This window comes from Leuresthes tenuis, unplaced genomic scaffold (genome assembly GCF_036924035.1).
Source record: "Leuresthes tenuis unplaced genomic scaffold, fLeuTen1.0.hap1 SCAF_3, whole genome shotgun sequence".
Taxonomy (NCBI): Eukaryota; Metazoa; Chordata; class Actinopteri; order Atheriniformes; family Atherinopsidae; genus Leuresthes; species Leuresthes tenuis.
Genome location: NW_027325357.1, coordinates 11,437,156 through 11,581,334, shown reverse-complemented (window position 1 = coordinate 11,581,334; position 144,179 = coordinate 11,437,156). Strand labels below are relative to the sequence as shown.

The 144,179-nt window shown below is 37.9% G+C and overlaps 2 protein-coding genes across 2 annotated transcripts; both read right to left on the bottom strand.

Moving 5' to 3' along the window:
• Positions 1-29,571: 29,571 nt before the first annotated feature.
• inka2 (inka box actin regulator 2) lies at positions 29,572-44,234 on the bottom strand. The gene is made up of 2 exons (XM_072381789.1): positions 43,809-44,234; positions 29,572-32,940 (listed from the first exon to the last, which is right to left on the bottom strand). The coding sequence occupies exons 1-2, from the start codon at positions 43,881-43,883 to the stop codon at positions 31,654-31,656; spliced, it is 1,362 nt and encodes a 453-aa protein (XP_072237890.1). The 5' UTR covers positions 43,884-44,234; the 3' UTR covers positions 29,572-31,653.
• A 5,182-nt stretch (positions 44,235-49,416) lies between these two features.
• Positions 49,417-139,537, bottom strand: LOC140303152 (A-type voltage-gated potassium channel KCND3-like). Its single transcript, XM_072381788.1, has 7 exons — positions 139,104-139,537; positions 137,158-138,329; positions 73,138-73,300; positions 62,371-62,472; positions 56,508-56,600; positions 54,932-55,191; positions 49,417-53,428 (listed from the first exon to the last, which is right to left on the bottom strand). The coding sequence occupies exons 2-7, from the start codon at positions 138,258-138,260 to the stop codon at positions 53,191-53,193; spliced, it is 1,959 nt and encodes a 652-aa protein (XP_072237889.1). The 5' UTR covers positions 138,261-138,329; positions 139,104-139,537; the 3' UTR covers positions 49,417-53,190.
• Positions 139,538-144,179: the final 4,642 nt, after the last annotated feature.

Genomic DNA, 144,179 nt, shown 5'->3' with positions numbered 1-144,179 from the left:
AACTGAGTCTGTACATTACTAAGCAACTTTAAAAACATCATTATACCATATCTGTCTTTGACGTCTGCGAAATCAGCAACGCTACATTAATCTCAGGTAGACAACATTAGTCACAAGAATCTTCTTGCCACTCACACTTTGAGAAATGAATTCTGATCCATATGACCAGGCAGGACTTCTCTGAGCTGAACAGAAAAACAAATGTCCCGCTGCACTCACAGCAGTCAAAACCTGGCTTTGCAAAGGCTGCTCAAAACATCAGCTTGTAAATGATCTATGAAGCGTTCATAAATGATTTATTAGCTTTTAATATACTTGTCACAAATAGTGTGTTTTAAGTGTTCTCTGGTCTTTTCATTATGTACATAATGTAAAAAAAAGAAAGTACACCCCTATTTCACGCTAAGGTCCTTACCAGGCCGTAAAATTAGGTAAATAAAACCTAATCTTAAAACCTAAGATGAACAACAGCACATGAGTTATTAAACATGTTCATTATTCATTTGACTGAAAACTCAGCCAATATGCAGAAGCAGTGTGTAAAAACTAAATACACCTTTACTGCTTCTATAGGAAATAAGAATGTAAATTCATAAGTTTATCATCATCATCATCAACATCCAGGTGTTTGTTAACACAGTGCCAAGGAGGAAATGATCTGGGAAGGGTTTTAAGGTAATTTATAAACAATTTACAGTGATAAAGATTATTCACAAGTCACCAATTGTCAGACCATAAAACACTAAGAGAATCTGTAAAAAACCCAAGAGCTACATCTCAGACTCTACAGGCCTCAGTTAGCATGTTAGCAGTTACCATAAAGTTCATGATAGTACAATTAGAGAAAGACTGAACAAGTGTTGCTTGTTTGGAAGTGTTGACTGAGTTATTGTTGGATAATGACAATGTGCAATATGTAATCTATTGATGTTCATCTGAATTTCCTAATTCTAACACTTGATAAAGACAAGATGATTTTTTTCATCATGTCCTGATAAATAAAACATGTGGGTTAACTTTCTTTTTCTCAATACAGAACAACATTTAACATTTATTCTGCTAAAGTAGCCTTCATTCAGTACGGCTCCCTGATTCATGGTCTGTTCAGTCTGTGATGACACAAGCACACTGAAAAAAATCAATGGTAATGTGTTTTGAGAACCAGAGTGGCAGCTGATCTTCAGGGACCCTTCCTGTGTCTGTTGGCTCAAGTTCCAGTCAATTACTCTTTGGTATCAGCAACGTTGTGTGTCTGACCAGAAAGCGAGCTGATGGATCACTTCCTCGGACTGACAGTGACTGAAAAATTACTCACATTCGTGAGGTTGTGTCATCACTTGCATGAGACATATGCAGATGCATTCAAGGCAAAGATGTCTATTTGATTACCACAACCTATTACATATTAATCTGTAAAGCAGCATCTGCTATCAAGGGTCTCAATAAGAAGTTCATTATATAAACCTCTACCCCCTCTAACAACACTATGACATACCTGCTATATTTCAAAGGTGGCTTTTGACATTTTTACGGTTGTTGCTTTTTTCCTTCTACATGAACTTCGTAATCTTTAATTTAAGTTTATGTGTGTTTTTTGTTACAGAATATTTGAGCTTACTTGTAAAAACAGTCATTTAAAAGCACTACATCTAACGTTCCCCCATAAATGTGGCAAATGTGGCTCTTTGAGTCATGATACCTTTGGAATCTTGACCTCTGCTGTGGAGATTTGGGGAATCAAGGTGATGCACAAAACAGCGCACCGTCATGCAAGAAAGAACACGTTGGCTGTTTAATTCAGCTGAAAATTGCTCTCTAAGGAGAACCCCCACACATTTAACAAGATGGCCATTCCAGATGTCTATTTGCTCTATTTGACTAAAATAATTCATGTACGTTGATCTATTTAGTTTCTATTTAGGTTTTATTTTTCTACAAGGAACTCAAGTTTTTCAACACAGAGAACATATTCTCATTCACATATTAATGCACCTCGTACCTCTGACGGGCCATTTTCCAACTACTTCTACAACTCACCAGGAGAGGCATTTTAACAACAGAATCTGCATTTAAGTAAAACACACAATTACAACCAAGAAACATAAATCAAAGCCATGTGACTGAAATTCAGAATGCACATATTGTTACTTTATTTAGACATTTTTCCTTTTCAGTTGCTGTTTGGTTGTCTGTATGCAACAAAATTACTCAGTTAAGCATAAGAAAACATGGCTTGGGCTGATTTATACTCATATACTAAAACCTCTTGTTTGTTCTTCTGCAACAAGCATGCTCTGGGTTACCATGGTGATGCGTCCCCTTATGTCACTTTCAGGCATAATTTGGAAACAGAACAGTATCATGGCTTCTTTTTCAGGTGTTTAAAGGACCTTTTCTAGGTATGTGAGTATGTGTGTGTCTTAAAAATGTGTCCTTTTTTGACAAGATGGAGATTGCCATTTTGTACAGTTCCTTGTTTTCCTAAAAGTCTATAATATAGAAACTGAGTATGCAAAGTTTGCTTGACCTATAGAGACCCATTAGCCATAGTGATGGAAGTATGCTAGGTTGAAACAAGACAAATTATGCAAGAACGCAATAACGCAAAAGCCCGTTAGATTAATCTGTTTGTTCCAAATTTCACAGCAATGACTTCGGTAGTTGTTGAGATTGTTTAAGTCTGGAGAAAAGTGATGGAACTAAAGAACATACAGCCCCACTGCTAACCTGACCAACGGCAACAAACATGTAAAACATGTGATACAGATAGACCTCTACCTTTGCCAACAACTTTGTAATTTGGTAATTCATCAGTCTTATAAAAATATCTATAAAAATATTCAGTGAAAACTCAGAAATTGTCACAGAACAAACTTTAAAGAGTTTATTTATTCCAAATGGAAAATTATTAATTTACCACAGTTAAATCTCTCTTTTATTTTTCCTTATGCTGTTTTGAATGAGATTTTCAATATGATCTTATTAAATTTTATGTCTTCTAAAATGCGTGATTTAGCTGTTGATTTCTTCATAATTGAATTTTTGCAACCTGATTATTAAACTTGTGCTGTGAGCCTAGACACTTTCTTCCTCCTTTAATTACTTGATAACGTTTAGAGCAGTGTAATATTTTGGAGGCAATTTACTGCTAATGTTTTTCAGTACAGCATCCAAGCTTTTCTCCCCTTGCTCATCATCTAAGAATGTCAATAGCTCATTAGACAAAGCTCTCCTCTCCCCTGTTTTTTCATCATTACCTCATTCTCCCTGCTGGTCATCATTCCCACATGTCTGCAGCACAATGTGTGCGTGTGTGTAAGCGCTGCTCTACATTCATGTCTCTCTGAGCCTGTCCATTAGAAAGAAGGTGGTGGCTGCAGAGGTGTTAGTGATGTTTCAGTATCAATTTGCACTGTGGAGGAACTCTCTGATGCCCTGCCCCCCCCCCCCCCCCCCCCCCCCCCCCCTGTGCTAATCTAATTCTGTTCTTACTTGCTGTGATGGAGTGGTGGGACATTGGCTTGCATAGTTTTTAAAAGAGGTGGAGGAGTTGGTGGTGAATAGATTTAATGTACTCCATCAATCACTACATAAATTCAGGGAAACATTTCCTTCTGTTTTTGTAATCCTCTGGATATTCATTCAATCTTTTTGTGGCTTTTTGTGCATGATCTAAGCCAAATCCAAGGGGTGTGCAATGCAGGGCTCGACAATCTTGGCCAAGGAAAACTTCAATCCAGCAATATTCTGAACTACAGCTGCTTTAACCAACGCTAATATGCTCTTATGGTCCACATTTCTTCTCTTTTTCTGTGTTCACACAAACAAAGAAATAAAACCCATTTAGAGTTGATTTTTTACATATAACATTTTATGAATATTATGTGTACTGCTAAGAAGTAAAACAGCAATCCAAGTTGTCAGATAAGCAAAACTAATAAAATCAGAAAAGACATTTACATGTATTGCGCTACGTGAACCTTACACACACTTATCATTTATATTTAAAAAAGATAGATACACATTTATCTTTGAGATGGAAAAAGTATTAAAGTAAGATATCAGTGAATTGTATCTAACTAGACTGTTATTTTTATAGAGAATAAACATTAAGTTTAGGTAATATTAAATGGCATTTAACTGTATACTGCAAATAATACCTGTAGTTCTGTCATTAAATCGTATTTGGGGTTTTAGTATTGATTCTATGTTTTTGTGCGTTTTGTTGTGAAGGAACCAGGCAAATGATCAACCAAAGATCAACCAAGTGTGATCTTTGATTGTGATTCTGAAAGACAGAAACACATTCGCTTTCAATCTTCCCAGCAAAGAAACCGAACACATCTTAAATAAGAACACAGTTGAAAAATTGAAGTGACACACAGGATAATGGTAAAAAAGCACAGCACACTGCAGGTCTGCAGCGCTGCATGTTCATTGACTCGGTGCTATTATCCACCTTGAGCTGGAGTCTGGGCTGCAGAACACTCTGCCACTGATTTAAAACCCTCAGGAGCGTGGGGGAGCTCATATCATCACGTGGGTCATGTATTTTACAGACAAAGAGGACATTTTCCTTGTGGATGAAAGCACATTAAGGACATGCACAGTGTGGAATGGAGAGATCTCATCTGGTGATGAAACCCTACATTCCCCTCTTTGCATCTTATATAGAAGAGGTTCATCTGTCTGAGTATCATGGCCTCGTTCTGCCTGCAGTCACATTTAGGGCTGATATCGAGGGGAAAAACGGTGGGACAATAGAAAAACAAAGGTGGGGGTTGGGTTGAATGGGTTTCTGCATCCAGGGAAATGCAACTTGGAGCATGAAATCAGAGCCACTGGAGATGGCTGCTCTCTTATTGTATCCTGTTTTGCTGACTTGGAGGTTTGTGGCTGTAATGAATACCTTGCTTGTGACTGTGTGGGCTTCTCCAGGCTGCTCGGAATTCAGCTTCAGCTCAACATAAGGTAGACTTTTTCACTCTATAAATGGATGATTGGATTTTTTTCTGTTCTCCTGGTCTACTGGTAGATGAAATTCATTGCTGGAATGAGACAGGTTTTATTGTGTGCGGGCTGGGTTTCAACGTCTGCTCTCAGTGCTCAGCGCAGATAAACGGGCCCCGAGAAAATCATGTTAAGGCATAACTGCTCACACATCCAGGCACGCGGTTTGACATGAGGTACAGTGTGCCTTTGGAGAAATGAAAAGAAAAACCACCATCAAATGTGTAATGCAATGAAAAATATCTATTTACATTCAAGGTGTTATTGAGTCAACAGTGTTTGCCCTTCAAGGTGTAAAGATTGCTCACAAACCTCACCATTACTGAGAAACTCTTTTGTACACAGTGACTCTTTCATTTCAATCACTCTTTAACTCATTATTCAGATTCCATGTGCTGATAAACCTAATTTGAAGGATGATCTTTCCTAATGTCAACATCATAAGAGCACGTCATAGCAGAGCCAAGAGCATAACATGAGCTGTAACTGTCAGCGTGTTCAGATAACTAACTGTACTAATGATTGCCATGGAGCATTTCCTATCTATGTTCTCACAGATGCATTTCCAGGATGTGGCATGTACCCATTGTGTTCTCAATAAACAGTTTTAATGGCAGCCTTTCTGGGTGACATTAACACTTCATCACAGCCAAAGTAGTCAGCTGATGATGCCAACCTTTTTTGCTTTTTAGCATCTTTAGCTGGGATATCTGTGTTTCCATATAACTTTTGAAGTGAGGTAAAAAATATAAATAAAGGGATTCATATAAAACATTTTCTGGTTTTGAGCAAATAAACTAAGCTGTTTGATACCCAAGATGTCAGTATGGAGAATGTGAAGGTACATCATGCTGGGTTGTATGTTGAGTAGAAGCAGCATTGTGTTCCCTGCACCTGCCACTGTTTTTGCCTGGATATTTTTTGTTTAGTTTGGCAAAAAAAAAAAAAAAAATGGTTACATCTGGTGGAGAAGAGAGGAGTGAGATCTAACTGTACAGAGATAAATTAAATTGAGATACCAAGGAACAATATAAGCAACATGGATCCAAATATTGGACTGGATTACTGACCCGTTGATCAGATTCGTGCACATTACAAACTGCATTTTTGGACTGAGTAGATACACTTCTAATGAAAAAAGTTACAAATCCAATGAATCCAATGAATCTCAGTTTTACAGTGATTATGCATAAGACCTGCTCATTAACAAGCCAGTGTTATGCCAAAGTCTGATTCCCTGCAGTGTCAGACTCTCCTTTGGCCCATTTCATGAAGTAATCCTAATATAGCATTTTGAGATACATTCTACGGAATTATCAATTTATGGAGTCATTTTAAGAGCTAATTTCTTTCATAAGATATTAAATGGCTCTATTTGACATGTTTGACATGTTTTGACATGTTTTCTTTGTTTTATTTTGAATACAATTTTGGTTTATGAGATCTGAAAACCATTGCATTCTGCTTTTATTAACATGTTCAGCATCCCATCTTTTTTGGAATTGGGGTTATATTTTACTTGCTTTGTTACTCTTGTGCTTGAAAAGTGTTGTTTGGATAAAGTTAAGACAGTATGACCATGTAAGGTCAACAGATATTTATTTTTTTAAAGAATATCCACATATACAATTTCATTACAAATATACAGATAACAGAACTATGAAAAAAATCAGTTCAATTCTATCTGTGTGCCATGTCAGACGGTGGGAGAAAGATGAAGTTTAGGCCAAATGTCCTTTCATCACAGAGCTACCTTTTCAGCACTTCCACACACTCACAGTAACTACTGTGTGTGTGTGTGTGTTTTTACTTGTCACCTGAGACTACTCCACTGTATACTGAGCAGCTTATTGGAGCATGATTACACTCCAAAAGACCTGCAGCTAAATATCACCCAGATGAACAGCCATTTTCTCTTTACAATAGCTAATTGAATACAGTACCCTGCTTTTCAAAGGCAGCATTGAAGCCTATTGAAATGGTGCAGGTTGAATTTTCTTTCAAAGAGGACTCTCAAGAACTGAGTATTCACAGCTGCTGTCTGTGTTAAGTGGCTGGAGAGGCACACATATCCTTTAGGCTGAATGTGATGCTTGACCCTTCAGAATTGCATCACAGTGATATAATATGTTGCACAAAGAACACATCGTGATCAACATGACCAGCTTCATGAAAGTGTAGGATTATTACCACAGCTTCTATAAAAAGCACCAGCGTTCAGACAGGCTAGAATAAACAAATACTGTGAATGTGCTTCTAAAACGTAAACTCTTAATCATATATTCAAAGAGTGTTAGTCAGCTAGTGCAGTTTGGTTAATGTTCTTTAACAGACAGAAATATAGATTTATGTTTTACTGTAAAAGGTAAGGTGTCACATAAACCTTACACTCAGAAGAAATGACAAACTAAGACACAAATTAGGTTTATTTCATGTGTAAATTTAGTAAAATAATATTTCAATGATATATGTGTATGACCCAGCAAACTGGATTTGGCATTGCCACATATAGGTTTACAGCCTCAGCTCCACACACTTAAATTTACACACAGAAATAAATGTGAATATAAGAATGTATAAATCACAAAATTATAAGATATGAGACTTTTCCCCCTAGCTCAGACACAGGAAAATGAGTAAAGTGATAATATTTTTGTATTTTGTGAATAAGTAAAACAAATGTGATTTATATTTAGTTATGTTTATATTTAGGCTTAATATCTTACTTTTGTGATGTCCTCTATGCACGAGTCTTAGGGTCAGATTAAGGACATCAGTGAGATTCCTCTCACCCAGTCTGAAATAGTGCTTCCTGTTGGTTTGTTAGGCTTTAAGATTGTTTGCTTGCATTTTCTGTTATAAGATTGAAGACATATTCTCACACTTAGCTACCACAAATGACAGTAGGTTTAACATTTTTGCACTTTAACAAAATTAGTAAGATAGTAATTGGTGAATTTCACCTTTATAAACCAGAACTGGACAGATATAAGAATACTGAACATCTCAACACAAAGAAAAACTAACTCTCATCTAAGTCTCTTAACGCCATTACCTACATCTCAAACCCCTGCAAAGATGTTTCTTCAGGTCTGTCATCTCAATAGACAACAATAAATGTCACTTTTGGGAGCAGAACCCATAAAATAATGGAATGAATAACAGTAACACAATCCATCCATCCATCTTCTATACCCACTTAATCCAATTCAGGGTCACAAGGGGGCTGGATCCTGCCCCAGCTGCCATTGGGTGAGAGGCGGGGTATGGGCCAGTCCATCAAAGGGCCACACAGAGATAAAAGAGACAAACAACTATGCAAGCTCACACATTCAGTTTACACCAATCAACCTAATGAGCATGTTTTTAAACTCTGAGGTAGCCGGAGTACCCGGAGAGAACCCACGCATACATGGGGAGAACATGCAAACGCCACACAGAAAGGTTCCTGGCAGGATTCAAACCAGGAACCCTCTTGCTGTGAGGCAACAGTGCGAACCACCACACCATCATGCAGCCCTGACAGTAACACCAGTGCAATGAAACAATTCTTAACTGAAAAATCTGACAAATCTCTTAGAGATCATCACAGAGTAAACTCCCATCCTCTTCACCGTGATAAACCTCATCTTTAAAGTACTTGTTGCAGTGCTGTTGCACAAGATTGCATAACACCGATTATGCTGTTAAAGTACCCTGCTGTCCTTCTGTAGTCCTCAATTACTTATAGCCCTTCCAGATTTGATATGAGAGCCCAGCATGTAGTCTGAATGTTTGGCCACACTGCACTAAAGCGCAGCAAATCTGCTTCCATTGAGCCGACCTGCAACATCAGTCCCCCTCTTTGAGCTTGTAACAACTCTGGGGATCCATGCAGTGTGTCTGTGTGAGTTTGCAAATGTATGTGTCTGAGGGCCTGTGTTTGGGAGGGAAGGGCAGACAGAAGGCAGCGAGGAGCAAAGCGCTGCAGCTTTGAAAGTGTGTCCTTTGTACAAAACCATTAATGGCTGCAGTGTGCACGCATGCATATCAATGAATCTATCGTGTGTGTGTTAGATTTAACACAGCTACATTTCTACACCAACTATTACAGATAGATAGCTAGCTAGCTAGATTTTATATTGAGGTACAGCCACTTGCATAATCTTAGAACTGGAAAATAACATTTAAATGTGCCAAACCAAAACACTGCAGTTCAACTAAGCCAAAAATCATGAATATGCTGAAGCCACTTTCTATGATAACTCATCAGTCAGCCTGGTAGCGACACCAAGTCAGTATCAGCAACATTATTATTTAGAAAAAAGTGTCCGCTTCAGACAGACTGTGACAATGGCACCGCTAGACCACAAAAATGTGGTTTGTCAATGCATTGAGCAAACTGTGAGTTTCTGTCCTGGCAACAGCTTGGTAATGTGTGCTGTGACAACCACCCACATAAACGCCAGGTTTGAAAGGCCTAACTAACGAAAAGCTGATATTGGTCTATGTCTGGATTTAAATTCATGTCTGGACTGTAAGAGGAAAGCTGTATCTTGTTATGAGATTTCCATCCAAGCTGGGATGTCAAACCTGTTGGAAAAGTAAGATAGTTTGTTGTAGACAAATAATTTGTAGTAAAATCTCTAATTCAATGATGGAGAAATTATTTGGAGAAGAAAACATCTTTTATTGCAAAATGCAGATATGTATGATAAAGAAATCAGAAGGTGAGCAGCAGCATATTATGAGCATGGAATCCTGGGTAAAGATAGATAAAGGTAAAGAAAGGAACAGGATCCAGATTCTAGAAACTGGTGGTGGTGGAGTTAGGAGACGGATGAGATGTTTGAGATTCCCTGGAAAACCTAGATCAGGAGGACATAGAACAGGGAGGCTGCGGCAAAAAGAAGATACACTTTTGGGTCGAGTGAGAAACCTGAGTTGGCTTAAGCTTTGTGTCTTGAGGGATTCTAATGCAATTAAGACTTTGGACTCATGCCCACATCATATCTCCCTATAACTGCATAGGGAGATGTAATGTGGGCATAGTCATTACTCAGATAGTCCTGTAACATGTAATGGAATAAAAGTATGAATGGAATATCCCCTCAGACACTACTATAAACACCACAATCAGAATATTATCTTATTTAGATTGAGATCAACTTTCCAAACCTAGCGGTGAGTGCAGAACAAGCAACCCCCTGCCTGTCAGGCCCATAATGGTTATACATATCTTAGAGACTTCTGATGACATGTAAGTGGACAGTGAGTCTGACAAAAAAAGTTTTATAACAGAGCATGTAAGAGAACATTTTTGTGAAATTTTGTTGACAATGTGAACATGCTGAGAGCTGTTGTAAGAAGATATGAACTTTAGCCTTGCTGAAGGAAATCGCTAATTAGAGCCTGTGTGCTTTTCACGCTTATAAAGGCAAACGATGGCTGTGAAAGAAGACTTAAGTGCTGTGCTTGGATGGATTTTTGTTTTGACTTTAGACAAGCCAATAGCATCTGCACATGTGTCTGCAAAAGATGCACTGATGTTTAAAACTGTGTCATCTGGTAAGATCATCAGAGTACAGTGAAACGCTGCTGGGACCATCACTACCACTATCAGAGTTTAAACTCAGTGCTTGAAAGAGAGCAAGGCACCATCCACATCCTCTAAAAAAAAAAAAAAAGAACAGAAAGAGTCTTTGCCAGAATGGCGACCTTTTAGTATTTACCTCATTAAGGACTAATTTGAGTGAACTTGAAAGGGGTTTAGATGAAAAACATAGACGTACACAGAGCTGTCATAATTTTCACTGAGCCTCTGGGCTTTAAGTTTATGGCCTGGGTTCCTGCTTTGTAAATAAACACTAAACAGCCGCTGCTCTGTTTTTACTTCACCGGGGGGGTGTTCAGTGTGTTTAATGAATGTGGATCTTGTATGCATGTGACTGAGGTTGGGATGTTTTTGTGTGTCTAATTAAACTTTTAGTTGACTTATGTGTCTATTAGTGTGTTTCAGTGCATGTAAGAATGTAGGGTTTGATGTGTGTTTGTGTGGTTTTCTGGCAGCATAATGGGAGTAATTTATCAGCAATGCATCACAGTCACTTTTAAAAGGACGTCATATTTAGCATACTGTGTCACCTTTATCCAAAAAACTGCTTAATTCATCATTTAATCTGTCAGAGTATTTTTATTATCAGTATGATTTTGCCAGGACTTTGTTGGTGCTGCCATAATTATGAACATGACACAAAATATATGTATGAGTGTGTGCACAACAAGCAGCACTCTGGTTGAGGAACAATGTGCGTGCCTGTTTTATTTTACAGCGTTACGGCTCAGCTACAGCTGCAAGGCAGAGGATAGGCCCCATTTAATTCAGACAGCCAGGCTGGAGTAGCTTGGAGGGGGGGGGATGGGATCAGCAACAGCATTTTTTTTATCACACTGTCACAGGTCCTGTCTGCACCTTGAGCTGCCATTGCTTCACTCCCCTCCTCTGGTGTTGGTGGACACCTGACGATCACTGTGAGCGCTCCATCTGCCACTACATCCAAATCTGATACACAAATGAGATCAGAGTTATATTACTGATGAAACGGGTATTTAGAGAAACAGAGAGAGGCATGAGGAATGATAACAAACAAAGGTCTGATTGATCATAAGCCATTTTCACTCATTAATACCAGAAGACATGATGCAAAAGGTACACAGTGGAAACTGCAGTATTTTTTTGAAGGGATATGAAAATTGGTGGAGGAGGTTCCCCTCCTGTGATGACTGCTTTTGTGTGGATATCAATACCACATGCATTTGGACATATCAGTCAGATAAAGATGAAGCAGGAGCTCTTATCAGTGTGCGTTCTGTGTTTTGATTTGCTGCTGTATTCACACATGGCTGATTTTGCGGATGTCCTCCTAATTAGATGGTTAGGTAATCTCTGGACTTCTGGAGTGCATCTGTGGAAACAGCTTGAGGAGGGTGATGTTTTTATCTCTTAGGTGCAGTATTTCGTAAATGTTAGCTAACATCAGGATGACATTTGACAGAGGTGCGTGTTCACATCCCAGTAAAAGCAAAGGTCCATCAAGGTAAAATTCACTGCAGCACAAGTTACAGTCCTACATTTAGATTTTCCTGTGAAAACAAGCAAATATACTTTGAGGGTCCTTCCCCAGGAAATACTGTTTATTGACTATATATCAGTTAATTGTTAATGTTCTTTCTCTTGAACAACTTATGGTTGAAAGACTTTAATATCATTGAAAACACAAAATTCAAGTACCCAATGAAAAATGTAAGTATACATTTAAACTATGTGGTTATTTAAACTTTTTATACTATCCATGCATCCATCCTTTTTATAAACGTTTAATCCAACTCAGGGTTGTGTGGGGACCAGAGCCTATCTCAGCTGTCACTGTGCGCTAGTCCATTATAGGGCCACATAGAGACAAACGAGACAAACAACCATCCATGCTCACACTCCCTCCCAGGGTGACTCCTCAATGACAACCTGACATGTATGTTGTTGGGTGGTGGGAGGATGCCAGAGTAACCGGAGAGAACCACTTTTTAAACTAATGTTAATGAATAAATCTTTTACTTTTAAAGTACCCTCTAACTAAAGTACAAATAAATATTCAAAGTACAAAGTACAAGATCTTTAAAGTACAAATATTGTACTTGTATGTAGCCTGCTAAATAGACTTTTCCATTAAAGAAACTAACTCTTGTTGACTCTGAGATAGACAAGAGGATGATTTTAACCTGTGAAAGCTCGACTTTAGGGGCACTGTGTCGCTGTGTCTATTGAAAACAAGATGAACTGTGTTTTCATGTGGCCCTGAACAGCAATGAGTTAATAAAACCAGTAGGACAGTCTGTTACACTGTGAGCCCCCTGGGGACAGGCTGGCTCCACAGACACACATACTGACATGAGCATGCAGTGAACATACACACAAACAGTCTTGTGCATGTACATTCACGAGGACATACAGCCACAGGCGTGAGAGCAAGCGAGACTCTTCTTTCACTCTTTCAAACACAGCAGCTGGGTACATCTCAGGGCAGCTGAGGCTTAAATCTTCCTATTTTAGCTCACCTCCTTGAAACACTGTACGGAGAAAAGGAGGGACCCAGCAGAAAGATTTTGATAAGAAAATATTCAACGTTTTACCCTCTATGACTTCTTTGGGCAAGTGTGAAATAAAAAATTTGTCTGATACATTGTTATCCGGTAATACTTGTACTTTATAGAAGGCTCAGGCTGCTATTCCTAACTCCCTGAAGATGTTAGTGCTGCACATTTGCCCTCAAATTATGAAAATTAACCAACATTTGCAGTCGAAAATGTTAGTGCAGATAAAGAGTTATGAGATCAATAAAAAAATCTAAATTACTTTAGCTATATTTTCACTGTATATACATTCACTTGTATATACTTGCTATTATGTGAAGCTAGTGGCAACTACACCAGTATGGAGTAGTATGCAGTATGTAAATTTTTATTTCGTCCATATGGAATAAATCCATGATCCACAATGATTTCCTTACTGATTGTCTTCCTCAAAAAGGGCATTGAAAGCCTACAGCTTTGAAAAAAAGTGCTCTTGCCACAGAGATGTGTATACTAACTGGCAGAAATGGGGGGGGGGGTTAATGAGTAATATTCTCCAGTATAGAAAATAACTGGTGCCTTTGAGCAAGTCACACAACAGTAGAGCACTGTGATGTTGCTGGGCAGCTCCTTTTGTTCAGTGTTTGTAACTGCCCTTAATTTTTCTTTTACGATGTATGATTTTTCTGTCATAGCTGTTTATCACAATATGTGGCACAATGAAGCTTTTTAGACCGTGCTAATATACAGGGCTGAGAGTAATGTTTGTAAAACACGATCTGTTGAAATTTATATCATGAGACTGCTTCGTGCTGTAAACAAATTCAATACAGAGTTTCCACTGTGGTCAAGAACTATAAACCACTGAATTCTAGTTTAAGGAACATACACTGATCAGCCACAACATTAAAACCACTGACAGGTTAACAAAAAATACTGATCATGTAATCATGTTGTGGTGCAGTGGAAACCTTACATACTGGCATTCATGTAGATTTGAATCTACCAGCTGAATCTGAAGGATGTAATATTTGACTGTGCACAGCAGGAAGTCAGAGGAGAGAACCTGTAACATAAGATTAACTTTTCTTTGGGCCTTGGTGCAGACAGCTGTGAGTTAACAGACTCTATCCTCACTTGTATCATGCACCGCCACTAAGTTCGATTTTATCTGCTGTCGTACTCCCAAGCCAGCTTTTGTCACACAGCTTCTGGTCTGTTTTTATTCGTTTCTTGTAGACGTATGACATTTTGCTGTTGCAAGTTAAATTTTTTCCATCACTGTTTAAGTTATCTTGGCCTATGTGAATGTGATATTAATTGCGTGACTGAAGCGTTTGACGCCTCCCTCTGCTTGCCTATTTGTTTTGAAGGGTGTGCAAAAGTTTGAGTTCCAGATAGCTGGACAAGATAGGATACATTATGATGGGCCTATGGTTTCAAAAAGTTTTTATCTTAACTGATGTTTGATAAACTCTTTTGAGCTCCTCTGTTTATGATCAGTCAGAGTCATTAATATTTAATTTAATGCGGCAGAAGCCAATTTTCTATGACAAGAACTATATTATGAGTATGACTTCTGAGGGTAAAGTTGTATTTAAATCCCCCAAAATGACTGTTCGGGCTCAAATGATGCATGCTAAGATGCGTATGCATCTGCTGAGATGGCGGCATGGTGCTGCCCATGTTTTAGTGCACCATAGCACAATGTTTTATGTAAGTAGGATAATTAAGAGGAACTCCATAAAAAGTTTGAACTGTGTGAACTGAACTTTTAACTAATTCTTGCGAAGTGTGAATTTTCACAATACTGCTGACACCATATATGGTGATCTGTATGCACTGGAACCTCTATAGTTAACTTTTTGAAGCTGTAACCTGTGTCCTGTCATAACAAATCACAGTCTTTAACACAGTCTTTGCATAAAAATATCAATGCAAGTTCAATATGCTATTGATAACTCTCGCACCAAGTTGAACTCAAAAGAGGACAGCCCTCTTAATGGGTTGATGATATGGAAGCAATATTTAACAAACATCATAATAAATATTACCATTAACTTTAAGTATTTAATGCCATGCCTTTCCACATGCTAACTAGCAGATTTTAGTATGCTGACCTGTCAAGCTAAGGGGTGACCATAGCATCACTTGATGTGCTGATGTTAGCTTGCGGCTTGGTCCCTCTGTGCCAAAGAACAACCTCACAGAGCCATTAGCCTGCATGTACATGGCTGTTCCGACACGGTCACTGCATTCCCTTCACAGCGATATGGATTAACTATTCAAACAGTTCAAAATGGTTTTATATCCCCATAGTTTAAAATGGTATCTATTTTGGGCTCATGAATTAAAAATGCATCCATGTCTTGGTTTTGTAGCATTGTAGTTTCCAAAAATATTGACAAGAGTAAGGAAAAAACCTCCTGGTCAGTGGGTCACTCTTACTTCACCCACATAGAGGAGTTTTTTTTGTTCTGTCACTGACGCATAGCGTTTGACAGCGTCACGCAGCTACTGCAGTGTCAGATAGAGTAACATCTCTGGGAGACTCACCCATCTTGGGACCACCACATGCATTCCAGCTGCAGTGACACAGAAAAGAAAGCCAGCAGAGATTGTAGCCTAATGGGTTAGTGTGTCTTTCTGAACCAAGAGATGATGTGATATAAGGCTACACAACAGTGACTTTCAGCCGGCAGTGTAATTGTGCCCTGGTCTGCATTCATATTGCTCATGCAATGACTGAGTCTTTTTACATATTCATGTGCAGAGAGAAAAGGATTTTGTTGCACTGAGAAAATAAAAAAGTAAGATGCTGAATGTTTTATGGCTACTGCTGTGCTGTATATTCAAAATTAAGGTGGTGTACAACCCTAGATTTTGATAAACCGTAGTGTATCACGTTAGCTATCTGAGTGTGATGGACTGGTGGCTGGTACAGGGTGTACCCACTTCTTGTCTAGTGTCAGCTGGATTCAGCTCCAACCTCTTTGCGACCTTAAACAGGATAAAGCGTGTATAGAGAATGGATACTCTTCATTCAGTTCTTGTGAAATGACAAACTTGCCCAGCTGAAATATGAAGTTGATGTTTAATGTGACAACTTGAAGTCATCCATATTATGGCTATGATCTACATATTCTAGTTTTAACTGCTCTTTGGAGGATTGTGCTTGTAACTCATGTCATGTTAGATGATTTCTGGGTAAAGAAGTACATCAAACATTTAAAATCAAGAGCACAGCTCTATAACTTGTGATGAAAGTTCTGTAATAGTGTATGTCGACTTAAATCGCAATCTTCTTCTGAATATAGCTAGGTAGTTTTATTGCCAAAACTTAACCAAACACTGACAGAAGATTAAAACAATTTGAATAACAGAAATGTAAAAATGAATACAAAACTAAGTTGAAAAATGATATTTTATTTTATATAATAGCAGACACAACAGCTCAAAAGGAAACTTCAGATCTCTTCGAGAAACTGTCCAAGATCTTTGCCTTTTAGTTTCACCTGTCAAAAACACAAAGAGGCCATCCCATGAAGTTATATATCTGTTTCACTAAAATCACTAAAATCTTGCTTGGTACTTTACCAAATATCAGTTAATCTTAATCTTGGATTTTGAACTACAGTTTGAACTGAAATACACAAAGGCATCACTATTGTGCAGTCTTCTGCAAACATAATTCCAAACTTCTGGTGTGTTTTTTTTTTCATTATTATACATTTAATTGTGACATAATAAAATACTTTACCGTAAGGACATGAAGCAGTAATGATCGCTCTCAGGTAAGAAATCTAAACCAAAATTCAAAGTATACCAAATCTTGGCTGAAGTAAATAATTATTTATTTAAGATGTTGTGTTTCCTGGATTTGCAAGTTACTGTTTGAGTTTACTAAACCCACTGCAGTTTGCTCTACAGTGTGCATTACAGAGAAAGTACTCAATTCCACAAAACATTTTTGGCTGCACAGCTGTATTTTAAACAGCATTTTTGACCACATGACTCGGTACAACAGCTCTGCTCAAACCACAGCCTTGGCTGATGATGCCGCTCCACTCAGCAGGGAGGGTCCCCATGACACCACTGTGATATTTTGAGGGTCCTTTCCAGCTGCATCTTTCTCCGACTTCAGTCCCAGCTTCACCACACTGGGTGCCCTCTAATTGCCAGACCACAACAGCTGCACAGACTCTGGGCAGGGCTCATCCATGCCGAGCTGCTTCACAGGGGTTAAAGTTGAAACTCACATCTTTAATTTGGGATACATGAGGTGGATCTAATCACAGAGTTGGAAATCCGTCAACTGAGGGCCATTCACTTGCCCACTCTGTGCACACATGTGGGTGCACATGCATGAATATACTATCCACAGGGTTGGCTGTAGCTCAGTGGTTGTCCATTAATTGGAAGGTTGGTGGTTCAATTCCCACTCTCAATCTCAAAAGGATTGGTGAAACTGACAGCTGGAGGACTGTCAGTCCACCTCTTTGTCACAGCCATACCCCCATGCACTGTGAATGGCTCCCCAGTGTATGGCATCTGTCTCTATGAGTGTGTGACCCCATGTATGTATGGGTCAACAGGTGCCAACCTGGATGGGTTAAACATGGAGGACAAATTTCATGTGTACGCATGACAATAAAATCTTATCTTAATCTAATAATACTTTTAATACTTTTCAGACACATAAATTCTAATGCATGTGGAAAATCACAAGTGGAGAGCCATTTTTTTTATTTAGACTCAGAATCATGAGTGCATTTTTTAAAAAAGGGTAAGGTTACCCACTGCGACACACAAACATATGATCTCATACCTCACTTCTCATCAGGCTTCCCTGTATACAGCAGTTCTTCCTCAGGGGCAGTGGTGAATGTCTCATCTTATCTCATCACCCCCTCCTCATCATCATCTCCCTCTTCATATTCAGACTAAAATAAAAAGCAGATATGCCTCCATTTTTTCCCCTCCAGTCCTCTTTCACCTTTTCTTCTACTCTCACCTCTCATTGAAATAAGAAGAAGGCAGGCTGGAAGAGATGGTTAAAAACAAAATAGGCCACAGTGTGTCAAAAAACTCCAGTGTATGATTTTTAAGAAATATCTGAAGTTCAAGATATTGTATTGCAGATTATTTCTCGCCTACTTAACTGATGCAACATGGTGTTTGTTTCAGCAATATCTTTGTTCTTATCTGATTATCTGCACGAATTACTGTCTATTTCTTCTGTGTGAAATAAGAACTTTAACTCCTCCACTGAGAACAGAACACTCAAATTCACATACACATTAATTGAAATTGGTTACTGCTTTTTTCACAGTGTTTGCTGCTATTAATCTATCCCAGCTCGTACATGAACACAAGAGGATAATATTTAAGATAATTTTATACGCTCTTCATTATTCTCGTATTCATTTAAGTAAAAAACTAAAATTCAACCCTACCCTAGTCACATACATGCACAAAATTTCTTTCACAATTTGCCTTCTTGAATCAGATATCTCTTTAATATAGTGTTCAGCTCAGGCCACATTATCACTTTGCTGTAGATGTTGCTTAGACCTGCAGGCTACCAGCTTTTACTATATGTAATGGCATTTCAAATGTCCCTTTTCACTCCTCCTGATTAACTATTTAATGTTTTAATTTGATCACACATGGAAGCCTATAGGGGATCATGTTACTATGATGATATTAGGTTGAAAATTAAAATACAATTCTACAGTATATAGCATAATAATAAGCCGTGTGTGTGTGTGTGTGTAATTTCATCAGAATGGAGCAGTCCAATTTTATTTTCATATTCTCAGATAGGACTAAAATAAAGATAAAAGCTCTTTGACTCTTACATTTTAAAGATGTATCTGAAAGTATATCGCACTGTTTTTAAACTAATCGTAAATTCTTAAAAAAAGGTAATGCTCTGGGTATCTTTGTCTAGTTAGCAGCAATGTATCTCATATTACAGGTTGAATGATTTGATTTTACCATCTGTTGACAATTTATGAAATGTAAGGTCTTTAAGTGCAGTGAGGTTACGTTAGAGTAGAGTGTGAACTTCTTATTAATCCAGCCTTACGGGGACATTAGACTTCATAAAGTTGTGGTGGGAAGTGTGAGAGAGTAACTTTGCCAGCACTTAGCTGCAGTTATGAAAGTGCATGCCAACAGAAATTACTTTTAACCAAAAAGTGTTTAGTTGGGCCCAGTTTCCATGGTAGCTGCTCTGAATATTGCACCCTACTGCCTCAAAAGTGGAAGTAAACATTCCAGTGATGCAAATTTATTACAGTTTTTTTTTTCTGTCCTTTCTTGCCACTTCAGATTTTGTACAGATAGAAAAGAAAGTAAGCAGTTACAAGTAAAGACACACAACCAGAAATCTAACTACTATTGTTTGGAACTTTTTATTTAGTGTAGAGCCGTGAGATTTTGACCCTGCATTAACATCCAATCTACACTAATAAGTAATGATTGTATGAAACCAAACATCTCACAACCAGAGTAACACACCTAGGAAAAGTGTTAGGGCATGAATCACTCCTGCGTGTATAAGCTCAACTGGGCTCAGACTTGGACCTATTAAAGTGTATATTGATACAACTGAATTCCCAATAAAGCTGCTATTGTTTGCACATTTTTCTGCTTCTTTTCTCAGAAATATGTCAGAAATTGTGATTGAAAATGACTACATTGACACTATGCGTTATCTAATGTGTTAACGGTTGCTTAAAGAATTTCCAGGCTGTCGCTCTGCTCTAATAAAATCCTGACTATGTAACAGCCACATCTGACAAAATCTGACAAAATCCCCATTCAAGTAACTTAAAGATGTGCTTAAATATTGAATTCAATGTCTGCACAGTGAATTTGACTGGACTTTCATGTAGGATGTAAAAAATGGAAGCAGAGTAATGTCTTGATTTTGTCTGCAGCTTTGTGGCATTGGACATACTTCAGTCAATAATTTGATTTTGCTTTTGTGCAGATCTACTGGGACCAAGATGGTGGCCCAGTTAAATGGCCCAGTCAAGCTGTAACCATAGCTCAATTCAGCTGAGTGTTTTCTTTTGTGATGAATTAATCATTGCAATTCTTTTTTTTTTTCATAGCAAAGTTCAATGAAACCACCGTCATTGTTTTCTTATTTTCTGTTATGTCAAGGGCAAGATACACAGTGACATAAAAACTTAGACATTGGTAACTGCACCGCACAAAGCTCCTGGATCTTCTCTCAAACACATTTCTGTCCATCTACCAAGTGAAAAAGCTAACTTTTAATAGCTAAAACAAGAAAATAAAAAATTCAGTTGCATTTCTACTACCAGCATATTTATAGGCTTATTGATTATTTATAGCCACCCCTTGAAAGACACTGGAGACTTCAGTATGACTAGTCATCATCATTTGCTTCCAATTCAGCACTGAGCCAAAATTTATGTGTAGATAAAACAAATTTATTCAACCTTTGCTTTTTTGTCTAAGCTGTTCTAATTTGGTGCATCATTTACATAAAAATCCTCTTATGTAACAGAGCCAGATTTGAAAGAGCAGCACTCACACTTTACCGTGTGGCAGAACTCATACTGCATAAGTCTGCTTTTATTTCCTATTCAGAATTAGTGCCAGGCTACCCATGACATTTCAACTGTGACTGCGTTCATCAAACTGCCAATGAGACATTTTGTGTGTTTTGTTTTGACTTGGAGCAACTGTAGTAGCAGCACAATGGCCTGTGTCAGAGAAGATTGAGAAAGAAAGATAGTGAGAAAAGCACAAAAGAAGACAAAGGTGTGTGAGAAACAGAAGGGAAAAGATAAGGAAAAGAAGGAAGATGAGTAAGAAAAAGCAGGAGAAAGTGAAAGAACGGTGGTAAAGATAACATGGTAAGACGTGCGTTAGCTGCAGGGCCAAAGAGTAGCAAAGACTAGTATAGAGTGGGAAAATCTGTCTCACGTTGCAGGGAAAATCAGGCCACCCATTGCTTATTTATCCAGGTAGGAGCTGAAACTTTAAAACTTCCATTCTATTTTCCACTCTCATCAAAAATTAAACGGACATCACCAACAGAGGCAACAGAAAATGAAATAACCCTGTGCAAAAGGTTTTGGATGTGGGCCACTTGAAATCAAAGTGCTGAGTCACATCAGTGGTAATGAACACACTTTCAGGAAACTAAACATTCAGGAAACATTGGCAATACAAACTTGGTGGAAGGATGACCTATCCAAATATCTTTGGATTGACTAGTTGGATACAGTTCACAAAGTTTATTGATTTTAATTTTAAATGACATTCAGAAAACACAAGCACAGCTGAGCATCTTCTTCAAAGGCACACTTTTATTTCAAAGCTGAGGATCAGGATCGACTTTATCCAGAACATCTCCTCTTTCACCTCTGTCTCCTCTCCTCTGCATTCTTCATCACTCTCTTTGTGGAGAGTCGCTGATGCAGAATTTTCCAGCATGCATGATGATGATGATGAGGAGAACACAAGATTTTATTGGAAACACATCCTGATTGTGATACCAGACAGAATCAGGGTAATGTTCAGTGATTTCTTTCAATGAAGCCACATGCTGGGTGAAGTAGGGAGGAAACAGCTAAGAAGTGAGACCAATGAGTTTTTTTCCCTTTCAGTTATGTTGGATACACATAACTGAAAGGGGTAAACAATGCTTGCTTTACATTCACTGGAAACTGTAGGAATATGGTAGTGGTAATAAATAGATAAAGACGGTATCATGTTCATTGTAAGCTAACAAGTTAAGTATTATGTCTAAAATGTGTTATAATCAACTTATTAATGTTGTGCTACACTCTATCTATTATGTGTTAATAAAGTATATAACCGGACATTGACTACTTTTGTAGCAGAATTTATTTTTACTCACAGGCTCAGTGCTCCAGGTTTGATTTATCTGGAGTAATGCATGCTGTCTAATAATACATGCCAGTAGAGAAGGCTAATTATCATTGCATACTATATACTATATGGTATTTTGACTTGTATTCGTCACACGCTGAGGCTGGACAAATGGTACTAATAATCAATGACTGTATTATATTAAAAATATGGATGTAGCCACCATTACATCACTCAATGTCCTTTTTAAACCTTGAGTTTTATGATTTTGTTCTTTTAAACCAGAAGCTAAGAGTAAGTGCTGGACCTGACTTTGAACTGCAGAAACTATTCACTCCCAGGGTATCAGCTTGTTACTCACAACACAAGCTCACTGTAATGCAAACCCCTCTTGATCATCTGCTCTACTCAAAATGTGACCATGATCAACAAAATGGACTTCATTTTGCTTTAGATAAGATGCAACAGTAGTGACTGATACCATAAACTCAAGTTAGCGTTCTCTCACCCTCCAGTCAGTTGCATGTTTGCTTTCAAAGTCTCCCCCACTACCGGAAACAACTACATCTTCCCTGAACAAAAAAGGTGCTGAAAAGCACGATCATTTAACAGTTCCTCCATCTTTATTGTGACACTACAACATTTTGGTCATGTGGACAAATGTACAGACAATAGTGTTGTGGCGGGACGTGGCAGGATTGAGAACCTCCGATAAAAATTGTTTTATTAAATCTTCATAAGCTTGTGTGTTTTCCAATGTTTTTTTCATTGCTGATTGGATTTACTGAAAACACTGTAGATGACATTCCTCTGTACTCCTTTGTATGAATACAATTGTATTCCGTCTTGACCTTGGAGCTACAATTTGCCTCCTGTCAGACCGTCTGTATGTCAGGTATTGCTGGATCTTGGTTATTCAGCCTCAGTGCAAAGATTGTCTATATTTTACAATGAAAATGCATTGCAATATAATTGTTTGGCATTTAAAATATTTTCAAATTAACCTGTTTTTTTTTTGTTCTTTCTTTTAGTGAAAATTTAGCTCCAACCCTACAACTTGATAAAGAATCCATAAAGCAGATTGGTGTCATTGATATAGCAAAGGAGACAGCGCTTCCTCTTCCTCTTGCAGCATGCATCTTCGGCCGTGAAATGCATTAACTCCAGAAGCAGTGCCCGACCACCAACATCTCTACGCTGCTTTCTAGAAAAATCGCTTCTGGCAAAGAGACAGATGTGGAGGAAAATGTGGAGAGACAGCAACGGCAGTCTGGCTGGTTGGGTTCGGAGGGACTGATTCAAATGAATGATAGTGGAGAAATTCTTAAGAGAAAATTCAGAAAAAAATAAACTTGGAAACACTAATGTCTGAAAACATAGACAAAATAGCAGCTGCTGATGACTTGCATTGAGTAATAGGTTGCAACACTAAAAAACTGTCTGTTAGTGTGACTCAAAACTGGAGACTTGGGTTTAATCGGGATTAATGATGACGAAGAGCCCACATTGACTTGATGAAAGCAGAGCCCCCTGGGGTTCTGTCTGTGTGAGTGCAGGAATTTCAGAAATGTAGGGAGAAATTAATAGAGCGAATAGAGGAGGAGGGAGTAGAGGGTACATGTGTGTGTGAGAGTGCTTCATCTTCATTGGTCTTTCAACGAATGTGAGTGCAAACAGCCACTTCAAGAGAGCAGCACCCTGCAGAGATAAGACTGTCTAAGTACAAGGCTCAATTATTCACTGTTCGAGGGATTTAAGAGAATTGGAGGGCCTTCATCAAAATGAATGCTTTTGTTTTTGAGGGGGTGGTGAAGTTTAAATGGTTGCTGCTGAGCCATCAGCAGGGGTCACTTCCAGTCTGACTGTTGGTGTGTGTCAGTCATATGGGTGATGGAGGAGTCTTTCCCTCTGACCGTAGGCGGTTGCTGGGACTGGCAGGTGAAAACCAGCTCCTGTTTAATTACGATGAACAATATGACGCCATTGAGAAAAGAAAGCTCCATGCTGCAGCTCTGCAGGCGCTCCAATTGGAAGCTTCTGTGGTGGGATGATCTAAATCATCGCTGGGAAGCAGCAACTGGAAACAGTACTTAATGAAATGTTGTGATGCTGTCAGTGTGGGAGGCAGGAGCCCCCATGCCTCTCGCGTTGACAGAAATAGAACCAACAAATACATTACATTACATACCCTTCATTGTCACTGTGGATAATGTGATGCTGGAGAATTTCTATTAGAATGGGAGATAAATGTATTTGCTGATGATGTCTGATCTATGAAATCCAATTTTTCAGTTTATTATCTCAGAAGATGCATCGTCCCCTTTGGCTGCAGGAATACGCTCCAGCCCCAGAACAGGATAAAGCTGGCAAAAAATGGATAGATTACAGTGGATGTGAAACTTTGAAAAAGTGTCGTCATTGCTGATTTTTTTCTACTGTTAACTAATTAATCTATTCTTCTACAGTTTCCTCTGCACTTCATCACTGAAGAGACAGCTTTTATTGTCGGTTCATTAACTTACTAATGGACAAAAGCAATCAATCATTTGCCATGAATGTTGAATGTTTGCTGTGATGAATGCCGTGATGATGTCATAACCTGCATTCATTGGGTAACTCACCCAATTGGCCCACCGACAGCAATGCAGAATTGCACCTTCCTTTTGCCAATGCTCAATGAGATGATAAACATATTTTAATGCATGCATAACTACATGATGTAATGTGGATAATTTGCCAGTTAATTACAGTTTTTACAGAATAATACATTTAGGCTCAAAGATGTGATTTATCAAAACAGCTTAATGTTTAATCAGTTGGCACAGTTATGGGGAAATGCTCCCCCCATGATTTAGTGTATATAAGCTGAAATTAGATGTCATACTTGTATTAGTATAGCATATTAATGGTGTTATTTTGGTTTCAAATTAAAGATATATCTATTCATTCATTCAAGATGTCAAAAAATACCCCATGGTCTGACTAATACATTTGTTAATGTCTGCTTTTAAAAAAGGTCACAAAAACAGTAACTGTCACTTTCTAAAGAAATGTTCTTAAATTTTTATTTCTTAATTGATTTTTGTTTGTTTTACTTGTACTTTAAACTCCATGTCTGAAACACTTTAATCCTAGCTGTACATTCAGCAGGATGATCACACTGTCAGTGTCTCTTATTTAACCTCCCATGCAGATAACATGTGCAGGACACAGCAGGAGTCAGAGTTCTAAGCGCCCTGAAACAACAGCCTGATGACACTTCTGCCCGTCTGTGGCAGAGCTGGAGCAGGATCAGGCTACATTTGCAAAAGTGCACTTGAATTCCTCACTTTTAGAAAAGACTGGCTGCAGAGAGGAGATCAGAGCATGAAAGAGATTCCTCTCTGCTGGGTTCACCTGTCAGAGCATGTAAAGGCATCAATCATGGCTTCAGAGGAGGGTGGTCTGCAGGGAGTTTCCTGTTGCAGCCCCCCCCCCACCCCAAAAAAAAAAAAATTAATTCATTGCTCTGTCAAGTTAAAATATTTAGCACTGCTGGGATCAGTTGTTCAAGTTCAGAAGCTTTTTCCACTCATGGAGATCATTAGACAACAGTGTATGTGCAGTATATAATATATGAAGGTGCATTTTTACACACAAGCTACAGCCCAACCTCCCAGACTGTAAATTTTAACCCGAAGATACTTAGTTTACTTCATGTATGACAAAGACAAGCATCAAACAAATCAGCAAATGTTCAACATTTTCGGTTGAGAGTTTACTTAATAAATCAAATGTCAAAAGAGTGAGTATTGCTGATTGATCATTGATAACAATGATTTCAGTTGGATTTTGCTGTCCTATTGTTATATTGCTAATACACTGCAATGAAATGGACTTCCAGATTTGTCTGCATTAAGGGAAAAAACTGTTAACACTAGTTTCCTGGTTTCGCTACTCCTGTTTTGCTACATTTACATGTTTATATTCTAGAATTCGTCACTTAGAAACTTAGAAACAATAAGGACACACATCTTTTTCACAACTTATTATCAAAGTTACATCTCTTGTCCTGCTTTCCTATAAATAACAGATGCCTACAACAACCCTTTTTAACTGTGTATGTGCAGAAAAGAAATGTATGCATACTGTATGCTAATAAGCACATGAAATTGAAGAGGACTGGACTCTCTGCCTGTAATGCGACTCCCTTTTCACCATTTTACAAGCCCGGTTCTGTCATGTTTAATGCAACATCATTTTGTGTTTGTGAAGCTCCACTTTTCATGCATTGACAAAATAAGTGTGATACTTATGTTGAACGTTAAGCGTTGTACTGCAAAGCAGCCAGATGTTAAATCCCAAATAATTTGCCCTGGATTTAACTCTTGCACTTATCTATCTGACAAATCTGGCTCCGCTTTGTGGCTTAAAGATGTAGTCTTTAATTTCCAAACGTGGGGGTGTTTATATGCTACTGGGAATGACCCAACGTTTTGCTAGCTTTTGCATGTGTGAGTGTGTGTATGAAGTGGTCTCATGTTTCTTGTGGGAACCTGCAGAAAGCTGCACTGAGTGACGATTCTGGACTTTTAGTTGCTGACGATTATAAAAAGTGAAACGTGAGCGCATTCCTGAGGGCCAAGGTAGAGCTGTGTGGCTGCACAGCTGAGGGCTTATTGAAAGACGAGTGCTGAGCAAGAAATTAGCCTACAGTAGGAGCCAGAGGGGTCACAGAAACATACAAACGCACATAAAAGTGCACGCTCATACTCTGTATTTGCTAATCATCTCCCCTTACTTTGTTCATTCAGTCTTTAAGTTACAGTTGACTGCTGAGTTGTATCATGACTGTTTTTATGTTCCACCTTATGTGTCTTTAAAGCTTTGCAGACTCTCTGACTTGTAAAGTTCTGCAGCTCTGCTGGGTTCAGGCATTGCGTGCCCCAGATTTGTGCTGGGAGTAGTCTTGTGAGGCTGTGAGAGCGTGACAGCTGACTATCTGGGACCACAGAGAGGAGGAGGGGGAGGTGGGGGTGGCAGCAGGGAAATGTGGTCAGACAGTCAGCGTCCACTGTTGGGATCCCTGGGGAAACTGAGCCACAAGAGAAGGAGTAAATTTGCAGCTGTTGTTGTATGCACACTCACATACACACGTGCACAGATTATTCTTATCCTATTTCACATGAACTTTTTTTTTTTTTTTTTAAATCAAACGTTCTCACTGACCCGGTTGTACAGTAACATGAAGTTATTGAATATTCCTGGAAATAGTTTGAACATACATTTGGCAGCAGATGAGCTGTAATTCATTGAGGGGATGGGAAAATGTTAGATTTTGAGATTTGACATTCCAAAATCTATTTATTCTTCTATTGCTGAATCTTTATTTACAATCTTAAATGTCGTTTCAATTTTCATGTGGGCTGCATAGAACATCTTTGCGTCTTCATATACATACACCCACAATCCATTATCCAATCAGAGGACTAGATTCTTTTTATACTCATTAACATAGGTAGGAGAACATGTAATGCAACAGGGGTCAGCAAATATAAAAACATAAAAAGCCATCAAATTCAAGAGATAACTTATATGATAACTTATTGTTTTTTGTCTTCAAAATGTACAAATTTGTTAAGGTAACAAAAAGCACTTTAGAGTTTGGCCCTCTTGAGTTTAAAGTTATTATATTTCTGTATTTCTTAAATGGAATCTGTCTCAAATTATTTTGCACAGGGAGCAATTACATAAAAAACTGTATGTAGATTGTAAAATATATTAAAACATATGCACAAAAACTGATAATGTAAGACAATCAATGTTATTACTGAATAATCTGCACATTTTTTTCTATTAATCTTTGGTTAAAAGAAAAAGAAATGTTTATTTACTAAAATCTTTTTTGCAAGAAATTCAATCAAACAATGACGCAATTCTTAAATATAGATGATGAACTTTCTGTTGAGGAACTTAAATTAACATAAAAATGGTTCAGCCACAGAATATCATGTCAGAGTTATCTGAACCCTGTAAACTGCAGATGTTTTATAAAAAGCCCGGGACCTTTACAGCAGTTATAACTTGCCTTGGACAAACTGCTCAGGAAAGGAAAGATGAACTGAATGATGTGGTTTGATGTGTATCTCATAAAAAACGTTTTCAGGATTAAATGTCACGAAGTGCCTGTGATGAACTGCAGTGCGGCAGAGTTCATGCTGTTTTTTTAAATTAATTTATTTATTTAAGACACTGATGGAGTTGAAGCACAGATTTAGATTCTGTTTAGTGTACAGTCGATGCTTAGGCTGTGAGTGACATACTGACTTTTACCCTCAATGAACCCGTTAGTCACGCAGAAGCGTTTTACTGCAGTGGAGATGCAGAGCAGAGCACAAACAAATCAGGCTAAGAGCTGCAGATGAAAGCGAAAGCTTGATGTTAGTGCTCTACTTTGTTACTTAAAATGCTAAATCAACATTTCTTTAAAAAAGAATGGACTGAATGAACCGAAAACACTTCCTATAACTGAAGAAAATGTATATGAAGAATCTTGACCAGGTAGATGAAAGTTTCCATCAAAAATACGATGTTTCAGTTCTTTCTCTCCATTCTCTTGTGTGTTTGTTTCATTTACGGATACAGCCAGCAGCCAAGTAGCTTTACATTAACAATACAGTCAAAGTACAAAACCCCAGCACTTTATTTCATTGCTAGTACCATCTCTAATTTACTAATCTATTCTACCTTTCTAAATCTGAACAAAAACCAAGTGTAAAAACTACATGCAACCATTTAAACTGAAACGTATCACAATCATATTGTATTAAATTTTGCCTCCCATATTAAAAACTATTTACATCAAGCTAATGGTAATGCTGGTATATTGTTATTATATGTGATAAGCTTTTTAATTGTTGTTGTTAGTTACTTTAAACATGATCATTTTGCCTATCATGTACAGATTATGTTAGGTGGACAACTGAAGAGTGCATCTTTTACTAAGGTCAGTGCCTTATTTCTCAGTTTTGACAAAAAGCATTAGAATCCACACCAGTTGGGTTATAGATTCTTCTCCTCTTCTCTACTCAGCCCATTTCATTTGCACTCCCGGCTAGTCATGCTAAGTCACGATCCCACGCTGTTTTTTCTTAATACTCGGTGAAAAATGATAGAATATTTTGACATTCAGGGTATTTTCCAGCTGACCTAACGATTGTAGTACACATCCAAACGATAACCTTAAAAGTTAAAGAACGCTTTCTTCAATAAAATGTTACATTTAACACCTTACCATTATTTTTCCCAATCCTATCCCAGCACTTGTGTTGCCTAAATGATAACTAGTATTTGTAGTGGTAAAACTAATGAGAAAATCAGTGAAGAGAATGAACACCTCCAGTATTTACGGCTCCCATAAATCTTCAATGCACAGGAGTTGTCTCTATGGTACTTGAGTGAATGAAGGAATTAATTATTTGGTTGTATTGATATACACTTTTCTTTTAATACTTTTACAAAAAAATGCAAACAGATGGAACTTTGAAGCATGTGTAGGGCTCCTAGGCCCATTTCAGTCTAGATGAGTTTCAATTTCGTATAGACTTTTTTCAGAGTAACAGGGTTAAGTCCTATTAACACAACAAATAAACATGTAAACAGTAGACAGGCTTACTGTATGCACACAAACAGCAAGACTCAAAATTATATTTCTTTCTGCAAACAGATTTAATTTACAAAGAGTCAGTGAAAGTTTTACAGTGCACATGACACATAATCACTACTGAAGGCTTGCAGAACCCTGACGAAAATGATCAACAACAGTGCAGAAAATTACACTTAAGACAGCTTTAATAGGAAGAAATAAATGTTACATTTATAAACATATACTATTACATGTCAGACTGCGCCTTATGGCACAATTGTGTCAGAAGAATCTGTGTGTGGGTGTTGGACCCTCTTAATGTGCAGAATATATTGACCTGATTACTGAGACAACACCATATGGATCCTCTGGCCAAGAAACTCAGAAGACCTCTGAGGCCTAATCCCTGCTGGGTGCGTTGGTTGGTCTGGAACCATGCTTAAAACATAGATAGATTATTTTCACAACAGGTTAAGAGTGTCAGATTGTCCTTGCATAACGGTGGTCCTCCATTAAGGGTTTCAAATGTTTTTGAGTGAGACCGGGCAGTGTGATCCATAATCCTGAGGGAGTGTGTGAAAGAGGCTATGGTTTGATATAACTGTTACTGAGCTGCTTGTAATGAAAAACACTGAAACGCCTCAATATGATACAAGAAAAAAAGCAACCATAAGTATAAGTGTTGTGGCATTGTTTACATGTAATATTGAGAAGCACAATTTTGATATATTTATCTGCAGAGTAATGAAAATCATGCAGTGTGATATTACAACAAATGCTTCTTATTGCTGTTGTTTGCCTGATGACAAATATGTACAAAGCTCTGTACATTTAGAGAATTAAGTTAGTCTTGTCTGACAGACTGTTGGTCCCCCACTCTCGTTTATTACAACTCTGTTACATCCCTGTAATGTATTCATCTAAGTATACATAGTATGTAATATCATCATCCAGTTAATTTACAAAGTTTTGAATTAAATAAGCTCCTCCTGCATCTTTTTCAAGGACCAAGAATGTTTTACATGACTACTGGGTACCAGATGGCTGCCAGCTAGTCAGGATGCATGTTTGGCCGTGCCAAGTTTACCCCCTCCTGTCTCTGTGCAACAACTCTAGAGGACTATCAGTTGACTCAACATTTGCCATGTCCAACTGACATAAAAACATAAAAGAAAAGTGTTTTCTACAATAGCCACAAGACCACTCCTATTGAGGGAGACATCTGAAAGTTTATTGTGCAATCTTTGAACTAGTCATGCACTATATTGCTGTCGACGTCTTTCTGAGCAAGATAAGTTCAAGCAAGACTTCACTAAACTATATTTGGAATTCATTTAAATGTGGCAGTGTCTAATTTGTTTTCTCTGGTGTGCATTTCCTGAGCAAGGTGAAAGAGTTGAGTCCAGTTAAACCTGATTTTCCAAGCCTTTCGGAAACAAAAGGGAGCATAGGACTGTTTGGTGGCAGTGCATTCAGTAACAGCTGTTTGTAGATGCAATTATAAAAACTGTAACCATGTCATTTAACACTTGGTGTTGCTATTCATAGATGCAAAGAAGTGAGATTTGTGAGAGTTATGACCTATAGTGAAGCGGTGAAAAAGTCTGTAGATGGTTTTGTAAAAATCTGCATCGATGATGACATTCTGAGAAAGATGTACCGTCTTTAAATCAACCATAAAATCCAGTCATTCATGAACACGTGTTATTTAATTTGAATAATAAAAAACTTGCAGCATAAATTCAGAAAAAAACTCATTCTCAGACAAGTTGCAGTGCATACTCACACGCCCATAGCAAAATGAGGTCTAGGTTTTCAGATTGTCAGACAAAATTTTGCCCTGATAATCTCTCAGTTGCAGGAGGAACATGTGGTGGATGTAAAGTTTATAAGTTCATTTTTGGAAAATAACTGTACCCAAAACTCTCATTAATTCATCCATTCACTCCCTTCCATCACAGCCAAAACCCCCCCAGCACCTGTCGCACACTCAATCTGGCATCATTGGCAGTCTTTTGGCTTGAGAATCACTATTAGACCCACACAGCTGTGTTGTAGTCAAACAGAGGCTGCATTTTCTGCAGGCCAGTCTCTGGCTGCCTCCTGTCTAAATAAATCCCAGTGAATGGTTGCTGGTGGAACTGGGGGAAGGGTTGATGGTGGTGGATCCTGTCTACTTCAGCTAGATGCAGACATGGCCTGCCTTTTCCCTGCTGTCCATTCGCCCAGAAGGGCAGGTAAAAGCTGCCTTTTGAACTTTTAGGAGCCACTTTCTTTGGCCTTTTAAAGAGCTCACTCTCTGGCAACTCAGGACCCATCCAGCCAGGCCTCTCCTTGAGCAGCTTGTCTCTGTCTGGCCGAACGCTGCGAAGGAACTTCTTGAAGATGTTAGTGGTGAGCGAGAACTTCCTGCAGATCTCCTGTGAGCGGCTAAGGCGGAGAGGATGCGCTGGTGTGTCAGGTCTGTCCGCTCCACCTTCTGCTGCCCTCTCCTCTCGTCTCCTCCTCTCCTCTTCTTCTCCTTCCTCCCGCTCCACCTCAGGCAGGTCCAGCCAGTTGCCCACAAGGTCTGCGAATACATTGTCGCCCAGAACTAAAGGCTGGCGGTTGCGGCTGCGGCTCATGAGTGAAGATGTCCAGTCGGTGGCATCATCTGTGCTGTCCTGAGAGTAGTCACTATCCAAGGAAGGACCCTCTTTGGAGAGACTGTATAGGATCCCAGGCAGGTCAACTGCCTGTGCACGATGAGGAGCTTGCGACTTCGGGTAAGGTTCTGGTGGAGGGTTTCCCACCATTGGTCCATAGAAGTCTACCTGAGGCGCAGTGTATCCTGACCACCTTCTGGGTATCGACTCCAGGTCATTTTCACTTCTTGCACCCCTTCTACTTCTTCCACTCCTTCCACTTCTACTTGTTTCACTCTCACTCTCAGTCTCAGTCTCAGTCTCTATACTTGATGCTGAGGATGATGAGGTTCCCATGCTGCTTCTGTTTTGAGATGAAGTATGGCCATCTCTACTGAAGGAGTTTCTGCTGCCCATGGATGGCCTTTGACTTGGCATTGGACTTGGACTGGACTCGTCTGGCATAGTTTGTCTTAAGCAGGATCCATGATCCTCTCTTGAAACTGAAGTTTCTGGGGCTGCTGGGTGAAAGGGAGCTGTTGCAGCAGAATGTGGAATTCCTCTGTTAATGGGTCTCCCTGAAATATCAAGGCTTTCTAGTGCTGTCTGGACCTGAAGGAGCTTCAATTCCTGAAGGGCTCCCATCATTGAATTCATCTGAGCGTGGAGGCCATCTCCAGCTTCTTTCATAGACAACTGCAAAGAGACAGAAAGCAATAAGGTGATAAAGATTAGACACAAAAACTGCAAACGTCCAGTTAAGTGAAGCTTTACACAAGGTAGTTCAATCACTTAACCCGACTGTCCTGTGTGGGATACATCTCATCCAGTAAAGATTGATTTTCAGACTGACCCCTCTTACATTCATCATTAATAAGCAACAAAAATCTAACTGAACATCATTAAAATACATAATCAGAGGGATGAGATACATTAAGGGCCATTAATATTATCATTGTAAGCATGGTAATATACCTCTGTCTCTCGCTGCTGGTTAAACACATTCACACTATGCACATCGTTTAATTGTTTGGTCATGTGACCTAGTTTTGGATGACAGGCCAGTGTCCCATATGGCCAGCGTGTGAGGGGATCCAACCAGTGACAGCTGTAAAACAGACAAGCTTTTTTTTTTGCTCACTCTTCCACTGTTTCTAACACCATTTTTTTCTTTTTGTCCCCTTCTCTTTTGTTTTCTCATATTTTCTTTCTCCATTGAGCTCTTATGCAGCAGTAATACTGCACTCTGCTTTCATCCTCTTCTTTCCTTCTGTTCCCATCTCTTTAAGAGCCCTTGTCATGTGACTTGGACCAACCGTCTTCTCCAGATGGAGAGCCCAAAGGCAGCATACTGACCTGTGTCTTAACATGCAGGCCTGAGTCATTGAGTCAGTGTGCTGAGTTGCACATTTTTCCCCTACTTTGAAACACTCTTTAACTGTGGTTACAACAGGTTTATCTGCTATTTAAGGATATGCACACATTAGCAAAGGTAGCAAGTCATTGATGAGTTACCCTGGAAACCCTCCCCCTTTTTTGAAATAACAAAATATCTGTGGGAACACAGAAGAAAGTATGCAAGTAATTGTGAATAAGTGCCAAAGTCTGTGGAAAAATCGGTGAGAAACTTGTAGAGCACAACAAAAATTTTCTCCCCAATAAACCAAATTGTTGGTCAGGAACAATGAGTTTAACTAAAGAAAATAACTAATAACTTTCAACTGCATATAGTAGGGTATTTTTACTGAAATAAAAGAGGTTGCTTGTTGATATCTATTCTTTAAGTTTAAATAACAAAAGCCCATGCCTTACCCCACAAAGCAGCAGGTATAGATATCCCTGTCTGTGCCTCTGTTGTTGTTAGTCTACACCTCTACCAGCCTGTCACTGCCTCTCGCCTTTCAAATGTATCAGTCTGACTGCCCCTATATTAACCCCTCTCCTATGGAGGGTAACTGCAGGGCGTCACAACCAATCAGCACTGCCCATCTAGACTGTAATCCCCAGTCAGAGGGGAGGGGATGGTGGGGATGAGGGTATGGTCACTCAGGCAGAAATGGACTGACTGAGAAGGGGGTAAGAGAGACAGCGAGTGAGAGGGGTGGTGAGAGTCAGCCGGATGAGCAGGAATGGATACCTCGCCATATGTTTGGATGTCGAAGAGAAAACTGTTGATGGATTCAATTATGGATGACACCATAAGAGCAGACAAGGGGGGTGTGGGTGCAACAACACCAGGTTGTGATACATAATCTTGGGGGAGCAGTGATTGTGTTTCCCACCCGAGGGTGGGAAAAGTTGCTGCGCCGGACAACTGACAGTGTAATTACAAACAAAGACATGTAGAAACACACTGAGAGAAGGGATTATTGTTACACAGTGTAGATTTACTGGGAAAACTGACAAATGTAAAATGATAATCAACCTTCTTGGCCCACATCAAATTAAAGACATAAACAATGGTCATGAGTGAATGTTAAAATATCTAAAATAGGTAATTTATCTTAATTTATCTTTGACTTTTAATGACATGTTAAGCAAGATATTGACTTTTTATTGAGGACAGCATCATTTCAGTTGGTTCATCACATTTGTCATACTGAAATATCTCAACAACAGATGTTGTAAAAAGTTGTGCAAATATCCAGCTCGCTCCTCGACTCAGTTTGTTTCATACCTGAGAGTCAGGACAAGGGTTTTGCTACACTGCGAATCAAAACTTAAGCTCTATTTGTGTAAGAAAAAGAGTAAGTGTTGAGTCTTTGTTGTAGCTATTTTACATTATGTCATGAGATGTGGTTGGATATCTGCATCCTTTGCTATAATCTATGAGGACAATGTCTTATTTGGTCAACACTGCTGGTTCATAGGATTTTCCAAAAATTAATTGATCACTTTTTATTTTACAAATTGTTCTTTTACAACAAGGATAATTTTCTAAATTATTAGCCACAAGTGATGTTTCAGGTTTTGTTTTGCTGATTATTTTTCTCACGACATCACTAAACCTTGAATCCAAGGAAATTGTTATAAAAAGCAACACTAAGAAAATAAAGCAAAAAATGAATAAAAAATTATAAACAAGCATTACCCTGAAAATTTTTAATTGTTGATTAATTTCTATATAAAACCTTTTTCATGTAAAGCACACTCAAAGGCCCTTCCACTTCAACCTTATCATCACATGTACACAGTGTAAAGTGTAAGCACTTTCTCCTTTCTCTGACATATGGCTGAGTGGGTGCTTGAACAATCTCTAAGATCCCATGATAAGCATATCAGTGTACATGCTTGGAACAAAAGCCACAGAGCTTCCTGCTGGCTCCCTAAATTAGGCAGTGAAGGTACGTATAATTAGCACAATCAGGTTGTCTCTTGTCTCTCTGCCTTCCACATATGGCTGACTTCATTAGCTGCAACTGTCTGTGTCCTGGGAGAGGCTGTGAAACAGCATATAATCATGGTTTACTTTCATCCACATCAAAGGTCAAAAAGACAAACAATGAGACACAAAGAGTTCTATATTGCTGGATCCTCGGAGGCAAATATGAGGTTTTGGTAAACTTTATGTAGGGATGAGCTGAGGGATTACTGCATTGAGCTGCTGGTGAAATCTGGACCACTTAAATGTATTAAATTTGTTTTGGAAATATCATCTCCCGAGCAGACTTTTCTCATACAATCCGCACCTGTTTGCACACGCAAACCAAAACTGCTGTTCTTTAGATCTCACATGCAACTTTAGCATCACACAGGAAACACAGGCACTCCCCACAGTTATTATGAAACACATTATTGTTTCCCGACATTTCTATTCTCAGGCAATATAAAAAATGAATTTTGCACTCTGGGGAATGAAAAGAGTAATAGTAAACTCTATTATTCCACAGTTACCTAAGCCAACTATCTCCAGGCTCTCCTCCGCTGCTATTTCAAGGGTGAACTTTGAATCCCAAATACGTTAGGCTTTTCAACCTTCTGCTATTTACTTAGTAGGCTAAAATGTTCTACAGCAGTTTCTACTTTATACACATATGTTGCAGAAATCCTACAAAGCCTCATGTTTACAATGTGTGAATCAGCCAAGGGCCTCATTAAGACAAAGACACAAAGGACGAAAAGCTGACAGGACCTCCACAAACACCTCAAGGTCCTTAAGTAGAAAAAATAGACATGAGGAATAATGACTGTCTAATGTAATTAAATAAAAGAACTGGGATGAAATTGAGCCTGCAGGGAATTGCCATCCTGCTCAGCATCATTAAGATAATCTTGTGGAGTTTAGTCAAATATTCTTTTTTAACTTAAGCCTCCAAGTATTTCTGCCATTTAATCCATCAAGGGTGTATTTCTATGAAAAAGATCATTTTAAAAAAGCCAGCCTAGTAAGAATTCACTGTGTGCATGAATTACAAACCGGGACTGTCCGAGTCTCCACCCCTTCCTTCGTCCCAAGCTTTTCTTCTGGCTGCAGTGAAGCCAGCCAACCAAACATAATTGCCAATCAAGTGCTGAATGCTTCAGAGTCCAAGAACAAAGGATGGCAAATTCAAATTAATGCCGAATGGCTTATTAAAGCTTATTAAAAAACTTTTGGACATTTTCATTTAAGAAAAATGTGACTGGTGGTTCTGTTTTTTTTAATGTGTCATGTCAAGTAGCATCTACTGTGCAGATGCATCAAGAAACCATTTGTTATGAATGAAAGTGAATTAGAAACCACAAAATATAAATAAATCAACGTTCATCCTCTGCAGTCTGTTAAGATAGACTTCTTAGCCTCCATCCTGGCCTTGATGTTACCCCTGTCAGTGATAGAGGGAAAACTAATTCACTGTGCCAAATCACTGAGCTCACACACACACATGTCCAGACTTGCCTTGCTTGAATGAAGCCAGTGCTTTTTTTAAATTTTGTGTTTGTATGTTGCATTTACTGATGTACATTAAGTGGATTATTAAGTGAAAAAGTAGATACACAAACAAGAAATCAAAATAGCTCCTTTTCTTTTACTTTAAAATACAGGCTATTCACTGTTGCTGTTTATTTGTTGTTGGCTGGAGGGGAGGAAGCAGTGAGGCCAAGGTTATCAGACCCAAAAGGTCTTCCTGTTTGGAAGGAGCTGACCAGCAGCAGCAGATATAGTGGGCGTTCCACCCTCCCTCCACCTCCATCCCTAATTAAAAATGAATGGGGGGGCTGTGTGGGTCAAGGACAGGAATGGAGTCTCTGTCCAGGGGACACAGAGATGGTCTCTGTGGCTGAACGGCTGTGGACGGCCCTGAGGTCGCGATCAAGAGAGCAGTTTGAGCTGAGCAACATTCACCAAGGGAAATTAATTACTGTGCGAATGCAATGAATGCCTCTTTGGTGAGGAAAGGTTATATGGTAACTCTGTCTGGTCCTGATGTCCTGGGGGTCTTGCTCAGGAGAGGAAAAAGCGTGAGTCATGCTAACTAAATGAATATGGGACACGAATGCTTCTTGTATGATATCATGGCAAATTAGTTCAGGAGAATATATATTGCTTTTTATGTATTTATTTATTTTTAATCAACATTAATATTATTCAGAGATGCCAATCGTATTCAGTGATTTTTCTTTTATATATCCAGTGTCAACACTTTTAACATGTTCTTTACATGGTTTGGTGACACATTTGTGTTGTTAAAACTTCCTTTAGGGCATGATTAAGGTCCTTACAGGAGCCCTCCTCTAGTCACCTTTGCATTCTAATTAAACCTTGTTGTAATGAATTGTTAGTCATTGGTGGAGGAGAAACTAGGATGGCAGCTAAAAATGCAAAAGACCCCGTCTGGAGCAATAGTTTGTTTTCTCAGTTTAAAGATAGTGTCAGAAAAATGATAAAAAGCTCATTCTAATATAACAAAAACACATTGATTCTTATTTTGACACGATTCAGCACTAATGAAAACACTGCTATAGATTAGCATTAATTTTATGCCAATAGATCATCATGAATGTTGTGGACTGTTCCTTTCAGTGTAACTAACAGTGTAACTCTGGGTGATGAATTTTGTTTCTAATGAAGACAAACATCTGTCCTGTGACCTGACAGGACTAAGTGGGACACTGAAAAGAAATAATCCTGATGCATCTTAAGACATATAGCTATTTATTCAGTTCATGTCCATCATACTTTGGTGGAAGCAGAAATATTTCAAAGGATGGACAAGCAACTAAAACTATCTCCAAGACCAAAGGGTAAATTAGAAAAAGGGTGAACTACCACTTTAAAATGAATCAATTTAGTCCAGATCTATCACTGCATCTAGGTCCTGCAGTCCGGTAAAGAGTCCCTGACGGCCTTTTCAGAGACAGGGAGGTGGTTTAATGACTTGTTTCCTGCTTGAGCTCATTTATGCCATCGCAAACGATGCTGCTGTTGTAGGAGGCAAAGGATGATTAGGATCCATATCATCCTCTTTGGCAGATGATATGTGACAGCCTGGGACTTGATTTGTTGTCTTCCTGGCATCAAATCTTCACTGAAAGAAACAGTATTTACATAGATGGTGCAGCAGATGACGTCAGTGCCTTGTGTGTGGGCTGTGAAAGTACGCGTCCAACTCTCCAGCCACCTCTCACATCAAAATGATGGTAAGATCACACAAACAGTTCTTGAAGAAAATTAACATTACTGTGTAACAGTAACAAACAGCTTGATTGTGCAGCTTTATAAGCCATTTTAAAGTCATTTTCGTGTTTTACTGGAAGTGAATGGGGCAGTACTTACTATTGAATATAAGGCAATTTTAAATTTCCACGTTATAAACTACATAAACTCAATATTTTTATGTTGTATAATTGTATCATAAAGTGGATGAAATCACTATCAGTAATGAAAACTGTAACATGAAAGGAAATGATGAGAAAAATTAAAAATAAAAATCTGGTGTTTCCTTCCTTTATGTTGCATTTCAGCATTACTTTGGCCAGCTACTCAATTTTACTGTTTTAGTTCATTCTTCCTATTTTCATTGATTTTTTTTTTCTTTTTTCAGTACTTTCTAGCAACTGTTTCCAAGCCTTTCAAAGCTTGGATAAACCTAAAGTATCAAACAGCAGACAGAGCTATTGACTGCAGACGGAGAAGCAGCGGCTATGTTCTTTCAGGAGATAACAGAGAGCAAAACAGAGCTAAACAGGGAGTCAATATTAGACATAAGGGACATTCTTATGTAGATGTAAGACATACAACTCAATTAAGTTCCAATGTCAATCTATGTCTGACGTTTATGTTTATGGCTTGCTCAGTTGCACTAGAAAAAAAGAAAATCAATTATCAACAAAGAAAGTTGATTGTTCACACCCCTTAATACCGGTCACAATGGAGTCCTATAAAGTACCGCCTCTAAAAGCCGACAGAGGGGACATACTGTTGGCATTTTCAAATCAGAGCAGACGCCATTTTCAAGCCTTTCACTGAAAAAACAACAGAGTCCTCATAAGGTGGATGGAGCATCTAAGCATTACGCTTTCAACCATAGGCTTTTGTCTGTTGTCAGATGGGGACCAACATACATTCCTTCAATAATAAAAACACATTTTACTAAAACACTTTTCTCACTCCATAGTTAGGTGTACGTCATGATATTAGTTGGTTAAGGATAGAAAAAGAACAGTTATGTCTAAAATACATTCTTTTTACAATGTGACCGTCACCCTCATGGATGCCATTTTACTGGTTGCATAGTTACATGTAAGCATAACAACATTATGATGAATTGTTGTCACTTTCTGGCTGGCTTATAAAGAATAACATAAATTAGGTAGGGTTTGCCCCGCCTTTCGCCCAATGACTGCTGGGATAGGCTCCAGCCCACCCGCTACCCGACCGACGGATTGACGGTATAGAAAATAGATGGATAGGTAGGGTTTGATAACAATAATGGCTGGGGCTAAAAATGAAAATATGTAATTTCTCTCACGGCACAAGAGACTGCACATTCTTTGAATGGAATTTTTGGCCATATCTGCCTGCACGTACAAATGTTGCATCTGCACGTTATGCAGGGAAGGACGGTTTCTCAATTATAATTGCTATACACATCATGACACCTCTTCTATTTCAGTCACAGAACATAAGCTATTTCTTCTGACCATAGACAAGGAAATGATGTAAGTAAAAATGCAATGCACAAAGGATAGGGACTTACACCTCAGATCCCACAAGAAACAACCAACATACTTCTTTTAGAGTGATACCAGACAGAGGATATGAGGGATGGGTCTTGATCTGACAACATGTGTGGTCACAGTATTAGCATAATCAACCTGTCATCTGTCTCAAGAAGCAGAATTTCTAAATAGATGTAACATCTTGGACATAGCGATTCCATTCTGTGAACCATGAAAAAGCAGGTTATGTGCGCTTGCCCATTATGACAAACAGGCTTTGTTACAGGTTTGTGGCTCCATCTCAAACACAATGATCACCCACGCAAACCCCACAGCTGCCACTAAGAGTTGGGCCAATTTTAGCTATGGGAAGGAAGGGACGTTTGGAGAACAGAAGCCACGAGGGAGGAACAAAACAAACTAAACCTAAACCACTGCCCTGCTTTGTGTACTGTTTTCTGATTCAGTGCCTGCAAGGTAACAAAGAAAGTGGACCTTTTCAGAAGGCTCCACAGGTTTGAGACTTGTGTGTATTTCTCTCAGATTTCATGACTTCATAGCTTGTTGGCTTTGGCACTGAATTCCAAAATGACAGTCGCGATTGAAATTCCCCTCAGGTGAAAAGAGAATAAAGGGGCACTATGAATGTGAAGTCAGCCTCAGCTGTGCTGTTATGAAAAGCTCTGATGTGTGTTTTAGTGTTTGAAATGACTAAAACAGGTGGGAACCTCACACTTAGACAACATGAGTCAAAGGCATGTCGGTGTTTGTATTTTCAAATCTAAGTAGGCAGGAACTGCTAATGCTTTCTTTTTCATGACTCTTTGTCTGTCTGCTGCACGAATCGTGAGTCATGTATGAGTTAAAAATATTTCAATGCCATCACATCCTCAAGATTTCTATGGAGTCTCGTTCATAAAACAAATTGATGTTGACAGATTGTTTTTCAGTAAATGACAGTAGAGTGATGAAAAATGATGACACATTCCTGTCTAGTCAACCATTCTGTAAGTTGTAAGTTTTTGGTGTGTTGGACAAGATCAGCAGGAGAGACAGTCTCAGAACGTGTCAGGTCAAAGGTCAAACGTTAGAGCTGATTGTGACCTTACTCTGCTCTGACGGCTTCAACCTCTGACAGTGTTAACATCTTTGTACAACACTCATCTTCTTTTAACGCTGAAATGATTTCAGGTCGTGAGTTTCAGTGCCTGAAGAGTTCACAGCGGTGATTTATGTGACTTTAACGCAGACTTTGAATGCCACACTCACATTTTTACACCACTACAGACACTGCAAACTGAACTATGTAAGCTGTCTGGTTTAGCAGTGAGTTATAGTGAGTACTATCAGTTTATGCAGAGAATTATGGCAGCCTTCTGTACAGATTAAGCATAGTTTACAACTTTGCCAAATTTATTCTTGACTGTATGTGGTAGTAATTTGCTTTTTTTTTACACCTACTTTAGACTAATTACAATAACCTTCATACAGAATGACAGCAGACATTTAATGTTTAATCTGGCTTTGGTCCTCACGGACAGCCCTTTTAGCAGTTGTATTTAATAATGAAGACGTCATCTTTTTCTGTAAAGATGGAAAGTAGAGGAATGAAAAATCATTTCGGCCAAAAGGCTAACACAGTTGTGTAGATTGAAAAATTGACTCTGCCTTGAGATTATTACAGCAGCTTCTGTGTGGAATGGACATGATGTTGATGGTGTGGATACAGTACACCACTCACTGCTAATTACTTTTAACAACATAAAACCCCCTCTCAGCATTAAGCAGAGAGTCAGTGCTATTTAGTCTGGTTAACATACTGTTTGCAGACATTGTGCAATCACCCCACTGTGTCAAGTCTGCATTTATTTCTGTCAAAGTCACAGTTTAGGGTGCTGTAATGCAGTGCAGTCAAATGAAGCTGCAATACGACACTGTTACTTTGACAGAAGTTTATCAATATTTGATCCTCTGTGAGATGGATCACACGGCTCAAACATTTCTAAGTGAATTTCATTTTTCAATGAAGAAAACATCAGAAAGCATGTTTTTGAAATAGTTTGCTGTGGTTTCAGATTTCATAGGATCCTTTGAAACAGCATCACAGTGACTCTGAAGAGATACTTAACTCAGTGTGGCAGCTGTAAGTGGGATGTTAGAAGTTTTGTGATCTCAGTGTTGATGAGTTTAGTCCTATGCTGTGAGCACTGGATGGAAGTCAGACACAGTCGAGAGAAAACTGACAACCTTGGCAGAGGCACCTCTTATTTTCTGAACAGATTGGATCCCACATGGCTCCATACAGGGGGGAGACTGCCTCAGCTTTTTAACTGACATCTGCTGTCTGTTCTTCTGATTGATCCTCGACATGGCTTGACACTTTATCTATAATGTTACCAAACTGAGATGTGGTAGCTATAACACAACGTGTCTTTTTGGCATCAGTGTCTACTCCCCTGAAATTTCAAGTGCCACTTCACGGACATGTTGCTAATTTGGAGCAGCCAATCACAAAGTCACCGAGCAGATTATGCTGGAAAACAAGCAGTCATGCAAGGCCTTTCTGTGGGCCAGTGGCTGGACAGAGAGGGGGAAAAAAAAACTATATGCTTTGAAGATGATTCCAAATGAATCCTGTGCCAGTTAAGGCTCCAGCGGATCTGGCTCTACAGCGTGCCACTGCCAGATGATTTTGCACAGCAGGGTCCAGTTTACAGATTTCCTTTTTATATTTCAAAGAAAATAAAAGAGATGGCACTGAATTAGTGAACATCAAACCTATTTGATCACTTGAGGACTGATGTTAACATATTAAGTATGAAGTCTAACAAATTTATTTAGGTGACTGTCAATTTCACTCACTCCCCTGTGCAGACCGAGAGCCCACAGCAGTCTGGCCAACTGCATGTAAGACCAGATCACATTTATGTTCAGCACGTGAGAATACTGTGAAGCTTACAACAAATTCTTGAACAAACTTACAAATCTGTGCAGGGAGAAAGGACTATTGCTGACAGGAGAGGGGAAATAAAAGCTATCTCGAGCCCATTAAGCTTAAAACATCTGTCCCAGATGCGTGGACCGAGATAAGAGATGTGTATGTATGCATCCGATGTGCTCATGGCTTTAAACCCACACACACTAATGCGATTTAAAAAGATACACTTGCACCCCCAGCTGAAAACAAAAAGCAGTAATATGGGAGTTTGAAATGTAGAAGTGAGTGAATACACAAGCAGTCTCCATTTAAGCCACATATTTTAAACAGTATTGTTATGACAATGAATTTAAGCTGTTTTTTTTTCTCTGTCGCGGTAAAAACTGAAAAAAACCTGTAAATTATTGATTTGTGCATTAATAAAGTAAAGCAACATCCTTTCATGCTTGCCTGCGATAAGAAAATTATAAATCCCGGAACCTACCAGTTCTTGTTTCAGCCGTCTCAGACACGCGTCCATGTTTCTGGATTCAGGCTTGGGGAGCTGCTGATCCATCATAAAAAAAAATTCTCTAATAGAAGAATATCAGATAAAATGCTTCGCAGCTTGCCGCTCGAGCATGACTGTTAACGCTTTCTCCTGGGCTGGAGAATAGAAAACACCAAAAGCACAAAACAATTTACAATTAAAGATGCGCAAATCCTGCTGAGGAATGCACGCGCTGCTCTTATGACGCGAACCCTCCTGATGACGAAAATGTGTTTACTCCAAAAAATGATAATGAGGTCCTTTTTGTGGCTGCATTTGTCCGTGCCTCCTTCTCAGTGGCCGCTGCTTGGCTGCTGTTAGATTGAATGTGCATGTGTGTGCTACTCCTGTTCCTTTTCCTCCTCCTCCTCTGCTATTTTACCATTCAGGACAAGCGCTTACGTTTCCCCATTCAATTTCCTCCAATGAGTGAGCCTCTCAGGGCAGACCGAATCTCATTCAAACCAGAATAAATCCATCATTTATCACGGGCAGATTTGTCCATAGCGGCTTATAATGATTTCCGTGGGCTATAGAGACGAAGGCTAAAACATCTGGAAATTTAAATGAGACTGGGCCATTAAAATAAGATTCAATATTTCTATCTTATAACACATGCAAACTGATTTTGCTGCAACTATTGCAGGAGGAAGTTAAAGAAGGATGTCTCCAGAAGAAGTGTATGTGTTATGAAAGGAGCTATAGGGACGGTTTCCTGGCTAACTTGTCTGCAGGCTGAGAGGAAACACCTGAGCCAGGAGCTTTTCGGAAGTGACTCTTATGTGACATTCTATGAAGGAAGCATTGTATATACAAAACTGCCAATCTGGAAGTTCTTTACCCTCCCTCCCATATAGCAGGTTGCACAACCAGCATGTACATTTTTTTCTACATCTCAAAGAATGGAAACTGTACACATCAGCTCTACCATGAAATTTTTGTACTGCAGAATTGGAAACAAAGGAACATATTTAGATAATTAAAGCAGCCACGGTGTTTAGACTCAAATATCATATTCTGATTTCTGTGGGCCCTTGGCATTACATGAATGCGCAGACAGGGCCAACTTGGTGCAGGCTGGTGCAAAGTCTTGAACAACAGTTCAAATTACTTGTTTTGGTTAATCATATAATTAAACCGTTCCTTACTGGATTCTTTATGTTTACAGTTTCATTCAAAGTTCTGTTGCTCTTTTTAGTAAAGTGTTATTAAAAACAATATAATTGAAAACTTGATAATGTAGGCAGAAGTGAAAGTAGTACCTTTGGCTGGCAGTCAGGAAACTTTGAGCCCTCTGAACTGCTTTTTGTCATCTGGAAGTGTTCAAATCTGACCTGATGGTGGTGATGTGTCCCAGATGGACGGTCGGATGTAAGGACCTAGAATCATGCAACACAACACAGAAAATGAATAAATCATCTGCATGCAACTCAGCTTTTGAAGGAGAAAAAGACATTTAACTGACTTTTTACTTTCATACAGTTCATAAATAATTAATGTGTGGAAATGGGAATATTCTTCATCTGTGTATTTTTTGTTTCTGCAATTTTGACGACAACTTACAAACTTTAGTTACTGCTATGGTTGTTTCAGTTTATATGAATTGAGTCAGAACAGTTTGCATTTGTGACTCTGCTCGAGTGACGCTGTGGGACAAGTTTAGCATGCATGTCACAGATCTTAAATCTCCTAAATTTGAAAAACGCAAACTTAATTTCATACATTGTGATTGAATAACATAGAGGAAAATCCTCTTATATAAGAAAAAAAACCTAAAGGTTGTTATTACTTTTTTGGCTATGGGCTGCTATACATGTGCAATCTTTTTGACAGGCGCATGCTTGTTGCCTCTTTATGAATCAAAATCTTGTCAAATCACTCTTTCAGTTTTTTAATTGCTTCTGTCTGAGTAAAACGACTCATTAACATCAGAAATTCAGTCTGCTACAAGTGCTTGAAGGCCCCAAAGCTCCACAAATGAATGAAGCGTTGAACCAGTCCGTTTGTGGGTGAGTGTGCTATTCTTTATATCTCTATAAGTCAAGTGTAAGATGAAGACATGCGGGTCTATTTAACTTTAAACCAGCTGCTTTAAGATTCACATGATAGTTTCGTCCTAAATGTGACCCCGACCTGCAGCTGCTTCTTGTCCGAGAACCCACTTCCTCCCAGCTGTCAGCATGAGCACAACACTGGATAAGGAAGCGTCTCCTCACATCATTCAGCACTGAAGCAAAGGCGGCACGAGAAGCAGCAGCAGTGACTGTTAAATTGCATTTTATAATCCTTAATGTAACTCAGAGTTCTGACTTGTTAGATTTTGTGTTTGGAAAAAAATGATTCAAGATAAGACAAACCATGATAATCTCTGCTGTGAACCCACACTGCATGGTGTTTTTTTTCAGCATAGTTACCCTCCCACACTCATACATTGTCTGTGTTTTGGTTGTAAATAGAAACTGTGACAGATCCCTGCTGCTTAGAAACTCAATAGAGGAGATTAAAAGCTAAAACCAAGAAACTGAAATGTGTCACAGGTCAGATTTCTGTTTGGGTTGCTGTGAACTGACTTACCTTGGAAGTAAAGAAAGAAACAAACAACCTGTATCATACTCCAATTTGTTGCTGATACATTTGAGTACCACCTACTCGTAGTTGTGATTTTGGTTCATGTTTCAGCAAATGTGGAAAATGGACAACTTTTACCACTAACTATCATGCTTATGTCCCAAACAGAGTGACGAACAAATTGATCATATTTATCATTTGCAGGAAGTGCTTGGACATTGCTTTTGTAAAACAGGATTTGAGGATTGATGTTCAAAGCCCAGAATTACCACAGATGTGATGTACTATGTGACTTAAAGTCAATCCACATGAAATAGGGCAAAACTGCAACTTCAGTGCAAGCCAAACAGATTGAGAGTTCATTCAATTTATGCCTTTTCATCAATAGCAAGTTCATCAATAGCCTTACGGCGCATGTTCGAATACCTTCTTGTGTCACGTCACGGCTCTTTGTTGGAGCAACAAGAATAATCAAATAAGATATCATACGTTCACGCTTTACATTCAGTAAAAGTGGGAGCAGAGATTGATGGTGCAATGCCATGCAGTTAGTGTACGTACTAATACAAATTGAATAATTGTTATATTACTTAAAAAAAACACTTTGGTGCTCTGAACTGACAGATTTCTTATTACTACACTGTTGCATAATCTGTCACTGGTATTTAAAAAAAAAAAGGGACTATCAAAAGATGTGATGATGTGAACAATAAGTTGTATAAAGTAACTTGATCAGATATAATCTTATTGCTCAGTACCTGTTGAACATAAGAAATGTCTGAAGTGACAACTGTTTTTTACGGTTATGAGTGGGGAGCCAGGTTGTATTAAAATTTCAGTTGATCAGCAGAAATGCTCTACCTAAAACAACATTTTAAGCAAAGTCCGTCAATTCAAATGTGACTGTTTTCTGTTTTTACATCATCTTAAATGCTTTCAGCTTTGTAAAATAAATCTATAATGTATGTCAAATGTATGTGCATTTTATCGACCAATCAATCTAATATATCATTGTTCCGAGTTAGTTGATAAAGAAATATAATTAGTAGATTAATTTGAAAGTAAAGTTTAGCTTTTTCAACAATGATTAAAATAGAAAATTATCTACATTTTTCAAAAAAAAAATTCTAATTATAGAAGAACAAAGAATCCTTTATGTTACAGCATTCTCTTCTTAATTGCCAGTGATCTTATTATCATTTTTATTATTATTATTGGCACAGTTAATCATCCAGCTGTTAAAAAAATTAATTTGATTGCATAATATAAGAATATCATAATAGACACAGTACACATGAAATTCATTTTCTACTTCTTATTACAATAATTCCACTTTATTTGATGTAAAAAGAAAACATACACATGCCCAATGCAGTGGCCAGTACACTGTATATTCCTCATTAACCTTTGCCACCTGCAGTATAAATCAGCTTTAGTGTGCTGCCATCTAAAGGTTTGGATGGAAATAAATATTCTGAGCCTGAACTGTAACTTAAATGTTTTAAATCTGTCCATTGAGAATAGAGGAACATACATTCATTTTGAGTTTTTAACTTAAAAGCCAGATGTCGCTCCTTGAGTTAAACATCAGCAAAACACTATTATAGGATAATAAATAATCACTGTGTTTACTGCCCCCTTACTCAGAAACACAAAGAAAATATTGTACACACAAAACATCTCGTATATTTTTAAGTTAACTCACTGTATGTGAATGTATCCCTAATTTCTCCAAAAACTTTATCTCTTCTTGTTTGCGATATTTGAGCCGTTTCAAGATTTATTTGAAGCAGTTGGATAAGTGGGTGTTTTTCTCCAAGCAGACTTAGTCAATGTGTTTGACTCATGCTGTCTTTCTGTGTGATGATGTCAGCCAAACAACCACTAATTATGGGTTTTAAGCTACAAAAGACTGTCAGAATCACACATGGCTGTGAGTGAGCTGACAGCAAAACACCTGGTTCAGCAGATGAAAGAGGTGTCTCAGGACGCAGCGACTTTGTGCATCATGTTACAGCATTTAGGTTTTTTCTCTCATTTTCATGTTCTCCATCTTTTCCTCTTTAAGATGCTTAGTGCACACAAGAGGATGAGTTTAATCCTATATGTAACGGCTGTGGTTTGGATCTTATTTGACATTAAACGCAGTATTAGATCCCAAAATGTTATTTGGCAAAAACTGGTCTTTATACAGTTTCATAACAAATGTGTCAACACAGAGAAAAATATGAAATAAAAATATTGGCTTGTGATGAAATGTATTATCTTCTGTTAGGAGCATAAAACTATGTCTCCTAAACATTGACAAAAAAATGTGCATGAAGTTAATAATTCAAATGCGGTTAATTCTTCGTGTGGAAAAGAGAAACAAAATATGGGTTTGTTTATGAAGAACTATAGCTTAAATATTATTTCTTTGGTCTGTAACTCTTTGTCCTTTAGTTTAGTTTATTTGTTTGTTGCCGTCTCTGTAATTTATCCATACAATTCAACATCCTGTATGTGTACTGTTTTATCTATACTTCTATACAATTGTGTAATAAGTGCTAATTAAGCTGCCGCTTGACACTCTAGAAAGGAAATTTAAAATCACAAGAGATCTGTTTTCTTGGTTAATTATAGGTTAAATTAAATGTTTTTTTTTCTTTTATTCAAACTTTATTGATATTTTGATAAAGGTATACTGAAAATATGTTTGACAGAGACATGCACACAACAAATGCTTAACTAATGGAAAGACAAGCACAAATTTGTTTTTTAATGGAAAAAGAAGTCTTAACTTTAGGCTATCTTATGTAGCGTGACAAGTACCTATACATTCATTAAAAGATTTATAAGTACAGGTTTATAACTACCGCCTATAATGCAGCTATGAGCAAGTGTCGTGTTTAGTAAGTGTTCATCTAATGAATTAATGTTTTTCAGGAGAAAGAAGAAAGGTAAGACACGAACGCTGTGGCAGATTTTAATTTCTATCTGACACTTCATAGTTGTTATAACAAACGAACTGACAGAAACTTGTATACACAGCAAACAGACAGAAAAGCTCAGTTCAAAAGGATGAAAATATAAGAAACAACACAAACAGCAATGCCAAGACTTTTCAGAAGTGACCCAATTCACTCTAGTGTGAAAGGTGTTGAAAGTGGTGTATTTTACTGCAAAAAGCCCTAATGTGTAGATACTGTTTCAGCGGTGACCGAGACTCAAGTTTGAACACCACGACTGAACCGATGCTTGATATTTTAAAACAATAACATGAAGAGGAAAAGATATCTAAAGAGTTTATCATGTTCTGTAAAGCAGCATGTATCTTTGTTGTTCTTACAGAGGATGGAAAAATGATCATTTTGGCAGAATACTTTCTTCTTGGTTAAAAAACATGACAAATGCAACTCAAATTTTACCAATACAGCAAGAACACGCTTCATGATTGAAAAAACGCAGAGTTAAATCATCAGGTTCCACTTCAGCAAAAGAAAGAAACCAAGACAAGTAAACACAATGCTCGTTTGATACAAATAACTTTATCACACTCGGCAAACAGTCACAAACTAGTCGAAACAACAGCTCAAATGAGTAACAACGTGCAGCAGGTACGTACATAAATCAGAACTGAGGCCAAAAACTGGGGTTCATCTTTGCTGCCACCTTGTGAGCATCCTTGAGACTCTTCATGATTGTTTTTTATGTAAATAATCTAAATCTAAAGCGTTGGTTTTCTTTGGAGCCTTTTAAGTACTGATTCAATTAATCATTCCTATCTCAAGAGTCAGGACACTCAGGTGCTGCTATCATTAAATTTAATCAGCAGTTAAAGAGCATCTTGTTCGAGTTGGCAAACAATTTGCAAACATTTAAAGAAAAAAAAATGTCTCTGGTTCAAAACCTTTAAAAAGGCAGTAAGTGGATTTGACTTGAACTTGTCAGGTCACAGTGGCATATTCTTTTGTAAACTTTTCATTTTTTTATTGAACGTTTTAACTGTTTGGTTGTTTAAAAAAAAGCTGATAATTTCTTCAGCTGTGACAGAAGCTTGGGCTCCTACATAAATGTCAGTAAAATAGTTTCATAACTAAATAATTCCATGATAAAGGAATGATAATACAGAGAACTACAGACAGACGGCACAGTTTCATCCCTAATATTATTCTCTTTTTTTCCTCACAAGATTCCTGGATGGATGCTCCAAGTGAAATTTCATTCTAAAAAAAAAATAAAAACATGTTTTCCCTTTATTTACAAACTCTTTTAATCAGATTTTCAAGTATCTTTTAAGTTTGACTTGTAGTTTAAAGGCCCAACTTCAGTCTACAGACTGCAGCCAGCTGAAGTACTAACTGCTCTTTCTGCAGATGTTGGAGACACTACGGTGACTGTGAAGAAACGCTCCACAGACAGTTTTGGTTTGTCTGCTCTGGGCTTTTGTAGAAATATGGCAGTAAAATATGTCAGACCATAAGGAGGACGACCTACGCTTTCTGTATTTTCAGATGGCTCATTTCTTAGATGGCTAATGTTTTATTTTTACAAAATGGCAGCATAGTTTGGAATATCATATTGCATTTCCGCATATGGATCATCCAAAAAGTTACATACAGGAATTTTAAAAGACAAATTTGCTCCATTCCTGAATTAGTCCATACGGCCCATTGATATCACAGCAGTGCTCAACCGTCCTGGCACAAGATGTTCATAATGACAACAAACATGATTATTATTATCTTTTTCTTTTCTTCTCTTCTGAGCTTTTAATATAAGTGAAAAGTAGTAAAAAAAAAAAGCAATGTAGACATTAAAAAAAAGGGACAGAGCACCCATCCAATAATTCAAATGTATCTGTCGTTTAATGTTTTTGGCCCAAGAAAAAGACATAACTAACCTAATAACTCACTGATCTAACCTCTAAATATTTCAAGTGTAATTGGAGCTACTGATGTCAGCATTGACATCCACTGGTAATGGGTGTGGCGCTACACCTGTTGTTGAAACCACTGAAACCAAACTTTGAGATGTTATATCATGCTCAAAATTGTCACAGGTTCTTCCAAAATTATTATTAGAACCTGCTATTTGTAATAAATATAGGCATTTATAAGCCCATTTCTTTTCATTTGGACACAATTTTCTTATTGCCATTTAACTTGGGCACTTATTTATTTCTTAACGGGCAAGGAAATTACATTACCATGAAATTGCATTACCATGCAAATCTTAGAGATTAGCATAGGTTTACCAGGGTCGCAATGCATGATGGTCTTTTTAGATTGAGGTAGAGTGCATTTTTTGTACTCTACTTTTGGTGCTACGTGATTAGTTTGTAGTGCACTATTGTAGTGAATGATTGGAATATTTGAACAAAGCCCTGGTCTCTGGTCCTCAGGATCACTCGATGCACATGGTCAGGTAACGGAGAAAAATGATGAAGTGTGGAGGTGGCTGTAGAGCAGAAAAAGCTGCTGAGGTTGAAAACAAACCAATGCTAGCCAGCTCGCCCCCTTGAAACCCCAATTGTACTCTCCTGTGGTCACATGATGAGGCCTCTACCATCACTGCGTTTATGGTTTCATTCACTGGCAACCTGCCCTGTGAGCTAAAACATGTTATTATGCGAGGGTACAGGCAAGAGCAAGATGGTTTGCAGGGCAACATCAGAAATATCTGCAATGCCAAACATAGTCATTAACTTAACATTATAGCTGGTATTGATTCACATTCTGTTGATAATTATAAAGGTTATAAGCATCTTTTAACTTTTTGTAGTTTTACATGTCATACTTATATATTCCAAATAATATTATATTATCTTCATTTGCAGAAAACTATTCAACCAAATAATAAAACAAATCCTTTTCTTGAATTTGAGTAATGTTTGCTAAAATCAGCTACAAATAAACAAATAGGTGTGTGTCTAAGTAGCACAGGGAGGAAGAGGGAAAGCAAGGCTGTGATTGGTCTTTTTATCTGCTGTGCATGATGCACAATAAGATGCATACAAAGAAACCCAAGCCTCATGCTTTTATCAAAATATCCATAATTCACTTTAAAGTTTAGTTGTTTGTTTAGTTTTGTGGTGAGCTCGGGTCCCTTTTTTTTTATTTTCACCATGAGATCGAGAACCACTGTGAAGTAACTAAAACCCCCTTTTGAGCCTTTGACTTGGCAGGAGCACTCTTTTCAGTCTCTGACACATAAAACACACAATTCAATGATGACATTAGCAGCTTTGGATACCGTCACTTCTCAAATGATGCTGTAAAGAAATCTTTTTTTTTTCAATTCTATACTTAACACATAACACAAACAAGACTAAACAAATTCCAGTAAACACAAGCAACATCTTTATCTTTCATCAGTATTTAGGGTCAACAAATAATCATTTTCACTGAATTCACTATAAATTTACTGTCAATTTGTGGTTGTCATCAGCCTGTGGTAAAGTTTATGCTAATTGCACAATGTCTTTCATTCTTTTTCCACAGTATGAGCTGTAAAACATCTGCACTGCTGTTAGAAACTATTAGAAACGCAGCAAATCTCTCCTTATCTACAGTACATACACAACATGACATGAGTGTGATTCTCAGTTCCATATATCTAAAGTCCACTAGTGAAGTCTCCATAATTCTGGAGTACACCTCTGTTGCTGCTGACCCAAGGGGCGACAGTGTGTCCATTAATGTTGTTTTACCTGCTCCCTCCTCCTCTTCCTTATCCTCTTCTTTCCGTTTCCTTCTGCCTAGCTGAGTTACATCCACCAGCCTGAGTGTCACAGAGCTGAGACTTTGACTATGTTGGAGCCAGCAGAGCTTGTTGTGGTCTGGATGCTCGGGGCTGCTGGGTGACCTGGAGGTGGGGGCGGCCTCCGCTGTGGCGGCCCATGGAGACCATCGCCATCGGGGGTTAAAGCAGGAGGTGTCGGGAGGCTGATGATAGCTGTGGTGATGCGGCCGCTTTTGCTGTTGATCCTGCTGCCGTCATCGGTTTTAAGGTTGAGGTTTGAACGGCTGTTCAAGAAGAGACAAACACACCAAGTATGACTGTAAAGCATCTCTAACTGACAGATTAAAGCTGCAGCAAGTAGTTTATACATGAATTAGCTGATCAACAGAAAATTGTTTATCAAAGAGAATGCATCAGCCAGTGACATCGAGTAATTTAGTGAAATCTAGCCTATTTACTCCAATTACGCTAGTGACAGTGTCACAGATGTCAGGATTACTCAATTGTAAACTTAGGTAATAGAGGTGAATCCTGTTAATGGCCTGTGGGGAAAAATGTATTAATATGAGAGAAGTTAATGCTTAAATTTCTTTAAATTTCTTTCATTTTCTTTATGGGAGATAGTGATTGTCAGTGGTACTGCATTTTAAGGTAGTCCATCACAAGGCCACACAGAGACAAACTGGACCATGTACACTCTCTCCTACAAATTTAGAATCACCAATACATCCGGCCATTTTTTCAACATGGAGGGATTTTATGTTGCAGTGGTCCAACAGCGCCCTCTAGTGCTTTTCTGAGTATTAAGGATTTTGCCAACCTTTAATTTAGACCCGTCTTCTTTGTATAGATTACATTAATGTAGATCTCCAAGTCTTCCAATCTAAACATATATCACATTTATTGAGCCTATATAGACACTATTAGCTGTATAAAGCTAAAGTGTTTGTGTGTGACGGCCCCAGGCCTGGGTTCTGTGTGCAGTGCACTGTTGGTGTGTTCATGTTTGTAATTAAGTTCGGTATTTCGCCTGTTTTTGTTGCGGCCTACGAACCGGTTGTAACAAATTGGGGACTCGTCCGTCTCGAAGGTCGGGTTATTGTTTTTCTTTTGGTGTACTTTAGTACTTGGTTTATGCCGAGTGAGTTTTGGTTGGAGTGCGCTTTGTTTGGGCGAGAGCACACGTGACACCGGGTAAGTGGCTGTGTGAGGTTTTGTTGTCGGTGGCTGTCTCAGATTGTGAAAATGTACGGAGGCAAGAGAAGGTAAGTGTCGGTCCACTTGCGTGTGTATTACCTGAAGGAGTGATTCCTGTTGTAGGTTTTAGCAGCGTCTCCTCTTTGGGTTTGGTCGTGGGGGGCTTGTAGTGTAAGTAAGTAAGTTCGGTATCTCGCCTGTTTTTGTTGCAGCCTACGGGCCGGTCGTAACAATGTGCTACATTTGTTTATAGTTATAACCTCTTCAATGAATAAATATTTTACTTTACAGTTATGTTTTACATTTTTGTTAATTCATTTTCAGTCTATATAAAACACCTTCACTTATAGAGGCCCAAAGCTGGAGTGGTAATATGGTTTAGAACCATTCATGCACAGCTTAGAAATTTCAAGTGTTACTAAAATAAGAATCTTAAAGATGCTGCACAGATGCTGCTCAGAGTTTGTCCTCATGGCCAGGCGGCACTAGTGAAAAAAAAAAAACTTTCACATTTGGCACATTTCAGTTAATGGCCTGATACCCAGACCCTGCTGATGCTCTCATGTTGGTGTGTTTCTGCTGAGTTTCACCTGGTGGTGTGTGGCAGTGGGTCACCACACTGTATGTGGATGGCACTGAGCTCCTGCAGCGGGCCCTGGTGTGTGGGGACAGGAGGGGGTGAGGGTAGGCTGGCGTTGGGCAGAGGAGTGTTCCTCTTTCCCCTCCGGCCACAGCAGGCTACTTCAAGACTGTCATGGCTGGATATAGAGGGGCTGCGTGATGGATAGGTCTGCAATGCTGTTTCTAAACAATTCTGTTCGTACAGCTGCTCGTCCACAAACTCATGAGCCTGAAGAAAATACAAGAAGAGAGCAGAAACAGCAAATAAATGTATCATCATAGTCAGGGGACTTGAGTGATAAATCATTTCTAAATAAAATCTAACTCAAAGTAACCTCTACATTAGGGCTGTCATTGTATGAATTAAAGTAACCTGACAACTTGAACCCTCGTTGCACAGTACTTCTGATTTAGTATAAACAAGGTTGCTGTGCATTGTAGAAATCACTAATATTCATGTAGAAGTCACTGAAACTTAAATTTAACATGAAGAATGTTGTGACTTTCACTCACAGTGACTGCACAGGCAACAATATGGGGATATGCACACCGGTGGATAAACTGAAAATCACAATAGCAAAACAGCACAGCAACAAAGGTATAATTGTTAATACAGGGAGAAATTCCTCTGGCCCAGTACATGCTGGGAAGTTGTTAGACACCTTCTCTTTGTGACTCAGCTCAGACTCAAATTGGCAAAGCATAAAGGTGTAGTTTAGGTTGCTGCTGTGTTTAAAGTTCCTACTTTGCTGGATCAGATGCACACTGGAGCCAAGTTGGACAGATACTGAGACAAAGAACCACAACCACACAGCACATTTGTAAGAACTCTAAATTTAAACTTTGGCCTTTCACACTTCTTTTTTTTTTAAATCATTATTTCTTGATTCCCCTTTTATTCTGTTCAGGACAGTGAAGGGACTGAAGCCTACCAGGTTACCAGTCCATCACAAGGCTTAAACCGACTAAAACTGAAAACTTTAACAATGTACGCTCGATCACTGCCACTATTTTTGACAAGCACCTGATTTTAAATTTTAGTGTTTAAAACAAAAATTCTTGAAACAGAGCGTCACTTTCCTTCCTTGCTTCTCAAACAGCCCCACAATGTCGCATGAAAACTGCCAGACTGACATGCAAATATTTTGAGGTATTGTTTACAAAGAACTTTTGTCTTGCCTCTGACAGCTTTGGGCTCAGTGACAGATTCAGTGAGAGAGAGGGAGAGATGCTGTCACAGTGACAGACATATCTAACAGCGGTATAATTCCCTCAATTCTCTTTTTAGATCTGCACTTAAAGCGTTAGTCTGTGCCAAGTTCAAGCTCTCAACACGGTAACATTAGAAGAACAAAAAAATGTTTATCCCTTGTCACTGAGGAGAGTTATAAAATCTTACTGTGATATGTATATTGGATTTTTACACTATGGCATACTTCCATCTTAATTAGTGCTGATTTACTGTATAAATAAAAAACAATGAGTGTAAAAACAGAGATAGTGGCACTGGGCATTTAAAGTTAATCGAGGGAAACGATCACTCACAGTGGTTTTCTCCAGACAGTGCAGTAGATGGTGGTGTTGGCTCTCTAACAGAGAGGTGGACTTTGTCAGCTTCTGCTCGTCCTCTTCTGTACCCTGAGTAACAACACACACAAAAGCCCACAAATGCATGCACACACAAATAGCTGGTAGTTGTTGCCAGATTATTCCAGCCATTGCTGGTACAGCACTGGACATGGATCACTCTGCACAGGGAGCCTGAAATGGCAGTTTGAAATTCACTGAAGACTCTGAAAATGAACTTTGTCATCAGTAATGAAAAAAATGATGTGCTGCTTTCATTCTGCTTCATGTCCTCCATTTACAGTACAATTATCTTCCTTTTTGCTTGTTGATTTCACTCATGTCTGCAATAAACAGGTAGCCAACTACTTCTGCTGTTTGCTTCCAGCTCCTTATTATCCAAATACTTAGTTATGAAATGGACCACATTTCCGCTTGGTCTGAATACATGTTGGTTTATAATTTATCTGGGTGTAAGCAGCAGCAAAATATAGTTTACTGAACAAATAACAAATTCCAAAGCTGTGTTACTGTCAGCTCTCAATTATCTAAGAAGGTATCACTGAGCGTCATTTGATGTTTCAGGCAGCTGAATAGTTACTGATGTCTAAAAGAGAAAAAAACAGCAGTGTGAGAAAAACTTATGAAACCTTTTGTTGGGATACCTCCAAACGGAACTTGTTTTCAAAGCTAAGCCTCAAATAAAGCTTAGTCTCAAAGTAATCAGAATTGCCAAATAACATGAAAAGTGAAAATAAATTAATTCTCTCCCCTAGCGTGCATTTTCACTCTGAGGATTTGGATGGGAGGCGGTCCAGCCCAAGTACTCTCATTCAGATTCCAGGAGCATGAACAATACATTTATGTGGGCTGGAGAGCAGACTGCTTTCTAATCTGGTCTTGATGTGTGGATCTGCCGTGTAGCAGAAGAATTTATTGAACACTTTGTACCTACAGACTGACACCTAAAGGTTAAAGGTTTCAGAATCCTTCATGCCGAGAAAGAAGCCAATTTTCAGGACTTCATCTATGATATGACCTTAATCGTATTAACCTTTCTGTGAAGTGGAGAATATATAACTGTTTAATTTGTCCTGGGTTTTCTGTTCAGGGGCAATATAGATAGAAAATAACACAATTAAAATAAACTACATTATAATAGTTGATAAGAAATTCTGAAATTATCCTGATGAGAAAGCATGTTTTTGGCTGAGTAAATTATAGATGTGAAAATTCAAAGTACATCCTCAGAGCAGGATTAGATTAATCACAGAATCTTTGATTTTACATGATAACTCATGTTTTAACAATATTTAAACAACATGTACAAATCTATGTTAAGATCTCTAACCTTATGCTTTGTTCACATTTAAAACTTCAGCTTCAGAACAAGTTTTATCAGTGGATCTGTGACAAATGTCAAGTTCTGGAGAAGTCATGCAGGACTGTCATTTGTAGGATTTAGTTATATTTTTATCGAACTGATGAGCCTCACATATTCTAAAAGACTCCCTTGTTAATGAGTTTTTTGATCAGTTACTCATTTGAAGTGAGTAATGCGATAGATTTCACTTTGAAACCAAATTAAAGTTACAAATCCAACGTTCTGTTGCTTTAACATCTGATTTTTTTCAGTCTTGTTTGGAGATGGATGGTTAAAATCAGCTCTGACAGACTGGTCTGGGATGAGGTTCAGTATCTTTGGATTTGATGGACGTTACTGTAAAGACTTCTGGAGAGCTGTGTGTAGTCACATGGCAAAGCTTAAATTGCAACATGCTAGTCAGTAAATCCCTCCAAATGTGGGTCTTCCTGTTGCCATGTGTTCTATTTCTACACATGCTGAATACAAAAACATATGTTGTGTGAAAGCTTTTGTGCTACGCTCAAAAGTTGCATCTAGATCAACTCATATTTTTTCAATATGAATCTGAAGTCTTCGGCAATCAAAATGCCCCCTAAACAATGCTGGTTTCTAAAAGCTTGTGACAGTATGTAACACTGAAATAAAAACAAAGGGATTTACAAGTCAGTTAAATGTAGTGATTAATCAAAAATAAAATAAATTTAGTAAATTTTCAAAATAATTTAAACATGCTCATTTTGACTTTAGTGCAACTTACATTTTTCAAAAGACAGCATCCCTGTTATTTGGAAGGATAGATTAGATGGGCTCAGAACTCTGTGACTGACTATCTTGGAAAATAGTTTAGCAACTCAAGAATAATATTTGTCAGTGTAAACAAAAAAAACCCCAAAAAACTTAGTTATCTACTGTGTCTTATATCATTATAAATTTACAGAAGGTGAAATGTCTATGGAAGGGACAAGGTCAAACTCAATCCAGTGGCACTGGATTAAAACCAGACACAATTCTGTGGTGGACATGAAAAGAGTATAAATATGTAAAAGGTCCAGAAATACAAACAGCCTCTCTGCACCCATACAAAGTGGATAACTACTTTTTTCTGATTGTCAAAATTTGAAATATTTTTTTTTCAATGACAGAGAGAGACCTTCTGGCTTGTTGTAAGCACATCTCTCAAAAACCAGCATCATTGAAGGTACAATTGTATTGGCGCACATAGCACGGATAACTTGCATATCTGTGAAGACAACAGTAATACTGACTGATGTGTGCAACTTTTGGAGAAATATGTGACAACGTAAAGATGAGGTCTTGTTCTTAGATCTAATTTATTTCAGCAAAAAAAAAAAAACACAACAAAAAAACACAAACCCCACTCTGCATATTCAACAGGTCTATGTAGTTATTGAGACTTGATGCCAAAGTATCCAGACCTGTGGACACCGTATGCACCAAGGAAATACAGAAAAGGACGGACAATATTGTTTTGCTTCTGAATTTCCATGTTAAGTAAGAATGTGGAAACATTTTACTGTCAAAACTGGTTGCAGCACACGTTCAGTCAAATAAAATCAGTTAATAAAAACCATCAAATTTCTCACTTTCACTGTGTTCACTGCAGCCTCTTTGCTGTCCACTAGCCTATATGTGTGTGTGTAGGTGTTATTTGTTTGGTGCTGTGTCCAACAATACAAAAGAAAACTATGAAGTAGAAAAGTTTGAGTAGTAATGTTATTTTGTCAGAAAACATAGTAAATCTGTAACTCTTCACCAGTGACACGCTGGAAAATCTTAAAGACGAATGACTGTCCCTGATGTTTTCAAACCGTCCAGGATAAGGGGAGACTTTACTTCTCTTAACTTTAATTCAAATGTGAAAGTATACAGATGTGGAAGCTTCATTAGCCTCTTTCACACATGCCTTCCAAACTCAAACTGATGCACTTTCATTTAAGTAGAGAGGTAGAACAAGCAGCCAGAGTTGATCTGCCACTGATACACCTCTGAGCCGGCAAAGGAGGAAGCAACAGAGGCGAAACAGGTCCGTGTCAAGCCTCATCATGGAACCCATCTTCAACCAGCAACGCTTTTCTTACTCCGCTAATATGTGTGTAAGGACACAGTGATCTCGAGCTGAGCTTCTTCTGTTTGGCATGTGTGAATTGCAAGGAGGAACAGCAATGGGTTAAGAAGAACATTTTTTTTTAATGGCTTAGATTTTGACGCAACCAAAATGTGAACTAGGCTACTGTGTTATAGCTGACTAGTTAACTGGATTTGATTAAACAAAGTAGGAACAAAGAGAACAGTTAATGGCTCCGTTGATCAAGTAGCTTACTCTAAAGGTTAGATATCTGAAGGTTATGGCAGTTGACCACCTTAGACAGCAGCTCTGCCACTACTGTGAGCGATTTGGAAACAGGTTGTAAAGCACTTGGTAAAACCTGGCTAAGGATAAAAGGCACTGTTCAAATGCAGACCATTCACCAGTTAATTGTGGGCGAGTGAAACAACTCTGCATTAACTGGTGGCAGATTTATGATATCTGCTTCAGTTATTAACTGAGCTGACTGGGCAGACTGAAGTCTTGGACAACTGGACGAAAAGGGATTTATGACCAAGGCAGACTACTTGCAATCCTGAACCAACACAGAGCTTGATTTAGTCGATTACTGATACAATATGTCAGACTCCTTCGAAAAGCAGATCTTTTACCAAACTAACCAACCTCCGTTGTGCATGCCTATCCGTTAATGTGACTGCATCAGTTCAGACACGAACATGACGAGTACATGTCATTGAGCCTGACCTAGAAGAACTGCTGCCCCCTCCTTTTTACATAAAAAGACCATGTTCCTTGTTGGAACATGACGCAGACACGGTCCATTGTCATCACATTAATGGAAATAAGGGCTTATGCAAGTCCTTGATGAACAACAGACCCGTTTGAATTAAAAAACAAATAAATCATGGGTAGCACTTCATCTGTCTGCAAATAGGCAATGAAAACATGCAGGCAGAGGGACAGTCCTGGGACTCACATGATAAAATTAACAATTACATTATCAGCATTCAAGGGGATAAAGCTGTAATGGCCTCTTATGTAGGGTTATCAAACTTGACAGCATAATCAATAAATTGCTGTCAAAGAATAAAAATGCCCAGAAGGAAACAGATCCGCAGTGAACTTCTAATCTAGCTATAAGCTGTGAGAGAACCAGTCATTTAGTCATATATGCCCACTCACTTTCAACCAAGACCCATGTAGTCCCACTGACTGACTGTCAGCAGTGACATTACTGTAATTTGATGCACCAGGACTGTGGCAGCCTCATCACAGACACAGAGGGATGGGGCTCGCTCAGCACTCACAGATGGCATTTATATGATAATTCTAACCACTTCCAGATACCCATGAGCTTTCACACTGGACTCGATTAGATCCAAATGGATTTTGGTAGCCAAGGAGCAGAGTATGTCACTGAAAGCAAGAGTGATGGTTTTGATGGGAAGGATATGGCCAATTTGCTCATGCATTACCAAACATGTTTCTATGGTGTTTACATACATTTTTTTTTTTTTTTTTTCAAGAGAAGCATAAAAGTAGAGGGGGACGGTGCTAGATGCTTCAAATAAATGAATTAAAAAAAGTTGTTTTCAGGCGGACACAGATGAACTTTGAGGAGTATGTAATTATAATAAATAGCTTGGCATTTTGAAAACTATGAACTTTCATAGTCTTGGGGAGAGCCACATGTGAAGACTTACACTGTTCCATCTGTGAGTGAAGAATGGATTCAGAGCCAGAAGATAACAAACTTAACCTAACAAAAAAGCTATGACAAAACAGCCTTGCTATGTCTGAAGTTTAAAAACAAGCCTTCTGTTACTCTGTGCCATCTCCACTGTCGTATTGTTCGGTAGTAGTGTTGTTTTAAAGTTCACTCCAGCCTCCTTTAATGCACTTACCATTTAATTATCACCAAGAGCTACTAAATAAGCAATAAAGAACAACCTCTGCTGTTTTAGCTTGCCAGTTTCACACACGTGGATTAAACCTCAGACAGAAATACAACTAGGAAAAGCACTTTGTGTGATTACACTGATAACACCAGCACTGAAGATTATATTCATAACTCCTCTGCTATCAGCGCTGCCCTGTGTAACTACAGGAGTGTAATGACTTCAACTTCTGCTGCTCTTTTAAAGCTTCTAAATTACTTTTAAATTATCCTTTCGTTAACTGTGGCAGTAATTGTTGGAATTTTGCTCATCTGTGTGTTTGTGCTTCAGATATGAAGTTGTTGCAGTGGACTGAAATAATTAGACGAAGAGCATTACATTAATGTCTGAAATGTAAATATAATCTGCTGGTTTTGTCGTTTTTAATGAACACATCTGACACAACCTCCCAGTAATCATCGCGCCCACTTTGCAGTTAGAGTGACTTAGAGGGTCAGAGGACTTTCTCACCGTCAGCTCCAGCAGTTCATTGAGTAGTCCATTCCGTTTGCTCAGGAGGAAGGCGTTGGCACTGCCGGACTTGGCTATTCTTATCCTCGACAGCCTGGCTTTCTGGGAGTGGGAAGAAGAAGAGGTCACAGCATCAAACAAGGCAGACAGAGGATGACTAATGCCTTTTTTACAGTTAAAGTCTGCCAAGTCATCGCATAAACTCTTGTAATTTTCACAGAAACTCCCAAATTATGATTATGTGTGATAACAGCTGTAGCACAGCTTATTCTGCCAGAATTGTAGCCCTCACAAACAAGCACTACTGCACTGTACTTTGCCAAAAGTATGTGGGAGCCCACACAATACACCCATATGGCATTGTTGAACATTTGATTTGGAGTCTATGGGCATATTTACATTGCTGTAACAGCATCGATGCTTTTAACTTTTCACAGACATCAGAGCTTCACTCACATTAAACTATGATACCCGCAGTGTTGATAAGGGCTGAGGGCTGGCTTCTCCAAAGGGGCTGAATGTCAGATGAAGCAAAATGACTAAAGATATCGCCTTAGAATTAAGAAACCTATGATGAACATTTTTTTGGGGTATTGCTGGTGATTTCTCATATTAACCCAATTTTTATCCTCAAAATAATTTTTTGGGTGCTCAAGTTTCTTTCCAAAGCATGTAAGTTATCGAAACTGGTAATTCTAAACCAGCTATGGGAATGAGTGTGCATAGCTGGTTAGTTACTGGTGACCTGTCCTGGGTGTACCACCTTTTTTTCTTATCATTAGTTATATTGTTCATAATAATTAAACGAGCTAATAATGCACTACGAGTACTTTGTTTAACGTTTTATATCTTAAAAAGGAAATCTGACTAATCTAATAGGTGTTCTTACTCTTTTTTTGAACAGTCAGGAGCACAGCACAGGTAACAGCCGTTTATACAAGCAAAAAGAAATCTGTAAAAATACTGTCCACATTTTGACAAAACAGAGGAAAGGAGCAACAATGAAGTCTCGACTTTATTAAGGCCATAAGTGATGGCAGAATTACGACATCTGTGGTATGTTTTAACAACTTGGGCCAGTTCAACACGACTCGCAATCAGACTGTGCCTAAAAGAAGGAGCCTGCAGCTGTCCGTGGTCAAGATGCAGACAAGGGCATTGTAAGTATTTGATAATAATACTGAATTTTTCATTCAGTTTGGTTTGTGGTCTGAGCTTTACGGCTATTTATTCAGTGCTCTCTCATGCTATAAAAACATGCATCAGGGGTTATTAAGTTTTAAAAATTTCAAATGAGGCTGACCCTGTGAAGGAGAGGGGCAGAGTGGAGTCAAGTGGATTACTCTACGCCCCTGAAATGTTCCACTTGAATAGAAGAGTAAATTAATAAAAGAAAAGGGAGTTGCTGTTGTGTCTCTCATTGTTATTTTGACCTAAGTACAGCACAGACATTTCATTAAGACCTCAGGAAATTGTGTCAGCTTGTTAAAAAGGACACAACATATCTCCTTTAAAAAAGAAAACATTTATAGATTAGGAGGAGGATTCCCAAAGATGACTGAATTCTAATCCTAACAAAAGTGATATCATCGCCCAAATTCAACTAGGAAATGTGTAAGTCTCATCATAATGTGTTATGTTGAAGTCTCACCAGGGAAACCAGCATGAAGGTGACAGTGTCATTTAAAATAAAAAAAACTCTAACCAAGTTATGCTATTGAATAAACCAAACCAGGAAAAACTTGAATAAGGGCAACTGGACTTCTTTTTGAATCTTAAAGACGTTTCTTCTCTCATCCGAAAGACTTCTTCAGTTCTGAGCTAGATGGTGGGGAGTATCAGCTTATAAGCAGCGAGAGTAGTTACAGTCACATTTGTCACTGTTTTAGTGAAGTGTTGTTGTGTTACTGATAAAACCTAACTCGGAAGTGAAAAAAAAAGGTGTCTATCTAGGCACTGAACATAAGTCCCATGATTGAAAGCGCTGCACGTAATCGCACTATCCGCCCCTCCTCCTTCTTCTGTAATAGGATTATTTGGCTTGTTCAAGGAAACATTTAAAAAAGATGTTTGCTTTGATGTGGAAACTCATGAATTACATTTCCCTCCTGCCATCTGTAGGGAAGGTAATATAAAGGAGGCATCCCTAGGTTGTATTTAAGGGTATGAACACATCACCTATTAGGTTGTTTTGATGGGGTAATTGTTTTGGCCATAAATGTGTTTTTGGACACTTGAACAGCACTTAAAATGTATTTTCTGATGCTTATGTTTGGCCTAGTCCAAACTTGCATTTGGAGGCTCAATCAAAAAACCCCACTGACTAAACTGATGTCACATGTGTAAAGTGAGTTTTCACTCTCATGACAGAAATCATCACCAGAAAAGAATGCATTGCTTAAAAAAAAAACAGAAAAGAGCCACAATGGCAGTGTGTAAAGTATTTGACAGTCACTGTAGTTTTTTTGTTTTATGCCAATTACTCACTCCCTTCATATGAACCACTTTATAAACAACTAAAAACATTTAGTAATCCAGGACAGACACTTATGATTCTTATACACCACGCTGACATCAAGAAGCAGAGGCGATAAAAGGGCACCCTGCTGTGTCTCCTGGCATCGCCAGCATCTGGGCATACATATGGCACTCAGTCTAAAGACGTTCCCTCTACACCTATGCAAGAGGACATAAGTTTCTAGCAACCATCTCAAGAAGTTTAACATAATCTGTGTCAACAGCTGCAGATGAATTATATTTATAATATCAATAATCTACCTGTCCAGGGTGTACCCCGCCTCTCACCCGATGAGGGATAGACTCCAGCCCCCCCCCCCCCCCCCCGCAACCCGACCAACGGATTAAGCGGGTATAGAAAATGGATGGATGGATGGATATCAATAATCTCACTCAAGACTAGGAGGGTTTTGAAGGATATGCTTCCTAGTGCATAGTTTAACTATAGCATATTCATGGTTTATGTAGACTATAATTAGTAGGAGGTGGTACAATCAGATTTAGACACCACACAATTTTGCAATGAACAATAGGTAAATCCTGAAGGAAAGTCATGTAATCTGCAGAATGCTTTTAAAAAGTCTATCATAATATCCTATATACTTAAAGGTTTGACAGGAAGACACCCGAGTACACCTGTACTGAGCCCGTGAGTCTCTGAGTGTCAAGAGTGGCCTTCCTCTCTGCCATCTCCATTCAGTCCACATAGAATTTTACATTTTAATTTGTTTTTTTATTTGAGTTTTATGTTGAACAGAAGACCAGGGATAAGACAAGCAAGCTCAAATGAATGAGGATCAAAATAAAGAAGGAAGAACATCAGTTACAGGATTTCTCCTTTTAAACTAGCTAGATTTGACATTAACGCACTAGAAAAAAAATGCTATGAAAGAACTAGACCTATGCTGAAACTAGGGAAAATGTGAATGCAAAATAAAGTCAAGTACAGCTGCAAATATGAATTTGACTGAGATGCATCACCAATTGCTGGTTTACTCCTATAGCTCTATTTTAGCCTGAGAAAAACTCTGGAATTTATGACAATGCGCTTGACTGCTGAATTTAAAATGAGCTCGATTTCAGAGCCAGCTTGCCAACATTCACATTTTATTCTTGACAGGATGTGAGAAAAATCTGACTTGTGTTTAAATTTTCACACATACAATTTCAATCTGTGAGGCCAAAAGATAAAACTCCTTCAAACTATAGATGCGATGACAGTACAAAGCAAAGAGGACAGACAGGAAATGAAAGAGAAATTGCACTGGGTATTTCCTAAAGTGAGGAGGATATTAGGATGCCTGTAAACCACTGGTCCAGCTGCTTGTGGACCCAAGGTGAGTGATTTCTTTAACCTTGTCCTGTCGTTCTCTCCTTCCCCGATAAATGCATTTCAAGAAACAGGAGCTACACGGAGCAATATCAGCTTCCCAGACATGAATAAAAAGCAATGGAATTAGTTTGGATGTTTCAAAATTGTCAGTCAGACTCCAGATACCCCTGAAGGTGTGAAGAATGCTAAATTCTGAGATGTAATAATCATGGCAATGTGTTGTGTTTGTGAAACTGAAGTGAGGACCATTGGCCGCTTCTTTCTTTCTTTAATTAGTGGAAAAGTGAAATTTGCAAGTGTAGAAATTTGCAAGTGTAGTCACTGCTTGTGCTGCCTGGTCTTCTTACTGATCAAAAGCTCAGTAGTTTGTTGCACTGACATTCTGCTGAGCATCCAGCCTTTCCTGAAGGTCTGCTGAGCCCAAACAGCCACCAATTTATTCTGAACATCTGAAGAAAGTTCAGTTATTCCGAATAAAAAAAATAAAAAATAAAAATAAAAAATCAAGTCCCCAAATAGTTGATGGGGGTGTCACAGAAGGATCAATATAGTTATCCCAGCAGTAAATATGATTTATTGCTTAACAGAGAACCAAAATGTATGCCTCTAACTGAATTGCAGACCTTACCCCTCACAAGTCAGGCTGCTTTTGAGGAGCTTAAAATAATGATTGAAGTTATGATAACTTGTGTCCATTCTGTCTCCAGCTGAAGAGGTAATCATTATGGATTATGGTCACTGAAAAAAAGAGATCTGATATGATATGCGTTTACACGTCCCAAAGAATAGTGAAAAGTGGGCTTGTTCAGTAATGTGCAGAAAATAGAACAAAAGAAGGAAACGTTTAGTTTTCTCCACTATATTTTGAGACATCATAACCTGCAAAATATTTTTCAAGCTTTCTGTCTCTCCTAATGAAGCCACATTCTCAACGGCAGGTACAATGGGCCTTTGTATCTCAAAGTCTATAAAAGGTTGAAGCTTGAAAGTGGATCTTCATAGCTTAGTTCACTCTATATCTGAAAAACAGTTTTTATCTTTCAGTGATAAGACTAATAAATTAGAAGATGCACACTTGTACAAAGCTACTTTTTGCTAACCATTTAAACTTTTAGAAGTTTTTAATTCTGCAGTTACTAATTTATGTTATACTTTCACATGGACTAGAAGGCTTATTTTACCAGATGTTTTCTTTTTCTTTGGTAATGTAAAATGCTATTTTGCTTTATGTCCCTACAAAAAAAGTGATGGAAAAAAGGCACCTTGTCTAATCTGATAATTAGATTTTCAAAAGGTTTGTTAAATTTTCTGGGAATTTTCTGGGAACCCGAAAACTAAACTTTGAAAAAACAAAGACCGAGACAACCCGGAATGGCTCCAACAAAGACCTGACAGAGACTGAGGAAAAACTAATGAGACAATTGAAAGCAGCTGAGACTGATAAACTATAGACAGGTGTGTATGGAAGAGTTGAGGAAACCAAAAAGGGGGGACTGAGGACAACTGTATGGGAAACACAGAATAAATAAGAAACCCAACCAACATCAGGACTAAAAGATAAACACAAGAACAGAACTGAGGCATGACAAAACTAAGATTTCAGATAAATATAGAACAAAAGCAAGAACAGCAACAAAACCAAAGCAAAGCAAAGGTTACAGAGTACAATACGAAAACGTCAAGAAACTAAACAGAGTAAAGAATAAACAAGAATATGAAGACCAATAACTCCAAACATTAGGGACAAAAAGTAAAAAATCTAAATCAAATCAAAACTCTGGAAAATTCAAAACAAAAATCACAAACTCAAACAGAAAATCCACAAACCCTAACAAGGTTAACATCACCCCTCTCAGTAGCTATGTTTACATGGCGAAATATATCTTGAGTGAGGCAGAAAACATTAACAGGGAAACAAAATAAAGAGATCAGATAAGTTTATTTTGCAAAAATTTAACAAAAGAAGAAGGAAAACTGTTCCAAATGTAATTCAAAATTCAGCAGCACATAGTTCTACTTCCCTATAAGTAGATGTAGAGTGTAAGTGGACCTGTACAACTCCTTTATGCCTCTCTGTGTTTATTTCTTCTAAGGTTTTCAACCAAAAAAAGTACCTGTCCAAGACCAATTCTATTTCTACCCTTCTACTTATCATGTCACTACATCCCCATGTGGTTTGAGAATGCGATGAAAGATTATTGTTGATCAGATTATCAAGGTTTATGCCATCCCTCTCAATCTAATTAGAATTACATCTGATAGAGCCATATTAGATCAGTCTGAAGTGATTGAGATGTTTATGTGATACATTCTTTATCTGATTGGACTATTCATCTGATTAAAAGTGTCCATGGAAATACAGCTACTGACCGTGAGGAACAAAAACTAAAAATCCAAGGAACATTCTTACTCTAGAACATAATTCAGTCACAAAATTATAATCAAAAAGTAATTTCCCTAAAAGGCTGGGAACTTCCACTTTCAAGTAAATGTTTTAGGAGCAAATACTGAGTTGGTTTGAACAGGTTTCAGCAAAAGAATAGCACAACTCAAAATAAACTACAGTGGACTACAGTGACTATAATGAAGCAATGTGTCATCCAGGTCAGTGTGCACACCAATGTTTTCTGGTGACAGTGGAGGTGTATCCCACCTATGGTCTATTAGATGTCACGCTTTGCTTACATATGGTGTACTTTTTAGTAGCATAGATCTTTTAAAAGTTTGCATTTGATTATATGACAATAAGGAAACTTAATTTTCTAATGATCATCCGTTGGATCACCAGTAGTGGTTGCTACTAACCGAACGTTGCTGCAGTTGTGTAGTAGCTGCTGTTAAACGGACACAGTCTCGTCCACAACATTGTCAGATCTTTGCTTAGGCAAAGTTGGTGGAAAGCTTTTATCTTCAAACCAGACAATCATATCGAAGTACTATCTCTAGATACATTTAACATCTGTTACAGCTTCCTGAGCTGACCGTGATATTCTTCATACAATGTGTTTGCTAATGAATAAAACAAGAAAAGTTGTATTGCTCATCCAAATATGTTGAAAAAGTAAAAAAAATTCACTGGGATACTGATGTTCTGGTTCTTATTCTCCTTTCTCGTCTTCTCCCTCTTTTTATTATCATTGTTATTACGATAAAAAATGTTGGTGTAAGATTTTTCAGAATGAGCCCAGTTCTACATGAAGAATGATCTTATCTACCTTTATTCTTTCAGTTTTGCATTAATTTGTGATTCATTATTAGTAGATTTAGAATACACTGAGTGTTTTATGGTCTAAAAAGTTGATTCTAACTTTAAAAAGTATTGTTTGTAGTTTTTTCCCCAACTAATGATTTAGAAAAGAGCAGAGTTCTTTCAAAAGTTCACCCATTTCCTCTTAGAGCCTCTAAAAGGTGATGAGGGCGTATTTCATTTTCATTGCTGGAGAACATTTTTTTTCACTTTCAGTTTGTTCAGTGTAAGCCTTTTAAGCACTCTGTGGTGATTTTACTTCATCTGTGGTCTTGGCTGACTGCACAAATCAAGCCTATTTTGTAAGCTCTCACAACAGCAGGACAGAAAAGAAAAAGGACTCGAGATGTCAACCTCTGACAAGACCTGAAACAAAATTTTTTTTTTCCTTTTCTACTTTTTTCTCTTCTTTTCCATCTCTTACTCCAATCCAACCTGTCCTCATCAGACTTTCTTTTTGCTTTCTCCATATTCTTTTTTAAAAAAGTTTTTTTGGACGTAATTCTGTTTTTCTTTTCTTGCCCTTATTTTCTTGTTTTGCCCTCTTGTCTCGGGTCTTTTTGTCATTATTTTTTTTCCTGATTAACAACCTGCCATGTCACTGTGTGGCTCCACTTGACTTTGCTGTCCCATTACCGGTGTGACCTCAATCCATTTAATGCTTCGACATCCACCGGTAGTGCGCGATTAAAAAAGGAACTTCGTTTTCTGCAAGTTTGAATTTCAGCTTACTGGTTGATAAGGAACATAAGTATTGGGGTTTGTGTCTGTGGCTTCTTACGTGGGTTAATGAACCTGAAGAATAGACAATACACTCAGACCCATACTACAGTAGTTAGTAGACAATAACTATCATTAAACTCAATTTGGATACTCTACTTTCTATTTTCTGACTGAGAAGTATTGATGGGCACATGAAAAGACCTTTTTGTAAAGTACAACCCCCATATGACTACATAATTGTAATGGCAGCCTGGAGCAGTGTGTTGTTAAAGAAGAATGAAGACAAATGAGAACTAGATAGGACAGGGAGGCCAGGAGAGATGCTGTAATAGAGGGTGGTAGAACAGACGAATAGGGTTAATATAAAGCTGATTTACTTCACCCTCTTCTTGTTTAATTTTTTAACTCTTACCAGAGGGAAATACACAAGACAGTGATTGATCAGCCGTAACATTAGAACCAGTCACCTAATATATGGAGTAGTTTCTAATCAAGCCACCAAACAGCTCTGATCAGTAGACAAAAGACTTCTGAGGGTGTCCTCTAGTGTCCTCTGCTACCGGGACGGTTTTCCAGCAGAGCATTGCTTTGCAACAAAATGAGTAGAGTTACTCACTTTGCCTGGCTTTAACCTTGTAAGACCTGGAGTGACACATGAGTCATGAGCCTGGAGAGACACACGTTGATCTTGTTCGGACAGATTAACATCCCCAGTTGAAAATGCTCAATTGAAAAATGTAGCCAGATTATTGCAGCTTCATGTTATCTTTCACCATATTTTTGTCAAAATCTACTTTACATTCAAGAAAGTTTGTCATCATTGGGGGTTTACACAGCAGGCTCACTCTCTGTGTTGGTCAAAAGTATGTAAGAATATCAAAATTGTACATATTACAGCATTTTCTTCAACTGCACCAACTCTCTTATTATACAACTGTTTAAGAAAACTGTAAAAAATGTAAACATACAAATATACACTATCTGTACTTCATTCAGCTCTGCTGTTTTATAAGTACCAATTAAAATAATGTCCGTTCCAGTGAGTAGCTGTTGCTAGGCAACAGGTCATTTATGCCCTGATAAACATATCAATATCAAATCACTGTTTTATCACTGAACAGGCCACTGTATATATCTTATGAAATAATAAATGGAACAGTTTCAAAGGAAGACTTATTATATTGATAATAACACCAATCAGAACAGTAACTGTTGTAAGGTCAATCAATGGGAAACATAACTGGAGAAGCATTATCTGTCCGTTTCCTTTGACAGCATTCAGCTTAGTTGGCTTTCATGTGTAAAAAAAAAAGAAGAGAATAAATTAAGGGTTTTCCTTCATGGGATTTTAAAAAAAAGTATTTTTCTATCTTTTCCCAATAAAATAGTATGTAAAGATTTTCCTTCTGTTCTTCGAAGTGGGGTTGTGTCCGCAGATGTTTCCTCTCAGTTTGCTGGGAGGAATCCTGACAAGGAGAGCTAAGCTAACAGCTACTCAAAACTATTAACACTATTTTCTCACGCGAAGCACATCTGTGTTGCACATCATTTAATTCACACTAGATGTGCAATGTATCCTGCTGCTAACAAACTGTGACTGGTCTAATCTCAAAATATCAAGGACAATACAGTAAGAATAAGTGAAAAGCCTGAAACACACAAACACACTGTGTTTTGAATCCTGGCAAAAGTAATACTTAGCTGTAAACTGTTCAACAAGTCTGAATTAGCTGATCAGTGAAAGGAAACAATGAGCAGCTACTGTGAATGCATTGACCTTGACGAACATTGATGTTCTTCAGTTGGGAAAACAGTAAAAATTAAATAAATGTTTGATGCAAAAGTGACGTGGTGTAAAAATCTATAGTGTAAAAATATAGTGTTTGCTCCGACTGCAGTAAAAACATTAGTTTCAGAAGGAGTAACTTCACTCTTTTGGCCCTGCTCAGAGGAGCTGCTAGCTTGACTCCGCTCTCAAAATGAACCCAAAGTGAGGGTGTAGTCAGACTGCTCATAAGTAAAAACGACGTTTGAAAAAAAAAAAAAAAAGGAAAACTAAAAAGTAGCCCATTTATTGATAATTTCTCAGTTGACAAAATCAGTGCTTTCATGTATCTTTTCCTTACTGCTTCTCTGCTCTGTGGTCACATATATTTCACTCTTAACTGAACCTCTTAGGAGCCACACTGGATCGCATGAAGCTGTAAGCGAGCTCACTCCATTATGTTTCAAAGGTTTCAGATCACTGTATTCATTAGAAAACCACCCACCTCTGTGGATTCAAATCAGACTTCTCCCTCCTCAATTAGCTATCAGCCGCTGCTCTCTAACTTAATAGCACTCTTATCTAGCCCAGCAGAAAGGTCAAGCCTACAGGGGAACTGCAGTGAGTGGCTGGCTAACATTCGGTGCTTGGAACTGAAGTGTATGTCTGTGACTGAGAGAGAGAAAGAAAGGAATTGTATGTACAAAAGCACGTTCAAATAATGTCTAGCCAAAGGGCAGCACATTTCCTCTCTTTGTGAAGGACAAACAGCACAATTCTTAATTGGGGTCAATCCCTTTTACTATCACCTTTTATTAAAGCTTGTATTATGCCTTTTTTGTACTATTCATGAAAAAAATCCCACTGTTGTTTGTCAGTGTTTGTCACTATTGTTTAACCCATGGTTATTATTTCAATAATTTGGGTATATTCAGAGGATTTTCAAGGCGTAACCATTTGTATTCACCCACCCAGCATTTGCAAGCAAATTTAATCCTCCCATTCATTCTCAACAACATGTCTTAATTTTTTACCACTTTGACCTTTTGCAAATCAAAAGTACAATCTCCTATTAGTGAGGTAGCATCTAGATTCACACACACCCCAACACACACACTTATGTAACTCACAAATAACCCTTGACTCCCTGTTAAAAGAGGTGGGGTAGATACAGACTTGTACCTTTTGAGCACGACGTTTGTCTGCCCTCTGGTTCTGGTGGTAAATGCGGCTGAAGTTGGAGACGATGACGGGGACGGGCAAAGCGATCACCAGCACACCGCTCAGGGAGCAGATGGAGCCGAAGATCTTTCCAGCAATTGTCTTTGGTACCATGTCTCCATACCTAGAGATGAGACCGATAGAAGACTTTAATTGTTGACAAAGAGACATAAAGCTTCAGATACATCAGGTACAACAGTTTGAGGCACATTGTACTGGGCATTGATGACTTTCGATCAACTAGTTTTTGATTCTAATGCTTTTCAGTGTGTGCAAGGAGGAAATGCCAGAAAACGCTGCACCTCAGCTGTATTAGAAATGTCTGTATTTAAAAAGACAGACTAAAGGCTCTGCATTTGGTAATATAGATAATTGGATATTAAGCTGCTCCCCCTGATCATTAAAGTAAAAATCAATTTAAGTAACAGTGGTAATAACAATCCCCACCTTAATCAGCACCACTCCAGACACAGTAATGTTCCGTATGATATGCATAATAGCAGATAAAACTACCAAACCACCCCAGTGGTCCAGATGGACCAAGAAACACAAACGAATCACCAACAAGATCAAAGCATCAAAGCTAAGCTAAGTAATCTTGTTTAATCCTTTTATATAAAAGAACTTGATGACCACCGAAATTTTCTTTTTTGGAATGATTAAAGATAAATATACTGACTTTATTGGGGCAAAATTTCTAAAATTTGCATAAAACATAGGAATCTTAATAGCAACATAATTATGTGCCCTGCATTGCAAATCCAAACCACTGAGACTTATCCCAGCAGGTCTTCGGAGAACTTCCCCCATCCTGATATAGCTTTCTCTGAAAGCAAGAATACTATTAAAATCCATTTCAATTAACTTTTCACTATATAGCTAAAACTGTAATTACTTTGTACTTTTTGCCAGTTTGGTGCATCAAAACAAACTATGAACCCACTGCTGACCTCACCATTAGCAGTGAGGTGATTATGTTACCACAAGATGCTTATTGCCAGTAAATAGATAACATCTTAGCTAATTTGAACCTGTATTTTGTTATGTATTTAGTAAATGTAATAAAGGAAAAAAGTGAAATACCACGTTAACATAAGTATCAGAGCTCATCAATTGATATTTGGTTAAGGTCTTTTTGGAAGGACCTAACAAGCTTGGCACATCTTTCCACTGTCTTGAAGGTATATGGATCATTTTCGTGAACTAGCCTGAATCACTTGACTCACTGAAAAGCAGTGAGTCAAGACGGTAGATACAGTGTGCCAATATTTAGGACCAACAAGCATAGTAATTCTTTTCTTATAGCTGTTTGTTGTTTTCGTTGTTTTCCCTAATATTACCCTGTAAGTAGGGCTGAGTCATAAATCCATTTTATCTACTGATTCAAATTTGTGGTTTAGGAAGATTGGTTTAATTAACAATTGATTTCATTTTTAACTTTCACTTTCTGCAACTTCCCCAGTAGTTCAGGCTTCTTCAAAGGAGAGTGTTTCTACAAAAACTCAAGGCAGAGGTTTTGGAACCCTGTGCTGAAGCCCTGGGGAAGATGACTGGGTCTGGTGGGTCATCAGGATTTAGATAATTTGACCACTGATATCTATGCGGCTTAGACGAGGCACAAAAAGTCTTGTCAATGCAGTCTAGGTCCAGGAGTTGGCAAAGGCTGATTTACAGACAGAAGCTGTGGGTCATGCTACTGTGTAGTTGAACAAATTGATTCAAAAACAGACTTCTTGGATGAGCCAGTAAGCTGGTGAGAAAAGACACTGAAATTGTCCCTGGGAGAAACTACTGACATTAAGCTTAAGCAGCTTGACATGAAGTGATGTGAAACTATGTTTGCTGAAGCACAAGAGGAACCATTTAGAAAGATAGAAACAGTGTAATTTGCCCTACAAGTAAGACACAAGCGGGGAGCAAATTCTCCATGGGTAACCCAGGTGCTTGAGTATCCTATTCCCCCGAGAACATCTTTACAGAAACTGATCATGGATGAAGAGCTGATTTTAATCCACCAGGTTTTAGTTAAACACCTGAACTTGTCATACAACTTCTATTGCTCTATCTATCTGCCTCTTTGGCCTTTTTGGTTTCTCTCACTTTCCTCTTCACTGCTTTCTAGACACAATGAGACTCTTGACAGGTAAAACCAATGCACCGTTGAGCACTGTGCCTCTTGAGAGCCACTTTGCCCAGACATGGGTGCAGTCGGACATTCTATTTATCTGAATTTTATTTTATTTTTTTCTTAGCAAAAGCTCTATAAGTACTATAAACACTACCGTCATAGACTGGAGTGAAGAAGGATTTCAACAAGCCTTGCCTTCTGTCTCTGCCTAAGTAAATACATATTAAATGTTGTTCAAAGGAGTTGATCACATTTAGTTTTTCACAGAGGAATTATTTTCTTTTTATCAATAGGCAAAAGATTAATTGATCAGAATGGAATAATATGGTCAATTCAAGTTATTGATGTGAATTTCCCATTTCCTCCTGGTAAATAATAGTTGAAGATAAATATGGTCATCATTATGGAGTTCTTATTTGACAACACCTGGAGCACAGTCATTAAGCTGACTATGTTAAAGTAAAATTTTAACAACAAATTTAAATTATGACCTACCATTTTTAAAATTATACCGCTATGAAAATTAGACAAGCATGACATAAAAGTAATGGACCTGTGACAACTTGGCTGGAAACAAATACACTGGAACCTGTGGGTGGCATCAATTAGCTTGTAGTAATTACAAGGTTCCAACACTATTGACTTAAAATGAATAACATTTCATTACTCCAAAGATAAAAAAAATTATATTGCAGCATAAAGAATCCAAACAGTTCTTAGTTATTTGTCATTGTAAAAAAGTCCATATTGAGTTATTGATGATGGTGGGGATGATGACCTGTAATGTTCTCTGTCGCAGCACAGCCAGTGAAGCCTCTGCTTGAACACACATTGTTGTTTGATCACTCTGTAATGTAGAGGGTGTTAAGCATCGTCTATTACATTGAACAGCTTTTACGTTACAAACCATAAATAATACATTTTAGGTATGTCCCAGTGGCCAGCAAATAAAATCCTTTAATTCACATTACATTACATTCTGGTCACGTGCAAGTGATCATTTAATTTCACCTTGAGGGACAGATGTCCTATTAATGGCCTGGATCTATTACCCCAATTCCAAAATAGGTGGACTGTGTAAAATGTACATAAAAAACAGAGCATCAAGTTGGCATGTCTCATAAACCAATCATCTATTCACAAAAGAACATACACAACTTGTTAAATGTTGAAAATGAGACATTTTATTATTTTATGGAAAAATTCTGGATTTGACGATAACAGTGTGAAGAGGGTGAGAACAAAATGCTCATCCCTGAGGATGAACGAGCTCCACACTCACTGCTCAGCTCCTTCAGTGATAGGCTCCTTCACTCTAAGTGTGTGAAGGAAAGGTTTCGCAAGTCCTTTGTTCCAGCCGCAGTCAGACTATACAATCAGTTCTGCTCTCAGTAGCCCCTCCTACTAAACTCAAACTCATTCAGCGACAGCACTTACATATTGCTTATATATATGTTGTATATACTGTTTATCTAAAATCATACGGTTGTCGCTCATGCTGTTCATGTACATACCATACACTGTGCTATAGATTGCTGTCCATATGTATGGCTTATAATCTTGTATATACTCCTTGTATATACTGTAGTGGCCTTATGGCTTTATATATTGTTTCCCATTTGCCTATTCCCTGCTATGATGTATCTGATGCTGCAACAAAGTGAATTTCCCCACTGTGGGACTAAAAAAAGGTTTATATGGCCTGAACACATCTGAAAAATGTAGGTTCAGGGCCATGTTTACCACTGTATGGCATTTATCTCTTCTTTTAAGCGAACTTTGGTCAGGGGAGGGCCATGTTCACATATGACTGTTCCTTTGCAACTGGTGTAGATTATTGTGCAACCAACCAATGTCATTTCTGTTTTGGATTTAGATGTAGTAGATACGCAGTAATAAATACTTGTTTCTGCCTCATTGTTGTGTCAGTGTTGACGCTGCACAGAAACCCACAAGGATTGTTGAGCTGCAGATTTCATCCCATGAACCTCATAACCATTACTGTTGTTGGTGTTGCTTGTTTTTCTGTAAGCTTAGCAACCAAAATCAGATTGAATGTCCCCATCAAGTTCAACTTAATGCAACACTATTACACATATACAGGGACAAATTTAGCTAACATCAGTTATGATAGATTTCAGACTAATTATTCATGTTTAAAGAAAAATAATAATTTATTCTTGTTACAGTTCCTACACCAAGCTGAACTCTAGACACCTCTTTTTTCTGTCAAACTCTGACATGATAGGAAACTGGTATGAACTGCAAGCAGACGTGAGTCAGAAAAAATGAGAGATTGTTACAAAGAAATGCAAAACTGACCACAGGGCTTGTTGTTATTGTTGATGAACCTTTCTCCTTGCTGCCAGACAATCAGACAAATGATTTCATGCTTTGCTGTGCTAGCTGTCTTTCAGCTGATAAGAGGTGACATTCGCCTGGCTGTCGCCCTGACTTCTTTGATTTAATATTATTTGACGCCTCAATCACACAGTGACGTGTCAAACATCATTATAACAGTGATATCAGGAATATTGAAAACTTTGCTCCTTGCTGTGTGTTACTTCTCAACATGTATTTCAAGGAGAGATGGGCCGCAAACATCTGCATGATCAACACACGGTAATGATGACTTCTGTGCATAGACAAAATAGCTTTGACCTCTCCTTCGTTCTGGAACCATCCCCTCATTAACAGTACCGGTCACCTGCTGTGTAAAACACAAAAGTACTTTGTTAATCAATGGTCTTTTTTTTTTTTACAGCTCTGTTTATCGCGTTTCTTTATAATTGGAAATGATTTCTGATTGGAAAAGTCTAATGTAGAATGATTTGGTACTGTCTGAGGCTCTACAGAGTGAAACCCAACCTGAAAAGTACTCCTACTGGGCAAAATTTACTCAGCCCTCTCATTACTCTGACTGTAGCCTCACTCCTGATGTAGGGGAGGCGGTGCCCTTACAGATTAGATGTTACATTCCAGACAAGGGCATGGACAATGTTATAAAGGTGAAGTAAATAAAGTTTTCCTTTCATTCTAACAGTCTGAGATGAAATATAAAACAACTGCAACCAATGATAAAATCCTGTATCACGCTACAGGATTACAAAACCATTTTGTGGTCTAATGAGCTTTTTTTGTTACTCATACTGGACTGGCTCCCAGTTCTTTGCAAATTTGGGTCTGTTATTGCGCACTTATTCCTACAGCTGCTGTTACAATGATTAGCTTATGGTTTTACAGAGCCTGATACAGAGTGACAGCATCTCACAAAATCATCAAACCTAAAGCCAAATAACAACCATTTTCACACCTAACTAGTGGAGAGGTTCAGGAGAATGTGCAGGCGCATTGGTCCTGCAGGTGGGTTGCTCCAGTGGAGAGACAGCACTCCAGACACCCAAGACCTGATGCAGAAATTACACTGTGGAAATCGCTGTTTTCTTTGTAAAATCTTGAGAAAAGCAGATGAGGCTCCTCAGTCAGTGGGTTTACATGATGAGATTAACCCGATTATAGCTATAGTTGGGTTATGCTCCTTATCTGAGCAAGGGTAACTATCCTTTGTTACATGGCGGTGAATGAATCGAATCACTGGCACAAAGCATGCAATACCGCAGTAGATAAGTGGCGCTGTACCCATTTCAACGATCACTAATAGAGCCACGCCGGTTGGCGTCTTCACCACCAACAACAGCAAAACTAAGGCATTCGAGAAAGATGGCGAACGAAGAGCAAGATGAAGCTACGTCCCTCTATATTTGAGATGAACATGGTTATGGCACAAACGCGATGCACAACGGCGCATTCTCCATCGCTTTGTTTCTTTCTGACGGCGGCGATAACAACTGTAATATCGTCTCCTTCGACTTTCGGGTGATGATCACGGGAAAAAATCTCGAGCATGCACAGAACGCTCGATCCTATCCACTGTCGTCTCCAGGCACGTTAAGTGGGCAATCGGATCGAGTTATCTCGGGGTCTTAATTCAATTGCAAGTAACCCGATCCGATTCGATTTCTTGTCGGATTAAGCTTGTTACATGAGCTGAATAACTCTTGAATAAGTCTTATTGTAATTTAGCCATTAATCCGATCCGATTGCCCACATGTAACCGTACTGACTGTGTTGATAGGAGCACTGTGTCTATCTGTATGTATCAACTATAGCAGGAAGCAAGCAGAAAGCAGCATACAGGTCAGCAGGGAGGACAATTACCAGCACACAAAAATGCTCTGGAATATTTGCTGACACGTTTATACAATGTCCCACCTGCTGAGCTGCTACTGGAGATGAAGATGTAAAATCCCTGCAAGAAGTTCGGAGTGAATATGGCAAACAATTGTGTTTTTACATGCCATCACTCCAGAAAAACGTGTGTGTAAAAAAAAAACAATGATACATGTGCGGCTGCATAGAATAAATGATTAAGAACAGCTTGTTGAATATACGTGTATATATATATATATATATATATATATATATATATATATATATATATATATATATATATATATACACTTTAAGTTTTTTTTCTTTCAAAAATCAGAGTAAATGTGTTTACAAGTACCACAGAATTACAATCCACATCTGACTGCACGTGGTAAATAACCAAGCTTGGCTTCTAATAACACCAATATGACTTTAAATTATTCATAATATTCAATGGCATTTTTTGGAGGCTTTCAACTAAGCCCAGGCTGAATTTTGCATGAGAAAATGTCTAAATTTACATCAGATGCAGACAGCTGAAGAGATTTAGACTTGGACTTGGTGGATAAATGACAGCACCATGTGAAATGTCACGAGTCGAAGCCCCTCTCACTCAAAAGAACACAATTCATATTGGAATCAATCTGACAATCAGAAATATAAATATTTCATATAACAGATCTGTCTTGATGCCTTCTGTTAACCTCTTCAAATCAATGCACTGACGCACTGTGTTAAACAGGTTGAGAGATTGGTAAAATTATGCAGTGAAGGAGAAAACCCTTCAACAGGGTTGTAGCACATAAGACAAAGTAATGAATACCTGTACATGTCAATTAACCAGACACCCAACAGAGTGGCACAGAAAACATTTATTCCGTCATGAAATTTTTCCTTTAGCTTTTCATTAAAGTGAGTTGTGCTGCTGCCTCCTCAACAGGAGGAAAGAACAACATGCTCCTGATAGATCTGAGATGGGCAGCAAATAAAACAGAATTAGATTGAACATGCAGCATCAGAGAGGCACTACAGAACAAAAGAAGTCAATCTGGCTGAATGATTTCTGTGTATTGGAGGCAGAATTGAAAGCAGCAGAGTTAGGCCAAGTCGAACTTTGCTACAGCTGTAACGAGGAACATCTAAAATTGTTATCACAAGAGTAACCACAGGATACAACAACTTTTTCAGCATGCAGGACCTGTGCTGCTCTCAGCTTGACATCTTTTTGTGAGCTTAGACAGTACTTTGTTATTTTCATTTATAGCATGAAGATTGATCACCAAGATGAGAGTACCTGAACAAAAATCCATAAAATGACCATTGTTACTGTGTAAACCATCAGTCAGCACACATACATACTCAAGTGCACACACACGATTGTACCTTTTGTGAGGACCCTTATGCTGAAATGTTACAACCAAATGTCTAACCCTTACCCTGAGCAAAATGTAATTTTAGTCTTAACCCACAGTTTTTTGAGGATGAGTCAGAAAGTGAGGACCAGCCAAAATGTCCCCACTTCCCACAAACCGAAAGGCCAAAGAATCAGAGAGAAAGCTTATTTCTTGTGTGGCATAGCAAACACTTTAGAACTGTTAAACTTTAGATAAAACATACACATCTGTAAAAATAGAAAAAAAAAACTTCTCATACTGATTTTCACACTTTGTATAGATTAATATAATTGATTATTTACTGTATATTTGATATTTATACCAACCCAGTCTGTTGAGAATTCACAAGCTATTTCACATTTCTATGAAACATTCCACATGTTACTGTATGTACATTCTTCAGCTGAAGGAGCCTCACGTCTCCTGAAAATGGAATGATTTGCATGGACACGTGTTACACAATGCATGCTTTAAACAAGTTAAGGGACTTTGAGCTGTTATGGAGTTGAGCGGTTTTTTGTCAATTTTCTGTTCAGGATTTTTACGCCAGGTGTAAAATCACAATTACACGACACCTGGGTTTTGGATTTATACGACAAGCAGAAACAACACTGAAATTATTATTGAAACTGAATTAATTATTTTAAGAATGAAGCTGAAATGCGGCACCACTGCCGATCTAACACAACACTTGCTGGGAAATCAGCTTCAGCATCATCCAGCTCAGACAATCAGATTTGTGCTCGGCGGACTGAAGGGTGTTAACCATCTTGTAATGCACTTATTATGTATCATTTGTGCATGTAACTGAGCTACAGAGGTTGAATTAATGTTGTGCAGAGCGACACGGCAGTGTGGTTTCAGGACCGTGCATAGTCAGTACTCAGAACTGCAGTTTGGTTTGTGGAATAATTTTGTGGAGAGCCACAGTGGTGGAGAGATCAGGATCACTGGCAATACTAGCTTCATTATTTACCTGATGCTTTTTCCAACCTTAACCAGAGATAGCTGGGATTAATGGATACGCCAACTGACTTGCTCTCCGCTGGCATGATCACACCACACCGATGTGTGTCCGCTAAATCCTCTGTAGCTAGGATATGCTCGCGTGTGAAAGTAACTTGGACAATTTAGCAATGTTGATAACTAAGTGCAGAACTGAAAGGTGACTAAAACATCTAAAATCTGTAGTGTGTGTTGGTAATTTCAGGTCTTGGCAGTTCATGTGGGTTAAAAATTTAATCTGCTGTCTGCCCTGAAGTGCTGTTCATTCGAGCTGCTCTGAGACCTTTTAATAAGGGGTCTCCATCAGAGATATCCCCAGCATCTCAGAGCATAGAGCACTGCATATTTCCCCATGCTTTTGAGATATAATTGTACATACTTGCAGACCGCTTTAACCATTCATGTGTTTGACAGGTTGGTTGATAACACATTCGTCTGTGATATGATGAACTCAGAACATAGATATATTTCTACTTTACTCAGACTTAAATTATAAACCTGACCAAGTGGCTTTAACACACACACACACACACATATATATATATAAGCAGAGAAAAGTTCAAAAGATGGGGGGAAAAAGGTTATACAAGTTAAACTTAGAGAGAAAGAATAGTTTCCTTACCTTATCTAATCCTATCTTGTTGAAGGTAACAACATACTCTTAAATCCTATATGTATGCAGATGCAATGTGTTCCCAATACTGCTGCTTTAGTATTCACAGAACTGATGTAATGCACTATTGGAAGATGCATCTAGAAGATCCTAACAGATGAAAACATTACACACTGATTCTTGCATGACAGCAGAGGCTTATTCTTAAAGGGTTTGCAAAGAGAAGAAGAAGTGCTCAGATTTTTAGACTCCTATCATAAATCTTAAATCAACCGTGTTTTGATTCAAGCTATGCCAGTGGTTGTAGCACAAGGTTGGGCATTGAAGGAAGAATGTGAAAAAGAAAAAAAACACGATTCATGTTGCCCTTGCACTAGATTTGGATCTATTATTATTCGCCTGGGCTTTCATCACAAATGTCACTGTTGACCATCTGGCGCAATTCATTTTGAGCTAACGAGCCACAGATGACTGACCATTCATTTCAGTTTTTAAGGTGGTTTAGATCAAGGAGGACAGTTAGCTTTGGCACTGCAACACTAATAGAATGGTAATATTCATACTTGAATATATTTGCAAGAAAACGACATATATACCACCAAGTTAAACTATTTAATGCTTAAGCATTTAGACATGTTTCAGTCAACATCAAAGATGAGGTAATTGTGTCATTCAATTGAATTAATTGTTTTTTTACCATGACTGTATGTTAACTTTTGAAAGAAGTAATTTGCTAAATGAAAGTGGATCATAATTTCATGTCTTTAATGGATTAACTTCAACAGATTCTATGAATCTCTAGTGTGTTTGCTAAACCTCTGAATCCTAATTGCTTTTGACCACAGATACAGGTTCCTTGTGTGACATTGCAGGTTAATAGAAGATCTCTTGGCACTGTGTTTACATAATCTGCCTTGAACCTGAATGGCTCTAATAGTATGCTGTTTGAATCAGTGTTGAATAATCCCATAGTGGATTCAAGTGCAGCGTTTGGAGAATGTCAGTCCACTTTACCAGGTACTCGAACAAACACTCAAACAAAGCCGCATTGAGCAGGCTTTCTTTTATTGAAAAACAAACAAACAAAACAAAACCAAAAAAACAAACATTTTAACCAAAGGTAACATTGCATTAGATATGGAAGCAAACCAATTTCTATTATGTTTTCCTCATGGACTGTGTCTCAATGAGGAAGAAATCACTATTCCTTATTATATTTTTAAAATCCTTTGGTGAGAAGAAGTAGTATCCCTTCAATCTACTAAAGATCTTAGTTGGAATCTGTAATACTTTAATTACACTTAATTGGCTCTCTATACAGTAGAAGTTGTCATTAATAGTGCCCAAATCTTCTATTCCTTCACTTGACCAATTATGTAGAATGTTTAGGCAATTCACATGAATTGATGCATCTATGCACTTCAGCTTTACTGTCTGCAGTTTTGCTTCACAGTTCTGTTAAGTATCATTAATCATTAGCAATGTGTCCATGAAACAAGACACTTGCATATTCAAGAAGTATATCACACATTTAGGTAGAATCACATCACAACAGAATGCTTTTCGCTTTTGGAGCTTGCATACTGTTTCAGAATAGCACTATTCAGTACCTCTGCATGTTCCAACTAGGGATACTAATTGCTCAGGGCCACTTTCTTTGCTGCTCCGAACAACTTGTTGCTGATTGGTTAAATCAAACAAAGACAGCACCCCCTTGTCTGCAGACTTTTTTACTCATAACAATGTCAAATTGAAACACTATAGCGTAATACATATTTCATCTTGGCTCATTCCATTGTTGTAGTTGTTTTGATACAAAAGGAATTAAAATCAAAGCACAAAATGTGAATAAATGTCCCTCATAGCACAGAAAAAGTTCAGTATAACAATGGTACCCATAGTAACCATAGTAGAGCCAAGCGTGCGCCAGTGTTTGCACACAAAAACATGCTTATATTAACAAGTTGAAATTTGATGTTCGGAACGGGATTTGACATTTCAAGAGAATTACATCAATATCATGTGTCAGTAAATTTTTTTCAACACGAAATAACGAATGGAAACAGGAAATATGATAAAACTTGTTTTAGCATCTCATGTTTGCCAAAAAAATGAATATTAGAGCTCTATACATCAAGCTGACAACAAAAACTGGGAGTAACGAAAGGGCCCGTGCTGTGTTGTCTCGTGTCGGCAGTGAAAAACAATTGCTCTGGAACACACCGCAAAGACAACCTATACCTAGCAGCCAACTCTGATGCACAAAGTAAGTGTGGGCAAGAGGACACAACTATGGGGTGCAGACAAAGAAGGAGTCTATAAATTATTCAGCAAAGTAAAAAACAGAAACAAAACAATGTTTGTACAAAGTCAGGTCATTATTAGTTCAGATTTTTACCATCCAACATGGTTCTAGCTCTGTTGTTCTGAACATTTGGGCTTTTATTAATATTTTAGGCTTCATGAACCAAAAAATAACACAGCTGAGGTTGATTAACTGACTATGGAGTGCGTTCACAGTCATTTAGAGTGATCTCTCAAACTGGTCGACCTGATGGCGATTCCCGACAGGGTTTGACAGAACTGATGGGGCATTACACACCAAAAAGACAACAGACAGATGGTCACAGAAGCTCAGACATTCCCGACAGTTGATTGTCGACTTCAAGGATAAGAGCCTTAAGAGAAAGTGGAGACATTCTGACGGAAGATGAAGACTGAATATTTAATGAAGATGACTGATCAGTTGTTCTAGAAAAGAAACAGACTTTCAGAATGGTTTAATTTGTCTTTTTAATCATTCTGATTTCACTGTGTGAACAACACACCTTTATTACAGCCATGCACATCTTCTGACAAAACAACATGACCAGGATTTATTGCTCTAAACCATTGAACATAAGCACGTTTAACATAAACACTTGAATATGACAGAGAAAAGTAATATGATTAACTTATTCAGAACATGAAAACAAATCTACTAATTGATTCTGAATTGAAGTAAAACTAACTTTCGCCTCATACGCTGTATTTTTCCTCCAGTAAAAGTGATAAATACAGGTCAAATGCCTACTTGCAGCACCACGGTAGTCATACATGTTCCCTTCAGGGCATTTTTTTGACCCCCCTCCCCTCATCACTGCAAAGCTGACCCTGAAACCAATCTGCTCGACTAAATCTCAAGAAAGTGAACATGAGAAATAGCTGACTTGACCATTTATCCCGTGGGACTGCAAGGGTATACAACATGTTGTACTGATATTCACACACAATCTCACCTTGGTGATTTCCACAGAGGGGGAAGCAGGAGGCAGGGTGATAACAACAGAAACAAGAAGGAAGAACAAAAGAAGAGGTGAGATGTGACTGATGATTAAACAGGAGGACAAGAAACAGTAAGAAACAATCTAATGTATGTTATTACACACAAACACATACGCCAGATGTGGGATATTAGTTTGTGTGACCTGCTGCCACTGGAAAGAAAGCACCATCCATCATAACCTGCGCAAGCTTGAGTTTAAATTAAACGCTGGACTATCTCAACAAGGGACAGCTAACATCAAGGGCAAACTAACCTGCCACAAAGGCCTGATGAAAATGACCTAAACAATAGTGAGTTTATATAAAATGCATGAATAAAGCAGGTTCAACTGAGGTTCAGTGCTCGACAGAGGATGATGTATGAGAGACCAAAAGCTTTACAATAGATGAAAATAATAGATGTTTTTCTCAACCTTTATTTACTCAGGGAGAACTTTCAAAGCATGCAGTGTACTTTTAAGCTCTACATTCAAGCCCCCACAGTGGATGGGCTGTCCAGTAATGTCACATTCCTGCTCTTGCTCACTCAGCCGTCCTTTGCTCAGGTGTAGCTAATGTTGTTTTAACCAAACCAGATTTCCCGATGCTGTAAGTTTACATCTATTACATCAAAATGAGCACATATTTGGGTTTTTTGAGTCTTGAGTCTTCTTCATTGCCACACAACCTTACTACTGTGGCTCTGTTGTGGTGCAAAAGCTGCCTGCACTTTATGGCAATGACCATGATTTTTCATCTATGGTTAATTTGACTTGGAAAGTGAAGGCGTGAAAGTTGCACAGCTGTAACTCAAGAGCAGGAACACATGGAAATGAACTTAAAATCACTGACTTTCGTCACCAATCGTCATCAAAACAGGTAGGCTAAAATTTCTCATGTCTTTCACTTTTTGTCTGCACAATAAAACAATTGTTGCTCAATATGATGACCAACAACTTTACTGAATTTTGAAGTTTCCATCAACTTTGTGAAAAGCTAAATTTGAATGGAAACCCAACTGTTGAATTTTTCTATTGATCTTGCATAGATATTGAGGTCTATCAAGGTTAGCCACATATTTATTAGACTTTTTTTCCCATAAACTGTCTCTTTCTTCAACTGATACTTCTCCAAATGACTGCTTTTATTTCAGTTTATCAAATTTTGCTCAGAGCAAAATTGAAAAAACAATTTCATAGAAGCCATTAAACGCTGCAGACAATTATTTTTGCATGTGCTGGAGTGCTCTCACACAAAAACAGACTTAGAAGTAAGAAATCTGTTCAGTTTCACTTTAACATCACTCAATACTACGATGGATGTTAACCTATGATAATTAATCATTTGACTTTCAGCTTTCGTACATTCACACAAACAAACCTGTTCTTACATGTTTTCTATTGTTAAGATCCCAAGAACTATAGAACTAAATCTCCACATCGGGGACATTGCCAAAAACACGTAACACGTGGTTATTATTATTTGTAAACCTATTTAAAATGAAGTGTGAACAGCCCACAGTTGATCAAAAACAGCTGATTGTTGTTTTCACACACATTTACATCTGAGGTTATGTACAGTGAGTTTGCTGAATGTGACACAAAGAAATTAAGAATGAGGATACAAAAAAAAAAAGAAATTCCTGTATGTATGAACCAAAATAGTGCTGCATGCATTTCCAATTTCCCCTCAACCCAGATGAATTTTAACTTTAAATCATCATTCTCTGTTCACTCTTTTCTTTCAGAGCTGCATTGTCTCTCTATGCTTTTAGATGAGTTTCATTGACAATTTCAGCTACACAATCATCAGAAGTAATGAAGCATAGTGTCCCATGGATGTGACAGGAAATTCATATTTGTCTTTTGTATTGCTCTCTGCTGCAGAGATGCAGCAGCGTTTGCAGCATTCAGGAGCAATAGCATATCAGTGATAGGCAACGTAAAAGGACTGATGTCTAATCTTCTTTATTGTGGGAAAAAGACTATAATAAAGCGCTATTAAGCCTGTTAACTCTTGCTGACAATAATGGATTTCTCCCCCCGTGTCCTTTATTAAGGCGGCTATAAAATACAGCATCATTCAGAAGCTTTGTTCTAAATTACATTCTCCCTTATGGTAAATAGAGGGTTTAAACTATTCTATTACATGAATACAGTAAATTGCAGACATGCTTATCAAGGCAGGCTAATAAAAATGTCAGCGTGTTTGGAATGTTTTGCAATGAAATACAGAGTACAAAACCCACAAAATGTTTGCAGTCTCAGTAAGTAATCAGGACCCAGTGATCTGAATATAAATACTTCAAGTTATTTCTGTGCAAAAATCTTTTTGGATGACTCAGAGTCAGCGTTAGTGATATCCTAGTGTCATATGGTATGATAGGAATGCCACAAAATGACAAATGACAAAAGAACAATATTAATATACGATTATGTGTGTATGTGTGTGCATTCAATTTGTAAAAAAAAAAAAAAACTCCTATCACCTTTCCCTAAGCTCTTTCCTTTGACCTCGATGAAAAAAGTCACGAGGTTAAGGAAAGATTGTAGGGAAACATCTTAGGAAAACACTTACACTAAGCTGTGATCCATCGTCTAATGCAGTTTTATCACATTGTTCCACAATGTTTCTCTTAACTATATCATATTAAAGATTTGATAGAATTTTACTTTATTATCAAGGTAATGTTTAGAAAAGAACAAAAAAAAGTAAAAAAAAATTCAAATATATTGTCACAGTCTGCCATCACTCATCCTCCTGTGCTCATATTTATCCACACAGTGCAATGGGATGAAAATGATCGAGCATCACTGGGAAACTTGTAGCCACAAAGAATTATGTGATGGCATTATCTTATTTCTATCACAAAGGATGGTTTAGTGTATCCTACACTAAACGAGATAATAAAGACAGCACTGACGCTCATTTCCGTAGCATTTGGAAAATTAGAACAGCTCTTATAATGGCTGCCACTTAGATTCTTACAGGTCATTTAATCCAATAAGGAAGGTTCGTAAGCTTTTAGACCCACTGTCATAACTTCTAGCTTTTGTTCTGAGCCAAGCCAAGCTTGAGCCACAGTCAAATTCCAAACTCACACTCTAAGCCAATCAGATTTCAGCATGAGTTTTCTGCTTCCTCTTCATGAACATTGTTGTTGTGTTAGAGAGAACCTTCATCTATCACTTATTTCCCCTTAACTGTACATTGAAATATTTTACCGAACATATTTGAGGTGAAAAAAACACTATAGTTACCTAATTATCACTCATATTACATCTATAAGGCCACTTTGTCACAACTTTTGTAAGACATGCTCCAGCTCCACCTCTGGTGTAACACCAAAGTCTGTGATACTACACATTCTATGACCCAAATAGGAGTTTCAGTTTTAGCCTGTGTCTTACAGAAGTTAGCACAACATATCATAAATTAAATTAAATTATTACATTGTTTCTGTATATAGTTCCTACTTCGTTGTCTCTTAACTATACAGATGTATCCTTTTTGGGGCTCCTTTATTGTTCAATAGTGTCACTCCTTTCAAAAACACATGACACAATGCCACACGCAATGACACATGCAATGACACATGCAATGACACAATAGCCCACAATTAGCATTAACAGAATGTTTTAGTTTGTGGCTTTCATGTGTCACTATGAAACAATTTGTATATAATCCATTAAAAATACAGCATATAATAACAACCAAAAAAACATTTTAAAATATGGTTTTATTTAAACAACTTATGCACACAGGTGACTTTTTCACCTTTATATGTCTCTTCAGTTAGGATATACTCCCAGTGTCAAGTTATTATGCATCTATCTCCTAATTGACTCCCGAACAAAAGAATATGTGACATCTGTGGAGTCTAATGTTAGACAAGAGGAGTCATAATTGCAGCCAAAGATTTAACCCACAACCAATTAGTTCCTCATGTCTGCTTCAGCTCTACCTATCTCCCTTCTGGCCTAATCACCATCACCAGAGGTATACCTAGTGGAAGGAGCTGCTGTTCTTAATAATTTGTACTTGAATTTCCTCCACCATGATGTGACTGAATGCCACACAATTAGCAGAGGATCTGGGGAACTTGCCTCCTGTGTCATATCAGGGGCGAGGAAATGAAAATGTGGCAATTAATAAGCAGGAAGTTCTGTCCTGTCATTCCCTCCCTAATGGGCCAATCTGGTAATTCTGTGATTGAGCGCTATCACTGCAGCTATAACAAACGCTGCACTGACTGTGCAGGAACCTGTTGGAATATCAAAGACTGATGGACTTAACATGCAAACCCACTGTCTTACAAATGACTTTACTAAGCAAGTAGCTTGTGTTTTGCAAGTGCATTTTAAAGGGAACCAAATTCCAACTAGAAAAAATTATATAGAACAAATTTGCAAAACAGTACTAAGTGTAATGCAATCCAGGCCCTCCAGCTTTACATGGATAAATAGTCAAATTGAGGCCCAGTCAAAAGTATGGAGTGGAGGAGGACAATAAACCCTCATACGTGGCTTCAGGACTGACCTGTTGTATGCTGCCCCTGTTAAGCAGCACGGACTGGATACAGAAACACTAAAACTTAACCATAATTGGATCATGAAAAAACATGTCACAAAATGTCCAGTGAAGAGGGGAAAAAGGTAGAAGTGTTTTGTGATTTAGGCACAGCTGTGCGTATGCTAAATGCCACAACCTTCCTGCTAAAATACTCACAATGATGGATCTAAAATCTTTTTGCAGGCATACTTATGAATATACACTGTTTACAATCTTTATTTGGTGTTTTATCATGGTAGGCTTATATTACTCGCTGTATAGCAACAAAGATTAGGTTATCAGTTTTCCTAGTTAGTCACAGTCAAAACAAAAAAGAACAGGTTTCATTGAAGTTCTTCCTGTTTATCCAAGCATGAATGTACTGGATTTCATGTCCCAGGGGCTGAACCATGAGTCTAAAGCATAAATGCCACAAACTGCAATCCCTGAAAATGTAGACAATGAAATGTCAAAGCTGAGACTTCATAATAGAGGATGACATTAAGGGGACAACCATTTTTATATGTGAACAGTAGTACATATCTAGAAAAGGCTGTTTTGTTTGAGCCTCTGTTAGTTTTCTTTATTTGTGCAAAGAAGTTTGAAGGTTTGGTGTCCAAAGGTCATTGGCCACGGCCACCACCATTTGGAAAAATTATTTATGATTAATTTTGATCTTATTATGATTTGAAAAAAAAAAACCTTCTTTATAAAACCTCACTTTTACATCCAAACATGGGGAATGATAAGAGTGCAACAAAAAAGAATGAATCTGTAAAAGAATAAGAAAGACTAAAAAATAGGGCACGAATGGTTGTTTGCTTTGTTTGTCTCTGATTTATCTTTATTTTATTTATCTACCTTTTATTTACAAAGATTTATCAATTGTAGGCAAAAACAATCCATTATAGAATGCAGGGTGTTAAGCATGAATATTGTTTCTTTCTTTAAGGTCATTCCATTTTCACAGTCGAAGATGATGACCAGCCAATCCTGAACGGGGAATTGCACAGCTGAAAATAAAACTACAAGAACTAGACCATGGGTCGTAACATTAGTACATCAAACAGCACATGTAAGAAGGCCTTATTCTTCTTCACCATTGCCCCTCTGCCCATCTTTTAGTCTATGGCTGTTCTTGCCTGAACTACTGTTGCTTCCAGAGCTAAACTGACTGGGTTTAAAGAAAACAGATGCAAATACACAACCTTTCACAAACTGAGATCTCATCTTTATTAATTTGTTGACATGTGTGCCATGCATAACACCTCATTGGAATTTCAGAATTCATGTTGACAGCATTTACACTGCAAATAATGAAATGCTGCCGGTAGCACCATCAACAACAGAAACGTTTCTGTGGACAGAAAAAAAATGAGGGAACAGACTTGGAATACTTGTTTCTAATTTTCTGTGTTAGGAATATGAAATAAATTAATCTTTTAGCTTCATCCTCATACTTTATTGTGTCTACAGAATACTTCCATTGCTGTATATCCAAAAGTATTGTCAGCGTTTCAGTATTTGCCTAGTCAAGTTGATCAAAATATCCTCTTCATTTGGAGTTCAGCTGAATTTGTAGCACATGTACTGTCAAACTGCTGGATCTTTTTGCATGTTTTTACTGTTTATAAGATGCAATGCAATCAGTTCTGTCACACGACGTATTAAGCTCTCTTTTGTACTAACCTCATAAAAAGAAAAATCCCAAGAAAAATGTTGTCGATTTTACAGTTACAAATGGGATTCTTGACTCCAGTTTAAATACAACATTTTAATGCTCAACATAGATTAAGTTAAGGGAAAAATGTTTGTACTTATTCATTAACTTAATTCTTTGCTAAACTAGTTTAGAAATTCAAACCAACAACCCTCCGGTGTCCTTTCAGACAGGCTGAACATCCTGTCATCGACTGCCATCTGGCTATCTCAAGATGGGAATATTCTTATGCAATTAAAATTTCTCCAAATTAATTTCTGCACAAGATTTTCTAGAGCAATTACATAATAATACATAAATCCCCCACAATCAAACAACTGCTACATGGCTACTGCAGCTACATTACATCATAGAGGCAAATTAAAGAGCAGGAGAGGTACAAGCAGAAAAAAACTAAAAAGTTAGAGTATGAAATCAGAGAATAGGGACCTGTTCTCCACCCAGGTGGTCAACCAGACGCAGCTGATCACTCGTGGCAAACATCTCATGTTTATTTGCTTAAATTATATATAATTAAAATAATAGTAAATAAAGAGAAAACAGTCATTGTGACTAGTGAGCAAATTTGATGCCTGATTAAGAACCCAAGAAGCTGCAAAATATGAAAATGTTTATCTACCAAGGCTTTCAAGGAGGCCTTTTGAAAAGTTCTGAATTGCTGTCAGTGAATACTAAAATGATGTTGCATCTGCAATTTCTTCGACTTCCAAAAAAGGGTAATTTTCACAAGCACCATTTACCTCACACAACATTTAGTCTCTGGTTGGAAGCTTCCTGGTGCTGAGCTGCTCACATGCTTCTACTAACCACCTTCCCACGTGTCTACCTTTACTCATGGTGTATCCCTTCTCACGTTTAACTTCCAATCAGCTGTCTCTCCATCTTGCTCCATTAGAGAGCATGAAATGGGAAATGAAATGAAAAAGCTTTCTTTGGGATCTTTTTAAAAAGCCTCCTAAGTAGGTTACATGAAAAAGTAGGCTGCCTAAAAGGCTCAAGAGACCCAAGGAGCTACTGTTGTATCACTCAAGAGGAGTGGCATCCCACTTCAGGAGTCCACAAGAAAAGATGGAGGATGGAATAAGAAAAGATGTAGTATTTGTGATGTAGCATGTTGAGTGACACTGGCCTAAAATGTATCTTCGAGCACATTGATCAGTTAGAGTGGGTGATGGCAAAGGCAAAGCCTTAACAAGTTTACTCATATAAAGAGATAAAGTTCAGAATCTCTCAGCACTTTACCACTTTCTAAAACTTGATTATTTACCATGTATTTCTTTAAGGCAACAGCCTTGATTGAATGTTTTTGTCCTCTTGTCATAAGTCTTTCAATAAAAGTTGCTTTACTATTCCAGTAAATAGGAGAGGTCATTTGATGTTGTTCAAATGTTTTCATTTGAATTTAATTGAGTAGCACTTTATTATCTCCAGAAGGGAAATAATATTGTTAGAATTATTGAGTAAAAATAACTAGATGAACAGATAACAAAATTAGAGACATTCATATTCCCAAACATGACCCAAAAGGGCATTTGTTCTTCCATCCATCCATTTTCTAAAACCTTTCAATCCAACTCAGGTTCATGAGGGGGCTGGAAGCTATCCAAGCTGCCATTGGGTAAGAGGTAGGGTACATCCTGGACAGAATGCCAATCCATTGCAAAGCCAACACGGATTTATTTAACATGCATGCTTTTGGACTGTGTGAGGAAGACAGAGGACAGAACTGATGCATGCACAGGAAAAAAGGCCAAGCTGAGATTCAAACCAGGAACCTTTAGCACTAACCCTGATTTTTTTCAAACCCTAATCAAGCAATGTTATATGTGAACAAACTACAAAATGGTTGTCTCAGCTGGATGACTGGTTGAACGGTGAAAACAAACAAACAAAAAAACCATACGGATCAGTTTACATACTTTTTGGAAGTTGAACCACGTCAGAGACAGGCGTGGTTGAAATTTCCAGAGATCACCATGAATGTATTGGGGTCTTGTTTTCTGTATCCTGGGAACAACTGATATGATGACATGACATGCAGCATTGGCAGGTAACAACATGAATGGAAATTCAGTCAGCCATTCAATAATAAGGGTGCAGAGATTATCTTGTTCAGGTACATGTCCAGGATTGTAACATCTGTCTTTAAAAAGTTCCAGCATGTGTTATTTTTTACTCTCATTTCCTTGTCTACAGTCTGTCTGCAAACAGTCTAACTTCCATCTAGAGAGGCACGGATGGCCCAAATATGTGTTCGCAGCTATATCTGAATGAAACAGATAATACCGTATTTCCGATATTCCAGCTGTGTCCTTACCAGCGCTCCAAACTCATCTTCTTTACTAGCCAGTGACCTCAATCGGTTGCACCCACATGCAAACAACTTTCGCCTGGTTACTTATCATAACAGATGATAAAAAGTGTCAGAAGTCACAAAATAAATGATTCCAGCTGCACAGCATTCAAACATTGTAGAAAATTGCTTAAAAAAATATTTCACAGAAAGAGAGCTTGTTGGAGAATCTAAAGACAACACAAAGAAAGACAAAATACAATCAGGGCTACTGCAACAAGCTGCCACTAGTCTGGTGTCATTCTAACATCTGGGATAATATAGAAAAATCCCTAAAACACCTTAATATCCACAAAATTTTATTTCATGGAAGGCTAATTTAACTTGACTAACTTCATTTCCTCATTTCATAATAAGAATTAATCCCAACTAATTAATTTATAATTAAGTATGAAATTTGTAATAGTCACACCTTTGTTTTCCATGACGTTGAGTTGTGCTATATATATGCTATTATGTAGCAGGACAGCATGAAAAGATTTCACTCATGATCAGTTTACCCAGTCCCTACTTGAACAGCATTCAGACGAGGTTTTATCTTTATTTAACACTGACAATAAATGGACTTGCTGGAAAACAGATATAAAGAGATAACATTCAACAAAAGACTTCTGTATGTTGTATAACTCTTGATCCACATGATGTTTATGTGAGTAGACATATATAGATATATACAGTACCAGTCAAACGTTTGGACACACTTTTCCATACATTTTGAATGAATGGGTGTGTCCAAACTTTAGACTGGTAATGTATTTATATCTATATATATGTATATGTACACATAAACGGATATGTCAAGACTTGCATACCAGATGCAGCACAGTGGGAAAGTATGTTCCCTCACTGCTCTGCATTTTTACTACATGACACAAATCCAGGAAAGACATAAATGCAAACAGTCAAGGCTTATCGACAGGATTGTTTAAGACAACTACTTCCCTACATAAGCCACCCAAGCAAAAATCAGCAAAAATAGAAGATTTGCTTTCATGAGATACCACAATTACAGCCTGTAGACAAAGATAAAGTCTTATTAAATGATTGCTAACAGCACAAAATGCTCAAACAATGGTGGCTTTATACAAAAAATATTCCAACTTATTTCTTATTCATCCATTGTTCCAATGGAATCTAATAAAAACGAATAGCAGCAAAGTTTAAAGATGGATTATAAAACAGCTGGCCTTTGGGTCCATTAAATCTGGTATAAATATGTCAAGAAAAGGAAGTATGATATCAGGCATGAATGCAAAATATCACGAAAAGATTTTCTTTTCCAGAGGTCAAAATTCATAAAAAATTGTTTCTGAAAAGAAAATCATGAAGTCAACCAGAAGGATACTTACTAGGATATGTATATTGCAGCGTTTTTAAATTGATATAAAAAACCTTGACATTATAGTTATAAAATAAACTTATTTTCATTACACTTACAGATTAAAAAAGGCCTGCTGTTCATGTCAGAGTTGTTCAATATTTATTGATGATAAATATATTTATATATTGACCATAAGATATGGGGTTCAGACATGTACGTATTGAGTCAGAATATGAACATAGTCTTGTGTGATATGTCTTGTTGATAATTTTATTTATTTTCACCACCACTGGTGCTTAATAAAGATGTATACCCCACCCACAGCTATCTGTTCAGCTCAATCACAACAGCAAAGGCCTTCTATCCTCTGATGTTTCTAATTAAGGAATCTGAGCAACAGGAACTTTGTTTTCCCTTGTTGGTTCAGTAAAGCGTGCCCTCGGGCTGACAGAATTCATACCAAGATGAAAAACAGGGTTCCCTCTCTTGCATAATTTATTTTCTGAACATGAAGAAAACAGTGGCAGAAAATTAAGTACCAACAACAGATGAAATAAGGGCATTAGCTTTCTGGGAGAGTGCATATTCTGGTTTAACCACAGCAGTGTTCATACAGTTTATATAGCTGAAGTCAAAATAAAAACTTTGCTTTTCTTAGATCATATGAAATAAAAAAGAACATTTATTTATTTAGTAACGGGATCTGTCTGATTCGTCTGTGCTGAGACCAAATGAATCTGCTAGTTCTGCAGATCGCACTTTTGCTGCGTTGAAAGTGATATATTTGTATGGATAATTTAGGGTAGCTTGATTCACTCAAGGCCAACATATTCAGTTATCACCAGACTAATGGAAAACACACTGTAGGTCTTTAAACCAATCAGAAAACACCTTTAGGCATTGTATTGCTAAAAAATGCTGATAAATAATTTGTAAAATATGGTTGTTTAATTAGTGAACTCTGTTTTATCCTGTGTTTTTGGTTTTGTTTCTGATTCACTATACAGTATACATTTGAGGGCAGTCAATTATCAAACAAACTAGGACAATTTTTTTCAAATGACTCAATCAGTACCTGGCCACGTTTCGCAAACCAATCAAACATAAATAAATCTAACAAAACAAAACAAATCTAGGTGGTGACCCTCAACGTAAGCAGCTACAGTGCTGCAGTTTGATGCAACTTTTTTAATTTTTACAACTTCATACTGTAATTTTTAACTCGACTGCTAGACTTTCTTGGAGGGATCTTATTGCACTTATTTTGTTTTATTTTATTTTTACCCTCCTGTACATGTTCCTTGTCTTCTATCCCATTTGTTAAAAGGAACATATAATATTCTGCCTTATTTCAGTCATGTAGATAATGTTACAATGTCAAATGTTCAAGTTCAGGTCGGCAGCACAGCCCTCCCAGAGTTGCAAGCCATCAGCAATCATAAAAAAGTAAACTTTTCTTTTCTAAAATGTGAATCATGCGAAAGCTCCTGAACACTCTAAAAGGGTCCTAGAGTTAAAATATTGTCCCGGCTGGAAATTGTTCTCAATTTGTTCACAATTGGGATGATTTTATTTCAACCACATCACACAAATCCACTCATTTACAACAAATTTTGTTTGGAACAAGGAGTTCTGCAGCCAAATTAGTGGTTTTGGTGGGGGCACATTCATATTCTTCATCTAGTTTGGAGAATTTTTCTCTGATTTTATGATGGAAAACAAATTGCATACTGAAAGAGTGCATATACTGCAAGTAAACACACCTACGCCATTACCAAAATGATTTAGAGTAGGCTATTCAGTGTTACTTAAAATCTGATCAAACAACATAACAGAATGAACAGTCAACATATTCCAAGATATTTCAAACTGTAATCAGTTAACTGTGGTGAACAAGGCAAAATGAAAATTCTTAATTAATTTATATTGAGGGTGAAAAACTATCTCAGCTAAATCTTTTCCATCCAAATCTCTGTAAATAACTTACACCGTTGTTTTGGAGAAAGATATACCATTTTCCATTATTTCACCAAACAACTGGTTTCTTCTGAAGGTAGGTAGGTAGAAGACTGAAGTGCATGTTATCCTTGAACAGAACAATTGAAACAGCTGAACCTGTGCTGTCAGATGTGGTCAGTCAACATTTCTAATAAGTAATAAAGTTATATGCAGGCATTAGTGAGCTACAACGTGAGGCACAATAACTGCGCGCCATTCAAGGACTTTGTTATATTGTCAGTTTAAGATTTATATTTAGGTAATTCCAAGACTATTACCATCTGTTTGTGCTTGTCACTCCATGTTCTAGGCCTTTAAACAAACACTATTTACTCTGCTGGCCGTGAGCAAACATCTGCTCAGATGCGATAGGTTTTAAATATTAGGCAGCAAAGCTTCCCCTAGCTACCTAGCAGTCACAGAATAAATTATACTTGACATTTTCCATCAGGGTGATAATGCAGGGATTCTGCTCACAGATTGAATGTTCAAAGCCATTTCTGCTCAGCTTTTCTTTACAGGGGCTTTTTACAACTCAGTGGTAAATGCATGGACAAACTAAAAAGGAATGCTGTTGTATTGTGCCCTTGTGATTTTAACCATGTCTTGACGTTATCTCTCAGCTTATGTTTCATTTCAATTTCTTCATCTTATAATCTCATCTCTCGGTCCCCCTCTCCCTATGAGCCCCTTCATCTGCTCCCAGGAATGTGAGCTGTATGTAATATCGTGGAAATGTGAGCTACCCAACAGGGAATGGAGATGCAGATCTGTGTTAAACAAGATGGCCTAAAGTCATTTAACTGAACTGGAAACTTTCTGGATTATTTATTGGCATATTTGCGCTTGGGCAGCAAGGTATTTAAAGATACTGCAACTGGAGGGGGGACAAACTTACATTGGAATATTTCATGACATTTTGCTACAAGGATTTTTACATTCACCTCTGTTTAGAAAGATTTTGTTTGCGCATGCACAAAAATATAAATAAAAGGTAAGGATCAATATGTTATTTGAAGAGGACACTTTTCTGTGAACCATGGTTACTTAATGTCTAATACTCTACAAGTGTTTTAAATGTGCCAAACACTGTTACAAAGGGATTGCAATTGTTGCTCCCATTCTTAGGAATGCAGCCAACAGAAACTTTGGGTGGCAATCTGTCAGTGGGAAGAACGTCACATGGTGAGAGGAGGGTTCCACCTGCCTTCTCCCTCTTGTCACAGGGACAGAGGCGAAAAGGGACCCTAGTATAAAGGTTGTAAGGGAAGGACATAAACACAGGCAGTGAAGCAGCCGTTTCAGTTGTCTTGTGAAAGATCTCATGGGGGGTTTAGCCATTGCTCACATTAGATGTGCATAAACTGACCAACCTCTGCAGTCTGTTTGGTTTCTCTTTTCAATTAAATCTTTATTTTCTTATTTTTTCTCCTCTTCCTGGCACATGTCTATGTGTACACACACAGGATGTGTACAGAGTATAAGTCTGTGTATAACACGTCCATTATAGAGATGCTTTTCCACATTGCAGGGGGCTTTGGCCTATCTCAACCCTATTTGGATACTGGTGGGGTATAACTATCACAAGTCTTTTGTAGGGCTAACACATTCAAGCTCACTCCTAGGACTCATTTAGAATCACCAATTAACCTAATATTTATGTCTGTGGGAGGAACAGAGGAGCATAGGGAGAACAGGCAAACCTCACACAGAATGGCCCCAGCTGAGGTTCAAAGCCAATGAGTGTATGCACACAAAGGACAGTAGGAGGTGAATATGTGTGTGCATGTGTGTGTGTGTGTGTGTTTAATGCAGTCAACTTGACATGGAGGTCAGAATTCTGGAAGCTCAGCTGCTGATAGTGGCATTTGTAGAAACATTGTGACATTTTCTTTTATTTTCATCAGCTCCTTTTTGTTTACTTCTTTACCAGAAATCCACATTTGCATGCTAATATCCCATGTGAATCCAAATTAATGTTAGCATGGCACAAAACAAAGCAGAGTGGATCCAATTTTGAGTGCAAACTAGCTGTAAAACATTTCTGGTTGGCTGCCTGAGTCATTTCACTGCAAATTTTTTCTCATGAAAGCTGCCAGAACATGTTTTTGTAAACTGAACTATATCATTCTGGTGATGTCTGGCTGTGACACAAGACTGCAGCAAACAGCCTATATTATCAACATGCTAATGTTCAGTGTGAACAGAAAAATCACTTGTTCAGATTGTGCAAAAAGTTTACACAACGTGGTTAATGGTCTTGATAATTACTTAACCTCTACAGATGTGAAATAAATGGCCCCAACCTAACAGTTTAGTACCTTTAAAACTAAAGAGGGCATACCCTATGTGCCCCTATGACTCATACTGACATATAGATATTGCTAACATGTACACAGCATGATGTGCTTGCAGGCAAGGGTTAAGGTCTGGACACCTGGAGGAATTCACTTAAGGAGGGGTGGACAAACAGGATAATGGAGGTGAACGCAAGCGATGAAGGGCACAGGGATGAACAAAGCCTGTCTGATGCTTAAGGTGAGGTTTTTATAAACTGAGATGTCAATATGGTTTTCCACTGAGCTTAAATTAATCACTCATTATCAGAAAAGATAAAACAACCTAAAATTGGATAAGGAGAGGCAAAAAGATGCTGGGCAAGGGGTCAGTTAACTAACAGTAAAATTGCAAGCTGTTGTTAACTCAAGCAGCATCCCCTTCACTTCTCCTGTCCCCCTTCTGCTCCATGTGACACACACACAGTATCTACGTGAATGTTCCAGGACAGATATTCTCCCATCACTACCAATACTATATTTGGAAAACATTTTCACCTGAAGTGATGAGATTGGAGCCTAAATGCATAACTCCCATCATGCTCTGCAATAGGCATCAACAAGTCAAATAATAACCATTTCAAACTTGAATAATCTCACTGAACTAGCATTAATATTTTATTCCTGGTCTGTACAATTGTAGTTAAATTGGTAAAAATATACAAGTGTATGACAAAGACACAAACAAACAAAAAAAGCTGGTGTGTAACAGGCATGGTATAGCAGTGCAGTTGTTCTCCATTTTGTTACACTGCAAAATGTAAAAGGTTGCTTATTTCTCAGTGTAATCCCTTTGATGGACCAGTGATCAATCCAGGGTGTGCCGTGCGTCTCGTCCAAACTCAGATGGGATAGAATATGTTTTAAGCCTTTAAATTCAGCATTATTAAGTAGGTATTAAAGTGTGGAGAATTTAAGAAGGATCAGAGAATAACACCCATATGGTAAATTGCATGTACAGATGAGCCAAGCCACCAGGCTTGCTCTGTAGTTCTGAGACATTTCTTAGAAGAATTTTTTTCTTTCTTTATCTGTTGGCAGCCTCTTGGAGTATTTTGAGTGTAACAGGGAAAAAAAAAAGTCTGTTTTTGTCTCTTGAGAGCAGTTTAAACTATTTGACATGGTGGTAACAGGAAAGCAATGAAAATGATCACTAATGACTAGACAGAGCTAAAGTTTTATGTGAATGTAAGTGTGAGTAAGATAAAATCAGAAACATAACAGCTGGAGGGACAAGCAAGTCAGATGATAGATATAATGAGTGGTGTGATACGACTGGAGAAAAGATAAGCACAACATTTCTGCATTTTCATGTACAACCGTCAAAGGAAAAGGTTCCTCATGGCCCTACCTGACTGCATAAAAAACCCAGAAAGGCATGGTATATCAGAAACATATCATTATGGAGTCTTCTGAAGCTTCACACTCCCCCTTGCTGCATAGTACGCCCCTTCCATCATCTCCCTGCTTTCATCTCATGGAAGCTGTGGTTGGTGAGTGAGAACAGAACGTGCTTCTTCTATTCACAGCCCTCCACTCACCATGGTCCTCAACAGGGGAGCCTATAGCCCAACATACCCTCCCATCCCACTCATGCCCTTTCAGACTGACCTCAACCTTTAGTAGTAAACAGAAAACAGAAAAGAGACTAGCTCCCTGTATGTCATCGTTTTTTCACAGCAAGCTTGATCACCAGGACATTTTACGGGGCGGTCAGGGAGACAGAGAGTGTGTTCAAGGCAAGGACGTTTTTTATTTTGTATTCTGACTGAAGATCAAAAAAAAAATCTATCTATTATCCAGCCTGAATAAAAGGATGGAACTTATGAGTATAGATTTTTATTATTGTAGTCACACTGCCCAAAGCTGAACCTGAACAACTGAAGTGCTCTCTTGTTAAATGAGTGTCCATATAAATGGAAAATAGTTTTTTTTCTGCAAATGCACAAAAGACAGGAGCATTTGAGCCAGTGGTGGTGACATAATTTAAGGAGTTAAGCATCACTACGATGTTGTGATGGACTTTCAATACAAGCTTTTGAACTTTCAGGTTATTCACTTGTTGTCTGTTGAGAGGAAAGTGGTCACGACTGAAATCAAATAACTCGGTCAACCTTTGCCACCACTCACAGGTAATAAGTGCTATTCACTTACAAACAGGCCCTGTGATTTACAAATCATCTTTGTTTTTCTGTCTGGGGGCGTCTTTTGTGTCCAGCTGTCAGGTTGAGAGTGAGATATCTCATGATCAAACAGGACAAACAGGAACACAGCAGATTCCACAAATACTCCATTTCCATCACGCAAATTAAAAAACTCAGAAATGCATAAATCATATCATGAGCCACATTTTTTTTTGTCTTTTGGCCTCTTCAAGATTTTGACTTTTATGATTATGTAGTGTTTTTTGTTTGTTTTTTTCAGGTCTTTGTTTTTGCATGAATGCCTCAATATCATGCATTAAGTTGCTGTGTGGAAGCTTTTAAATGAGTGCTATCATTTACAACCATAGAACAGGGTGATGTCCAGATATGCATTAAAAAATATCCTTACTGATAATTTAAAACTGTTGAGCTTGATATTTTATTCATAAAAAGAAGGTTTTATCTTTCTCTCAGGTCTTCAACAAGTCTTCTTCAAGAAGAACCTACATATCTTCTCAAGCAGAATAGATTTCCAATGTATATTTTCCATACTGGCCAAAATTTGATTTAAGAACACCCCTGATGCACAGGTTATAGGACCTCTATTCAGGCATTTCTATGCATAAAATATTGAGAACTATGGGTTGAGTAATTTGGCTATGGTTTGAATAGAAAATTGTCCTAAATGTTATTTCCCAGTTTTCATTTGACCACTTTTCATGTGTATGCTCATTTAAGCAGCTGGACGATCTAAAATGTAGCCAAGCAGCTGCACACGATGCAACAAGACTGATTTCAAATTTTGAAACTGGAGCTTGGCATATCTATTATTCAGCATAACTTCCAGTAGCCTGCAGCGTACAGTATTTTCTGTATCAGATTACACAGCAATCTGAGACTGTTATTGCTGTAACTTTCAGTCAGCGGCTTTATCGGGTTGAGAGTGTGCACACATTTTGCAGCTTTGGTTACATTTATAGCATGAGCAGCTGTGTGAAATCACAGGAAGTACAGGTATGAAAACACATGATTAGAAACCTAATTTCACGTGTGATGTGACTACTATGGAATCATATGGAGCTTGTAAATTGCTGCAGCACTCAATCTAAGCAGTCAAGGATGAATGCATTTTCAGACCACACTGAACGAAGTGTTCACAAAGGTCCCAGGAGGGCCAGTGAGCTGTGTGATCAGGCGCTCATCTGGCTCAGTCTCTGCCTGCAGCCCAGGGGACCAAAACCTTGTGTTGACAGGATTATAGCATGTGTACACTTACCACCACTGAGTTAAACTCATTTTAACAGATGGCCTATTTGGCTGCAGCCCTTTAATTAATACCAACGAGGCTTCAGCTTAAACTCGTGTTTGAGGTTATATCTCTAAGTGAGCTGTATTTTTGTTTTGTTGTCATGTCAGTTTGCATCTGTTTAAGGCTGATTCCAAATATTCCCCTTGTGACTGCCAGTCTGTCTTTGATCTGATGGAATTAGAAATGAGTGAGATGAATTTACATCCGTGAAATAATGAAATTTAGGCCACACTTGACATTATGATTCAAGATTTTATCTTTTAATGTGAAACACAACAGGGGAACTTGCAAGGAGAATAAAATCATGCAATAAATGTTTAATTTTCAATCTAAATAATTTACATAAAAGTAGCACATCATTTTTAAAAAAAATGAAGTTTTTGAGGCTGTTCTTATTAAATCAATACAGGGAAATTATATACAAGCAGTATTTTCCATAAATTTAGTAAAAAATAAGTCAAAGATTGATCACAAAACCCTTTATACTTAGATCGTTCCATATGCACAGTTCTACATATGCCCCAAACCTCTTCTTAGTTTATGACTGCTACATTTTTCACAAGTGTAATAATATCCAGAACCTTGATTATGTTTTTTAAATATCTTTAAGACCCTTAATAGTCTTAACTGTTTTTTTTGTCTTCTCAGGCAGTCATTAAATAAATATTCTAGATCACTAGAAATTCAACATTACTGCGGATGTTCTGGGATAAACTGGATATCAAGTGATCAGACTAATAACGTCTCCTTCATTACAAAGCTCCAGTTTGTGTGGCAATGGTGTTATAATGTCCTGCATTCAACTTTGTTTTTCACTTAGCGGTTATGCAGAGGAAAATCCAGTAAACACATATCTAAGAAATCCATGTCCTGCCATCAGCTAAATCCTTTCTCCTTCACCTTTCACAATTCAATTGTATTCATAAAGTACCAATTCCCCACAAAAGGTAATTTCAGGGAACTCGACTTTGAGAGAAACCTAAACATTCTCTCAGCATTTGGTTTAACCCACAGCCACTACATCTTTCACAGTGTGAAAGAATATTGAGAAAACTTATAATTAGTAATACCAGCACTGAGTCAGTACAGTGTAAATCCTGTTACAAACTCACACAGTTTTTTTAATTAAGATGTTTCACACTTTAATCCCAATGTCATTACTAATTCACAGAGAGAAAAATCTGATAAATGAAACAGTAATTTATCCTGATCCACTTTGTTGGCCTCCACCAGAAAACAATCACAATTTTGTCTCAAGTTCAGCATGCTCACACCACAGCTGAGCGGACAAACTGCTTGACTACTCCTAAAAAACTGTGTGGTCCAGGAGACTAAAAGAAGACATCTTTCTTCCATGTCTGCACACTTCGACAGCTGACAGAACCATAGAGAAACAGAGCAGCTGTTTCCTTAAGGCAAGGTCAAAGAGATAAAAATGAAGTGAGGTGAATGAATATCTGTCATTCCATAACTGTGCCTTTACAGCAACCCTGCCTGGGTCAGCTGCATGTTTTTGTATTTGATACAAATTTGTATCACGAAGCAAGCTGGTATTTTTCTTGATCTGCTCATTCACTTTAAATTTATTGAAGGAAGATGATGAATTACTAATGTTAGTTTTTCATCCAACCCCTTTGACGAGAATCACACATGGAGCAGATGTGAAGGGACCTTACGACCACTTATACCATCTTCATTGGCCAGTCAGAAGGCCACTACTAAACTTCACTGAAAACCTAGCGGAGTTGCACAGCAGGCATGTATAAAAGCATCAAAATCCCAAGAAAACTAAATATTGACTAAGGCATTGGAATCCAAACAGCATTCCCACTCTGTGATGTGGAGTATTGTGGCTGTTGTTGGTGCCAGTGGAGACCATACTCCCCCCCTGAAGCATATCATTGTGGTACAAGGATTTGTGTTTGTTCTTACTTTCTTTTGCTTAGACATTAGCGTGTTAATATTAGAGACAAGCACCAGCCAAGTTTACTTGTATGGTATATTCCAGGAAAGCTAAAAAGAAGAAAAAAAGACATGGAGCATGGAACAATTATAAAAAAATAAATAAAATGTGAGTGTATAAGATATTAAAAACATAAATAAGATGATAAATAAGAGTTAAAAAGACCTTATAAAAGAAGTCCAAAGCATTGAAACCAGCCACAGTTCCTGTGATGGGGGCACAAAGAAGAAAAGGAACTGTCTGTTGAGTAAATTTCACAAGCATAAAGACGAAAAGAGAGCTTAAGACACTGAAAAGCAGCAGTACGGACAAGTAGACAAGTACCATAATCTTAAAATCTATCCTTTGATACACAGGACGCCAGTGCAGAATAACGTTGATAACACTATATTCTGCTAAACACATTTCAGTGCCAAGTCATGAGTGATGCCTTTGTAAATTCTATGTGTTCCGACTATAAGTGTGTTCAACTCATTTAAACTTTTTGGCTGCGGTGAGGAAAAGTCGGGCACTGCAGCCCCGCTCAGAATGCAGCCAGCTCATCTCTGCACTTGCTTAAAAGCACAGTCAAACTGTCATTCTAGGTAGCTGTGATTTATTATAAGCAGCTTGCTTCTGTGTTTCTTGCTTCTGGCTTTAAGTATTAGTGGTACTTGATTTTTATTCTGTAACCTTCATCATGCTGTAAAATTATCACAGTCAGAGCTATTTCTTCACACCTGGAGGCTGGCCCTCGTATTATGCTGCATTTAATGGCAACTGGGAAATCAAGGAAATCTCCACAAGAAATGTTCTAGCTGGTAGTTCAGATAAGGATTCTATATCTGACGTCCATATTTTACATTGTTCCACACTAAATGCAACATATTGTTTGTTCTTAACCAAATAAAACATTAAACTATCTTCACTTAATTTGCTTCAGCAACACCATTAAAAGTATTTGTTGTTAACAGAAAATCAACACATGAAACCTGGAGACAGCTATTTTTTGGTTTATCAAATAATTTGATTTAGGGAGTCATCTTCCATTGGATGTAAAATTATTATACAAAACTCTAACAGTTTATGACTTTACAGTGACTTTACACTTTTGTTTGGTTATAAAGCGTAGACATTATTAATTAGCATTTTGTTTGTTTTTTAATTGAAAAGAACTAGGTGCTGTAAACTCAATGACAGTAAATAATTCAGAATCTCTGTGTGTCATAAACATTTCTTTGAATTAAAAAGCAGCATCCAAACCTTTGATCCACTTTTTTGTGTGCTGTTTATTTTTTTTTTGGGAAACACTACTCATTTTAATCTTATAACTGTAGTTCAACCCTGACAACTGGCTTCATTGTGACCTCACCAGACCTTAGCTGAGCTGTGAAACTAGTATTGATAGACACGGAAACTCCATCTGCTATTTACCATTTTATTTGTCCAGCAGTGTGTTTTGAAACTTGAATGAATCAGTTTAGATTTAGGGCTCGATTGCACTGTGTTTCTTATTTTGTTTCAATACATTTTGAGCCAAAATGTCAAGGTTGAGATTTCCTTTAACTGTGAAATGAAACTAAATATGTATCATATATCATGTGAAAGTTAGTTATCTGCACTGAGTGTGAAACCTGAGGTTAGATCCACTGCTATACTTTATTGTTAAAACAACTCTGTTCTTATTAAACTTAGGTAATAAAAGTGGATTCACTATAAAATCAAATGAGACAATACTCATGCATACACACAAAGCCCTGAATTGTGTCGTCTCATTTTTCCGTCTGAATGCAAAAGAATAAAAATGCCAAATAGTTGTATTAACATCTGCTGTGCTGCTGATTTATGAACTTTGTGTAAATATACATAAACACATTAATCTATTCATATTTCTATGCATCCAGATCTAAGGGAACATACTCTGCTGGCAGCCTGGCTTAAGAAAACATTAATTAGCAAATAAGTTATTGATGAAGTTGTGATAGCTGTGCCTGCAGGATGCCACCTGTCAGCATGTGGGTGGACATCCATCAGTGATGCTGACATGCAGTCACTATCATTAATGCCCTCCACTTTATTCTCTGATGTCTTTTTTAATATAAAATGTCAGGCTTTGTCATGTGTAACTTTTGTCTTAAATAGAATGACGTCAAGTAAATCATGACACATTGTGCATTCAATATGCGTTGGCGCTCTGCCTAAGCCCTGCCTGCACCACTTACTAAATGCTGTGTTGAGGAAACAAATACTGCAATGATCTTTCATTTACAACCAACAATATGAGGGCACTGGTGTCAGTTAGAGTCTTTCTTGTTGTTTGAAATTGTACCTCTTAGGTTTCATGAAAAGCTAAATGTCAGAGCTAACTTATTGTGTTTTTTGATATAAGAGATGATGCATTAAGACTTTGAGCAGAATTGGAACCAGAAGGAGTGGGTGGGAGTGAGACCTAAATGCAGGCTAACGTGAAGTTCAATAAGTTCATTTGAAAGCTGGAACATTCATTGTGCTCCAGTGGTCATTTCACTGTTGGGTTATAAAAGGCAGAGCCATCATCATCAATAACTAAACCATTAGCACTACAATATCCTGCTGTTTCTCATCTCTGGGTGCTGACACGTTAAGAAACTGAAAAAAGATGATGTTTTGAAATATCCTCCTGGCTTAATTAATGGTGGCAAGGCATGAAGAGAAAAGTGACTTCATTTTTCAGCTCAGTCTTATTTTGACTACTGTCAAAATTCAAAATTCAATATTTGGGCAGAATTAAGCCAGAAACCAGTGCTTTCTAACCCGTCAGACCTGACCATACTCATATGCTACTATGTAAAGCTTAGATAGTCCATTTGCCTTGAAAGTAACTACATATTAGCCAGTCTCATGTAAAAAATGGATGACGAGAACAGCATTTCTTATGGCAGCGACAGTGATACTGTCTCTGAGCCAAAACTACCACAGTCACAATGCTTTCCAAAAAGAGTAGCAAGAGTAGCAAACAAGACAGCCAATCTATTGTGTGAGGAGAGTGGAGGAACACATTCCTGACAGCTCAAGGGAATGAGGCATTGTACTGATGCTTCATCTGAAGAGGCAAAGACAGAAGAGAAGAGGCCATGGGAGACGATTTAAACTGAGTCAGTTCGTCACCATGGTGATTCCTCAATTTTAAAAGCTGCTCTATATTATCTGACTTGGTGCTAACAATATTTAAGCGCAAGTCTAAACACTGGCAATGGCAGGAGATAATAAGATCTTATTGGGATCAACAAAAGTTCTAAATCCAGTATTCCCACAACTTATTGGACCTCTTATCAGAGTTTTATAAGCATGTGCAGCCTGTGTTGGACTGCTGTCTCCCAAACATTTCCTTATGTTCACCACGACACACCGTATTAAAGACAGTCGCAGAGATAACGCTCAAAATGTTTGTTAACTTTAAAATGTTGATTTCACACCAAAAATCTGTCATCAACCACTGATTATGTAATATCAAAGCTATCTTTCTAACTAAAAGATGTCTCTTAACATCAGATATCTAACAGAACATCAACAATGTCAAAATAATTCTTTGCTAGTCATTTATTCATCCTAGTTTAAAAGTAGAGAGTATATTGAGAGCTAACCTTCGAGGTAATGCTTTGTTACTGCCGCAGCTGAGCCTGTGGAATGTAGAATGCTAAGCTTTTTCAAACAACAATTTTCAAAGCAATTTTTAAAATGTCCTCTAATTTTGATATTGTAAAGATTGTCAGAATGATGTAATTCATACAGGATAAATAGATCAGCCTTATATATTGAAGAAACTGCCTATTCAATGATTACCAAGTCTAATCTGCAATCATAAAAACACGTGGTTTCATTCGATGACATCAACAGAATAAGGGAAACAATATTTAAGCAATATCTAATGTTTACAATCTGCTCTTTTGGCTACGGTTGTTCTAACTTTCAATAAAAGTAACAGCAAAACTATGTTTACAAGTAACTTAAATAGAGCAAAAATACAATCTTACTGTGACATGCCTCATAAACTAAACAAAAACACTGTTTTTCCTGTCAGTGCTGAAATCATAATCATAATAATCATAATCATAAAGCAATTTAAAGAGATACAATAGAATAGAAGGATGACAATGATATATAACAAGCACAATTCTTCCAAAAAATGTTAGACTTATTCTGGCCTGACCTCTACTTGTGAACAGAAATGTCTGAAACATGACTGGAATACAATGCTGTTACTGTACTCTTTAAAGTTTGAAATGAACTTTTCAACCCCTGTGATTATGGCAGCTCTGATAAACATATCGTCATCAGTTGCTATTTGTCTGAGCAACTGAAGAATACAAAGACCTTACCAAAATGTTGCACTTTCATTGTGCGCTATTCACAATTCAGCAGCAAGACAAGAAGAGATGTGCCAGGCTTTACAAGAGATCTGAATACACGCATGAAGATTGGAGGAATTCGTAAGAGTATGTCTCTCGTTAAAAGCACTATTCTCTGACTTCTCTTTGGATAAAACAGTCATTGTGCAGTGGATGTTTTTGCCACAGGTACAACACTTTGAATGAAATGACCTTCTGAGGGAAGAAAAAGCACATTTGGTTACCTTGTTACTGCGGTCTTGGGAGAGCCATTGCCCACTGAAAGAAATTATTCAGTGACAATGTGAAGGCCAAACAGAGTTAGCTGCAACCTACAAAGACAGTTTGATTATAAGGAAGCGCCTACCACCCATTTACACCTTCATCCTTGAAGCCTCTACTCTTATTCCTTGTGCATGCACAGCAACAACTCTACCTGTTCTTTATGTTCTGTTATACTGTCTTTCTTCATTCCGCTTAAAAAAAAATTCGATTTTAGCAATCTGTCTGTCTGTTTGTGACTTAAGTTAAATGTGGCATTGATATTCATGTTTGTTTCTTTTATGGGACAGAGAGTGAATTAGGTATCCGCCATGTGCTTATAGTAACTGGCAAATATCAGTGTGCAAAGGTTTAAACTTGAATGTTGAGCACAGTAAACAGTAAATCTGCAAAATATTTGTTTACATTGTAACTGTAAGCAGGTGGCTACTGTGAAATGTATTAGTGTGAGGGTAGTGTTTGCAGTGCCATGTATCCGACAACATCCCACAAATGAGTTACTATTGCATGCAAATGTTTGGGCAGAGTTCATTTTTCACATTGAGGAAATGGTAATTTTATCCAAAATATCAGTTATTTCTGAAGCATCACAAAGATTGTAAAAAGTCGAAGAAAAACAGAGTATAGCTTCAATTTCTGGAAGCCACGCTATGGCAAAGCCTTGCAGTCCTCCAACCTAATCATCACTGAAAATATGTAGACAGACCGTTCTGCTTGAGAAGCTGCAAGAACTCACATTCAGTCATTTTCAGGCATTAAGAATAGTAAACAGGATTTTCGGGAGGGCTTGCTTTTACATCAACAACAAACGTAAGGGAATTGGTTTTAAAATTCCTGAGAGATCAAAGGAGACCTTATGTTTAGAATCCTTCAAGAAAATGCCAGACTAGTGCGTGAAGACTATACTATATGATCAATAAACACACTAATCTGGGTGTTGGTTCACCAAACTTCTCCCACTTCGCCCATCACTTCTGTGCAGTAAGAGCTGTATGTCCACATGAGTATGTCTGTCCCTAAAATGATTTATCTGATTTAGTAAAATTTGTACTTACAATGTAAAGTAAACACAAATGCAAGTGAGTGAAGCTCGTATCTAACTAGGTATGTCTCATAAAAGGGATGTTGAAAAAAAGCGGAGGAAATCAGAGACTTTACTAGATTACTAGACGAACCAACGAAAACATTGCAGGAACCTGGTTCAACAGGTGGGACCCTTTAACGCTTGTACCTTAAATTATTGTGTAAAACTTGTCAGTATATACTGTCAGTATATACACTTTCCCCCTCTCTTAGCGTGCAGTTTTATGTTATTTGCCTGCTGAAGTCCAGACTGGTTATGTCACGTGTTGATGTGTTCTGCTCCTTCTGCGTGTTGTTTATCAAACAGACACACCAGCCTGCACGTACAGTTGGTGTGACATCTGCAGCGCACTCTGTGTACTATCAGTGAAGTGCACGGATCTTCTTTTTTTTTGCATAAGAATTGTACAAATATTGGAGGCAGATATCATACATATTCATTCAGATGATGTGAGTGTAAGATGAAAGCTGAAAGTGGATTTATTAAAGATGGACTGTTGTGGAGAGGGACCACAGATCAAATGATGAATACACCATAAATAAAATACTGTAGATGTGAATTGCACTAAATTAATAAGAATATTTAAAAAATGAACATTACTATTAAATTAGTTAATGTTATTGTTGAATACTTAAAAACTAATGTCTCCCTGGTGCATTTAAGCACTTTCTTTAAATACCGAGGAACTTTAAACTCTGTTTGTTCTTTTCTGTTTGAATGTAACTTTAAACGTCTGTTGATAAGAAGGAAAAAAATGGACACACCTAATTTCAAGTGTTATTATGCTTGGGTCATTTGTCCAAGAAAATAAACTAATAGAATAAAAAACAATGGCACATACTAATGTTCTGCAGCTGCAATGCTTCCAGTGTTCAGTAGGTTAATTTAGAGTATTCCCATGACTTAAAGGGGTATCATTTGTTGTACATATATTGTTAAAAAACTCTCAAATTGACAAATATTGTTAGCTGAAAGAAGCAGCAACTTTTTCAATCCTGAGTGGGGGATGAGGACTGTGTTATGTAACAGTTAATGAGATATTTTCCTTATAAATTTTTGAGTGAGTATATTAAGCAGACATAGAGTAGAAGCACTGTTAGGATCTTTAAACACAAGTGGCTTTGTCCAACCTTAAAATCTTTGAAATTATTTTAGAATGTGGTAATAATCAGATAAAAATACAGAGACAAATTAGATGTGGCATCCCAACCATACATTGACTGACTGACAATATGAAATTAAAGATCTAAAATAAAAGCGTGCAATCTTATCAGCTTCAGTAAAATAAACAGAAAATGAGCCTTGATGGAAGTCACATGACAGATTGTATGCTGCTCACACATTCTTTAAAATTTCCCAACCTTCAAGTCTCAGAGCATCTGCTATCAATTTTGTGACTGGAGCTGCTTTTTGTGACAGATTTGAAAAACTGTGTGAGCTGTGTCCTATATGTCTACTCCCCTTTTCTTTGCCTGTTAAGTTCTTTTGATATCTCATCTGTCTCACCCTTTCTCCCCTATGTTCTATCTTCATGTTCTTTTGTACTCTCCTGATTCTTACTTATACTGCACCAAGGATGCAGTCAACTATAGGCTAAATCAAGGGGATTAACATTTCCCTGAAATAAAAAGAGACTTGTCCCTGACAACATTTCATTGTACACATAAATAAATGTAAATAATATTATATACATTGAAAGTATTTGTGCTAACAGAGGTAAAACAAAGCATATGCAATTTTTGAAAACTGTATTATCCCCCTCCTGTGTCTTGTACCAGTCTTTGTTCTCGCACTGCATTCAGTGTGCCTTTGAAATGAGATGTAGGATTTCAAAATGAGGTAAGTTTCATAGAGATAAGTTTTTCTGTTCATCCATCACACGTTCGTCTGCAGTGTCTACATCACTTGTCTGGATATGGCTCCAGATAGAAGGTTTACAAGGCAGTTGCTAGAGAGACTACTTTTACACCCCCAAAACAAGAAAAAGAGACTGAAGTGAGTCAAAGATCATGTACAATGAACGGGAGATGGCTAAGACAGAGTCTTATGAACAAACTATGAATAATTTCATTATGTCATATCATTTGATTTTCACAACATGCCAACAACCTTGAGCATAGACTGTAACATCCAAAAAAAAAAAAAATGTGCTCCTGTTTGTTCAGGTAGATACCAACTGTAGCACAGTATCTCAGTACCTAATCCCATCAATGATTGTGCAGTGTCTTTTTGTACTTTCAGAAACCCATTTCATTGATCCAAGCTTTTGTCAAGCAGCAGGACAGTGACCACAAACACACCTCTAGGCTTTGCAAAAACTACTTCAGCAACAATGATAAGAATGTTGTGGTATCGGTCATGCCATGGCCACCTCAGTCACAAGACTTTTATTATGAAAAGAAACAGACATTGACAGAGGGGCAAGAATAACTGATGTATTATTACATCAGCAGACAACAAAGACTAAACTTTTTAATCTCGTATTTGATATGTTTGCATGAGTGATACCTGCCAAATACCACGATTATGACTTCTCTGCAGGTCTCGGTTCCATCATCTAAATCCTTTGTTAAATTATTAAAACAAAAACGGTTCAGATATACCAAGCAGAGATGAGGCAAGAGGCAAGAAACACAATAACAATCAATAGTGGCAATCGCAGTTAGATGTGAGTTGACAGCTATGTGAAAAACAAATCTATATGAATTCTTGCATAGATTTAAAAAGAATTGACCACTAGTAATTCAAAATTGCAGAATGAATGGAATCAAAACGGCCACAAAAAAAAGAAGAAAAAAAGCCACAATTAGCTGCTGCAGTGGGGCACTGTGCTGCCAACACTTCATGTTGGGTGCTGTGCCACTAAGAAGTACCAAAAGCAACTGACACTGGTGCCTCACTATGGGCCATTTATACAAATTCGGAAACGACAGAGATGTCTAATAGCTAAACCAAGAACACACTATATTAGTGTATAATGAGACCAAAAAAAAAAAGATGGTAATGACCTTGAAAAGCAAAGATTTGAGACAAATATGGACGTCACATCATCTGTGCATTAAATTCCAGTTCAGAGCTGAACTCCAGCTTTCTGGTAAAACAGGATTGTGCAGCTAAGTTGTGCAACAGACCAGCGACATAAACATTTTCACAATAGAACAAATTAATTGAACACTAACATTAACTGAACTGTGCACTGCAACAAAGGGGAAAAAGAGAATAACAGTTGTTGCTGTTTTTGCTTGGTTGTGTTGAGGCTAGTCTAATCATAAGAGCAAAGACTGAGAAATTTAATTGGATTTTGGTTGTTGGATGGTTGGAGAGAGGAGAGAAGGACAGGAGAAGCAGAGGATATCATGAATGCAACAGACAGATTGAATGCCATAAGAGCTGGACAGGTTAGGAAACAAACCATTGACCTAATTTACTCTTAGTGTTTTACCTTTGGAATTAACAAAGTATTTTTTATTTAATGTAATTTCATGGTGACAATGAAATTAAGATTTAATATTAAAGCTAAACAGTGTAATGGTTACCAAGATAATAATGATTACATTAATAATTTTGGATCTTATAATTGTAGCAGAAAAACTTGATTATCAGCGCATCACCAGCTTGTATTGGGACTGCTTTGTTTTTCCTTTGGGTGAAACACTTATTTAGCAGTGATGCATTAGAAACTATTTCCTTTTTAGGTTGAGGCATGACAATACAAACCATGATCCCAGACACCAATACTATTTTCTTTTCTATTGCTTTTTTGTCTGAAATTAATCTTTTAATAATGATAAATTAGGTGTCAGATTTTTTGGACTCATCCATCATGATCCTCCATCTCTCTGAAGCCAAGCAGACGTCCATAAATGTCACATTATGCGCAATAACCTGCTTTTGTTGGCTTCTGATATTCAAATTAATAAACTGGTCAGTCATGGCACATGATTATTCTGCTGCTCAAAGGAGAACCAATCTGTCAGTCCAAGCTGCTGTTTATTATTGAGAGCTAAGAAATGAAAGCAGCTCTATGAAATCCAAATTTGATATGCAATTCACTCAATTTACTTTTTCAGGTGGTTCCAGATCATGATCATATTGTTTTGACCACTTTATTTTTCAATGGCTTGAAAAGGGTTTCCCTTTTTCATGAGTAATTTTTTTCTTGCTTGAAACTTTTTTTTAAGTAGTGTTGATGGGAAATACAAGGACAAAAGTATAAGAATAAACATGAACAAAAAAGTTCCTCTAATAAGCAACTTTTAAAGAAAAAGCAAGAGAAAAACTAGCAAAGAAGCTTTTGAACAGCTGCCGTGTCATGACTCCGAATGTGTCCGAAACATACATTTCACATGTTCTCTGAAATAATCTTTTTCAAATACAAAGCAACAGATTAAAACATACAGGCTAGCCTTGCACTTCATTTCACCTTTCTGAGGCGATTTATTTCCTCATCTGACGTTATGTGTATGTGGCATTTTTGCTGTCATTAACTTGTGCCTGTCTCAGCAGGTATTCTTTGAATGGTGTTTGTTGTCCCTTCTTTTCTGACCTCTCAAACCCCAGCTTATCGAGGCAGATGGCCACCCTTTCCTGAGTCTGGTTTTATCAGTGGTTTCTTCCAGTTAAAAGGGCGTAGATTCTCTCCACAGTCACCTCATGCACCCTCAGGATGGGAGGTTGGACCAAAGAGGAGCTTCAGTGCAATCTGTTGGTGTCAAATTGTTTTGAATTGGCTTTGTATGTATGAATTGGACTAATTTTGAATTTAATTAATTGGGATTTGATTGGATTATGATTACAATGAACTGGACTCTAATTGGCTTGAATTGGACTGTATCATTGAAGCGCATTGAGATGACATTTGTTGTGATTTGGCACTATATAAATAAACTGAACTGAATTGATACCCTTTCTCCAGCTATGTGTTTGGATCCATGAACAAGTTAAACCCGTGTGGGAATTCGGCACAGATGAGGGATAAAGTAGGGGAAAAGATGCTTTGGTGATGTGTGCTGCTGTAAACTGGGGCAGTAGTGTTGCTGTGAATCTGTTTGGTCTCATTTGGTGGGCCATACTCTAGCATGACTCTGACAGATGGATTTTACACCTATAGGGCTAATCTCTTTCTTGTTTTCAGTGTGAGATTGATAAAACTACAAGGCAACATCCAATGGATTCAATTCACTGCTGTCAAAAGTTTGTTCTTCTGTTGAAGAGAGGATAGATTGATAGGAACACAGTTGAAATTTTATTATATTGTTGGACCTATGAGAGCTTAAAGGTTATTCTTTAAGAATGAAATAATTGATACAAGCAATGTTTGTGACTCAGTGTCCCGCCTGTACAGCAGGACTCTACTGTATGTGCCTTGGGGTGCTCAAATAAAATTGACCGATGTTCTCTACTTTACTATCTAATTACTGTATGAATAAGCAAAGTGGTGATACAGTGTTCTGTATATTTGGAGAAATTGACAAAAACTATCCAAATAATTGCTTTTAATAGATTTGAGCTTACACATTTAACATGAAGTTGCAGCCATATTAGATCAACCTCCAGTAACTTAGTTTAAATTAAAACAATTTGATAGATCAGTTAAAATAAGCTTCTTGCAGTGAATTTTATAGATACTACTAATGACATTCTATAAGTTTACATCTTGTCAAGTACATCTTGCCCTTTCCAAAAAATTGGGCATGCAGATGTGTAGTGGCAGTGTTTGTTCACAATTAAAGAGGGAACTACGTTTCTATATATGTGAAGAGTAAGAGGTATTCAAAACCTGTTAATGTGCCTCCCAATGACAGAAAGTAGGCCGTTCGATAGAAGACAAAGAGGTTGCCCAAACTACAATGTACATATTCTGACCTTTAACAATGCTTTATCTCTTATTTTATAATGCTACACAATGGCATGAAAGCACAGCATGAGGGAATAAAGTTGAAGGAAGAGACAAACCATAAAAAACTATCTGCGAGAGAGAGAAAAGAAACAGAATACAAAACGAAAATGAATGAGCTGCAATATAAAAGAATAAACACATGATTTATGCTTTGATTCTTGCTGAGTAATAATTGCACCCAGAAGTAATGCTGGTAATCTTATTCTGTCTCACAGGCCCAGATCAAAATAATTTTTATTCTTGGATACTGGATAAAGATATAATCAACGTCAACAATACACAAGAAGAGATTTATTGCTGCTCTGATCTGTATATTTACCTTCTATGCAGAAATAATGGAAAATGCAGTAATTTCTGAGTTATTAAAATCATTCACAGCTTCTTAGAATTACATGAATAATCACAGTGACTAAAAAGTAGTAAAACCTGATGCCAAAAGAAAAGAAACAAACATCAATGAGTATACCCCTACAGCATGGAAAAGATATCTGAGTAATTGCAAATGCAAAATATTGATTACTGTGAATGTTTTCCAACTGGCAGATTATTAAAAAGCAGTGAGACAACAATAAGGCAACTTTCTGTTTGATGTGATATTAGTCTGGCAAACTTTTCTTTAAGATTCAATATCTTTGTAGAGAATATGTGTAAAATGGGACATATACTCACAGCCTAATGAACGCTTAACAAAAACAGTTATCCAAAGAGAGTGTTTCTCTGTCCAATAAAGATACTTTGTGCCCCTCCCACCAGCACCTGTGTAGAGGATAACAAGCCTGCAAAAAGCTTCTTATACTGCAAAGAAACAAAGGGAGGTCACCTTAGACCCAAGATGTCAATGTAATTGGCATCCAGAGTAGTTGACTCACTTCAACAGAGACGTCATGTTGACGTGGCTACTGTTTGGCAGAGGATAAAAATTCAGAATGGAGTCTTTCATGGATGCTTTGACCCTGTTAGAGTAGCAACGATAAGAATGGTTGTGCTTGTTTACTCCTCTCCCAAGGCAAGAGCAGCAACAGAAGTATGTTTTCTTATTTTTAGACTTTTCTCTGTATTTCTGTCAACAAGACATTGCACAAATTACAGTTAACTTGGTGGAGGAGTAGCTCATGGGCAAAGTAAAAGGCAGAACTCTGCCAGTGCCCTTCAAGTTTTACTCCAAACTCAAATGTAGGTGTCACGACTTCACATAATAAAGCTTTTTTATGCTGTTAAAAAAAAACAGCTAAAAACCACTAACATCAAGATTTGAGTGCAAACTGTCAAATTTTTATTTTGTCCTGCAGCAAATGCCTGCAGTGGATGTGGGTTCAGAGCTCCAGCATCGATGGGACAGCAATAGCCTGGTGCACATGCTAATTTTGACACAGAGTGCTTTGTTTAATGCCACAAGAGTGGGCACTGCTCATTTTTACGTTTATCACAATGTCTCGCAAGGAGGCTTCGAAACTAACAGCAATAACTCAAGGACAAAAGACACTCGGTTGATAGATTGTTCCTGTCTGAATGACAGCTGGGCACCTAATAACAGAGGGAATGCACATGATGTCATCAGATGTGTAACTGTACTCAGTTAGGCCTGGTTATGTCCTACTGAGTGGCAGCCATCTCAATGGCTGAAGACTTACTGTCTGGCTCTAAAACACATCTAAAATGAAAAAGAGCTGTTGTGTAGTTGATTGTACGAACAGATTCAGATAAAAGTCTTAGTTTTCTTTTTACAAGCTTACAAAACGTAAAGACTAGTGAGCCAAATGGAATGCTGTAATTCATCAAGACAACTGCAATCCTGGCTCGGAAACGTGGGTTTATATTGAACACTTTGTGACTGATATGTTATATTTTTAGTTAAAGTCATTATTGTAGGCTTCAATATTTTAAAAAACCTGAAAAGGCTTTTTTTTTTTGCATAACCATGCACGCTCACAACTACAGTCTATTTAGAATCACCAATTAAGCATGCATATTTCTGGACAGTGGGAGGAAGCTGAAGTACCCAGTGAAAACCCATGCATGCACGGGGACAACATACAAAGGCCACACAGAACGGCCCTGGCCGATAATTACAACTCCTTGTGAGCCACAACACCGCCAAAAGCGACAGAAATTTTTAGTCCAAATTAAATTAAGCAAATCGACTCATGTTTGTTATTGTATTTTTATGCATATTTCTACCTAGCTTTAATGTCAAAAAGATCACTTTAATTTTAAATTTTTTAAATTAAAAAAAAATCCACTCAGGTCCACTCTTATTCATGTAGGTTCACTGTCACAACCAATAGAGAAGAACGATCAAACAATGCTTGGAAAACTGCAATCACACATTTATATAAAAATAAAACAAATTGAGTTTCATCACACAGGACACTGTGAAAGGCCTCAGTCAGGACCCCTCAGCTGAACTAGAAAAATAAGAGAACAGCTACTCATTTCTGCACAACACTGTTGCTGAGTGCATGCTTCAGGGAAATTGTTATTTCTTTATGTGAATTGAATTAAATCAATAACTATTACTTTTCTGGATTTCATCAAACAAGCTGCAATTGTTTTCATTCATTGGTCCCAACGTTACATAAAGTTAACCACTGTTGACCTTGTTCAGTCATCACGTGCAGCGGCATCAAAGACACTCATCTGGGCCATGCTTATGTATCTCTTTTTTTTTTTTTTTCCTCAGTGCATTCAGTGTTGAGAAGCAGAGTCACTGTTTGCTCCACTTCTGGCTCACAGACAGTTGCTCATTTTTCTTAAACACAGCTGGAGACATTAGACAGCAAATTCAGGTCAGGCAATCATACGTTCTTTCCATGGCAACTCTTAATGAGTGCCATTACTTTTTACGTCAGCGCATTGTCACAGAACAGCTTAATTTTCTGCACTGTCAGGAATATAGCTACAGCCCAGTATGTACAGTAATGTGTTGCTGGTTGTCAGTTCTCAGCCCCAATTATAACACCTCTGTGCAACCATATGTCAGTATTCATATATTTTTGGTGTCACAAAATAGCGTTTAGCTTGCTATCACAACAGAAGTATAAACCGAAACCACCACAAAACTTCTCTCGTTGACTGAGTATTGATTATTCTTTAACTTTTCTGAAATGTCGTTTATAGATGTGGCTGATTTGCTACAGTTTCTTTCAACATATATGCTAATAAGCATGTATTTCCATATGAACATTGAACTGAACAATCCATTCATCAGAAAATAATGTCAACAACAAGAATAACATTAACTCTGCAATGTTTTAAGAATACAAATGTTTTGTGAATGAGGCCATAAAAGATATTGAGGCAAACCTCTATAAACCAAATAGCAATAATATGTGCTGTGTGTTGAGTGTTACTGTAGTAAAGATTTTTGACTCGGATTATGAAAAGCTTATAATTGTCATTATCATTATTATTTTTCATTGTATTAGGTTAAGTTTTCTGACATGATAAACCATTCAATTAAATATACACTCACCTATTCATATGTCCTATTGACAAAGGCAGGAAAATGAAATGGCTAAATGTGTTCTTTCTTCTGGCTTAAAATATATCTTATCGAAGCAAACAGGTCCGAAGCCTTGAACTTGAAAAGTGTATGAATAAATAATGTTTTTGCCTGCAGTGTCTGGCCTTAAAAATCACATAAAATGAGTTGCACCATGAGTTGAGAGATAGGACTCACAAAAAGCATTACTACATCAATTTTATGATCCAACACATAATGTTTCATTTGTTGTGCTAAAAAAACCTTTTCTCTTCAATTATCTTCAGAAATCTTTATAATTTTGAAGCTAGTCATAGTTCATCACTGACATAAAATGTTAAACTGGCAGTTTATGTGACAGTTCACCAATAATAATGAAATATCACCTGTAATAATGAAATTTGGATTAATTCGGCTACATTTTGCAAACCAAATTACACCTGAAACTGAAAGAAACTGTACCACAGGGAGTACCATAATGGTACCAAACTGTACCATTATCTCAAAGTTTGGGAAATCTCCCAGATCCCTTTTTAATTTCTATCAAAATAGAACAGAATAATAGTAATATAATTTTTTCCTTTGTTACTCTTTCATAAAGCTCATCTTTGTGGAGTGTTTTTCTATGGCAAGACACTGCAGTCTCTGCTCTGATTAAAGTCTTTGCCTGTCTCAGAAGTTTTGGAGTTCTGTTCTATCTTAGCAGACTTGTTGTGATGCGATACTATATCTAATCTTTAACAATGCATTTAATGGCACTCCAAAAGTTGTTAGTATTCTTTATACTGTTCAAGAGCTTTTACGAGAGATATTCTTTATGCTGCTGCTCCATAGTGATGTTTCACAACAGGCGTGTAAATGCTGAGATCATGTGACAAAGACTGCACACAGGCGTTCGTACCTGAACCAATGTGAAACTGGTAACTGACAGCAACTAGTCTCACGGTGATATTTAGTTTTTCTTTATTTTTTTCTTTTTTTTTTCTTTATGTGTTTGTGTGTGTATATCTGTGTGTGAAATACTTGTGAGTATTATTTCCCTTATTCTAGTCCCCAATTTTCACAAACTCTAAACTCTTCTCGTTGCTTCTTTCTCCTTCCCACCAGGGATGGGAGCAGATGAGATGATAATGTGGGTAAATTGGGAAATTGTACAATGATAATGGTAATTGGTACCCAAAAGAAAGAAAGAAAGGAAGGAAGAAAAATAATATCTCTTTAATTAAAAGCATTATAGTAAAGGAGGTTAATACATGCGCATGCATTACTTTATATATTTAAACTTTATATATATAAAAAAATCCTTTTAATTTCACTTAACCAGTCTGAACTACTGTACTTTGCTTAGGGTCATAACATGAAAACCCCAATGCATATCTTTTCTAAATCCAGGTTGTAATGCAACAAAATAGGAGAATTGTTAATGAGGCCAGTCCAATAAATAATAATATTAGTAACTGCTGTCATCACTGCATATTACTACTTAATTGAGTTAAATCAAAAGTCAGAGGAACCTTTCTATTGTTATTGCCTGATGACAACACAATGTAACTACTATACTCACCTACAGTATGAATGTACTGAGTGCAGACTGTATAGAATATCATGTTAATAAAATGCTGACTTTAACATTTCTTTTCCAATCAGAAAGCTTCTTTTGCTTATGGAGTCTCTTATCTTCCTACACAAATTAAACATAACCACCTAATTATTTAGGTAAAAATAAAAAGGCCCCATTCAGATAAATTCAAGAAACCAAACCGTTGCTTTCTTTTTTAAAACATCTGCTGAACTCGGGCTGCATATAAATTGATATTCAAATGTGAGTTGAAATAGGAAGCACGAGAGTCTGAGCTGCATTTGAAGCTGTAATGAAAAACATAAACACACATGCTGTTATTATTTATAAGGTCAGGTCTGCACATACAGCTCTGCTTTAGATGGGTGCCAGACACACACAGGCAGTGCAACAGTCACTTATCATTTGAAAAAGTTCAAACTGAAAGAAACAATCAACAGCTTTTTTATTTTGTCTCACACTTCCTTTATTTTCAGGGTGCACTATATTAACCCTGGCTGTTCTCTCAGACACTGTAACTGTTCCGCTCCTATTTTCTTGTCTGTGTCCTCCTTCACACCATATTGAAGGTTATTACTACCTTTTCTTTACCTCTTCTCCGAGCCAAACCCTTGCCAGCTGTGTAGTGAGATAAGGGCCAAGCATCTAAAAATAGCCCACTCTTTCTGGGTAGAGAGCATGCCATGTCATTCAAGGTTCTTCTTTGTGCCCCAGCACAAACATCTCGAGAAACCATGTTTGAAACTACCAGATAGGATCACATCTTCTCCTCCTCCTCCTTTTCTTTAATTTCACTTTTCTTTGCTTCCTCTACCTTATTGCCCTCCTTTTTTGTCTTTTTCCTCATTTTCTTTCATTTCTTTGTACTGTCATAATGTTAAGATATGTATATACTGTATCATTTACAGTACTTTCTATTTTCTTTTACGTCTTCACTTTCCCTTAACCTAATTTCAAATCATCTTCCTTGGTTGACCTTAGCATGCCAAATTCAATCACATAAACTCAGTGAGAGTATGAGCGCAACCCCTTCCAACTTCCAAGGCCATCCAGCATACAGGCTGCAGCAGAACGGCACTACTCTCTGAAAGGGGCTGGATTATACACCAGGCTTAGAAAACAAGTCATGGACAATTTTGAAAATCTGTATAGCAAACAGCCCTTTTTTCATTTTTTATATTAGGGTTTGCCATTTTTCAGCACAGCTCTGATTTATGTACATCTCAAGGACAAAAATGCAAAAACACCACTTATCATCATACCACAATCATTATAATGGAAAGTGTTACACACATTAGCTCTTTAACTCAAAATTTGAATCACCCTGCAGGCTGATGTTTCAGATTGCAAGTTGCATGAGGTTGAAGTCAGGTGACTGAGATGACCATGACACAACTGACACGCCATCCTTTTCTTTATTCTCCGAGTAGTTTCTCCTCAGCCTCCATAGCCTCGAGGTGTGCTTGGGGTCGCTGTTATGCTGTATAACAAAGTTAGATTTACCAAGAGTTCCTGAAGCCACAGCGAGATTCCACAACATGAAGTGATATCCACGTTGGTTGAGTGAGCTAACATTGCCTTCAGCAAAACACACCCAATCATCACTGATCTTCGCTGTGCTTCATGGCACTTTAGGCACTGAGGAATCCTACTTTCATCTATCTGCCAGCAAAAATAAACATGAAGGTTTGAACCAAAGATCTCAAACTCTGATTAATCTTTCCATAAAATTCTGTTTCAGTCGTCCCCAGTCCGATGGCCCACTGCAGTCTTTTCCTCTTGTTTTAAAAGCGTTAAAACGAGAGCTGAAATGCTGCTATGCATCCCTGTTACTTGAAGATGTCTCTGGACATGTTGACACAAACACTACAGTTAGACATTTCATTAAGTTAATTTGTCAGCTGATGAACAGTTAAGTGTCTTTCACTCAAATTAGACACATAGATAAGTCAAACCTTTCAATGATTTCTGGTTGCCTTCACAAACGCTTTTACAAGCTGGCAGAACAAAAGAGCATCATTTTCTGTTGACTGATCCTTCTGAAGCTGTTGAATCCCTCTCTGTGATAAAAGTATTATTAAACTTCAAAAGACACTTGAAAGCCAACTATTAAGGTAGGCATTTACAGTAGTCAGAGATATTGTGTCTGTAATTTGTAACGTTATGTTGTTTTGTGATGTTTCGTTAAGAACAGGTATTTTTGCATTCTTTGGTGCTATTTCATCCTCACAGAACTTGGCTATGACTGACACAAAAGCTTGGAAATGTTCACATGTGCTCATACTATTGCAGGGTATATTTGCACAAATGACAACTTAAACTTGTTTAAAGGTGCAAACAGAATCCATTGCTAAACATATACACAACAGCACTTTTCTTTGTGTTTGATCTGGAAAAAGATCTGAGTTGCTGATGCCTCCTGATTACAGCAGACACTTTTGAAAGCAAACTGACATGAAACAAAATCCAACCCCATTGCACACAATTCAGATCTGCCAGTCTTGTCACAACCAGTGCTTCTTTTTCACATAATGACAATTAAAGGGATTAAAGCTCACTTCTGTGAACAACAAAGGTTTCACAAAGGTTTCTGTAATGCTGACTTCTATATTCAGACAAGGTGAGGAGAATATCGGCACATACTTCACAGGTTGGAAAGCTGGGCGTACTGATTGTTTCAGTAGTGTGTTCAGAGCTTTGTTATTGCAAAAACAATCATTACACCCGACTGGCAACAGGAGAGCCCGAAATAATTAGTGCTGGAGAATGTGAAAAACAGATAAAAGAAAAAAAGAAAAGATGAAAGAAAATCCATTCACAGCAAAAGCAAGTATGAACAGTTTGACCTTTTCAAGCTGATTTTCTCAGAGTATGGATGAAGAATTGTTCAATCATTTCTAGATGGTGTCAAGAAAGGCTTAATCGAACTTAAAAAAAGATGTTATTACAGATCAAACGGTGCACATATCAGCTGAAATCATCAAACACATTTTTCATCTAATTCGTCTGATATTCAAATAAAATGTTCCACTACTAAAAATTTTCATGTGAACATTACACTGAATAGCTATGCGTATTGTTCTTCTGACAACAAAGTCACGCAAGAATGAATCATTTCAGGCTTACATTAGTGGTTTCACTATTCATGGGCTTTCTGTGCTTTATAGGGTTCTCCAGGTTTATGCAAATGTATTTGATCTAGTTCATTTAATGGGTTTTCTGCTCCTTTGTGACAAATTTCAATAATTTTATATATATATATATATATATATATATATATACAGATATAGATATATCTGTATATATATAAAAATAGTCACTTCTTCACCTTCTTCTAAGTATTAGTATGGTTATTATCATCATTATTATCATCATCATTATCACGGGGGATGAATAAAGTATTTTTCTATTGTATTGTATTGTATTGTATTGTATTGTATTGTATTCTATTCTATTCTATCACAGTTATTATGTACTTTTCTAAGTCCTGATTCCAAAATGGCCACACTCAATTACAGGTTCAGAAGTCAAATGGAAATCGTCTTTTTGCTGAAGTTCAGGTAGCCTCAAAGGCCCCTCCAACACCCTATAACGATCTGACAAGTAGTTTTAACCAAATGTACTGATACCTGAAGCTTGATTTATGTTTCCACATCAGACCAACACACAACATGCAGCCTATGTGCATGTGCAAATGGAAACATGCCGTGAAGAAGCAGCCCACTATCACAATGAATTTTCTGCTTGGTACGCCATGTTTACACAGCACATTGTTTGTCTCAAATAGTAATCTAATTGGCCTGCTCATAATGCTAAAAATCTGTATTCTCCCTTTGTAGTTGGAAGGGATTTTCTTGTATTTGCATTTTTGTCCATATACAGATTGAATAGACATGAGATTGAGTGGTCAGAAACACCATCTCTGCTAAATGTTTACACAGTGTATATCTGAAATGTACGTAGTAAAGCTCCAGTAAAGACTTACTTTACTTTAGAATGTGCTTTTGTACTTCTTCAGAGTGTGTGTGGTAAATAATTGGTCACTGTAAGTCAACACTCCTCCCACACACCCAGGGATAATTGTTTATCAGAACAATTAGTACTGTAGATAATTCTGTTCTTCTGGTGCACAGAGTTAAACTCATTTGCTGAAATGCATTAGCCTTAAAAGATGTTGGGAAAACTGAGGCAGGTTATATGGAGAAGCTTTGTGCTGCCTTTACAGACACTGCTGGGAATTTTCAGTTTGACTGCCACATCTCTGCCTGCATTGCAATTCCAGCAGATTCAACACAATTCGATGATCTGATGGTTGATTTAATTTTTGTCCAACCTGACAGTGAAATGATGTAAGTGCTGCTGCAGCTTAAATGAAGTGAGAATGAAAACATAGTGCTGCAATACTATCGACTACTTTTTCTCATATACCACCAAACTAGAGGTCAATATGTGAATTGTGCATGTTAAGTGGAGCAGTGTGTCGAACATATAGTAAAACACAATAAGGGGTTTAGTCGTTTAACCACAAGAGTAAGAAAAAGAGAGACAAACAGCCAGATGTTATTAAGCTTGCCTGACACCTCTGTAGGTTAAATTCCTTTTAAATGAGTTTATGTGTTAAATGAACCTGTGTTGGTGCTCAATTTAGTTCAAGAGCTATCATTAGAAAGGTGTCTATCAAAGAGCCTAGTGTTGGGAAATTGGCTCCAAGAGCATCTTGGCCTGATCAAGGCAAGAATATTTTTAATTTCCTACCAGCTGCACACACTTTGACCCAAGGGGTTCAGAAACGCAGCAAAATACCCCAATATTTCTATCTGAAAGCATGCTGCCATGGAAAACCACCACAATCTGTTCCCTCTGGTGATTTGTGTAAAATAACATTCACCCTTACAAACTGTTCTGCACTGCATCCCAGTTCTGTTTCAGTTTGGCTCACAGATCCTGAATTATTAACAATACCACGTATGCCGTTTCAGAATTAATTACTTGTCCAAATGCTGTCCAACTCCTAACTACTGTTACCAATGATCCTTTATTGACTGTAAACACAGTGCATCACGCATCAAAGTACCAGGACAACATAGAATTTTTTAACATAACAAGCAAATCAGATGGCTAAAGAAACCGTATGCAATACGTGTATTAAAATGAAGTATTTCTGCTCTTGATTCAGTCCCAGCCTGAGATGCATTGTTCTACCTGATTTTATACACAACTGGATGCCAAACTACCTTTTATCAAGACCAGGTCTGAGACTGTCTTTGTTGTCACTAAACTCACTGTTCCACACTTGCTTAATTTAGTTTCACGGGACTGTGTACGTGAAAATTACACAAATAATCTCAGATATGCATTTTTAGGTATTCAGAAGGAATGGAACTTCAAAACAAAGACTGAATGGATGCAGCTCATCCATTTCTGAAAGGCTCCGGTTTCAAGAGCAAAAACTTTATGCATCAAATCTGTAAAAAAAACTCAGAAAAAACTGCAGAGATTTACCTTCCATCTCTATCTGGATATGAATTAGAAAGCATGGCAGCAAAAACTCATTTGTCAACTGACAAAGAAAATTACATCCACCAAGTTCATTGCCTTAAATTTGACAATTACAGCTGGTGCAATGTTTTTCTGCGTCATCCTGTAAGATCTGGCTGTAAACCAAAAGCTTTTTGGGTTTTTAAATGTGATGATAAAACAATCTGTTTAATTAGGAACTTGTGATGGCCTGTTGTACCAACGAGGCCAGTTATATGCTGGCTCAATTCTATTTAACAAACCCATCGAATTTAGGTTCCTTTATACAATACTTTAAAGTCTAGCACACCATCAAATAACCACTTGTTATGTGAATATATAGTGGCGCATTGATATTCTTATCAGAACACACAGCCTCTCTCCTTCTTCCACTTCATATTTCCTGCTCAAAAGCTCTGTGTAGATAATATGTGCAACACTTTCACAGAGTGCACTCCCAAACGTGTGGGATCACATGGACCTTTATGGCTGCACAGAATTTCACAAGATAACTGAGATAACTTAAGATAGAAAAACGAAAACCCTCTTTCCATTTTAAAACACATAAGGTAAACACAACCTCAGATGAAAGCATTAGGTTGTATTAAATTTTACTTCATAAAAATGAAGTCAAAAGTACACTTCATGATCAAATAGCTTGTAGAGCCACTTTTAGCAGCAACGACTTAAACTACATGTTTTTTTAAACAATGTTATCGGTCTCTCACATCATTGTGAAGAAATTCTGGCCCACTCTTCTTCACAGCAATGTTTCAGTTCATTCGTTTGCAGGCATGTTTTTAAGCACAGCTCTCCTACGGTTCCACCACAGCATTTCAATTGCGTTAGTCTGAACCTCGACTGGGTCACTACAACATCTTGATTTTCTTTTTCAGGCTTTCTGTTGTAGATTTGCTGCTGTGCTTTGGCTCATTTCCATGTTGCAAGACCCAGTTTCAGCCAAGCTTTAGCTGTTGGACAGATGGTTTCACATTTGACTCTAGAAGAGTTTGGTATACTGAAGAGTTCATGGTCGACTCAGTGACCCCTGCCCAATCATCCCCTCTTCACCACCGTGCTTTACAGCTGGTATGATGTGTTAAGCGTATATGATGTGTTTTATTTTCAGGAAACGTGATGCTGTGCATTATACAGAAGTCTTGTGGTTGGCTCAGATGAAACTTTAGAAACCTAAGCTGAGCTGCCATGTTTTTTTGGAGACAAGAATCTCTTTCATGGCAACCCTTTAAAGAAGCTGAACTTATTTAGTCTTTGTCTAATTGTACTGTAATGAACGTTAACATTTAACATGCTAACTGAGACTTGTAGAGTCTGAAATGTAGCTCATAGATATTTTTTGCAGTTTATCTACAAGACTTTGAGATAAAACTGGGAAGACTGTGTAACTGTAATGTTTCCCATTTGTGAATAATCTTTATCGCTGTAGAATGATGGACTTCAAATTGTTTGGAAATTGTCCACACTGATGGAGAGAAAATTGTTTTTTTAAGATCACTGATGTCTTGCTTTCTTGGTATGACTTGCAAGCTAAACTGAGTTGTTAAGTTGAAGCTTAAGCTGTGAAAACATTTGCTTTTATAGAGGCACTAACACTTGTTGATGATTAATTAATCAAATACATTTGATTTACTTGCCCTGTAAATCACAAAGGAAGCAGTAAGCAGTCTACTACTGAAAATCGATTATGACACAGTGAAATATGTCATATTGTAATGTTTATCTGAGGTTGTATTTCCTTAATCTTAAGAGGTGAGAACCAAATTTTATTTCTTTCTGTGTAAAATCTTAAAATTAGAAGAGGTGTATTTTCTTTCTCACGTGACTTCAAAGTTTAATGGAGACACAATAAAATCAATCCCTCACTGTGTTGTTAATGAAAATAATCATTAGTTACCAGATGTGTATCTGCATAGGTATGGGACATTGTGCTTCAAGAAGAAAACCGGGTAATAGTGTGTGTTATTTGTTTGTCTTTCCCAGGCAGTTCTTCAGTTCAATCAACACTGCACCAACAGAACTCTGAGCTCAAAGCACAGCTTGTCTGACTTCTCTCGTCCTGCCTCTGGCCCCTGGGCCCAGTCCACTTTGTCTAATAGAGATGTTGAGCAGAGAACACAGAGGGGAGCGAGCTAAAAGTCTCTCTGAAGAAAGAAGCAGATTATATATAGCCCCTGATTAAAGCAGAGATGAGAACATGACCTACATGCATAACAACATTTTCTCTCACTTTCTGCTTTAGAACAAGCCTCCGTCCAGGACCAGGACTCTACATCTGGGAGAATCACTCTAATTATATCACCAGAGTCAGATTTCAATGCACACCTCATTAATATTTCTCTCATTATTGGGTTAATAATGTTTTTAGAGGCGTGGGAGACTTGGGAGAGCCTGTGGTGCGGCAGTGAACCTTTCAGTGCAGGTAAAAATGACCACTGTCATCCACTGTGTCTGGATCATACATCAGATTATGGCAGAAGCTACTAACTCCCTTTCACACATAACGCCAGTGTTCCCAAAATAGCTGTTCCCCTGTGAGTCTCCCAGGGGATGAGGAAAGGGGAGAACGACACTTTGAGAGAGGGTTTTCTCCTTCCTCATCATCGGATCTTGTCCCAGCGACTGCGTATCCGGCCAGCTCCGACAGTGCCAGCGTCGGCAGGCAGCCGCAGGGAGCGGACCTAGCTGAGATTGAATCCAGATCTTTTTATCAACCACCTGAGGTTGATTTAACACCCCTGTTCATGGACATTGAAAGGGTCTGATTATACAGCCAGTCAGCCTCCCCCCTCCCCCTCAGCTCCAGCCCATTACCCAGAACTGCTACGCTGCTTTGTCTGGGCTCATGCAGACACTGAGAGGACGCAGAGAGGGAGGTCATAAAGCCAAGACAAGATCAAAGGAAATAACGACGAACATGGGTAAATGAATCAGCATCTTAAAGTGTGTATGTGCTCTTCTGAGTTATAACTCAAATTCATGTTCTTCAAGTAGTCGAAAGACCTTTTATTTAACTTTTAACATTAAAGGTGTAGAGCCTTTAGCTTTTAAAGGTTAAACTTTTAACACTGTTGCATTGTCAGCAGTTTTGCAATTCAGGACTTTAACCTTTTAGACTGGGTTTAGAGTAGACATATCATGCTTTTGGGGTTCTTCCTTTTCTTCAATATGCTGAATAGCTTTATATGCAAGAGCAAGATCTGCATAGTTAAATAGCCCATAGTCTCCTTAAAACTGAGTTATTCTCTCTGACAGTGGATGCTGCTCCTGCACTGCCTGAAACACATCATTAATAGTCCAGACTTTTCTTCCCTCGTTTGATTACACCACCACTTGCATCATGCCTGCCTGGTGGTGGTTTCTTGAGACCTCCAACAAATAATGAGACACTGTCTTATACTTCATTATTTTTGTCCAATCAGAGGAGACTTTCAGTGTCATTCAGAGAGAAGGTTTCAAAAGAGACAGGAGCTTAAACAAAATGTTTTAGACACAAGTTGCCAGGAATCGGAGCTGCAACAATAGCATGAGAAAAAAACATGTTATTTAACACCAAAATATTTCAACCTATGCTTCCAGACACCTAAATGAAATAATAAAGTTTAAACGGCCATAATAAAGACTATTTAATAATGTGTCAATATATATGCAGGCTTGCATTTATATGTGTATTTCTGGATTTTGAGATACGTCATTGGGGAGTTTGGAAGATGTAGGGAGGATAGTCGGTGAGCATAGTCTTCAAGAAAATGGGAATGTACTGAAGTCAGGTTAAGGATTGGATAAGTTGAGCTGCATCAACTTCTGCAGTGACAATGGAAATTTTTTGAATTAGCTATTTGATTAGCTGAAAATTAATAACATTACCTCGACAGACACAAAGGTGTCTTGTTTTACTAAAAGATCACCTTAAAAAAATACACCAGAAGAGGTCAGTAAGAGCCCAGAAGGATTAGAATAATACCATCACTGTTTTAGATTAAAGTCTCTTATAGCTTTTTTTTAACGTGCCTTGACAGATGGGATTTTAGTGACCTCATCACCTGAACATATGTTCCTGCAGCAGGTGAACAGATCACCAGGCAACAGTCAGGAAGGGCCACTGAGTCGTAAACATATTACAGACTCTTACTGCTCATTAAGGAAGCTGGACCTGACATGAATCACAAGGCACATACTTTTCAAGCAAATGCATTTGAAAAATTTCAAATGTACTTGATCAATTTTGTTGTATGATGTTTAGGTTCAACGCAATCAAGAAAAGTGTCATGCTGAGCAAGTACCTGAGCTCATGAGAAAATTAAGAGAGTTTTAGCTTTGAAGACAAAGGAAGTTTGTATCCTTCAAAAGAGATTTTTATACAATCTGAATTATTTCCAACAGTATCTGAGAAAGGCTGCTGGATCTCAAGACAAATAAAATAACTGCATAAAATTCAAACACCAACCAACATTTTTCCTGACTGAAATGTCCTTAGTTCGTGATGAGGACCACCCTGTCCAAGCTAGAGAGTCCAAGTGCTAGTAACCACTGTGCATCATACATAATGTTCACATTGTTCAGGTTTAAAGTATATATTGCACTTTCACCTTGGCATGAAAGGAATGGAATGATCCTATTGAATGTTTGATACAAAAATATATTACACACAGGAAGCCACTTGCAGTATACACTAATACAGTTGCATTGGTGAGGTCAGGCTGCTTGTTCAACTTGAACACATTACATAGACTAATAAGAGCTATTCTGTTCTGGCGATACTTGGCTTTTCATTGTTTTGGTGGATATTTTTTGTCAAAAAAATAAAAGCTGTTTTCTACTAATCTGAATATGTTTCAGTGATATGTGTCCCTCTTAACAGGCATAAAAAAAATACTTATTAAAGCGAATAAATAAAGACCCTAACCCTAAACCCATAAAGATACAAGATCACATCATTAGGAATCATGTTGAGGGTCAAACTAGATGCAGCATTAAAATCCACACACTGACCTGTCCTGTTGACATAGTTTCTGTGCAGATCATTCTTTATAATGAACACACACACACACACACATAAAAAAACAGTCTTGCTGTTCTACTGTTTGGTATCTCTTTAAAGAAGTTCCCTTAAAAGGTTAAACAATATTTCAAACCTTTTTATAGTGGCAAACGACCATCGGCTATGTGAATATATAGTGGAGTATTGATGATTTTACCACAGAATACTCTCCCTATATTCTCCCTCTTTGAGCTTCACGATTTCCTTCTCATATGCTCTTGGTTTTGAGAACCTCCTGGCTGCCCTTGCATGTTCGTGCATGCGGGTCTCGATTAGAGCTAACAAAGTTCTAGGCTTTCCTGCCCTCAATTAAACATGCTCTGAGATGAAAGAGATCTGAGTTGTTTAAGAAATCCTTATTAGATTATGTTTTAGCTTGCTTTCTGTGTTTATCTTGATCTGAGTTTCTGCAGCTCAAGCGTGACACCTAGTGTTTCCGTTTCCTAAGTTTGTGTATTATCCCTGCCGATAAAACCATTCATCCATTTTCTATGCCCACTTAATACAACTCAAGGTTGCGAGGGGTGTGTGGTATATCCCAGCTGTCATTGGGCAAAAGGCAGGGTACACCCTAGACCCTCACCAGTCCATCACAGGGCCACACAGAGACAAACAAGACCAACAACCATCCATGTTCGCACTCACTCCTAGGGTCAGTTTTAGAATCACCAATTAACCTAACATGGACGTCTTTGGGCAGTGGGAGAAAGCCAGAGTACCCGGAGAGAGCCCATGCCTACAACGAGAGAACATGCAAATTCCAAACAGGAAGGCCCCAGTCGGGATTCAAACCAGGAACCCTCTTACTATGAGGCGATAGTGCTAACCACCACACCACTCTGCAGCCTCCAATAACAGCATTTTCAGAGTATTTTTGCTCAGTACTTACAAATAGGGCCGCACAATATTAGGAGAACATGTATTAAGCATTATCATTGTTGAATATTGCAGTTATGAGTGGGTTATTATTATCATTATTATGAATAATACAACCATGAAAATGAGAATTATAGACTTCATTATATGGTGTTAATCTCAGTTGTATTAATGAGGGCTACAGTCCACCTCTACACCTGTGTATGCTAAATAGATGTAGGACATGCACAAAAGCGGAACTACCTCTCAGTGAAACAGAGCCCTTATTAATACACACATGCTTGTCCAATTTCAAGTTAAAATGTCTTTGCAGTATTGATTTCATATTTTATATATTGATATACATATATCGACATATATTGATATATCGACATATATTGATATATTGATATTGTGTGGCCCTTCTTGAACAAGTATTCAAACCAATACTTTGAAAATGTTATGGGTCACTGTAATCACACAAAGGTTTATGAAACTGTCAGCTTAACCCTGTTAACATGTTTCAAGAATGTTTTTTTATATGTAACAAGACATATAACGAGCAAAATCAGCTATCAACGCTATTGCTGGCGGTTTCTCCTTTAAAACCTGCAGGGCACCACCTACAGTCTCAGAAAGACAGGGTCAGACTACCTGTTTGTTCCATAGAAGATTGGAAAAATACTGTTGGGTACTGATGAAATGAGACGCTAGTGCAAGCTATAGAAGGTGGAGAAAAAAACAGAAGAAAGGTGGAAGAACTGCAGTGTTTTGATTTTGTTGTGAAGATTGCAGACCTGATGTGTTTTGTTTATGGTTGTGATTGTAGAAAATAGATTCTGTGAGCCTCCATGTCTTACCACAAGCAATGTGGATGAAGTATATTTGGAGGCATCATAGTGACATATCAAAAATACCGGAGAGTACAAAGGTTTTCAGTCTTTGAAAATTTGCACTGTTCTTTATTTTCTCTCCAACCTGCTGGCATTAGCAATTGATCCACACAAGCAGCAAATCTCCTAGCACGCACATTACATTTTTAATATCATTGAACCAGGCAAAAAGCACATGTGTCATCTGCTGCTGGGCTGAGATGTGGGTGAGCTGGATTAGCATATCTGTACATAGATCCCCATTCACTGAATAAGGAAAAAGAATTTGAGCTTTTTAATGCCAAGAAAGTTTTGTTTCATTGCAAGGACTTCCAGACATACCATTTTTGAGGAGCACTGAGTTTTTATGGGATTAATAAATGTGGAGTGAGATCCTAATCTATTGATCTGTGTCCTTGGCTACAAATTTCTCCCTTTTCATTTATTTATTTATTTGCACTTACACAAAAATAAAACTGGACAGATGAATACAGTGGTATTAAAAACGGCATAGTTAAGGTCAGAAAAACAACATGGTTTGCATTAAAATAATGTACATAATGTAATGAACATTAATCAAAATACTTGAATAGGTAATAAATCATTTAAATAATTAACTAAATATTAATATTCACATTTGACCCCAGACTTGTGTACTGCCTTTATTTATTTAGCAAACTGGAAATTACTTTTGGTGAGGTGAAACAAACCATGGGGAGTCAACACCTTCAGTTCTGAGACAAAGCATTGCTGAAGTGTAACAATTTTCACATCGTTCCCTAATTTCATACAGAAAGCAAATCATCAGTCAACATTCAGTGCAGTTACATGCGGGCAATCGGATCGGATTAATGGCTAAATTACAATAAGATTGAGTTATTCAGCTCATGTAACAAGCTTAATCCGACAAGAAATCGAATCGGATCGGGTTACTTGCGATCGAATTAGGACCCTGGGATAACTCCATCCGATTGCCAACTTAACGTGCCTGGAGACGACAGTGGATAGGATCGAGCGTTCTGTGCATGCTCGAGATTTTTTCCCGCGATCATCACCCGGAAGTCGAAGGAGACGATATTACGTCAGACTTGTCAGATTGTTTCTCTCGTCAGTTAACCATAACCAGCTCATCTCAAATATAGAGGGACGTATCTTTCTCGAATGCCTTAGTTTTGTTGTTGTTGGTGGTGAAGACATCAACCGGAAGTGGCTCTATTAGTGATAGTTGAAATGGGTACAGCGCCACTTATCTACTGCGGTATTGCATGCTTTGTACCAGTGATTCGATTCATTCGCCGCCATGTAACAAAGGATAGTTACCCTTGCTCAGATAAGGAGCATAACCCAACTATAGCTATAATCGGGTTAATCTCATCATGTAAACCCACTGATTGAATCTTTGTTACTCGCTCATAATGTAACTAATTTAATTTAACAAACAGCTGAAGCCTTTTATTGTTGAGCTTAAGAAGGTAATTTTAAACAGCAGTAAGTGGGTCCCAATATTTATGCTGAAATCTAGGAAGAAATCATTTCACTGTGAGTATGGGCAGGATGAAAAAATTAACAAAGGATTTAAAAATAAATAATGTGGGTTTTGTTTAAAGACAGAAACTGGATGTACTTGTCCTGCCTGCTTCTACTGTCAATTGCATTAAAAAACACTTTCACTCATCTAAGTCACTGAAACCATGAAAATGATTGGTCATGGGGTCATGACATTTTCTCCCTCATCTACATTTATAGCATTGTCCACAAAGACAGACTGAGCAAAGAACAGATTCTAAGAAACTAATAATTATTCTTTAGATCTGCCTTCACAATAGACTATTGCACTCAGCCAAACTTCAGGAACAGTTTCAAGTTCACCTTGCCATTCATGGAACTGGATTTCAGCGCACTTGAGGAAAAGATTAAGAGCTGGGAAGAATCATTATAAAGGTGACAGAACATTTCTCAAGGGACACTTCACCTCCAGACATACAGAGGAGAGATCTCACTTTGTAACACTGTTAAACTGTTTCCTCGCAAAAGCATCTTTACACTGAATGCCTTGAGATATTTTTTTTACTTCCAAACGATCAAACTCATTCACTGTTTGTTTCCAATATAATATAATATAATGTATAAATGTCATAAATACTGAGCTCTCACACATCTTGAGTCGAGTGGTATTTTGACAGAAGAAAAATGCTACAGTAAATAGGAGAATAAAAACTTAAGAAAGACAACATTTAATCAGTAGTATATTTTGTGCACACACACACATCTGGGCAGCATCAGAGTGTCTTCGGGATTGACATGTATTGGTTTATTTTTTTCTATCACAGTCTTATTATTTAACAGGCTCTAAGTAAAGCAAACAGAATGCCATAATGTGTTTGTGCTAATACACATATAAATGCAACACTGGCCACCATTACTCACACTGGCAGCCTCAAATAAGCTGTAGTGTACTGAAGAATGGGGCAGACTGTCTCAATGCTCATTTGAAAATCAAAGTGGTCTTCTTAAATTATTCAATATGTTGATATAATCCAAACAAATACATCTGGTGAATTTACCTCACTCAGTTATAGTTACTTTTGTTCAACAACAAATAAAAATACAAATATGGAATAAATATGTGTACAATCTGCAATACGACTGCTACTCACCCTAATGTCGTCATGGTGACAATCGTGTACCAGAATGAAGCTGGGATGCTGGTGAACTTGGTGGAGCTGGAGCCCTTCTCCGCATAGAACATGACCGTAGCGAAGATGATGATCGCCATGGTGAGTGAGAAGAGGAGGAAGCCCAGCTCTGAAGCACAGCTCTTGAGTGTATAACCCAGGATCCGCAGACCCTGCGAGTGGCGGGAGAACTTGAAGATACGAAACACTCGGAACACGCGCAGTGTGACAAAGGCGCCACTCACGTCCTCGTTGTTGGTCATCACTAGGCCGATGTAGTATGGGAGGATGGCCACCACATCGATGATGCTCATCACAGAGCGCATGAATCGGTAACGACTAGGTGCGGCGAACAAGCGCATCAGGTACTCCACTGTGAATATCATTACGCAGGCAGTGTCTATGCAGAAGAATGCCACCGTGTAGCGCTCGCCACAAGGCATGTCTTTCTGGTTGGAGGTGGAACCACAGGGCACTGTCTCTACCACGTTAGTGATAACTGAGATTGCAATGAAGAAACCAGTGACATAGTAGAAGACCAGGGCCATAGTGGAGGTGTGGGGGTTCTCAAAGGCACGCCACATGGTCTCTCTGAAGTTCATATTGGGCTGCTTCAGGTCCTTGTTTTCCTCCTGATCATCCTGCAGTCGCTCCAAGTTCTCCCTCTTTCTATCCTTATACTCTTCATAACAGCAGTCCCCAATGATCTCAGGTATGATGCCGAAGAAAATCAGCTCCTCATCGTAGGCCGAGATACACTCATGACGGGGGTAGTGGAGCTTCCCAGTTCGGTAGAAGTTGAGGATGCTTCTGAAGGCATCAGGGTCACGATCAAAGAAGTACTCCTTGGTTTCCTCATTGTAAAAGTAGTCCTTCTCAGAGCTGCCCAGCAGCGTGTCTGGATAACGGTCAAGAGTTGTTCTCCATGTCTGAAAGCGGCGCCCACTGACATTAAGCATGATCAGCTCATCTTGTCTTTTGCTGTTGTCTCTTGGTGCAACTGGCATAGGGCAGTTGGCCACGGGCATCCAGCCAATGGCTGCTGCCCTGGCAAAAGGAAGCCACGCTGCTACTCCTGTTGCCATTGTGAAGCAGAATATCGGAAGTAGTCTTCCTCAACCTCAGACTAGACTGTCCTCAGAATGAATAGGCATCTGAAGAACATATGCCGAAAAAAAAAAAGATATACAATATAAAGGTAAAAATTAATAGCAGCACATGAGACGATCGACCAAATCATCAACATTTGCCTCTGATTTGCTGCGACTGTAAATTAATCAGCATGAAGCTTGGTATATTTTGTGCTCCAAATAATTTTTTCCCTCCATTAAATTTCTTGTCTCTCTGCAGCTTCTGACTAAATCCAACAGAATCAGTCCAAAATGTCATCCAATTTCAACAGCAAAGCAGATAAGAAGCAACAACTGAAGCTCAATTACCAAACAACCTTGGTGTCTTTGCATCTTAGCCAACCTTTGCCCCAAATATGAATAATCAAAGTGAAATGATCGGTGAATGCAGTGCAGTTTATCAGTAAAACACATGCATTAATAAATAAACCACAACCACACCACTGCAACTGCACTGAGCTGCATCATTACAGCTGGGTGAGAAACACTGTCAAGGACTGCAACAAACCTGTTGAATCTAATCAGGCGATAGTTGTTGTATTATTTATCTGAAATGTATTCTATATATATAAGGTGTATCACCTTGTCAATTTGTCATCAGAATTTAACAGCTCCTGTTCATGTACGTTTTTTTGAAAAAAAAAAAAAAGTTGATGTGGAGTGATCGCATTGCAAGCTGAAAATACTTTTTTCTATGCACGTAGCGACTAATTCGAACTTCTGATAATATCTGAGTATTTGCCAAACTGATATTGGAAAATGTTGTAACGTAAGGATGGCAGAAACAAAGATACTCACCGAAGGGGAGAAGAAGGGAACAAAATCCCAACTCTTCAAATCCGAGACATGAGAGTTTCAATGAGCACTGTGTCTGCAGGTCCAAGTCAGACAAGCGGAGCTCGGATCCATCAAGCGAGCCAAGCCGGCGGACAGCACCTCTCCTCCTCGACTGGATCGATCGATAAACTCCAGCGAAACGCGACCAAAACTGAACAGTTAAGCACAGTTTGGGACAACAGGACTCAGAAGAAACGGTATGCGGCGAGATCATGTAAACCTGACGGATCCTACATCCTGGCTTCTCGGTTTCTCCGTCAGTTTTGAAAAGTGAAACGTGATGGAGAGAAGCAGCGCGCCTCCTTTTCTCCTGCACAAACTACTATGTGCGTCTCGCTCACTGTGCAAGCTCCGTGTCATCACTCCTCCTCCACTCTGCCTCAATTTACCAGCATCTGAGACAGACTCACCTGTCACTTCAAGCACATCCAACACTGAGGTTTTTCCGTACAGCAGTAAACGCTGTTAAGGTTGATAGATATGGTCAAACAGACGATTTAAAGTAAAGTATCCTCGGGCCTAAAAATATAAAGATAAACGATGCAATTATTTGACATGTTTTGTTGGAATTGTTTAAATTGAAACCAACTAAATGAAAAATGGACATTTTGTTAGACTCATTTTTTGAAAACATGACAATTCTTCTTGTTTTCAAAAAAAAAAAAATCTAGTTTTTATATCGGTTTTATCTTTTTCCAGGGATTGGGAAAAATAAGATAGCCTGTTTGCTCACAATACATCTAAATCTCAAATAAGTAAGCCCATGACGGAAACATTCATACATGACTGCATTGAAATGCAATAAAGATTTGAACAGTCAATATCAAAACTAAAACTAAAAACTGAACTAAAGTTAATATATCAGTGAGCGCTGAATTTATTGCAGGCCACTGTGGATTAAGTTTTTCCAAGGTTTGAAACCTATCCCGGAAATCGTACTAGAATCTTCCAAGGTACATGAGATCATGGGAGACCACTTGCAAAATATTTTTTTGCAGCATCAGATCAGATAGGCTCTCGTATCAGGAAACACTTTTGTCACCACCTCAGCAGAACTAAGGAGATGTTGCAGCAGTGCTGAGTGACTTGGGCCCTGATGTAGTTATCCATTTTCTTCAGTTTTCTGATTCACAGAGAATGGATTCTTGGATAATCATTTTAAAATTTCATTTTAAATCTGTTAGGGGAAAAGTGAATTTTCTGTTTTCTTTCTTTTCCAAATGTTTGTTTGCTTTCAGAAGTTCAAGCTGATGACAAGGATTACACCAACCTCAGGCAGCCCTGATTGTAAGTCTGCCTTTTCAGCTGCTTGTTTTTATAGAAAGACTTTGCCAAAGCTTAGAAACCCTTTATCAGATCAGTCCTGCAATGAACGTTTCTTTGAGAATCCATACAACAATCTTTATCAATGAAGCCCTTTCTCCTAAACAACATTTATTTAACCCCCTTTGCATCAGAAATTCACTTTTTTTCCAGTGAAAATAATCCCATCAAATTGGTCTTCTTTATAATGCACCATTATGGATAGGTAGATTAGCCCTGGTTCTGGCTGCAGGTGCTGTCCCTCAACACTGTTCCAACACCTTTCTCTCTCTGACTTGACAAAAGCCTTTTTCACACAGTATATTGGAGCAAAAAAAAAGATGTCCTCATTAAGCTTCTTACTGTTGTTCGTACTGGCCAGATAAAGGTGGCATGGCACCATATCAGTGAATGTTTTCAAATAGCAAGCATGACAGAATCAGCTGACTGTTGGTTAGAATTGTGTTTTCTGCACGCGTCTGCACGCTCTTACGTACACACAGTCATTTAACTTTGTGCTTACTTGTTAAGAGGCACATAAATTTTGATGCACCCATTCAGCTATTGTACCTTAAAAACAGGATGGCAGTTGCTACTGTCAGGGTTATTTGTAATAAATTAATCAGCAAGGTCTTGTTCCAAGTCTCTATTCTACATTCTATGGCACAGAATAGCACAGTTCTATGAGGGAAAGCTTCAAAGAAGGAGCAGATCCCATGATCATATGCACACACTGTTTGCAGAGTAGTTGCAGAACAATTTACATCCTTCAACAGACTTTTCACAGCACATAATCTGACTTGGTCTTAAAAGAGAAGTACTGCTGAACATTTTCTAGCTGTATTGTTTGTTCACCTTAATGTCCCTGTAAGCAATGACAGCCAACAATAGCGGGATCCTTCAACTGGCTCACATAAATGGATTTCAATTTGAAAGTCAGTTGCTTTTCCTGCTTTGACAAGCCAATATTTTCGTCGTAATTTCAGTAATATTTACATAGTATCATTATCCCTCCCTTATGTTGTTGAACTTTTTAATTGACAAAAGAATAGAATATAAAAGTTTAGGTTTCTGAGAGGTCAAGAAGGGCAGCAGCTGACGTCCAAACTCTTGGTTTTTTGTTTTTCTTTCCAACTAATCAATGGATTAGAATAGTTCAAATCCTGAATTTTCTATGTGGGTTATTCACCCTAAGGAAAGTAGATGGTATGACTTGAGTAGGACAATTTGTGACAATTTAAAGGCTTTGTTTTTACACTGGTCAAGAAACCTGCTAACACCTACCAACATCTGGCTCTTGAGAGCAATGGGAGAGCGTTTAATCGGCACTCAGTCCTGCGTCAAATGACTGCCAGGGTATTAATGGTAACAGTAGGAATAAGAGACTCCGCTGTGCACGTTTTTTCAGATTTTCTCAGAATCCAGAGGTTGGGTCATAACAAAAACAGCTCCCATTTTATCTTCCAGAAAGATACGTTTAGTGACCATAATGTCTCACCCGGAGGTTCTAAAACTGACAGCAACAACTTGTGTACAAAATGAGATGAGATTTATCTTTTCTTTTTTTTTTAATCTGTATTCAAGTCAGCTGTAAGCTTATTTTCTGTCCTGTTGTGTAGAGATGACGTCCGTGGTCCAGTTAGATGTAGTAACCTGATATCTTCAGAGTTTTGTATGATTATCAGAGACACAGACTGCAGGATACAGTGTAATACCATCCCTTACGTTGTCATAGTGACAAACCTGTCCTCTGTGAGGTAGAGGTATAATGGACCAAATAAAACAAAAACAAATAGATAAAAAGGACCCTGCGTAATACTGAAAGTCTGAGGTGTACTGGATTGGATTAAGTAGGCATGGAAATGGACGTAGAAATAGATTACAGTGTTTTTGAGTGAGAACATCAAACTACAGTTCCATAAAGAGATTGACAGCTTTAAAATTTTGCATTTATTTTTCACATGCACAATTTTCATAGTATTTATGCCATTATGTGCGGTCACCACCATGTAATGCAACGTGTAAGAGGTCATGGTGATTTTGTATATTTCCGCCAAATGTAATTAGAAAGAAACCCGGATATGTCTTTTCTAAAGTTTCAACAACACTGAAGCATGATAATTGCAAAGTGTTTTTAACTTCTTCCAATTACATAAGAGATAAGCAGAACAGTTAGCCATAACTAAAGATTCCATAAACCCTCATTTTTTTTTCAAACAAACCTTCCTTCTCAATCTCCAAGCAAAGCGGGGAGTGAGTGTCAAAGGAAGCCTTGTACAGCCTCGTCATCAGAGAGGAAGATGCAATGAGCCTCACTGGCTCCTTCAATCTCACACTTCAATCCTGGGCAGCATGGTGTGTGCAGAGGCACCTCAGGGGACTGCTATGGCTGGATGAGGAGGGTCTTTGAATGCATGGCCTTGTGTGTGGCCGTTGGAGGGGGGAGGCAGAGGAAGAGAAAGAAAAGGGGGAGAGAAAGTGAGGCTATGTGGCTTCAGTCTTCAAACAGACAGGCTATTGATGGACTCCAGACATCAGATATTAGGAAAGAAGTTCTGGCACATTGTGTAAAATATTAATGAAATAGGTCTTTGAACATTTTTTTGGATGGTTTCTTATCATAAGAAGTCTGCTTTTATTTTATCTGTGATCTCATACCAATAAAGAGTCAAGAATGGTAATAGTTTTATACATTTCCCCACTTTAAATATGTGCCTTCTCTTTAGTGTTACCACTTTTCTTTGATGAAAAAAGAAGCGGTTGCCGCTTTATGCATAATCCTACTCTGTCATCATTTCATTTAAAGCAGAAGCCATGACGCACAAATTCCCACTTTCCTAACATTCATCGTTACATCACTGCCTGCCCTGCTTTACAAGGGAATGAAAGAAAAAGACGTTTAGTGCTCACAGCCCAAAAAGAAATACAAACACACACATTTTTTCACATTGCTGCTGTCATTGTCTGCAGTTATCTTTTTATTTTGTGATTTTCTTTTTCAACACATCACCTCAATCTGCCAAATGCCAACATTCCTCTGAGTGTGATGTGGATAATTCTTCCACCTCTTACTCTTTGTAAGTTCAAACCTCTGGGGTGGCAGTTGAACTTTAGAGAAATACTTTGCATGAGATGGTGACAGAATATTCAAAAGTGAAGGACATTTTAGGATAATGAAGGCAAAAAACCAAAGGTAGAACAAAAAATATAAAAGGAAAAGGGATAAACAAAGGACTTAAACCAAATACTTATGTCAGCCGTGTTTCAAAGGTTGTAAAGCAGTTTCTTTCAGTGCAGCATTGCTTTGTTGTTAATCCTTCATGGGGTACGTTCCCTTGCCAACACTGAGGAAAAACAAGACGTTTCTTAGAGCTCATTTATGATAAATTCATGTGTGAACATTGTGCTTGGTTGAGATTTGTTGTGCTTACATCTGCACAGATAAAAAAGCAATCACATGTATCATCTTAATATGCAGAGATAAATCTAAATATATGCTTTGACAATTAAATTAAGTATTTTGTTCTGAGTAAGATTTGAACACATGATAGTTTTTTGTTGACCAGAAGCAACAGTTTCGGTTTTAAAGGTTTTTTTCATGTGGCTGTCTTATGTTTGGGCCCACAGTCTGCTGATTGCATGACAGCCATGAATTATAAGTCTCTTATCATAGGCCAACTCCACAAGAGTACAGGACCCAAAACAGCCTTCTACCGCTCTGTATCTACACTTATT

Coding starts and splice junctions, on each gene's coding strand:
- inka2 (XM_072381789.1), bottom strand. CDS start 43,883: ATGATGGATCAGCAGCTCCCCAAGCCTGAATCCAGAAACATGGACGCG. Junction 32,941..43,808: donor GACGGCTGAAACAAGAACTG/GTAGGTTCCGGG, acceptor GTCTCTTTGCAG/TTGTCTATGAAAGAAGCTGG.
- LOC140303152 (XM_072381788.1), bottom strand. CDS start 138,260: ATGGCAACAGGAGTAGCAGCGTGGCTTCCTTTTGCCAGGGCAGCAGCC. Junction 62,473..73,137: donor ACAAACGTCGTGCTCAAAAG/GTACAAGTCTGT, acceptor TCCCACTCCCAG/AAAGCCAGGCTGTCGAGGAT. Junction 56,601..62,370: donor ATGAACTGCTGGAGCTGACG/GTGAGAAAGTCC, acceptor GTTGTTACTCAG/GGTACAGAAGAGGACGAGCA.